This window comes from Trichechus manatus, unplaced genomic scaffold (assembly GCF_000243295.1).
Source record: "Trichechus manatus latirostris isolate Lorelei unplaced genomic scaffold, TriManLat1.0 scaffold00008, whole genome shotgun sequence".
NCBI classification, from domain to species: domain Eukaryota; kingdom Metazoa; phylum Chordata; class Mammalia; order Sirenia; family Trichechidae; genus Trichechus; species Trichechus manatus.
In genome coordinates, this window is record NW_004443944.1 from 28,465,736 (window position 1) to 28,606,094 (window position 140,359).

Consider the following 140,359-nt stretch of genomic DNA (forward strand, 5'->3'; position numbering starts at 1 on the left):
CTCCTCCAGCAGGTCAGTCTGTGTCAATGTCTCTGAATCTCTGTCTCCCAGTGTCTTTGGGCCTTACCCACGGAGCTCAACGCATAGTCCGGTTTCCGCACAAAGTCCTCATTCAGCCTCTGGAACACAAGCTTCGCCACTCTCTGAAAGAAACAGGGCGGTGCCTGGTGGGGCGTGGCTCCAGGGCCTGGTTTCTGGTGGGCAGGGTTCTCTGGGGACTAGGCTCTCCGGGATGAACTTCGTGGCCCCGGGAGAAACTCCGAGGTCGAGGCTCTGGGGTGGGGCTCAGGGTCAGGGCTCCAGGACCTAGGGAGCGGGTTCCGAAAGGGTTTCCCACGGTGGGCTGGAGCCATTGGAGCCAGGCTCCCGGACACTCACAGGTGGGCAGGATGGGGTGCGGGGCTCACCTCGCTGTTGGCGGCGCGGACGCTGGACATCTCCTTGTGGAGTTTATCCAGCTCGGCCTGAAGCTGCTGCAACTGCTGCCCCTGGGAGCGCACGCGCTCGTAGTACTCGCTGCAGGAGAGAGGTTGGCGCGAGGGGTTGGCTCCCTGTCCCCATGGAAGCCTCCCTTAGAGCCCCCCACAGAAGCACCTTTGAGCCCCCCAATTTCCCACCCCAGGTGCCCTGTTTCACCTCATAGTCAGCATCTCCTTAGGTTCCTAGTGGGGAGGGAGGGACAAAATACAGCGCCGGTCAGCTCCCCTTTCCCCAGATTCTCCCACTTCAACCTCGGAGCAGCCAGATTAGGCGCCCTGTTTTTGAGGACTGTGCACCCCCACACTCTTCCCTGACCTCCCAGGATCACAGCCTCAGAGACTCCCAAGCACCTCTGGGCACAGCCCTTCATGAGCCCCCCGCTCATATCCAGCCCTTCCTTAGGATTCCAGCCTCGGCACTGCCCTCCCCCCAGAAGCCTCCCAGCTCAGGACTTGCCAACCGCCCCCCAGGACAGTCTCCCCACTCACATTCTCCAAAGGAGGGACCAGGTACAAGAGCCCCCACCAGAGCGCTGGAGAAAGAGGGGATCTCAGGCGAAGGGAAGGAAATGTTTTCTCCGGGATAGACAGTGAGGAGAGAAGAAGCTTGAGGGGTCGAGCCTGGGGCAGGCTGTGGGGGTTTGAGCCGGGACTAGAGCGCCCTGGGGGGACTGCAGGGCGCTGACGGACATAGGAAAAAACGACCTGCATTTGGCTTCCGAAAACCCTGGGCTGGGGCTGGGTCGCCTCCCTCAGGGCCCAGGGAAATCAGCACCCCCTCACCTGCCAGAAAGAGGCTCAGCAGCGACACGGCCGTGAGGAGGAAGCGGATGGAACAGACCTCCCTGAGGGAACCGGAGGGAGGCTGAGGCCCCAGACCCCAGTCGCCTCCCCTAACCCCCACCCCGCGTCCTGGACCCAGCTCCTGTGAACACGAGGTCTGGATCGGCTCAAGCCTCAACCGCTGCGGCCCTGCTCCCCACCCCCCTCCAAAGAACAGCCCATGGGGCTCCCCTTCCCTCCCTCTGACCTGTACACACTGACCAGCACGTCTCCTACCAGGGATAACAACACGCTCAGGACCTGGAAGAGCTGGTCTGAGGAGAGGAGAGGGCGCTCAGGCTAGGGGCTGTGGCTCAGTGGGGGAGGGGAGACGGGTGGTGGCGAGATTCTGAAAGGGTTAAGGAAGGGAGGCTTGGAAGGGCCTGGGGCTCAGGAAGAGGGCGTGGGCTACAAGAATCCTATAGGGCCTAGGAATGGGTTGATACTCAGAGAAGGGGACCGGGCTGTGGGAGGGGGCAGAGGTCTCAGAATAGGGTTGGGGGCTTAGAGATGGAACGGGGGCTCGGAACCAAGACCGGGGTCTCAGAGACGAGCATTGGCGTTCAGAGAGAGAAGCTGGTGGCCCAGAGGGGAGTAGGGCTGGTCTGGCTCATACTCAGGAAGCTCTTGGACACCCGCGGGGCTGGCATCTCCTGTCTCATATCCAGTGTCGGGAGAACGTCGAGCTGCTCCTCAGAGACTACGGGAGTCCCAGTCGGTTCTGTGGGAGCCCAAGGGCTCCATTGGGGCCTTGCACATAGCAGGCCCACTCTTTCCCCGAGACCCCGCCTGAAGTTGCCCAGCCCAGAAGCAGGGCAGCCTCACAAGCTTTGGTCCCTCCGCACCCGCCGCCTAAGTCTTTTTCCGCCCACTGAGACCCCGCCCCTTAGGTATGCTCAGTCAACACGTTGGACCCACCCCCAAACAGAAGCCCCGCCCCCAGTCCCAAGACTTGGTGCGGCCCCATTTCACCGGTAGCTACTCACGCTAACACCGAGGCCGCGCCTCCTCCATGATGCCCGATCACAGGGCTTTCCCCGCCCCTTCCCAAGACCGTCCATCACACAAGATCCCAGCTCTTAAGGGGCCTTCTCTAGTGCCTCCCCTCCCATACCCTATAGGCCCTTCCCCTCAGAAGGTGCCCAAAAAAAATTTTATCCCCTTCCAGGCCAGGCCCCGCCCACTTAGGTCCCTCCCCCTCCCACAGCTTACCCGGGTTCGACCCCGCCCGCACCCGAGGCCCCGCCCCTCACGGTTGCCGCGCCACAGGCCGTCTGCCCCTTGTGGCTCCGGGGCGCCGGCTTCTGCCGAGAGCTTCCAGCCCATGTGGTTCCTCCGGGCACTCCTGGGCTCAAGGCGGGCTCACCGCAGCTCGAGCCCCGGGCTGTTCTACCCTCGGGCTCCCCGGGCCCCGGCCCAGTTGACCGGTGCCCGCTGCTGTCTCCGGAGGTGGCGCTCACTGAACTGTTGTCGCTGTAGAAGTTGGGTGTGTGCTTGTGCGGGGCAGCGGCCGAGCCCGGACGGGGGCTCCGCCGCATCCTGACCTGGGGTCTCCTTCTCACGGACGCCAAAGTCGCCGCCGCAGCGGCGAAGGTCCTCAGCCAGTGCGCGCCGCCCGGACAGTTCGGACCCTGCGTGCAGCCGGCGGGCCCCGAGGTTGGACCCAGCCCTCTCCCCCTGTATCTGGGCTTGGCTGCTGACGTCATAGAGGAGATCACGATCACCGCGTAACATCCTAACTGGGCGTCATAGAGCTGGCCGTGGCGTCACAGGGAGTCATGGTAGTCTGTCTTATTCTTTCTGACATTGTAAAGCAAGCAATGACATCACAGCACTTCCCTGAAAACCCGTCTAACATTGCACCTAGCATAAAACAATTTTTGTCTCCCTTCCCTGCTTTGTTTTTCTCCTCAGTGGGAGGGGAAGGCCAGAATACTGCAAACTAAGAATTCTAGTCCTCCCCTCTGCCCCTACTGTTTCCTGTTTGACTGTGAACTCCTTTGGGCCTCAGTGACTCATCTGTCAAATGGGATGGTGAAACCCTCTCCCAGCATCTGAGGGCCTTGGGATCTAACCTGGACTTTGCTTAGAAACAACCCCTCCATCTTGTCTGATGTTTTATACCCCCAAAACTCATTTGAGCCCCCAGCAACTGGGAAACAGGCAGAACAGGGATTTCCAACTCCGGTATTAAGAAGGAGAAGCACAAGAAGGGACTATGTCTGGGTCCAGGCTATACAGCAAGACCCAGCTCCTCTGACTCTGTCTAATCTTATCTGCTGCTGCGGCCTGATACATTCCTTGTACTCAGGCCAAAATGAACAAATCACATGTCTCAGAACACACCCTGCATTCCTCCCCACTGCCGGGAATGTCTGTCTCTGCTCCCAACTCCTATCCTCAAAGCCCATTTAAAGACCCCCTTTGAGAAGTCCCCGGGTAGTGCAACTGGTTAAGGTGTTAGGCTGCTCACAGAAAGACTGGAAGCTTGAGTCCACCCAGAGGTGCCTGAGAAGAAAGGCCTGCCGATCTACTTCCAAAATATCAGTCATTGAAAACCCTATGGAACACATTTCTTCTCTGATACAGATGGAGTCCGTATGAGGTGGGGTCGACCAGATGGCAACTGGTACTAGTCAGTCTCTTCAGCAGTGTTCACTCCTAGTATGTGCTGTGTCAGAGGTTATTGTAAACACCCCCTCTGATCTCCCTCCACTGAGCTCCTGAGCCCTAACCCTTTCCCACTCTGGTGGTGCTTGCAGTTTTTCTAGGCTTTGTTAGGTATTGCTGTTTATGGTACACATCTGATTCACCTCTGTGGCTGCTCTCCCTACCCCCAGGGTGGCAAAACACAAGTCCTGCATATAGTGGGTATCATTAAATAGAATGATTAAGTGAATGGCCATGAAGTGTACTCAGTGCATAGTTACTGCCACTTATTAAGGGTTCAGACAAGGGGATATATTCATTCCTTCATTCAGCAAAAGTATTGCATATCTGTTTAAAGGTTTAAGGGTTATTCACTTAAGCTAGGAACCCTATGTCCTGAAAAATGCACACATGCTCAATATTTAGCAAACAATTTTAAGAGTTCACAGACTCCCTGGAGCCCATCTGTGTTCCACTAAGGTCCCAGGGTCCCTAGTTAAGGATCGCTGGCCTCAAGAAGCGTATTAAACACACACTGTGTGCAAGCTGGAGACACACATTCAATTACTCATTAATTCATTCACTCAATAAATGTGTTGAATGCCTACTGCACTAATGCTGGGGGCTAGGGGATTCATTTGTTAATCTACCCAATGTTCTGAGGACCTAACATGTGCCAGGCCTTGAGCTGGGTATTAGGGACAGAGAGATGAACAAGGAACAACATGAGGTCCATGCCCTTCAGGCCTCATAGGCTAGCAGGGACCAGACTGGGGTTCTGTCCTTTCCCCTTCCCTACACCCCCATTCCATCCTAGCTCCCACTCCACAAGGATGCAGGATGGAGGCTGAAACAGTCCTGTCAGTTTGCAGCTGGTACAAGTAGAGAAGACTGCCCTGAACATAGGGACCTTACCCCCATTATCTTAGTCCTTCCACTCCCTGCTCACCCATGACCCCCCAGGCCTGCCAACTGTGTGTTTGACTAAAGGGCAGGGATTGCTGAACCTGCTGGGTGAGTCCAGTGAGTCAGAGGAGATTCAGGTGGGTGGCAGGTGGGCAGGAAGGCAGGTAGGCAGAGGGAGAGCCAGTGGCACTGGGACCATGGCTCTGACTGTGTGTGTGCGGCGACTGACAGGGCTGCCAGGCACCCATGACCGACAAGTGAGGCTCAGCTTTCGGGGTGAGGCCTGCAGCTAGGAGTTTTGGAACTGGGGGGCTCTGGTTCTACATTCTGGTTCCTGGCCATCTCTACATCCTGTCCCCTTTCACCCCCAGCCCAACATCTCTATCCTCCTGCCTCCTTCCCTACCCAGCTTCTATTCTGACCTTTCTTTGAAAGTGAATCCAGGGAGAATGAACCCTGGGCCAAGGGTGGTGGTGGGGAATGATCTGTTTGTGTGGAAAGGGGCTGATTAATGACTAGCTTCAGTTCTGAACAGGTTTTACCCAGAAAACAAGGAAAATTCATTGTGGTCAAGAAACAGATATTGGTGAGGTCAGTAGGGTTGTTTCCTAGATGGGGAGAAGCTGGACTTGAACCCAGTTCAAATCCATCCTGGGGGTGGGAGGCTCATTCCTGGGTTTTGGGTGGTTTAGTCTTAGGAAGTGGGGTCAGTCTCAGGCTTGAGAAGTCGGACCCAGTTTGGGACAATCAGTCCCAAGATTGGATTAGTTCATCGTTGGTAGTTAGCCCCAAATCAGCCATAGTTTGGAGTCAACCACATGTTGGGGAAATTGGTTCCAAGTCTGGGTGGTCAGTCCTAGAGTTAGCTCCAAGTTAAGCCCCTGTTTTGGGAGTAGGATCTGGACTGGGGGTGAGGGTCAGCTCAAGATTGAGTGTCTCAAGTTTCCCCCTATCCCCAGCTCTTCCGTTGGCCACACTATGGGGCTCCATTGGCTGGGGAGTGTCTGTCCGTGCAGGTGATTAACTGCAGCCGTGTGTTCAGCCCCAGGTGAGCAGGCCTGGGGGTGCTGAAGGCTGGGATGCAGATTGGCCTGGAGGTGACTTGGTGCCATTTCTCTGGGTCATTCTACTGCTCCATGCCACTCCCCTAGGCCCCTGGGGACCCTGGTGATCTCCTTACAGCAGCTAGAGAGTGTTGGGCGTTTGGTACTACGGGAGGCCCTAGTGGATGAGAAGCTGCGAGTGTCCCAGGTGAGCCCCACCAGTCTTCAGCTGGCCACCCCCAAGCCTGAGAGAATTTCTCTAGGTAGAGGGTTCCATTTCTTACAGGAGAAAACCCAAGACCCAGATAGGAGTGGAAACAAGGTTTCTCTCATTCAGCTAGGGATCCTTTCATTCCACCCCCTGCCCAAGTCTAACATAGGACAAGAACCAGATTCAGCTCTGAGGGCCAGAGGTGTGGTGACGAGAGGAGATAAAGGGTTTTGAACTTCCCCCTGGCCCTGCACCAGACTCAAGTTTTGTGGGAGACAAAGATGAATCTGGCTGGATTTTCCTGTTAATTTTTGTTTTTTTCCCGTGGAGGGTGAGTATAGCATAGTGGAAATGGATCTGCCACCTCCCAGCTGTGAGATCTTGGATACGTTGTTTAGTTTCTTTATAAACTGTTGCCTCCTCTACACAATGAGGAGTCACCCTTTTACTTACTCAGCCTGTCATTATTTATGGAGCCCTTACTATGCACCAAGTGCTGTGCTGTGCAATGAGAATTTAAGGGCGAGCAAAACCAGACAAGGATTTGCCCTCATGGAGCTCCCTATCTAAAGAGGGAGACAAACATTCAAAACTATTCACACAAATAAAAGTAAAATTGCAACTGACAAGTGCTACAAAAGAGTTAATGGAGGCTGGGAGAGTGTAGAACAGAGGGATATAACTTATTTGGAGATCAGAAGAGGTTCCCTGAAGAAGAGGTGCTTGAGTTAGAAACTGAAGGATGATTGGAGTTAACTATGTTGGGCAGAGAGAACGTTCCAGGCAGAGGGACTGGCATATGCAAAAGCCCAGTGCCCTGAAGGAGCATAGCTGGGGTGCAGAGCAGAGCAGAAACCAATATGAGATGGGGTTGGAAAGGTGCTCAGGGGCCAGACCATGCCTGGACTGGTGGAGGTCAGAGTAAGGGGTTTCCAAGAGCAATGATGGAATTTTGGCATCGCATTCAGCTCCCCCAAGAGGTAATTTGTGTATAGTAAGTTCTTAATAGCTTATGGGTAGTCAACATTATTAGAAAGGAACTACATGCCACCACAGTTGCAGGCCAGGAGGGTCTCTGTTTACAGATAGTGTAAAAGACATTGTCCTTGGACCTGTCTTAGCCTAAGGGCAATTCGAGGGGCCCTAGGGGAAAACTATGTATCTGGTTTCAGATCCAGGTGGAGCTCGACCTGAGGTACCAGCCCCCAGAGGGGGCAATTGGGGCCTGGGCAGAGGAGGACTTTGGGGCACCTATCCGGGACAGGTAACCCCTCCACCAATCTCAGTAAGGCCTGGTGATCCCAGCCCAGGCAGGCCCTGGGGAGGGAGGAGTAATACCCAGTTACACTCTGGATCTGCTGGATAGTGTGACTGTTAGATGCTTGCTGACCAGTTTGCAGCTGTATAGACATAGCTCTATGTAGCTCTACAGTCCTGTCCTCTCATTTCTCTCCTTCCAGCTCCGAGCTGATCATTCCCAATGTGGGCTTCCAGGAGCTGAAGTAAGTGTGTGCAGATGCCCTGGATCACTGGCGTCAGTCTTGGGGTCAGGAGCCAGTGCCAAATTTAGTCCAAGGGTCAGGAGCTAGTTCTGAAATGAAGGGGTTGGTTCCAGGGCCAAAGGGTCAGTACTGAGGTCAGAGGTCAGTCCTGGAATCAGAGATCAATCGTGAATTAGAGGGGTCAGTGCCAGGGTCAGGGGTCAATCCCAGGATCAAAGGTCAGTCCTGGAGTCAGGGAAGTCAAGGAGTACCCAGAGATGGGTGATAGAGTCTAGACATGTTCCCTGAGGGATTTTCCTATCAGGCCTGGAGAGGCCCGACTGGAGCGGCAGGCAGTGGCTTTGGGTCGCAAGCTAGCTTGTGGCCTAGGCCAGCAGGATGATGAGGAGAATGAGCTGGAGCTGGAGCTGGAGGATGAGCCTGAAGTGGAGCTTTCCGGCGTCGTGTTCAGCCTCCTCAAGAGGTAACTTGGACCCATTGCACACCTGCTCCCACACCCGACCAGTGAGTCAGTCTCACTCGCTCCTACATGCATGCTCACACCCATCCACACTGACAAACATATGTCTAGGTAGTGTAAAGGTGGATATCCTGGGGTCAAGGGTCACTTATCCAAAGGCACAGACACTGCCACAGTCATACACACAGTTACATTGGTTCACACACAGCTTCTGGAGCCCATGTAGGTGATGAAATCTTCATGAGGGTGATAAATTTTGACTGTTTTGTTCACTGCAGTGTCCCCAGTGCCTAGAATAGCGCTGGTACATAGTAGGTGCTCAAGACATATTTGTTGAGTGAATGAATGGTTTCAGGGCTCCAGGAATGAGTCACATTTTGGGTGTATGGTGAGCAAAGAGGCAAAACAAGACCTGAGGGACTCAAAATCCAAAAGTTTACAGGGAGAGATTTCATCCTCAGCACTGAGCATGGGGAGCAGGGGTGGGGAGGTGTGGACAACCTGAGAGAGAGGGCCAAGTGGAGCTAACCTTAACTCTCCTGGCAGCCGAGCTCGGGGCCTGGCCCGCGGGGATCCTTTCCAGATGTCCAGAGCCCAGGACTTCCAGGTACCAATCTTCCTCCAAGCCCTAACCCTCGGGGACGACCACCTGCCCTCCATACACATTCCTTGGCCCTACCTGGCTGTGGGCACGCTTGGCTTCCTTTCTGTCTCCTTCCATACTCTGTAGGTGGGGGTCACGGTGCTTGAGGCACAGAAGCTGGTGGGAGTCAACATTAACCCCTATGTGGCTGTGCGCGTTGGGGAGCAGCGACGAGTAACCGCGACGCAGCGCGGGACCAATTGCCCCTTCTACAACGAAGTGGGAACAATCAAGGAAGGGGGGAGGCCTGAGGGAATGGGCGGGACCCAGGAAGGGATCGGCCCCAGAGGGGCGAGGCCTAAGTGGACTTATGCCAAGGGGCGGGCCTGAGGCTGAGAGGAGGAGCCTATGGATAGGCTGAGAAAAGGAATTAAAGAAGAGTGGTCTGGTGTAAGGTGGGGAGGGGTGGGGTTCTGTTTGCAAAGGGTAGGGGCAGGCTGGTGTGAACTCTTCACACATAACCTTCTCTCACCTCCATTGTCTCCCCACTTCAACCCAGTACTTCCTGTTCGAATTTCATGAGACCCGGGTTCGTCTCCAAGACTTGGTGCTGGAGATCACGGTGAGGGAGTTGGGGGTGAGAAGTTTCCTTCAGAGGAAGTGAGGGGCCTATGCTGAAGTTCCAGGACTAACATCGCTTCTCTTCCTCCCAGGCTTTCCATTCGCAGACCCTTCCCTTTATGGCCACCAGGATAGGCACCTTCAGGATGGACCTGGGAATAGTCTTCGACCAGCCAGGTACTGAACCCTCTGGACACTGACCCCTCATGGACCCCTAAACACTAACTTCTGAGGCAGTAATCTTTCCCCAAGGCTGACCTCCTTGCACTCGCGATCCTCCGCGATCACTGGGCACCCCTCCGAACACGGCCCTGGGCATCCCACGATTTCTTCTGACCCGTGACCCGCCCCTCCGCCCCCAGATGGCCACTTCTACCAGAAATGGGCTCCACTGCACGACCCCCGGGACACCCGCGCCGGGACCAAGGGTTTCGTCAAAGTTACCTTGACAGTGAGGGCGCGCGGAGACCTGCCCCCTCCGCTGCCACTCCAGAGACCGGGGCATAGTTCGGACATCGAGAAGTGAGCTGGGGAGTGGAGAACGGGACGGGGGGTGGCCAGGAACGCGTGGTGGCGGGATCCGGTCAACTTGGGAGAGGCAAGGCTTCTCCGCCCTCATCGCCCCCCTCCCCACAGGAACCTGCTCCTGCCGCGTCGGGTGCCGGCTGAGAGGCCGTGGGCACGCCTCAGAGTGCGAGTGTACCGCGCGGAGGGGCTGCCCTCACTGCGCCCGGGGCTGCTGGGCAGCCTGGCCCGCGCCCTGAACGACCAGCGCATTCTCATGGACCCCTATGTTCGGGTGTCTTTCCTGGGGCAGCAGGTAAGAAAACCTTTCCCGTTCCCACTCCGCTGCAGCTCCGGCCCTGATCCCACGCTGACCGCTCCCCGACTGTCTTCTCCGCCGTCCGCAGGGTGAGACATCCGTGCGCAGCGAGGCGGTGGCACCTGAGTGGAACGAGCAGCTGAGCTTCGTAGAGCTCTTCCCGCCGCTGACGCGCGGCCTCCGGCTGCAGCTGCGGGACGACGCTCCCCTTTTCGATGTGGCCCTCGCCACGCACGTGTTGGACCTCAGGCAGATCTCGCATCCGGGCCGCGCGGGTGAGGGCGCCGGACCTGCAAGTGCTGCCCAGCAAGGGCTGCCCCGCCCTGGTCCGGACCCCGGCGGTAAACTCCGCCTCGACTCGCCTCCGCCCTTTGGAGCCCTAGCCCGCCTTAGATTCCACCCCTGACGGCAAACTGCGTGCTTGCTTTGCTCAAGGTCCGGCCACTCCACTAAACTGTTCTCCAACCCTTCCCCGTCTTTCGGAGTCTCGCATGTCGACCCCAGATGACAAACCGCGCCCGCGGTTTGGCTCCGTTGACAAAATCCTAACCGTAGCTGTTGACAAAAATCCTGACCCTACTCGCATGTCCGATAATCACTCCAGCCCTGTCTTCCGCATAGCATTACACTCACAGAAACAAGCCCAGCCCCTCCTCTTGTACAGGCTCAGCCGAAGCTCCGCCCTAGTCCTGACTCCACCTCCAAGACTCTGGCTCCACCCCCAGGCCCGAGCCTTTGAGAGCTGCGCTGTTTTAGAAGTGCTTGCAGGCTGTGCTCCGCAGCCGTAGGTCTAAATAGCCCGCGGACTCCTTCCCTCCCAGAGCCTCCGAGGCCCAGACTCCCCACCCATCTTAGGAATTAGAGGAGAGAAGGGCGTGGTGCATAGACTGACCTAGTACCCACCTGCCCTTGCTCCCTCCAAAACAGTTCTTGTTCCCACAGCGGGGTTTAACCCCACCTTCGGCCCGGCCTGGATTCCCCTCTATGGCTCACCCCCCAGCGGGGGGCTCCGAGATGGTCTTCAAAATCTCAATGAAGGCCTTGGCCAAGGCATTTGGTTTCGCGGCCGCCTCCTGGTGGCTGTGTCCATGGAGGTGTTCGAAGGGAGAGCCGAACCCAAGCCTCCCCAGGCCCCACAGAGGTCCAGGCTATCCCGGCTCACAGGGAAGAAGAAGAGAGCCAAGCGAGGCCAGACCCCGACAGAAGTTCCGCAGCACCTGGATGCCAGCTCCAGTGCGGATGTGCCTGAGATTCCTAGTGCAATGGAGGTGGAAGTGGAGGAGTTGCTGCCGCTACCGGAGGTGAGAGCTGGCGCTTAGCAAAGGGGCTGGGGTCACTCTTAGGTTGCACACCTACCGTGAGGAGCAACTTCCTCTGGAGGGTGTAAACCGGGCCCCAGCCGTTAAACACCATGAGTAGGGTCTCCATGTGGGGGCCTGGGTGAAGACTGCAGTGTGTACACATGTGCTCGTGTGTATGTATGTACACATGTGTGTGGGTGTCTGACCCACCAGCGGTGGGACAGAGACGACTAGGCCCCAGGTCCAGAGGATTGGTGCTAAAAGGGGCAGAGAGGAAGGTAGGATACTCGCAGGGACTCTTCTAGGTCTTTGGTTGCAATGTCTTTGTGTGGCTGAGGCTGCTCCCCGGGAGGATGGGAGGCTGACCTCAGCCTGACCTACCTTCCCCAGAACGCCCTGGCGCCCAGCGAAGATTTCCTCCTCTTCGGTGTGCTCTTTGAGGCCACGATGATTGACCCTGCCTTGGTCTCCCAGCCCATCAGCTTTGAGATCTCCATCGGTGTGTGACCTAGCCTAACCCCTGAGGTTATGGGTCTGATGGTGGTCACTCTGTTTCAGATCTTAGGCTCCTGGAGGGGGCTGTTGACCCTCAGTACGGGGTGGATTCTGACTTCTACTGAGGCAGAAGAAGTTGAGATAGGGGTGGGACCCTCAGCATGACGCTTAATGACCCTTGCTGCTCCGGGCAGGTCCCGCGGGCCGCCAGGAGGAGCAAGTGGGCCGAGGTCCTAGGGCCAGGGAGGGAGCGGAGGGCGAGGCGGTTGAGGCGCAGCCTCTGCTGGAGTCCGACGCCGGAGCTGAGCCGGAGGAGGAGCTGGGGATCCCAGCTCAGCGGCCTGAGCCCATGGACGGGAACGGGTAAGTGCTTGGGGTGGCTGGGAGGAAATCACTGGGAGGTCTTGGGGTGAGGGCCCAGGACTGTTCTCCGCAGCTTCCGCTCCTCTCTGCCCCGCGCAGGCCGTACTTCTGCTTGCCCCTGCGCCGCCGCAAGCCTTGCGTGAGCGTCTGGAGCCGCTGGGAGAATCACATGTGGCGTCTGCTGAGCAGCAACAGCGTGCGCAAAGTAGCAGAGAGGCTGGTGAGGGCGGGACCGGAGCCCACTGGGAGAGAGGCAGGAAGATAAGGGGCGGGGCCGTAGGGATGTCCGGAAGACAGCAGCCTTTGGTGGGAACGTTTGAATTATGGTGTTGGCGAAGAATATTGAATATACCATGGACTGCCAGAAGAATGAATAGGTCTTTCTTGAAGGAAGCACACTCAGAATGCTCCTTAGAAGCGGGGATGGCTAAACTTGGTCTCGCTTACTTTGGACATGTTGTCAGGAGGGACCAATCCCTGGAGAAGGACATCATGCTTGGTAAAGTAGAGGGTCAGCGAAAAAGAGGAAGGCCCTCAATGAGATGGATTGACACAGTGGCTACAACAATGGGCTCAAACATAGCAACGATTGTGAGGATGGCGCCACCGACCAACATTTCGTTCTGTTACATAGTGTCACTATGAGTTGACTCCAGGGGACCTAACAACAACAACAACTAGGGCAGGAATAATGGGAGGCGTATCAGGGAGCTAGTACCTCGTTGGTTAAAGGCCAAAGGGCGGAGGCCAAAGAGCACAGCTTCTGGGTGAACTGAGGAGGCCAGAAGTAGTGGGAAGATACAGATTTAGAATTGCTGAGTCCAGGAAGGGGCGGGGTGAAGGAGATTGGCAGAGCTATTGGGGGCCAGGCCCCACAGGTGTGGAGCCAGTAGAGGGCAAGAAATGTGGAACATTGAAGCCTGGCCAAAACAGGGTGGGGCCAAGGGGGCAGATCGCAAGTGGGCGTGGCCCTGGATGGGGGCGTGGTGTAAAGGAGGTCGGATGCGAACCCTCGAGATCCTCAGCTCTGACAGTCTCTCCCGGTTGCGCAGGACCAGGGGCTGCAGGAGGCTGAGACGTTGCAGCGCAGGATCGGACCCGGCGCCTGTGCACGACTCAAGCAGGCTCTGGAAGAGCTGGTGGCTGGGAGCAGGTGAGCTGAGGGGCGCCTCTTCATTGTTGTCTGTACTCTGTGCCAGCTCTAGGGTGAATGATACTTCTGGTGGCTGTCTGGACCCAAGGGTGCCTTGAAACTGCGTTTGCTCAGCACTTTTCAGAAGAATGAGAAAAGATTGATTGTCCAGATCAAGGGAGCTTGATGGAGGGATGCTGATGGAGATTATTGGCTGTTAGGCCACCCCAGATGGTTTGGCACGTCTGTTGCCTTCCATTTCCGTGCTTCCTTTCCCACACTCCTAGAGTCTTAAGCCTTATTCCCTCTCCTCAAACCTTCCCTCATCCACTCCTCCACACTTCCAGGTAATGACGTTCTCTCCCACTTCACGGAGAAAACAGGGGCCTTGCCTTTCCTCCATCCAGTTTACCTTCTTGCCTGCATCTGCATCTGTATGCTCTCCTTTCTTCCTGCTACATCAGAGGAAGTATTTCTGTTCCTACAGCCACAGCTGTGATCTTGATTTCATCTCCTCTCACCCACTGGATGAATTAGCTCTGCAATTGTCCACTTTCTCTCCTGCATCAACTGGTCCCTAGTTACCACATCATTACTTTAACATAAACATGTTCTAGTTGCTTCCATCTTTCACCTTCACTGCCCTGAATTCCATAACTTGCTCCATGTACTTCAGTGTTTTTCTGATTCCTTTCTCAAAATAGTTATTTATCTATTTATTCAATGAATATTTATAGCATTTACCATGCCAGACACTGTTCCAGGTACAGGGAATAACAATGAAAAATGATTTCGCGCTACAAAAGCTTCTGAAACTTACATTCTGGTGTGTTGGGAGTGGGGAGAACGGGAATACTTCCTCTGATGAACAGGAAGAAAGGAGAGCATATGATGCAGACACAGATGTTGTGTGTATGCAACACGGATAATAAGCAGGCAAACAAGTAGAAATGTAAGAAGTATGATAAAGACAAGTGTTAAGGGAGGAAATGAAGGAAGCGTTTCAGAGACGTGTTGCAATTTTAGAAAGGAAGACGAGGGAAAGCCACTGTGAAGGTAATATGAAGAAGATGAAGGAGCAAACCATGTCTTAAAGGGCATCCTAGGCAGAGGGGACAATGCGTGCAAAGACCTTGAGGTAAAAGCATGCCTGGTGTATTTGAGGAAGAGTAAGAAGATCAGTGTGACTGAAGCTAAGAGAGTAGATGAGGTTGGAGGTTGGGGGACAGGAAGTTCACGTGGGGGCCTTGTAGGTCCATTGCAATGGCCTTGACTTCCCTGAGTGAGATGGAGAGCCACTGAAGGTTTTGAAAAGAGAAGAGATATGCTCTAACTTACCCTTAAAAAGTATCAGTGGGACCCCAAAGAATTGAAAACAGGGCACAAATAGATACTTGTATGTGAGTGTTCATTACAACATCATTAACAATAACCAAAAGGTGGAAATAACCTAAGTGTCCATCAACAGATGAATGGACAAAAAAAATGTGATATATGCATACGATGAAATAACATTCAGCCATAAAAGGGATGAAGTTCTGATACATGCTACAACATGGATAAACCTTGAAAACATTATGCTAAGCAAAATAAGGCAGACATAAAAGAACAAATATTGTATGATTCCACTTACATGAAATATCTAGAATAAGCAAACTCATAGAGGCAGAAAGTAGATTAGAAGTTACCAGGGGCTGGGGCAAGAGAAGATGGGGAGTGACTGTTTAATGGTTACAGAGTTTCTCTCTTTGGGGTGATGAAAAACTTTGGGAAATCCATAATGGTGATGGTTGCAAAACATTGTGAATATACTTAATGACACTTTAAAAATGGTTAAAGTGGCAAATCTTATGCTATATATACATTTTATCACAATTAAAAATTTTTGAAATGATTGGTGGGGGAGGGGTGGCATAAGAGGTAGCAGGGAGATTACTAAGGGAGGCCACTGTAATACTCCAGGTGAGAGATGTTGACAATGATGACTTGAATCTAGGGTACTTGCAGTGTAGTTGGAGAGCAGTGGATGGATTCAACAGCAATTTTGGAATTTGTAGGTGACACCTCAGGACTTGCTGATGAATAAGTGTGGAGGATGTATGCAAAAAAAAATCATGAATGACTCCCACAATTTTGGTTTACATGACTGTGTAGATTATGCTATTTCCTGCTATACGAAAAACAAGAGAAGAAGGTCTGATGGGAGCAGAGGAGAATACTAGGAGCTCAGTTCCAGACAGGTTAACTTTGAGAGGACTGTTAGATTTGCAAGTGGACTTTTCTGGTAAGCAGCTTACCATATGAGTTCAGTTGTAAGAAAAGTTCTAGTCTGAGCTGTCAATATGTAAATGGGGCTGGATAAGATCATCTAGGGAGCAGAGAGAAGAGAAGGCTGAGTACTGGAAAGCTCCAGCATTTACAGTAGAGTAGAAGAGAAGGAGTTGGCAAAGGACCTTGATCAGGAGGCGCAGTAAGGTAGTAGGCTGTAGGTGTAACTTTTCTGACCTCATCTTACTCAACCTCTTAGTTACTTAGTGCTGCTGTAACACAAATACCGCAAGTGGATGGCTTTAAAGAACAGAAATTAATTTTCTCACAGTTCTAGAGGCTAAAAGTCCAAATCAGGGTCTTGTCTGTGTTGATTCCTTCCTTGTAGGCAATCTCAGGCCTTCTGTGGTTCCTTTGCTTGTAGACAATCCTTACTTGGTATCTGTCTTCCCTGGTGTGTGCACGTCTCTGCGTTCATTCTGCTCTTTTTCTAACTCAGAAGTGATTAGATTTAGGATGACCTTGACTGATTGATTGCATTATACATGATACAATAGTAGATTGCATTGTGGAAGATGATTACATTATGGAAGATAATCTGCTCTACCCAAGACCAACTGATTCTATCACATGTAACTACTCCCTGACAGCAAATAGACTAGTGTTTGGCCAAACAGCTGGGAACCATACCCTAGCCAAGATGACACATAAAATTAACCATAAAAACCTCTCAGTGGCAGTTGACACAGTTCATCCTACCCTCCTCCTTGAAACACTCTACTGTTGACTTCCATCACCCCATATCCCCCTGGTTTTTCTCCTAACTCTCTGACCATTCCTTCTCAGTCTCTTTTGCTGACTGCTGTACTTCTTGACCTCCAAATGTTCATGTGTCCCAGAACTTAGCCCTGGGGCTCTCTTCTCTGTCTACATTCTATAAGTTTCCAAAAGAGCAACCACTTTTAATCCAATTTAATTCCTTGCTTGATTTTCTATACAGTACAGTTAAAATGTTTCCATTTTTACTTTACTGAAATTATTTTATTTGGCCCAATTCTTTGACAGGAAAATTTCAATGAAAGACTTGATTAATCAATTTTTTGCCCATGTTTCACTGTTTATAGGTTAGCGAGGGTAGTTTTCTTTTGCAGCCATTATTTCTACCAGATCCAATTTCCATGCATCTAATTTTGTGGATCTAAATCTTGTCAAGAAGATTTGATTCATCTATCAATTTTTAATCAATAACAGACGTTAATAATTTTGGCCCTTATTAGTTTTATTTTATGTTGACTATTTCTACCAATATAAGTCTTAGAGCTAAGAGCATTAGTAAGGCGAAAGTGTAAGCTCTAGGAGCAGTATTAGGTTTAAAATCCTTGGAATCATTTACTTTATATAATTTTGAAAACTTACCATAATACAAAGTTAAAAAAGTCATTGAGCGTCAAAATCGGCCCAAAATATCCTGCCTCAAAAATCATTTTACTTTACTCAACAAATATTTTTTGAGCAGCTACTAGGTGTCAGGAAACCCTGGTGGCAAGGTGGTTAAGAGTTTGGCTGCTAACAAAAAGGTCGGCAGTTCTAATCCACCAGGTGCTCCTTGGAAACTCTATGGGGCAGTTCTACTCCATCCTACAGGGTCGCTATGAGTCGGAACCGACTGGACGGCAACGGGTTTACTAGGCCCCGAGGATACAGTGGTAATCAAAATGTCGCCGTCCTCATTTACTTTCTATTTAGAGAGACAAACAAACACAACAGAGTACAAGGATGGAAAAGTGGCAGGGACTATTTAGATGGGGTGGTCAGGGAAAGTCCTATGAGAAGGTGACATTTGAGCAGGGACCAGAATGAAGAAAGGAAGTGAACCACGCAAAGATCTCAGAACACGCTAGCAGAGGGAGCAGCTAATACAAAGGCCCTGAGGTAGGAATAGACTTGGTGTATCTATGGAAGAAGAAAAAGGCCAGAATGGCTACAGGTATGTGCATGAGGGAGAGAGTGATATTTGATGAGGGAGTCAGATCATGTAGGGCCTAGAGGTGATTTTAAGGATTTTGTTTTTTATTCTGGGATAAGAACTACAGGAGAGGAGTGAAATGGCCTGGAAAACCATTGAAAGACAATTCTGGATGCTTTATTGAGAATATTATGTAGGAGAAGGGGCAAGAGTGGAAGCAGGGAGAGCAGTTAGGAGGCTGTTGTAATAATCCTGGGTGAGAGATAATGGTGGATTAGACCAGGGTCATTCTGGAGAAGGAGAACAGGAGAAAAGTGGTCAGAGTCTGGATATTTTTTGAAGGTAGGGCCTATATGATATGCTGGTTGATTGATGTGGGATGTGAGAGAAAGAAAGAGGAGTGAAGTTCTGAGATTAAGCAGGGTTTTTTTTTTTTCTGGGATTGGAATGCTGGTACTGTAATGGGTTTGGGGCTGTAATGTTCACACTATCTTGTAGTCAACCTGGAGGTGATGTCAAGTATAGCCCATCTCAGACTAAACTGTGCATAGGAATCCCTTGGGGGTAAGGGCGTGTAGATTCTGATGCAGTGGGTCTGGAGTGGGGTCTGAGAGTTTGCAGTTCTAACAAGCGCCCAGATGATACCAATGCTGTTGGCCATGGACCACACTTGAGTAGCCAGGGTGGTAGATAGTTTAATACTCATGAATTCGGAGGCTAAAAGGCCAGGCTAACCTTGACGAATTTGTGGATGGTCCAAGTACCAAAAAACAAAACAAAACAAAACACCAAACCAAACCCACTGACATCAAGTCAGTTCAACTCATAGCGACCCTATGGGGTTTCCAAGGCTATAAATCTCTATGGAAGCAGACTGCCACATCTTTCTCCTGCAGGGTCCAATTAGAAAGCCATTTTTGGATGAAGAAGGGTACTTCTTCTGAGAACAAGACTGAGAGGGGCTCTGAGGGAGTCTGGGGGTGGGAAGCATGCCCCTAAATGTCAGTATTCTCTTCTTTGACTCCACCTGCTCTGCACCCCTCTGATCACCACAGACAGTTTTGCCATGGGGCTGAACGCAGGACAATGACCCGGCCCAATGCTCTGGATCGCTGCCGAGGGAAGCTGCTGGTGCATAGCCTGGTATGGGCTGGACTGGGGGAAGCGGGATTAAGGGGAACTACCTGGGGCCCTCTACTCATGCTATGTTCCTACCCTTCCAGAACCTACTGGCAAAGCAAGGACTACGACTTCTGCAGGGCCTGAGACCAGGCAACGTGCAAGAGAAGGTAGTACTGGCCAAGAAGCTCCTGGCAAAACTGTGCTTCCTGGCCCAGGAGGTAATGCCTCATTCACCCCATTCCCCACCCCTAAATACTCTTGCTGCTAAGCTTTTGAGCTGTTCTAGAGATCTCTGGGCAGATATGGCTTAACGTTTGTCCTGGGGTATGATGCCAGGATCCATGGGACCCACCGCTCTGGGCACAGGACCAAGGTCCATTTGGAGCAGCTAAGGGTGAGGATGAGAGTCCCAGTGCCTGGCAGGGGATCTCTTTGGATAAAGATTTGAGGGTGGCTACATTCCCTTGGGAGCTCTGAACATGATATGTGAATGGTGAAGGGGGTTCACATTTTTGGAGCATCCTCTGTGTAAGCATCTGCATATGTTATCTTGTATGATCCTCCCAACAACCCTGGGAGGTAGTTACCCCATTTGACAGGTACAGAAATGGAAGCTTAGGGAAACTGACTAGTCTATCATGTTACATTTGGTAAGTGGCAAAGCTGGAATTCAAAGGCTGCTCTGCTTGACTCTGAAACTCAGTCCTTCTCAAAGGCACAGGATGTTTTGACTACTTGGGTCAGTTTGTCCTCAGGGTCACACAGTGAGGAGACTGAGGCAAATATGTATCTCCAGAAAGAGACATTCCCCTTCTTATGCCAGACTCTAGAATGAGAGCTGAGTTCTTATGCTCTGTAATTGAACTGGACTTTGTTGCGGATTTGGTTTGATTCAGTCCACCTCTGGCTTCAATTGTTTTGATGATGGGATCAGGACTTTCTTTCATTCAGGCCTAGAGTTGGTGAGCATGGGCAAGATTCCAGAAATCCACCTATGCTTTCAGTCTGTGGGGGATCTCTGACTGTTTTACAAACCATCCACTAGGTTTTTCAGTATCTGGGGAGTGTTTTTTGCTCTCCAGTCCTGCCTCCTGATCCCTGCATCTTGGAAGATATCTTTCAGTCCTGCTTCCCCTTCCCTGGTCTTTGAAGAGTATCCACTCTACACTCTGAAAGTCCAGAATGCCTCAGAGAGATTTCTCTTGGCTCTCCAGCTAAGCCTTCAACATTTGGTACTTAGTGCCTGGGAGAGGTTTCTTTCAGCTCTCCTGACTCACCTTTCTTTTTCAGTAGCTGAAATTCCAGAGGGCTACTGACAGATTTCTCTCATCTCTTCTGCTCTACCACCTACTTCAAAGGGTGGTTACTTTGTACTTGTGAGAGAAGCCCCATGTGCTTCAGGAAGTATCTCTCAGCTCTCCTTCCCTGCTCCCAGCTTACGGCATACTACCCCTTAGCTCTAGGTAAAAATCATAGGAAAGAGTTGGTAGGTAGATATAGACTTGCTTTGTGGCTGGGGTCCTTGAAATGCTAATTTGGCGTGCTACCTCATATATGGCCATTAAAGAGTCTTAAAAGTAGTGTGGTTTCTCCTTATCTCCAATTTTGACAGATTCATTTTTTTGTTGTTGTTAAATCAGCTTTGAGATATAATTCACACGCCACACAGTTCATTCATTTGAAGTGTACAATTCAATAGTTTTAAGTATATTCACAGATACAACCATCACCACAGTCAATTTTGGAATATTTTCATCACCTCAAGAAGAAACTCTGTGCACTTTAGTTATCACCCTTCTATCCCCCACCCCCCTCAGCCTCTAGGCAACCACTAATCTACTTTGTTTCTATAGATTTCTCTATTCTAGACCTTCATATGAATGAAATCATATAATATGTGAAGTTTGTGACTGATTTTTTTCACTTGGCATGATGTTTTCAATGTTTATCCATGCTGTAGCATGTATTAGTACTTCATTCCTTTTTATGTCTGAAAAATATTCCATTGTATGGGTATACCATTGTTTATCCATTTGCCCATTGGTGGACATTTGGGTTGTTTCCACCTTTTGGCTATTATGTATGCAGCTATGAACATTTGTGTACAAGTTTTTGTGTGGATATATGTTTTTATTTCTGTTGGGTATATACCTAGGGGTGAAATTGCTGGGTCATATGGTAAGACTATATTTAATCATTTGAGGAACTTAAGACTGTTTTGTGAAGGGGCTGCATCATTTTACATTCCCATCAGCAGTGTATGAGGGTTATGATTTCACCACATCCTGCCCATTTACAAAATTATGAGTTTTTAAAAAAATTAAATTGCAGGTGGTTTTTTAAATATATATATATATATATCTCCATCCTGGATACTAGTACTTTTTATGTATATTTTCTCTCAGTCGGTGGATTGCCTATTCATCTTCTTAATGGTTTTGTTTTTTTTTTAATTTTATTGTGCTTTAGGTGAAAGTTTACAGTGCAAATCTATTTGTCATTTCAAAAATTTATATATAAATTGTTTTGCGACATTGGTTGCAATTCCCACATTGTGTCAGCACTTTCCCTTTCCAGCCGGGTTCTCCATGTCCTTTCATCCAGTTTTCTTCTCCCTTCCTTCCTTCTTGTCTTTGCTTTTGGCCAGGTGTTGTCCATTTGGTCGCGTATACTTGATTGAACTAAGAAGCATGTTTCTCAAGTGTGTTGTTGTTTTATAGGCCTGTCTAATCTTTGGCTGAAAGGTGGACTTCGGGAGTGACCTCAGTTCTGAATTAGCAGGGTGTCTGTGGGCCATAGTCTAGAGGGTTCCTCCAGTCTTTGTCAGACCAATAAGTCTGGTCTTTTTGTGTGTATGTGAGAATTTGAATTTTGTCCTACATTTTTCTTCTGCCCTGTCCAGGACCTTCTATTGTGATCCCTTTCAGAGCAGTCGATGGTGGTAGCCAGGCACCATCTAGTTCTTCTGGGCTCAGGCTGGTGGCTTAATGGTGTTTTTTGAGGAAAATTTAAAAGAAGTTTTAAATTTTGATGAAGTCTAATTTCCAAATTTACCTGATTTTTCTTTATGTTTACAGCTTTCTGTCACCTGTTTAAGAAACCTTTGCCCTTCTCCAAATCACAAATATATTCTTTGTTTTCTTCTAAAAGCTTTACGGTTTTATATTTTACATTTAGATCTTTGATTGTTCTCAAGTTAATTTTTGCATATGGTATGACATATGGGTAGGTTCATTTTTTTTTTCTCCCAATATGGATATCCAGATATTCTAGCACTATTTGTTGAAAAGATTTCCATTCCCCATTGGATTGCTTTGGCTTTTTTTTTAATTGAAAATCAGAAGACTGTATAAGTGCCTCTATTGAATTTTAATTTCAATCATTGCACTTTTCTTTTCGGCAAGTACGATTTTTTTTCAAATCCACTACGTTATTTTCCATAGTTTCTTATTCTCAATAAATATTTGTCAAGTTTGTCTTTTGTTAAAACGTAGTAAGCATGTTGTTTTTATAATATCAGATGAGTCCAGTATTACATTTTTTTTTTTTGTTCACTTCATTTTGCTGTCTGTTTCTGCTGGTACTCCTTCACAGTATTTTGTTTCCTTCTGTGCTTTTGACTATTAACTTCTCATTTTCCTTAAAAAATAATTTGTAGGAAGACTAATGGACCACAACCACCACAGCCTCCACCAGTCTGAGTCCAGCACAACTAGATGGTGCTCAGGTACCATCACTGACTGCTCTGATAGGGATCACAACAGAGGGTTCCGGACAGAGCTGGAGAAAAAAATACAGCAACATTCAAACTCACAAAGAAAGGCCAGACTTACTGGTCTGACAGATAGTGGAGAAACTCCAAAGAGTATAGCCCCTGGACACCCTTTTAACTCAGTACTGAAATCACTCCTGAAGTTCACCTTTCAGCCAAAGCTTAGACAAGCCTATAAGACAAACAATAACACATGTAGTTCAACCATGTATACGAGACCAAATGGGCACACCAGCCCAAGGGTAAGGATGAAAAGGCAGGAGAGGACAGGAAAGCTGGATGAATGGAAATGGAGAACCCAAGGTCGAGAAGAGGAGAGTGTTGATGTGTTGCGGGGTTAGCAATCAATGTCACAAAACAATATGTGTATTAATTATTTAATGAGAAACTACTTTGCTCTGTAAACTTTCACCTAAAGCATAATAAAAAATAATAATAATTTGTGGGAATTCTTTCAGTCCTAGAATAAAGGTACATTCTTCCAAGAAACATTACTTTGCTTTTGCCTTAGATCACCTTAAACAAAATTTTAATGTATAGCACCACTCAGGCACTGTGAAAAGATCAGCTGTAGTTACGCATTCTCAGGAATAATCTCCAGCCGCCACGATTCCACTCAACCAGGAAACCGTCCTTGTAGATTCCCGGGTGTGAGTGTGGGGCAGGTTTATGTATGGTTTACCTTTAGCCTGAAGGCATAGTTCTTTGGGGTCCTAGCTTTCTGGGTGTGGGGGTGGGGAGATCTCCTATTAACTCCTTTCCCTGAGTGGGATCTGAGCTTTTTAATTTGTTTTTACTCACTGTTAGGTCACGTAAATCTCAGGTTTGCCAGAGATCTTGTGGCAATAGCATTAAAGCTTAAGTGCTCTGCTAACCTCTCTGGGTTCCCATATTCACTTAGAGCTTGCTCTGGTAATTTTTTACTCTTATTATCTCACCATTGCCTTTAGTGAAATATTTTACTCAGACATTTTAGTTGTTTTTATTGGGAGGTTCGTCTTAATTCCTTAGCCTATGATATTACTGGAAATATATGAAGTCTGGATGATGACTTTGAACAAAGGAAAGAGAGGGTCAGATTTGTACTTTTGAGAGATTAGTTCTAGCCTTTGTTTGCTTACTCAGTGACACCTGAAAGCCTGCTATGTGCCAGGCTCTGTATTAGACTCTGGAGATCCAGCCTGTCATGTTCCTTACCCTTTTGGAGCTTATGTTCTAGTAAGACAGACATAACTCTGTAAATGAATAAGAAAAATAATTACCATCTGTAAGAGTCACTAATAAAGATGTTATAAAGGCTAAGGGGAGAGGAGTGTAACTTGGTCAAGGATAGCTTCTCTGAGGACGTGCCATTTAAACTGAGACCCAGAGAATGGGAAGAAGCCAATCCTTCGTGGTAGAGAATGGGTTGGGAGGAAAGACTGAAGGCAGGAAGACTGGGTATGAGGCTGTCACAATTGTCTGGAGAAGAGTTATGGTGGCATGGATTGAGCAATGAGGAATGGAGAGAAGGGGGTAATTGGCCAGACTGGATGTTCGAGGAGAAGGATGACACCAGCTCAGGTATTTGGCTGATGTAAATGGGCATATTGTGGGGAACACTGGTGAAGGATCAGGCTGGGAAGGAAGGAAAGGTAAAGAAGTCAGTTGGACATTGAGTCTGATGTCATCTGTGGGGCACCCAGGAGGCAGGTGACCACATGGATCTGGCTTCAGGGGGAGGTCGGGGCTGGAGATGGATATTTAGTCCATCTGACTTTGAAGCTATGGGAGCAGATGGACTCAGCTCCCAATCCACCCCTGTGACCCAGTTTTCTGCCCTGCAGCCCCAGCCACCCGTCCCTGATGTGCTGGTCTGGATGTTCAGTGGGCGACGCCGTGTGGCCTGGGCCCGGATTCCCGCCCAGGATGTGCTGTTCTCTGTGGTAGAGGAGGAGCGGGGCCGGGACTGTGGGAAGATCCAAAGTCTGCTGCTCACAGTGAGGAGGGCCAGGGGAACGGGGACTAAAGAGGGGAGATGCTCATAGGGCAAGGGCGGGGCATTGAGGGTAGAGGTCAGTGGTTCCCAGCCAGGTTTCCCCAAAATCTTTTCAGTTGTCCAAAAAGCTGGAAAGGAAATTGTGCCATTACCCATAGCAGCTTTGAAGTAAGCTACACAAAAAAATTTTGTTAGCTCTGCGCCTGCACCAGCCCTTTTGTTGATGAGGCTCTGAGAGATGGGCAGAGTAATAAAAATGGAGAATGATTAATTAGTTCCTTACAAGTACAGCTGGTTTAGGGCAAAATAGTCCTAAGTGAGTTTTCCCTGGAAAACATACCCAAAGGGGTCCCTAGTGATGAGAAGCCTTGGGGTAGGAGAGAGTGAATGTAAAGGTGTTGGGATAGAGTGAGCGAAGAGGATGAGTGTGGTGTGTGGGAGTGCAGGGCTCAGAGTGTAGTTTGGGGATATGGGGTTGCAGGGTGTAGGAAATGACAATGTCAGGGCAGAAGGTATAGGGAATGGGAGCATAAGAATAATGGAGTGTAGGACGGAGGGTATCAAATGGAGTATAAGGGTGGAGGTGTAGGGAATGTTCCTTGGATTAGAGAGCTGGGAATAGTTTAGCAATGCAGACAGTAGGGGTATGCCTTGGGGGAGCAGTCTTGTTGGTCTTAGAAGAGGTATCTAGGACCCTAACATACCTTCTCCCCACAATAGGCACCTGAGGCTGCCCCTGGTGAGGTCTGTGCCAAGCTGGAGCTCTTTCTGTGGCTGGGCCTGGGCAAGCAAGCCAAGGCCTGCACCTCAGAGCTACCCCAAGACCTGCTGCCTGAGCCCTCGGCTGGGCTGCCGCAGAACCTGTACCGGGATGGTGAGTACAGGTGGAGGGATAGGGCACGGGCCCAGACTATTTGCCCAAGATGGGGGGCTAGGTGCTCAGCTGTGGGTTAGGAGCGGTCTGGGGCCAGGACTCCAGTGGTCCCCTGAGCAAACATGGCCCCTCCCTTCTCCCATACACCAGACTTCAGCTATTTCCAGCTCCGAGCTCACTTGTACCAGGCCCGAGGTGTGTTGGCAGCGGACGACAGTGGTCTATCAGACCCCTTTGCTAGAGTCCTCATCTCTACCCAGTGTCAGACCACCAGGGTGAGGGCTGGGATGGGATATGGGTGTTTGGGGGGAGGTCTCTGGGAGACAAGGTGGGATGGGGGTCTGAGCTTCTCCCCAAGGCCCTAAGACTCTCTTCCTGCCCTGGATTTTCAGGACAGGATATTATATTGGACTTGACTTAGAGGATGGCATGGAACTAGAGGGCCTTAGGGGTAAGGGGTTGGGTTCTAGGGTTGACTTTAGGACTAGGTCCTGAGGGTGGCAGATTATAATAGGGAGTGACTAGGGGGAGAAGGGGTAGGCTCCAACACCAATCTGGAGGTTCCTTACATCTTCATCACATTCTTGCCCTATTTAAAGTATTACTTTAGAGTCAGGGACACTGACCTGGAATGTGTGTTATAAGACTTCTGACATCGGCTGTTACCTCCTTCCCTGCCTGGCCTCCAAGGTCCTGGAGCAGACACTGAGCCCTCTGTGGGATGAACTCTTGGTATTTGATCAGTTGATCGTGGATGGGAGGAGGGAGCACCTACAGGAGGAGCCTCCCTTGGTGGTCATCAATGTCTTCAACCACAATAAGTTTGTGAGTGTGGCCTGGGCCCCACCTAGGTTCTGACCCTGAGCCCCCCACCCCTGGTTTGTGAGCCTCTTTCCTTCTTGTCTTCATTGCCCTGCTCCCTGCAGGGTCCCCCTGTGTTCCTGGGCAGGGCCCTGGCTGCCCCAAGAGTAAAGCTGATGGAAGAGCCATACCAACGCCCTGACCTGCAGTTCTTCCCCCTGAGGAAGGGGCCCTGGGCAGCTGGAGAGCTCATTGCCACCTTTGAACTCATTGAACTGGACTACAGTAGCCAGCTTGAGGTCAGAGTACCTTGGTCTAGCTGGCACAGGCTGCAGGCCCATCCTGTTATTCCATTAGGCATGAGCATGTCCCAGAGTTACCCTACTAGGTCCCTTACCCCCAGAAAATGCAAGTCTGTCCTAGAATTACCTCAGTGGACACCCTGGCCCTAGGGAACACTAGAAGTAGATATACACTAGGTTCACCTTGCCAGACCTCCAACCTCAGAGGACCCAGGCTGTGGGTTATTCCTGGGGTCACTCCATCTCGCATGGCTCAGACACTCAGTTTCCGTTCCTGTGCATGGCTGATTTCTTAGACACCCCTCTCCCACCAACCCAGCTTTGCCCAGTTTATTTGGACTTATCTCCTCAAGTAGCCCTCCACATGCATCCCCCAAGCCCCCAAGCCTTCCCTCCTTTGGCCTAATTCCTTCTTGACCTCTGACCTCTTGCCCTCTGCAGCCCTCAGTGCCCAGTGATGTGGAGCCCCAGGACCTGACAACCCTGGTCCAGCCCCTCTCTGGATGCATGTCCCTGCCACACAATGTGCGCCCGGTGCTCAGGGAGTTCCGTGTTGAGGTAGCACCTGGCACTCGCAGACCCCTCACTTCCCCACACCTGAGTGTCCCTCTGTCAGGTGCAGGCCCCTGAATCTCCTACTTCACCACCGCAGGTGCTGTTCTGGGGTCTGAGGGGCCTCGGCCGTGTGCATCTGTTTGAGGTGGAGCAGCCCCAGGTTGTGCTGGAGGTGGCCGGGCAACGTGTGGAATCCGAGGTTCTGGCCAGCTACCATGAGAACCCCAATTTCACCGAGCTCGTCAGGCATCTGACAGTGGTGAGGGCGCAGGTTGCGGGGCAAGGAGTGCTGGGCTGAGAAGTGAAATGGGCAGTGGAATGCCGAATTCCCAGCTGGCTACCTTAGATTAATTTAGAGGATGGCAAATTTTTTCTGTAAAGGGCCAGATAGTAAATATTTCAGGCTTTGTGGGTCATATGGTCTCTGTCACAACTACTCAACTCTGCCACTGTAACGCAAAAGCAGTCATAGGCAATACTTAAATGAATTAATATGACTGTGTTCCGATAAAACTTTATCTACAAAGATAGGCAGTAGGCTGGATATGTCCTGTGGGCCAGAGTTTGCTGACCCCTGGATTGCTCCATGGGCTGGTGGTGCCTTCTTGGCTCGATTGGATGAGTGGATTAGCCAAGCATCATGAAGGATGAGTCCTGTACTTAGTGAAGGAATCTAGTCTCTGAGACACCAGGGGCTGAGAAGAAAAATACATTCTTTGTGTAATTTGTAATTACTGTAGGATGGACTTGGGGCCCTGGTGGCACAGTGGTTAAGAACTACGGCATGCTATGGCTGCTAACCAAAAGGTCGGCAGTTCAAATCCACCAGCCGCTCCTTGGAAACACTGTGGAACAGTTCTACTCTGTCCTATGGGGTCACTGTGAGTCGGAATTGACTCAACAGCAATGTGTGAGTCTATGGTAAGATGGACTTTGGAGTCAAATTCTGGCAATGCCACTTATGAGCTTGTCAAATCACTTGTCTTATTTGAGCTTCAGCCTTTCTATCTATACAAAAGAAAAAGGTTGGAGGGAAATATACCAGGTATCTCCTTGCAGGAGTGCTGTGTGGAGCCATTGAGAGAAGCGATCTTGGTGAAAGGGCTTTGTAAACTGAAAAGTGCAGTGCCTGTGTGAGGGGGTCACAGACAAAGCACAGTGATTCCAGACTACTCAGTGGCCAAACAAATAAACAAAAAACATCACCATTTTATGACTGTTTCACATGCAAGAGCTTTCAGTTTGAAATCTTCATTGTGCTATAAGATGATGAAACTGAAAGCAGGTTGCTCATTGAACTGCAGGGGGTGTTTCCTCTCATTTCTTATTTCATACTGCAAATGGGGGAACCCACACCCCTTTTTCGATATTCTTTGGTTTCTATCCAACTCAGCAAGAGGTGAGCTGTCCTATTTCGCGGTAAACCTCCTCCCAAAGATAATTTTATAAGCAGTAGTTCTTCAAAGGCTTTTTAAACATATTTCTTCTACAAAAGAAATATTGCAATCATATGCCAAAATACTAGGAAAAAGAGGTCTTTGAATCTAAAGTGTCTCTTTTTTTTTGTTGCATCTTGTTGTTTTTTTTTTTAATCCAGTCTGACAATCTCTGCCTTTTGATTGCAGTGTTTGCTATAGTCACATTTAACATTACTATTGATATGGTTGGATTTATGTCTCCCATTTTGCTATTTGTTTTCTATATGTCTCTTATTTTTTGTTTCTCTGTTCCTCCTTTACCGCCTTCTTTTGTATTAAATAGATATTAGGCGTACTATTTTAATTCTTCTTTGATTTTTACTTAGTAGTTACTCTGGTGATTACAATATGCATATTAATTTATCACAGTCTACTTCAGATTAATGGTAATTTAATGCCAGTAAAATACAGAAACTTCTTCATCTCTCTATTGTGATATCATTGTTATATATACAGTGAAAACTGTGAGATCTGGAACTTGATGAACTTCCTTATTTTTCCGTGTCTCACAAGTTTACCACCTTTGACAGGGTGCAGCATTACCACTTTTCTATCGCTTGCTTTAGTGGAAAATACTTGAGTTTTCCTTCTCTGACAGGTTTCTAGGTTTCGGCTTTTGCAGATTTTACTGTATATTTATAAAATAAACCTAGCAATACAGCATTATAATTATTGCTTTTTTTCCCCTTAGGATCCACTGATGGATGTAGAATTCTTGGGCTAAAGGCCATAAATATTTCTATGGTTCTAAATTTACACTAGCAAATTCAGCATTGGTCCTTTACATAATAACAACAACCCCATGTGTCTGATAGCACTTTGTAGGTTCCAAAGTCCTTTTGCATCTATTACGTCATTAGATACTCATAATAGTCCTTTGAATCTGAGATTGTGTTCCGTTTTCAGCCGGGGAACAGGCTCCGAGAAGGCCATGACTTGCCAGATATGCACAGTGGGGCTACAGCAGAGCTGGGCTAGAATGCAGACTTAGATTTCATTTTCCCATCTGCCTTGGCTGCTGCCTCTCTCTCCTCCACAATCTTCTGTCTCTCCACCCCCAGGACTTGCCAGAGCAGCCTTACCTGCAGCCCCCACTCAGCATCCTGGTGATTGAGCGCCGGGCCTTTGGCCGCACAGTCCTCGTGGGTTCCCACATTGTCCCCCACATGCAGCGATTCACACTCCGGGGTCATGAGCATCCCTTCAAGGAGGAGGAGGAAGAGGAGGAGATAATGGACCGGGTACCCATGGGACCTCAGGGTAAGAGGCCTTCCCCCTAGAGGCCACCAGACAGAAGTCCCCCTGGCTCCTGGCAGAGATGGCTGTAGGGGAGACTACAGAGGGCACTGGAGTCTGGCTTGTACTCATCTGACCTCCTCATGGTGTCATTTCCCCCCTCCCAGGACAGAAATCCCTGGATTCCTCCTTGGCTGAGGGGAGGTTACCTAGACGGCTCCTCAAGGTGATGGGGTATAGCAGATGGTTGGAGAAGGGGCTAGCAGGGCTTGGGTGGTACTGGGTTAGGGGGGCTGAATCCTTTATCCCTCAGGCTCCTCTGAAGAAGCTCCCCCTGGGAGGCCTCATGAATCAAGGCCCTGAGCTGGAGGAAGATATCCCGGATCCCGAAGAGCTCGACTGGTGGTCCAAGTACTATGCATCACTGCAGGAACTCCAGGGGCAGGTGAAGCAGGGGAGAGTCCCAGGGTGGGGTAAATGGCAAGAGGAATGATCTCATCAGACATGGAGCTCTATAGGTTTCTGACATTACAGACATCTTTTTTCAACCTCACCACAATTCTAGAGCTATGCTGCCCAATAGAAATGTAATGTGAACCACCTATGTAATTTAAAATTTTGTAGTAGCCACATTGAAAATAAATAAATAAAAGGAAACTAGTAAAATTAATTTTAATAATATTATTTTCTTTCGTATATCTAAAATACTATCATTTCAACAATTAATAAATATAAAAAAATTATTGAGATATTTTACATTCTCTTTTTCATACTAAGTCTTAGCTCATCTTAATTCAGACTAGCCACATTTCAAGTGCTTAATAGCCACATGAGCTGGTGGCTACCATATTGGACAGTGTAGGACTAGATGATAAACTGAAGCTTTGATAGCTCTGCAAGTGGCTTGCATAGCTGGAACTAAGGTTTCCCAACCCCTTACCCTGGAAAAGGGATAGATTAAAGGGGTGAAAAGGATGAGAAGGAATTTCTGATCTGTCCTTTGATTTCAGCATAACTTTGATGAGGATGAAATGGATGATCCTGGAGAGTCAGGTAAGAGATTTGGCTTTCTTGCTCTTGCTCTGTCTCCCACTAGACATTTCTAACTGGGACATTTCTGCTCTTCCCAGATGGGGTCAACCTCATTTCTGTGGATAAGGAGGCCCAAGACCAGCGTGAGGCTAAAGTCGAGGGCTCCGTGTCCCAGAAAAAAGCAATGGCCACCCTGAAGGTAACTGGGTGTCAGGAAAAGGGGAGTCTCCTTGGATTCTGGACATTGGGTTGTCATCACCGAGGCCCTCGCCTTTCAGATCTACAACAGCTCCCTGGAGGAAGAGTTTAACCACTTTGAAGACTGGCTGAATGTGTTCCCCCTCTACCGAGGGCAAGGGGGCCATGATGGAGATGGAGAAGAAGAAGGGACTGGACAATTTGTTGGCAAGTTCAAGGTATGTTTAGGGAAAGAAAGGGGGACCCTGGGAGCACAGGTGGGGATTTAGGAGAAAAACTCTAGCTCTTACCAAGACCTTTTCTGTCCTCCCACCCCCACCCCTAGGGCTCTTTCCTTATTTACCCTGAATCAGAGGCAATGTCACTCTCTGAGCCCCATATCTCCCGGGGGATCCCACAGAACCGGCCCATCAAGCTCCTGGTCAGAGTATATGTTGTAAAGGTGAGCATCTGTAGCTCGGGTGTGTCTCCAACTCCAGTAAATGCTACCACTGAACCATGACTGCCTCAGGTTGAGGGGGGTGGAAGGAGAAATCTCCCCTAAGAATTTATGACCTAAAGCTGGCTTTAATGCAGTGTTGGACCTGAACTCCCACAATCTGTGTGACTCCCCAAAACCTCAAATGGGAATTTTAATTTAAAGTGGTTTCAGGCTGGTAGCTTGCCCAGGAAACTGGCAGAAGCAAAAGTTAAACCCTCTCCGGCAGAGGGCATCCACAGTTCAGGCCCTCAGGATTCTTACTAATTAGTTAAACCAAATATGAGTCATGATAAAAAGTACAAAATACAAGGAAACAAGCCACCATAAATAAGGATTAGCAAAATACCAATAAATTCAGACCTTTGGGAGTCTGAATTGCTATTGGATATTGGAATGACTAGATAGAGAATATAAGATAAATATGTATGAAATATTTCAAGAAATAAAATTTTACATACAGTAAAATTCACCCTTTTTAGTGATTTTACACTCCTACCAGCAATATAGGAGTGTAATTTCAGATCAAGTGTAAACAGGAAGTTGCTTAGGACAGATCTCCCACTGAAAGGAGTTAACAGAGAGTATGGGTGAAATGACTTTTTTTTAAAATTAATTATGAAATACCTGAGACGCACCAAAAGCTTTTACTAAAATATAATGAAACAGAAAATATTTGGAAGGAGTGTAGGAGTGTAAAATCACTAAAAGTGAATTTTACTGTATGTAAATTATACTCCAATCACTGACGCACAAGTTATATATGTTTACTAAATTGCATCCAAGCCAAAACCAAACCTGTTACCATCGAGTCGATTCCAACTCATAGCGACCCTTATAGGACGGAGTAGAACTGCCCCATAGGGTTTCCAAGGTTGTAGTCTTTACGGAAGCAGACTGCCACACATCTTTCTCCCATGGAGCGGCTGGTGGTTTCAAATCACGGACCTTTCGATTAGAAGCCAAGAGTTTAACTACTGCTCTACCAGGACTCCTTCTATTTGCATAGTTATCAAAAATAGAAAAAAGCAAATCAAATACATACAGTTTAAAAACTAAGCTATCTATTGCTTAGGAATACGTGTACCTATAGTAAAAGAATGTGTGTGAATGATAACCCCAAGTACAGGGTTCTGGTTACCTTGAGGTTAGGAAGGCCATGAGATCAGGTATTTAGGGGGATTCAATTTGTTTATAATGTTTTATTTATTAGGCTGGGCACACACCTGCTCATTGTATTATTCTCTTATTTAGTTAAAATATTCTTAATTATAAAAGTTAAATATGCTCATTATAAAAAATAGAAGTCAATCAATACAGAAATTTATAAATTGAATAGTAAGTTTCTTATACATCCTTCCAAATATTTTCTACATTTCTTTATATTTTAGTAAAAGCTTTTGGTACGTCTCAGGTATTTCATAATTAATTTAAAAGAAAAGTCATTTTACCCATACTCTCTGTTAACTCCTTTCAGTGGGAGATCTGCCCTAAGTAACTTTCTGTTTACACTTGATCTGAAATTAGGTCCAACAAGGGTAACCTTGGGCTATGATGAGGACGCTTCTCCCAATTCCACTCCATACTGTCCCCCTAGGCTACCAACCTGGCACCCGCAGATCCCAATGGCAAAGCAGACCCCTATGTGGTAGTGAGCGCTGGCCGGGAGCGTCAGGACACCAAGGAGCGCTACATACCCAAGCAGCTCAACCCCATCTTTGGAGAGTAAGTCTGGGTCCTGAGAGGGAGAAGGGAAATGGCAGAGCAACTTTGCAGTCCAGTCCTGTGGCCCAAGGGCACTCAGTCAGGTAGTTGGTGGGGGGTTGGGGGTGGACAGAGGCCACTGAGACCCCTGACCACCCTTAGACTACCTCCTAGGGCATGGAGGTGTCCTCAGCCACTCTCCCTCCTGGCCAGGGTCCTGGAGCTCAGCATCTCTCTCCCGGCCGAGCCTGAACTGACTGTGGCCGTGTTCGATCATGACCTCGTGGGCTCTGATGACCTCATTGGGGAGACCCACATCGATCTGGAAAACCGATTCTACAGCCACCACAGGGCAAACTGTGGGCTGGCCTCCCAGTATGATGTGTGAGTCCAGCAGGCCCCTCAGGAGCCCATTCTGAGTCTCTGGCCAAACACATTCAAGCTCCACACTCTCATGTCTCCAGACTCTATGATTTCATAGAAAGGGATCCCCTCACAACCAAGATGTAGCTTAGTGGTCAAGACTCTGGGTTGGGAGTTGGGATTCTGCAACTAACAAGTCACTTGACCTCTCTGAGCCTCAGTTTCCTCATCTGCAAAATGGAAATAATAATGTCAGTATCTCCTTCATGGGAGCACCTAGCATATATCTTTGATTTTCATCTTCACTGTATATGAGGACTAACCTTTCTCCCACTGGAGTTACGAACCTGTATCCCATGTCTTTAAGAGTTCCCATCCCAGCTCCTATGCCCAACTGTGTCCGTATACTAGGCATACCTGAGGCCCTTCCTCTTCTGCCCACAGAGACGGGTACAACGCTTGGCGCGATGCATTCCAGCCTTCACAGATCCTGGCGGGGCTGTGCCAACGCTGTGGCCTCCCTGCCCCTGAATACCGAGCCGGGGCTGTCAAGGTGGGCAGCAAAGTCTTTCTGACACCGCCTGAGACCCTGCCCCCAGGTACCAGCCCCTCTCTCCTGGACAGGCCAGAGGTAGCAAGATGGTGGTAGAACAAGGTACAGGGGACCCTGGTGCCCAGTCTAATCTCCCCCTAAAAAGGGCCGGCTTCCTTCTGCAAGCAGGAGGTGAGTTTGATGAAGTTCTTGAATGGTGGGGGAGGAAGTAGTCTTCTTTGTTGGTGTACATGAGCTCCCCAAAGAACAAAGAACAAAAGTAGACCCCCTCAGAGCCATAGCTAATGGAGTTCCCAGAACATAGTGTGACCCCAAAGGGAGTCCCATACAACAGAATGTGGCTGCAGAATTGAGCTCATGCCTTATAAATGGCTGGTGGCCTGTTCTCTAAACAGCATCTCCCCTACTTTTTGTGCTTTGTGGACTTGTCCTCCCAGCCCGTAGGCTTCATCCAACACAGCAGCTGCCTCAGCTTAGAGTGTGGACTGGTGGGGAGGGGATGTGGGAAGGCAAGGGAAGAGAGTTGCGGACTGTGTGGAACCCAAGCTGACACACTTCTTGTGTCAGGTAGGGGAGGCTCCAAGGTGGCAAGTGGAGCCCCTGAAGAGGAACAGGCATTGTTTGTGCTGCGGTGCTGGCAGGAAATGCCGGAGCTGGGGATCCAGTTGGTACCTGAGCATGTAGAAACACGGCCCCTCTACCATCCCCGCAGCCCGGGGCTGCTGCAGGTGAGGGAGGGCCCAGCAGTCAACCCTAGAATCCCAAGACTTCCAGAATGCCAGGACTCCCACCTGATCCTGGACCCAGGCCCCCAGAATACACTTTCGTCCAGACCTCCACCTTGGATCTCCATTCTGGACCTCATACCCCTGCCCCTGACTCTGGTCCTGCAAGATCCCCACCCCAAGGCCACCAAGGCTCAGATCCTGGGACTCCCAATGTGACCTCTACCCTAGATCCCTAAGATCTGGACCTTGGACACACCAGATCTCTTCTTTTGATTACAACTGTTGACTCTTGGGACCTTATCCCTCTCAGGGGAGGTGGGGACACTAGCAAGACCCTCCAGCCTGGTCTCGTGCCCCCAGGGATCCCTTCACATGTGGATTGACATCTTCTCCCATGATGTGCCTGCTCCAGCCCCTGTTGACATCAAGCCTCGACAGCCAATCAGGTGAGAAAGAATTCTGGCCCCTCCCCCAAGGGGCAGACACATCTGGGTTTACTTGTACAAGGACCTTCTGAAAATCTGAGCCCAGGTTAAGAGGCAGAGGCTGCTCATACCAGGCTTTTCTGTAGTAATTACATTCCCTTTTTCTCACAAGGCATTGTGAGTTGGGTGTTTGTCACCTGCATCTGAAAGAGTCCAAATAACTTTCAGTAAACCCCCTTCTGACCTCAAGGAGTCTGAGTGGCGTTCTGTGTAGGGTGTGTCCACTGCAGACAGGACTGGATCCATATGCTTGGAAGTTGTCAGGAATCTGTCACTCCTTACCTCTGGGCTCTGCTTTCCTTGGGTGTCACTCTTTTTTTTTTTTTTTAAATTGTGCTTTAAGTGAAAGTTTACAATTCAAGTTAGTTTCTCATACAAAAATTTATACACACATTGTTATGTGACCCTAGTTGCTCCCCCTATACTGTGACAGCACACTCCTCCTTTCCACCCTGGGTTTCCTGTGTCCTTTCAACCAGCTCCTGACCCTCTCTACCTTCTCATCTTGCCTCTGGACGGGAGCTGCCCCTTTAGTCTCATGTATCTGCTTGAGCTAAGAAGCACATTCTTCACAAGTATCATTTTATGTCCCATAGTCCAGTCTAATCTTTGTCTGAAGAGTTGGCCTCGGGAATGGTTTTAGTTTTGGGCTAACACAGAGTCCAGGAGCCATGTCTTCTGGGGTCCCTCCAGTCTCAGTCAAACCATTAAGTCTGGTCTTTTTACTAGAATTTGAGTTCTGCACCCTACTTTTCTCCTGCTCCGTCAGGGACTCTCTGTTGTGTTCCCTGTCAGGGCAGTCATTGGTGATAACTGGGCACCATCTAGTTCTTCTGGTCTCAGGCTGATGGAGTCTTTGGTTTATGTGGCCCTTTCTGTCTCTTGGGCTAATATTTTCCTTGTGTCTTTGGTGTTCTTCACTCTCCTTTGTTCTAGGTGGGCTGGGACCAATTGATGCATCTTAGATGGCTGCTTGCTAGCTTTTAAGTCCCTAGTGGTGTCACTCTTAAAGAAGCTTCCGCATTCTGAGGACAGGGTGGTTTCCAACAGCACCAGACTTACATCTTACCAACTAGACCACTTCAATAGAAAAACAGAGAGCACCTCCTTCCTAGTTATAGCAAGTCTCAGGGTTGACTCTCATTGGACCAGCCTGGGGCAAATGCTGAACCCTGAACCAATCATTGTGGTTAAAGGGCTGGAATACACTGACTGGCTAGCCCTAGGTGATGTGCCCACCCCTGGAGCAAGGTAGGATCTACTCCACCAGAATCACATAGATTGACAGTGGTGGTGGTGGAGGGGTCACAAACAGAAAATCAGGGTGCTATCACCAAAATGGATGCTGGACTGGAGAAAACATCAGCTATCCAGGCAACCTTGTGACAGCCAAGGGCAGAACCATTTGGGGGTAGGAGCCAAATGTTGTAGCCCCTTCTTCTATCCCACAGGAGGTACATACTATCATCTCACTTCTCTATCTCGCCTTCTCCTACTTCTCTCTGCAGACTGGCTTTCTCTGTTTGCTCCTCTGCACCCCAGAACTTCAGCTTGCACATTACTTTGGCTTACAGTGGCTCCACCTTCCCATCTGATGAGACACAACTCAATTTTGCAAGGTCTTGATTCTAATTTATAGGAGGGAGAACCTAGATGTCCCAGCAGACCATTCCTGTTGCCATCGCTGTGGCTGGGGGGTCGGTGATACCTGGGGCCACCCCTTTATGGCATCACAGGCATCCTGATCACACAGCTGGGCACACATCAGGTGCTCGATGAATGTCAGGACCTTCCCGTAGCCCCTCCCAGGACCCCTCTCAAGTCTGAAAAGCACTCCCTAATTCATCCCCCAGCTATGAGCTCAGAGTCATCATCTGGAACACAGAGGATGTGGTTCTGGATGATGTGAACCCGCTCACTGGAGAGAAGTCGAGTGACATCTATGTGAAAAGGTAGGCCTGTGGCTGGGCCACTCGAATGGCTGTGCACTAAGGAGGATGGCTAATAGGAGCTTGGCCCTTGTGCTCAGTCACAGCCCTGTCGCCTAGGCCCTCTATGGGGCCTAGAGCTGGGCGAAGGGGGTGGCCTGGTGGGTGAACCAAGGGGAAGCTGGGTGAGGAGCCAGCTTCCGGGCTCTTCCACCCATTTGCCTTGCCCGTCCCTCTCCCCTGGTCCCAGCTGGGTGAAGGGGCTGGAGCACGATAAGCAGGAGACAGATGTTCACTTCAACTCACTGACTGGGGAGGGGAACTTCAACTGGCGCTTTGTGTTCCGCTTTGACTACCTGCCCACTGAGCGGGAGGTGACTGTCCGGCGCCGGCCTGGACCCTTCGCCCTGGAGGAGGCTGAGTTCCGGCAGCCTGCAGTGCTGGTCCTGCAGGTCTGGGACTATGACCGCATCTCCGCCAGCGATTTCCTTGGTACTGCTTAGTCTTCCTCTAACCTCAAACCCTATCCCTGATTTCTGCCCTCACTGCCCCTGCCCTCCTGACCCATCTTCCTTGTCCTTGGTTTCGTATCCTCTAACCCAACCTGAATGCCAGGGTTTCAGACCCTAGGTCACTAACCTTTTCTTTCTTGCCTAATTACTGAACTCACTATTAAGCCCTGCCCACAATAACCTCCATCCCACCCCAAGTCCCTCACTTAACCCTCTATTTGACCCTAACTCAAGTCACCACCTTGCTTTGGTCATTTGATCCCAATCCTTGGCCTTTGTTTCACTGGGCTCTAACAGTCCTTTGACATTTTGCCTGTGGCTTGGTTAGTCCATAGCTGTGGCCTAACCACCACATTCAAGCTTAGAACCCTGGTGTGTTGACCCCTCACCCTGGCCATGCCTGACTCTGACCTTTGGCCTTGCAGGATCCCTGGAGCTGCAGCTGCCCGACATGGTGCGGGGGTCCCGGGGCCCCGAGCTCTGCTCCGTGAAGCTGGCCCGCGATGGGGCCGGGCCGAGGTGCAACCTGTTTCGCTGCCGCCGCTTGCGAGGCTGGTGGCCAGTAGTGAAAATGCAGGAGCCAGAGGACTTGGAGCAGGAGGAGCGGGAGGCTAAGGCGGGCAAAAAGAGCCGGAGGCGGAGGAGGAGGAAAGGCCGGCCAGAAGACTTACAGTTCACGGACGCCGGAGGCAATGCGTACATCCTCACGGTGGGTGCGCCAGCGCAGGGAACCTGCCTCAGAGCTCAGCCTCTGTTCCCAGTGAGGCAAGAATGTCTTTTTCTAGGGGAAGGTGGAGGCAGAGTTTGAGCTGCTGACTGTGGAAGAGGCTGAGAAACGGCCAGTGGGAAAAGGGCGGAAGGAGCCGGAGCCCTTGGAGAAGCCCAAGTGAGTCAGGGGTCCTGGAAGCTGGGGGCTAGAGCCTGAGGAGTGGGGGAGGGGCCTCTCCGTCATCCTGATTCCCTCCCCCCACAGCCGTCCCAAAACCTCCTTCAACTGGTTTGTGAATCCGCTGAAGACCTTTGTCTTCTTCATTTTGCGCCGGTACTGGCGCATCCTGGTGGTGCTGCTGCTGCTGGCATTGATCACCGTCTTCCTCCTCCTCATCTTCTACTCTATGCCGGGCGAGATCAGCCAGGTCATCTTCCGCCCCCTCCACTGAGCCCATCCCGCCACCAAGGCCTTGGTCCCAACTGACCCTGGACACTCATCCCCAGCGCCAGCCCTTCAACTCCCACTTCAGGAAGTTCTTCCCACTGTGGGGAAGCGGCCAGTATGAGCTAAGCCAGTCACTGCTTCCTCTGAATAAAACTTCTCACATATTCACTCCGGCACCTGATTACATGCTTCGGAAGACTGACTCTTAACAGCTGGCAGAGAACAGAGATGTTTTGGTGACTTCAGGTGCTGGGGATTTAACTGGACCAATACACTGGGATGAAAGGCCGCCGACATGCCCTACCTCAGGGAAGAACAGGACTGGTAGGTTCAGAGTCGAGGAGCCCTGCAGTTAGTGACCCTGCCTGCTGCGCTATTGCTCCCCGTCACATCTACCCTTCTGCTTCTCCTGCCCCTGTCCATATCTGGGTCATTTTCACCTCATCTGCTTATGGCTTCTTTCTCTGACAACCAAGCATTTTATATACTTAATTATCTTGCTTATTCCTCACCAACCCTTAAAGTAGGCGTATCAGTTAGAATAGAAACTGATTTTGGTTGCAAGTGGTAGAAAACCCCATCCAAACTGGCTTAAGCAAAAACGGTAGTTGACTTGTATAATTAATTCCCAGGGTTTGGCTGGGGGCTTCAGGTGAGCTCGTCATAGGCTGCAAATGATGTCATCAAGACCCGGTTAGCCGTGCCTCTTGGCTCAGCTCTGCTGTCCTCTGGGGGGTGCCTCACTTGCAGACAGGCCCTCCTCTGGAGCTGCAGGATGAGCAACTCCAGACCTCACATCTTCCCACCTTCACATCCAGAGGCTAGCTTTCCTACTCCTAGCACAGCCTGGCTCACTGTGGCCAGGCGGATGAGAGATGCTGATTGGGCACTCCTCTAGAGTTGAGGGTGGGAGATCAACCCTCTCTACAAATTATATAAGCTGAGTGGATGCGGGGGTCCCAGAAGAAATCAGAATACGCCTAACAAGGGGGAATGGTTCCTGGGTGACGAAACACCACTCACTACAGCTGATGCTGTCATCCTTGATTTACTGAGACTGATGCCTGTAAGGGGGGATTAAATAATGTGTCCAAGGCCACAGAGCTTGTAAGAGATCAAATCAGAGATGGATCTCAGGTCTGTCTGCAGAGACATAACACATGGGGTTGCCACATGTTGGAAACCACTTGACAGCAGGTGGTAAACTCTATTCTGCTTTCTCTCTCTGCTTCTCCCCCTCCTACTCTGTCTTACACTGAAACTCGCTGAGAGATGATCTGATTCACCAAACCAGTTGTTACCATCGCTGGCTCCCTGGGCTGGGCCTTAGTTCACATGTAGAAAGGGCTATCATGGGAAGGTCTGGTGCTAGCCCTGCTCCAGAATGGTCACTGTGACCTTCCTTCCCCCAGTTTTTTAGCTCTGCCTCCACCTAGGAGACTGCAGAGGATCTGGCTGGAGCCCGCATGGAGCCTGGCACAGAGCAGGGTCAGGGAGCATGAGCGCATCAAGTGACTAAGCCCAGGATGTCACGGAGAGGTCCCACTTTTAGCCTTCATTGAAGAAGTGGCAAGCCCCAGCCTGAACCCAGGGCCTTTATTACCAGTAGAGCGGGACACTCACGTGCCTGGAGGCTATTGTGGTTCCCAGGAGCTCAGCCTGGAAAGGCCTGATGGGGCCCCAAAGGCCACAGCAGAGGAGGGACTGAGGATGGTGAGGGCATCAGTCTGGTTAAATAAAGCCCTATTAGCCAGGGGATGCCCAGGAAGGGCTCCCAGAGGGCACCTGGGCCCTGATGCTGTCAGTCATGACTGCTTTCAACGGTGGCTGTAATGAGGGGTTGTTCCCAGGCCCCAGCCAGACCACTGGCTGCTGGAGCTCCAAAGATCACACAGAAACCAGCAAGTACTATCACAATCAATAGATTTAATCAACCTGGGACTGAGACAGCTCTCTGAGTAGGGTAGGGGGGGTGGAAGAGGCTGGGGAAAATGACCACAAGGCCAAAGAGAAAAAAGAGAGAAGGAACAGCACAGAGGGAAGGGGCAACTATGTTGTCTTCCCTAGATCAATTTTCTTCTGGATGGCTCGTGCCGAGTGGTAGATCAGCGAATCAATGAGTCCAGCCACTGGAGAGAGAAAAGGGCTGGTACTGGCCCAGTGGGGGCCTTGGCTTGACCTCGAGGGCCTTGTCACCCTACTGGCCAGGCCAACATCTCCCCTTGGCTCTTGAGGTGCCATGGCTCCCTCCTCCCGCAACCCACACCTGGGGGCCCAGGCTTTATACTCCCCACCACACCCCTCCCACTCCAGATGCTCTTGAGCTTCTTACCTGTAAACATGCCCCCAATGATAGCGCACACACCCGTCAGGAAGTGTGTGAAGGACCTGGCAGAGGGAGTTAAGTTAGGATTAGCGGGCAGCCCCCACCCCCATCCCCTATAGGCCCAGGCCCAGCCCTGTGCCCATGCCCCTTCCCCACCCTCACCTGTGCTTCTCTGTCAGCTTCACCATCATTGGCGACAGCTCATAGAGCACGAAGACACCGGGGAGCCCCTGGTCGCCCATTAGCCCGTTGGCGACCTTCTCATGTCTGGTCACAGAGAACTGATTTGTCCTCAGCACCTGGGATGGAAGAGGAGCCTGGGCTAGGGTCTACATGGCTCACAACCCCCTTAGCCCTGCTTCCCCTTGTCTTGTCATGCCCTGACTGTGTGGAGGGAGAAAGTGAGGCACCATATTGTAACTAACGCTGCAAGGCCCGGGGACCACCCCAGACCGTCTCTCCCAGACTTGCTACCCAACTTCCTCTCCAGTCACCAGCTCTTTCCAGGTTACCAATCCCAGCCACATGGGTGGATCCACTCAACAGCGCCATGCCCCAGATGAGACTCTGGGTCTGGGGATGACAAGCAACTCTCCGAGACTACACCAAGAGCTCCTGACAAGGCTGGGGCTGACTTCCTCTGCCCCTCAGTTCCACGCATTCCTCCACTCTGCTGAGATACTGCCCCACAGGCCAGTGGAGAAAGGGGAGTAGGGGTCCAGGAAGTGTCATGCCTGGCTAACCACCCCAGCCCAGGGCAGAACATGGACAGTGAGGCAGACAGACAGCGGGCACTGGAGGAATCGAGGCAGTTTTGGCAAGTGGAAAGAGAATGTGAAGTCTGACGGAAGCAGGTCTGAACTCTGGCTGTGAGACCTTGGGCACACCACCAACCCTCTCTGAGCCTCGGTTGTTCATCTATCCTATGGGGATAAGAGTAGCACTTCTCTTCCCAGGTGGTTAAAAGGAACTAAATGAAGGAACTCAAGTGCCTGAGATCAAGCAGGAGACTGATATCTAAACTCCCTTGGACTCACCTCCCCGTCTACCTTCATGTACACTGTGGGTACCACCTTCACAAAGTACTGGAACATCATGGAGGCTGTAGGGAGAAGAGAGCACCAGGTATGGGTGCCAGATAGGGCTTTGTAGCTAGAGGCCCTGAACCCATCTGACCACCTTTGTACCTTGGGGTGCAGTGACATTGGTGCGGTCCAGGGGGTTAACGATGCCCGGGTAGTCTTCTCCAAATGACAGGTGCCGGATGTAGTGGGTCATGTTGATCTGCAGGAAACACCAACACCTGGGCCTCAGAGCACTCAGGACCCTAACAGTCCTCAAGCCATCAAAAGGCCTGTATTAAGAGTAGCAGACAGGGCCCGGGTCTGGGAAGAGGATGTGTGGAGATGAGGGAAGGAAGGAAGGAGGGGCCCTGTCCATGAGAAGCTATGAGCTCTAAGGGGAGAACCTGCCTGAGACAGGTATCTCCCACTTCCACCTAGGAACCTCTTCACAGAGTCTGCAGGCTCCTGGGGCTCCAGAGTTTACTAACGTACTGGCTTCATTCACACATTAGCAAACATAGACGGGCACCAACCCTGCATGGCAGGTGCTAGCTCTTCCTAAAGGCCTAGGAGGGGTCCCGGATCTCCCAGCTCCCACTCTTGTCCTGCTCCAGTCGATATCAACTCAGCCACTAGAGAAAGCCAAAACCAAACCCACTGTCATCGAGTCAATTTAGACTCACAGTGACCCTACAGGACAGAGTAGAACTGCCTCACAGGGTTTCCAACGAGCAGCTGGTGGATTCAAACTGCTGACCTTTTGGTTAGCAGCTGTAGCTCTTCACTACTATGCCACCAGGACTCCAGGCACTACAGAGATCTTTTAAAAAAATGCAAATATAAATATGCCACAACCCTGCTTAAAATATGTCAACACCTTCCCACTGCTCTTAGGAAAAAGACCAAACTCTTCAGTGTAGCCTCTGAGTCCTGTGTGGTCTGGTCCCTGCCAACCTCTCCAGCTTCATCTTGTGCTCTCGCCCTCACCTCCTGTTCTCCTGGCTCCAGCCACACCTGCCCTTTCAGGTCCTTAAAAGTGCCATACTCCCTCCTGACCTTGCCCTGAGGTCCCCTCTTGCCTAGGATGCTCCTGTCAACCCCATCCCTGCTCCCAGCCTAGTTAACTCCTGTTCAGATCTTAGTCCAAGTCACTCCCAGCTGTTCATCCCTCTGACTGGGTCCCCTGTCAGAACACAGTATATTTTTATCTGCCCCCTATCCCAGGATGCCCAACTGAGAAACGAAGGCAGCAGCCAAACCTCCCACTCCCACCCACCCTCCACGGTTTCCACCAGTACATACATTGTCAAGGCCAAAGCTCTGCAGGTCATGGACTAGGAGAGAAGAGGAGGTGTCATTAGTGGGGCAGGACCAGCCTCCTGGCTCCCTCAGGGCCCTTGCTCACCTCCTGCCCTCCTCCCTCTGGGGTGTGACCTGCCAGGCTCTTCTTCCACACCTCATTCACCCTCCAGCCTTGCATCTCCTGGCCCTGCCTGAGGGCAGCCAGAAAGGGTCTGCCTTGGGCCTGTGTGAAAATCTACACCCTCCTCAGGGATCCACAGGGAGCGCTTTGTGGCATACCTCCAGCCCTCACTCTCTCCAAGCCCACCTGCATCTCAGGAAACAAAACCCTTTGACTTTGGTCTCTCATTAATTAGAGCTGATGGCAAATTGCTGAACCCCAGAATGAAGGGGGACCTGAGCCTGCTGTCCAAGTTCTTTCCCTGACTCTTGTGCCCCCACCCTCAGAGCCCCCAGAGGAAATCCCAGGGCATTTTGTACCACCTGTTCCAGAACAAGTTCTTTCTGTCTTCTAATCCCAATCCTTCCTGCTGCAAGAAACCCTACCTCAAGGATATGTCCCAGTGCTTTTGATAGTCACCCAGCAGCCAGGCCATAGAAGGCCCCCCCATCCCTGACCCATCCAAACTTCCCCCCAATCCTGGGAGGCAAGCTGCCCCAGAAGTGGGGGCTTGGCCCCCTCTGAGGGACAGGGCCACTTACTCTCCACAGCATGTACTGCAGCATGGGGGAGGGAAAGAGAGAGAAGGGAGAAGAGAAAAAAAGATTCAGAACTTCACCTTGAGAACGACAGAGCAAGGTATGTGGTAGGAGGGAGGGCTGAGGCTGCAGGGCAGCGCGGCGAGAGCTCAGAGGAAGGCCAGATCTACCCTAGGCTCTGAAGCAGACTCGCCATCTCAATCCCCTGCCACTTCTCCGGGCCTTACAGCCAGGAGCCTCATGCTCTGTGGGGCTGGAACACTCCGGTCTTGACCACAGGGTCTGGCCCCAGCTAATAGGCCTCTTTCTGGTCCCTTCCTTGGACAGAGAACAGTGCAAGAAGGCCTGGGGGCAGAAGTATGGTGGCCTAGGAAGAACAAAAGACCCAGAGCTCACAGTGCCCCTTTCCTAGTTGTGTGACCTGGGGGCAAATCACTTGCCCTCTCTGGACCTCAGTGTTCTCTGCAAAGAGTGGTCCTGAGGACCAGGCAGGATCTAAGATGGGAAAGTACTTGGTAAACTTTGCAATATAAGAGATAATCTATTTCCCCCCAGCCTCCCAAAACAAAACAAAAACATCCACAAGGAGGTCACAAACTAGTTCCCAGGCCCTCAGTTCAGCCAGATCTCTGGTCTTGGGCAACTGCAGTGTGGCATTTTGAATATCCTCTGGCATACAGAACACCCCCTGCCTGGAATCTAGGATTCTGCCAACAGCCCCAAGAGCAAGATGCTGCTGCTGCCTCCAGCACTACCACCTACTGAGTGCCTACAAGGCGCTGCACAAACAGCTTGATGCTGGATCATGCTACAACCCCAGGGAGACCCTCTGGAGTATGGACGGGACCCCACAGCTCAGCAGGGTTCTCCAGACCCACCTACCGATCCCATCCCCAACACTCAGCCTCACTCCCACAAACTGCCTTAACGATCAGCAGGGCTATCTCTAGTGGACCCTTTACTCCTGCTGACCGTAGTCACCGAACAGCCCACGACAGCTGGGTTCTCTCAGTTCCTTGACTGTTTATCACCACGTGGCTTTGCACATCCTGTAAGATGATCCCAACTCCTGCCCCTCTCTTAGTCATCAGCAAACCCCCTGTATCTTCAACCCCTAAACACTCCCTTCAGCTTTTTGCTCCAACCACAACCTGGCTCTCCCTTGAGGATACTACTTCCCATGCAGCCTCTTCAAAGAGTGACTATCTTCTCTTCCACACCCGTCCTCCTCCTTGCCCTAAACCTTGTCATTAGCTATAACTACATTCTCCCCACATAATTTCAACCTGACTCCTCATTCCCTTACCCCTCACATCTACTGGCAACTCCTCCCAGCTCTACCTTCAAACTGAATCCAGAACCCAGTCACTTCTCACCACCTCTATCACCACTCTGGTCCAAGCCCCCATCATCTTCTGCCTGGGTTGATTATTGCAACAGCCTCCTAACTGGCCTCTCGGATTGTGTCCCGCCTCCTCCCCCACCCAGTCTTTTCCACAGAGCAGTCAGAGTGCTGCTTACCCTTCAAAAGTTAAGTCAGACCATGTGCCACTACTTCAAAGCCCTATAACGGCTCTTATCTCACACAGAGTAAAAGCCCAAGTCCCGACAGTGACCTTCTAGGCCCCATGAGACATGGTCCATTACCTCGCTCACCTCATTTCTAGCCACTCTCCACTGTTCCAGCTACCCTGACTTTCTTGCTATTCCTTGAACTTGCCAAGTACATTCTCACCTTAGGGATCTGCGCTTACTCTTCCCTCTGCTTGGAACACTCCCCCTCCAGACATTTACATGGCTGGCTCCCTCACTTTCGTCATGTCTTTACTCAAATACTACCCTATCAGCGAGCCTTTCCCTGACTACTCTATATAAAATAGTGCATGCACACACCTTCCCATTCCAGCCCCTTGCCACCATCATCTTTATCCTGCTTTTTTTCCAGTCCTTATTACTTATTAGCATATATTTACCATATATACATATATATATATATATACACCATATATTTTACATGCTTGCTCACTGTCTGTTTCTTTACTAGAATATTCTAAGGGCAGGGACTTTGTTCTGCTTACTGCTGTATCCTTAGCACCTGGCACATAGTAGGTGAATACCAAATATCTTGTGAATGCATGAGAATAAACCTCATTTATTCATCCCAACAAACCTGTGAGGTAGGTACTAGTATCATCTTCCCGTTTTACAGAAGAAGAAACTGAGTATGGTTCAATACCTGCCAAATAGGACACAGCTTTGGAGTGGCAGAACCCGTGTTCCAATCCCAGCTCCGCTTCCCTCAAAGCCTCACACACAGGTCCTCTGCTATTGGAGGCTTCCAGTTACCAGGTGTCTACTACAAGCTAGGCTTGGTGTGAAAAGCATCCAATGCATCATTTCATTTAATCTGCACAGCCACCCTAGGAGATGAGTACTATTGTCATCATTTTATAAAGTAAGAAACTGACGCTCAAAACAAGAGATCAAGAAACTTTCTCAAAGTCACACAGCCAGTAATGAATGAAACTGCTATTTGAGCCCAGGTAGTTCGGCTCCTCAGCCTGTGCTCTTACCCACTGTGCCTAAATGCTGCCCTGAGACAAGGGGCTGCTCTGGGCCACAGACAAAACATCAGGCAGGTGAAGGAGCACTCAAACTGCCCAAGTGTCTATCCCCCTGGCTGACCTTGGATCACTCACCGTGCACGTGAGACTGCTGGAAGCTCTTCCCAGGGGCAAAGTGGAAGTTTCCGGCCACCTGTAAGGGATTTCCCTCTCATTCTCTAGCCATGCCCACCCCCCTCCCGAGGGCTTGAGTGGGTCCTCGATTCAAAGTGGAGCTCCCCGAGCCCAGCTCAGTCCAGCTGGCCCTACCCTGCCTTGGTCCCTCCTGTACCTTGTTGACTTCCAAGAAGCCGTACACCTGGCAGCCTTCGTTCTTCTGCTCCTGTATCTTTTGGCTGAAGCCCTCTCGCCGGCACTGCTCAATAGTGTCTGGGTTCTTGAAGGCCCAGCCTCGGCGGCGATATGCCTCCCGCACATCCTCACAGGTGTTACAGCACCTGTAGGAGAGGGGGTGAGGAATGAGCATGTCAAATGGGCGGGAAAACAGTGCTGACACCATGGGAGATAAAGCCCAAGCAGTTCTGTCTGCTGATGAAGCCTCCGCTGACCATCACATTTTCTCATTGTTTCCTCAGTGGCGATGGGCCTGTTTAAAATGCGTATTTCCAGGCTCTACTCCAGACCTGCTGAATTGAATCAGCCTCTCAGGGGTTAGGGCCTGGCAAACCGCTTTTACATAACAGCAGTTGCCATATACTGAGGGTTTAATTTTCCTGGGCCTTCTGTCTCAGTGTTTCACGTACATTATACATATAAACCTTTACAAGACTCTTACAAGGACAAGACTATTATCTGCCTTCACATAAAGAGGTTATATGGCTTGGCCCAAGGACACATGGGTGAAGCCCAGGTGGTGGGACTCCAGGTCAGATACCTCTGAACCATTTCTCTAGGCTGGAGAGCAGGGAGCACACTTCAGCCTGGTCCCTAGATCTCCAGCCCCCAGGCAGGGCCTGAACACAGAGTCTCCGTCATTTGTACAAGGATCAGTGACTGAGGCACGCACCCCACCACCTCTAAATTCTTGGCCCAACCTCCCCACCTGCCACGGAATACAAGGAATCTGACTGAGACTGAGGCTGGCTGACAGACAGTGCCTGATGGGGACCCTGCTCCCTCCTCCACCCCAGGGGCTGGCTCACTTGATGTCTTCCGTCTCAGCACCGTAGCAGCTCTCACAGCGATCAGGGTCCAGGGAGTCAGGGTCAAACACCTTCACCTCAACTTTCCCGAGCTCTAAGGAGAAGGCAGAGACATGAGACTGGGGCAGACACAGTAAATCTGCAACCTTGCCCTGCATGGGGTCCTTTGGGCTTGGGGGTAATAAAAGTGATAATAATAGCTAATATTTATACAGTGTATACCATGTGTCAGACACTAAACATTTTTAGATGTATGTTATTTCTTTTAATAAAAGTAATAAAACAATAACAGTAAACACTCAAAGATCAGCTGGCTACAGGTCACTGTACTTTATATACATTTTCTCATTTTATCCCACAATGACTCAGGAAGTTGGGTGTTACCCCATTTTACTTGGGAAGACACAGGCTCAGAGATGAGAAGTGACTCTGCCCAATGCAACACAGAAAGTGACAGGTTCCATACAAAGACACAAGGAAAGTATTAGCCCAAGAAACAGAAAGGGCCACATAAACCAGAGACTTCATCAGCCTGAGACCAGAAGAACTAGACGGTGCCCGGCTACCACCAATGACCGCACTGATAGGGAACAAGACAGAGAGTCCCTGATGGAGCAGCAGAAAGGTGGGGTACAGAACTCAAATTCTAGTAAAAAGACCAGTCTTAATGGTCTGACTGAGACTGGAGGAACCCCAGAAAGCATGGCCCCCAGACTCTCTGTCAACCTACAACGAAAACCATTCCCGAGGGCAACTCTTCAGACAAAGATTGGACTGGACTGTGGGACATAAAAATGATACTTGTGAAGAGTGTGCTTCTTAGCTCAAGTAGATACATGAGACTAAATGGGCAGCTTCTGTCTGGAGGTGAGATGAGAAGGCAGAGAGGGTTAGGAGCTGGTTGAATGGACATGGAAAATCCAGGGTGGAAAGGAGGAGTGTGCTGTCACAGTATAGGGAGAGCAATTAGGGTCACATAAGAATGTATGTATACATTTTTGTATGACACTAACTTGAAATGTAAACTTTCACTTAAACTACAACAATGAACAAAAAAAAGAGAAAGTGACAGGTTCCAGCTCTGACTGTGAAGTCCATGCCCCTCACCACTTCACTCTGGTGCCTCTCTTCACACCTCTCCCTCTGCACCTGGCACCTGCCTCTAACATCATTGTTGTTAAATATTGTCCAGTCGATTTCGACTCATAGTGACCCCATGTGACAGATAAGAACTGCCCCATAGGGTTTCCTAGGTTGTAATCTTTATGGGAGCAGATCGCTACTGGCTGAGTTCAAACCACCAACCTTTTTGATTCGCAGCTGAGCACTTAACTGTTGCACCACCTGGGCTTCTTTCTGTAACATTACCCCATCCTAATTCTTGGTGATTTCAATATTCAATACCTTTACCTCCTGTCCTCCACTGATCTCTTTACTTTGTCATCCCACCTCAGCCACCCATTTCCATGCTCTTATCTAGACTTTGTTATTCAATACAAATCTTCCAAAATTCAAGTATCCCACTCTTCGACTGCTTATCCATATTTTTCTAGTTCACTATCTCTGGTACCCAGAATCCAACAATTCTTTAACTCTACTGACACTAACACCCCTTTGTGTCCTCACTTTCCTCACTTGCCTTAAATTTCACAGTCCATTGTTATAATTATTCTCTTACAAACACTCGTTCTTCTCTCCCTTCATTGTACCAGGCTGTCAAACCCAAACCCTAGTTAAATTCAACTCTCTGTACCTGCTTCTTGCCTATAGCTCCCATTTACCCTAGTCAGTGCACTCTCCCATTTTCCGAGATGACTAATTTATACCGTCTGCTATCTCAAGCCTCCAAAACCAAATCCCTTAGTTAATGACTTTGCTTTCAATTTCCACTAAGAAAAGAGAAGCAATTGACCTCCACTTGGGTCTCACCACCAAATCCACCTCCCATCCCACATTCTCCTCCAGCCACAACACCACAGAGCTCTCCGTTACAGCAAAACTCCTTAAAGGGTCACCTATACTTGATGTCTCCACTTCCTTTTCTGTTCTTTGATCAGATTTTCATCCCTGACAGTACTGAAACTATTCAAGGTCTCCAGTGTCCTCCGTGTTGCCAATCGCAACGGTCAAGTCCCACCCCTCATCTTACAAGGTCTATCAGTAGCCTGTGACATAATGGCTCACTCTTCTTCTTAAAACTCTTTTCTTCACTTGGCTTCTGGGATATCTTTTGGTTCTCTACTACCTCAATGGCTAATCCCTCTCAAATCTTCCTTCCTGGATTCTCATTTCCTGACTTCTAAATGTTGGAGGGCCCAGGATACAGACCTTAGACCCTCTCCTCTACCTACAGTCACTCCCTGGGTTTGCGCATTTAGTCCGATGGTTTTAAATACCATCTCTATGCTGATGACGCCTGAACTTATTTCTCCAGCCCTATTCCTCTAAATTCCAGACTTGTAATATCCAAATGCCTCCTTAATATCACTAGGGTATAAAGCAGGTATCTCAAATTTAATATGCCCTAACCTGATATCCCAAAAATCCTGATCTTCCCCTATGGGAGCCAGCCTCTAAGATCTCTCCAGTAATCTCTACCTTTGGTATTCACATCCTTGTGTATTCCACTCCCACAATGAATAGAGCTGACCTGTGTAACTACTAATATACTGCAGAAATGATGGTGTACAGCTTCTGAGGTTAGGTCATAAGTTGCGGTTTTCACCTTACTCCCTCTTGGATCACTTGCACACGGGGAAGCCAGATGCCATAATATGAGGACACTCAAGCAGCTGTATGGAGAGGCCCATGTGGCGAGGCACTGAGGTGTTCTGCCAACAGCCATACGAGTAAACCCTCTTAGAAGCAGATCCTTCAGTCCCAGTCAAGCCTTCAGATGACTGCAGCCCCAGCCAACAGCTTGACTGCAACCTCATGAGACCCTGAGTCAGACCCACCTAACCAAACCACTCTTGAATTTCTGACTCATAGACAACTGTGAAGAAAATGAGGTAATCTGTTACACAGCCATGGATATCTAACATCCCACCTGTTCCCCTCCAAAAAAAAAAAAACCCTTCACTTCCTCTGGTCATCCCGATCTCAAGTCATTCATTTGCTCAGGCCAAAAGTCTTGGAATCAACCTTGACCCTGATCTCTTACACCCCACATCCAATTCTGCAGCAAATTCTACTGATTCTAATAACATATGCTGGCAAGAATGTGGGAAGACTGGAACCCTTATCCACTGCTGGTGGGATTGTAAAATGGTACAACCACTACAGAAAACAGTATGGCACTTCCTCAAAAAACTAGAAACAGACCTACCTTATGATCCAGCAATTCCACTTTTAGGCATATACCCTAGAGATCTAACAGTAATGACACAAACAGACAAATGTACACCTATGTTCACTGCAGCACTATTCACAACAGCAACAAGATGGAAACAACCTAAGTGCCCATCAACGGATGAATGGGTAAACAAAATGTGGTTCATATATACAATGGAATGCTACGCAGCCATAAAGAATACTGAAGAGTACACAAAACATAACATAGATGAATCTAGAGGACATTACGCTGAGTGAAGTAAGTTAATCACAAAAGGACAAATACTGTATAATCTCACTTTTATAAAAAGATAAGAACAGATAACACATATAGAGACCAACACTTTTTGGTGGTTACCAGGGATGGGGGAGGCAAGAAGGGAAATCATTCTCTAGATAGTAGACACTTGTTATTTTTGGTGATGGGAAAGTTAACACTGAATATGGGTGAAGTGAGCACAGCGTGACCAAGGTAAATGATGTCACTAAGATGTACACAAGAAAAAAGGATGTTTTGGTAAATGCTATGACACATATACAACAACAGCAACAACAACCAAAAAATATATGTGTATGTATATATGCATTTATGTGTACAGGTACATAAATGTGTGCATGTATGAGAGTATGTGTGTATATATATATATGCATGTATGAGTCTGCATGCACATATATTCACACATATAATTAAGCACACAAGTGGCACAGTTACAGATACTTCTTAGATATAACCAAACACTTTGCTGGATTGGTTTTCTGGGTTTGAAGGCTTAGGATCATAGTCTCATGGGACATGTCGGTCAATTGGCATAATAAAGTTCATAAAGTTTATGTCCTACATCCCAGGTTGGTGAGTAGCATCTGGAGTCTTAAAAGCCTGCAAGTGGCCATCTAAGATACAACTATTGGTCTCTACTCGCCCACAGCAAAAAAGAAGGTAACCCAAGAGTCTGAGAAGGAACTAGTCTACAGGACTGTTTAAACGAACCATGGTTTCTTCTACTCCAAGACAAGAAGAACTAGATGGTGCCCGGCTACTACTTCTGACTGTTCTGATCAGGGCCACAATAGATGAATCCTCATAGATTGGGAGAAAAATTTGGAACAGACCTCAAATTCTTAAAAAGTCCAGCCTTTAGACTGGTTGAGACTAGATAACTCCCTCAAACTATGGCCCTGAGATGCTCTTTAAACCTTAAACCAAAACTATCCCGAGGTCACCTTTTAGCTAAATCACAGATTAGCTCACAAAATAAAGAACATCGCCTGTGAGTACTGTGCTTCTTTAAAAAATTATCTATGTAAGACCAAATTGTCAGCAATTACTTTTAAAAAAACATGTGAAGGTAGGGGGCAGGGAAATTAGATTACTGGAAGTGGAACAACCAGAACGGAAATAATGAGAATGTTGACACACTATAAGGAATGCAACCAACGTCACTGAACAATCTGTGCAGAAATTGTTGAGTGGGAACCTAATATGCTGTGTAAATTTTCACCAAAAACACAATAAAATGTTATTTAAAAGAATTCTATTGGTTCTACTGGTATTCAACATATATATCTATTGAATGAATAAATGATAAAGCTCCCCACCAGAGCAATCTCTAAGGTTTGAAAAACCCTAGCTTTCAGGAGGGTTGTGGTATGGTGGAAAACTGAGTTAATGGAGCCACTGGGAGACAGCTTAGAGAAAAGGGAAGGAAGCTAAAAGTGAGCACCCACTCTGTACCAGGAGCTGTACATACATTACCTCACTTGATCCTATATTTCCATATGGTGGGTACTACTGTTTATCACTATTGTATAGCTGAGGCTCACAGACTGCATGAGACAAAGCTAGATCTGAACCCAGACAGTCTGATTCTAGACTCTAAACTCTTAACCTTGAGTCACCCTGCATTCCAAAGGAGAAAACCATTAAGGACTAAATTTGGTTTAGCCAAAGGGCTGGGGAAGCAAACACTCAAAGAGCTTGAGTCCATCTAGAGGAGTTCCACCAAGACAACAGCACATAAGACCCATCCTCAAACATCTGTTATCCAAACTATGATAGGCAGAGATTGGGAACCTCTCAGAATGATAACCAGGTAAGAGTACCGTAAGGCCAGAGGTCTGAATTTCAGCCTACTCTGACTGGGGGAACCTAGGCAAGCCACTTGACCTCTCTGGGTCTTAGTTGCTTCATTTGCCACTGAGACTACCAAAGCCCACTTGCCAGAAGGTAGGGCTTGGCATGCCCAACTCTGAGACCTGGCCCCCTCCCCTAGTTACCATGCCGTTCTGCCTCTGAGCTCACGGGGATGCCATCCTTGTCTAGCCGTTGCTTGAACAGGTTGTGTTCCACATCCAGTTGCTGTTCCCCAGCCACATCCATGGCATCGATGCTCAGATCTGGAAGCAGGAAGTCAGGCTAAGGTTCTGGGATCCAAGGGGCAAGGAGATCTGGGTTTTGGAGGGGAAAGGATGCTGGGCCTGTCTTGGGGCAGAAATGGATCAGGGGACGGAGGCTGTCCTGGAGTCCAGTCCAGAACGTAAGGCTGAAGGTGTGAATCTGGAAGCCCACCTGAGAACCCTGGGACTTGCAACTCCCATCCATGGAGAGGTACTCACAGGCACAAGGCATGTGCGGGAAAAGTACATCTATATTGATCTTCAGTTTATCTCCCCGGGACTTGTCCACGTAGAGCTCTGGATGCACCTGGGACAGCAGTACCTCAGTAAGAAGATTTGGCCCCATTCCCACCTTCCACAGGTCCTACCCCTAGAATGTCAAGCCCCGCCCACGTTCTAGGCCCCGCCCCTTACCTCAGTGGTGAGGTAATATTGTAGCTCGGACAGGAACAGTAGCAGCATGAGAAGTCCACTGACAATGGTCACTGCAGGACGGGAAGTTATGGTCAGAATAGCCTCTGTTTTGCTCCCTCAGCCCCTGGCAGGCCGGTCACAGAACAGGCGCCTGAGCCAAGCTCTAGGACACACACCCCCCCCTCGACTCCGGCCCCGCTGCGGCCTACCCGTGGCGCCCCCGCAGGTCTTGACGCGGAAGTCCTCCAGAGTCTTGGGGTAGGCATCGAACTGCTTCAGTTTCCCCAGTGCCTCCATAGGGACCAGCCGGAAAAGGGATGCCAGCCGGCCCGCCCCGCAGCCTGCCGCTTCCGGCCCAGAGCCTGAGACACGCCCCCGCCTTCTCGCACGCAGGCGCAGCAGTGCCCACGTTTGGCTCCACCCCCACACGCGTTCTCACTACGACAGATTCACACGCACCGATGCTTGCCACGCCCCCTCACGCGCAATCCGCTGTGTCTAGACGCAGCTGTGAAGTGGGCTTGGTAGTCGTGGGAGCCTATGCTGATCAGAGTGCCCTCTGTGGGGTAGAAACCGTCATAACAGCATTCGCTTACCTTCTGCCAGGAGCTGCGCCAAATGTTTCACATCAGACTTGAGGGACATCCTAGAACAGTGGTTTTCAAAGTGTTGCCCCGGATCAGCAGCATCATTTTCACCTGAGATCTAGTCAAAAAAAAAAAGAAAAAAAAGCCTTGGTGGCGCAGTGGTTTAAGAGTTACGGCTGCGAACCAAAAGGTTGGCAGTTCAAATCCACCAGTTGCTCCTTGGAAATCCTATGGGGCGTTCTAATCTCTACAGAGAACTGGTTAGAAATGGAAATTATCGGACCCACCACAGACCTACTGAATCAGAAATGCTAGGAATGGCACCCAGGTGATTCTGATGGAGCTAGTTTGAGACTCACCGCCCTAAAAAAGTAGGTGTGACGTTTAGCTCCATTTTCTGAAAAGGCACCTGCTGCCTGGAGAAGCTAAGTAACTTTCTCAAGACCACAGACAGTTAATGGCTGTGTCTGATTTTAACCCAGGTCTGGAGCTCAAAGTGCTCTGGGAACCAAAGCCTTGTGGGTTGATTTTATTCAAACAGCGTCCCAGTGCCTCTCCTGAGCGCGTTCTGGATTACCCTAGGTCCCTTCCCAGACCCTGGGCTCTTCCAAGACATGATCCAGCCTCTAGGCTTGGACTCTGATCCCTCAAGTAATGTGGAGCTTAAATAGCTCTCCCCTGACATCTCCCAGTGCAGCCTGAGACAGCTTCTGTCTGGAAGGACAGCTCCCACAGTAATCTAGCTATGATGATCAAAACACAAAATGCTCATAGACTTTGATTCAGGAATTGCACTTTAGGAAATAAAAGCACCCAGCTGCTGGGTGGTGGATACACCCCACAATATTAGCTCTGTCCTTTCCATTTAAAGATTTACTTAAAAAAAAAAGAGAGAGCACCAGATCATAAATCTCATCATATACTTGTGAGATTGTTCACTGGCAGAAAACTGGAATTAACTTGAATGTCCATTAATAGGGGAATGGTTGAATAAACCACAGCATATCCATTCTATGGAATATTGTGCAGTTTTTCAAAATAATGAGGTAAATTTACTCCCGCAGGAATATTAAGAATGTATTATTGAGGGGAAAATTAAGCTGCAAAGTAATACGTATTGCATGATTCCATTTTTAAATTAAAAATAATCCTATCTGGGGGAATATGTGTTTGTGTAATCATAGAAAAAGATTTGGAGGGATTCATGCTACACCTTAGGTGGCATGAAGCAAAATTTCTTGGGTGAGCCTGAGCAAACAGGCAGGCAGAGAAAACCTGGAATTCCTTTTTGTTATCTGGGTTCCAGAATCCTGAGAGACTGAATGATTCTACCAGAAATAGTAGTAAGGAATCTGCTGATGTAATTATGTCTGAAGCCCTGATACCCTAAGTATGGTCCTTGGACCAGAGCATTGTCTTTACCTGGGAGCTTGTTAGAAATGCACAATCTCAGGCTTCACTTCAAATTTGCAGAATCAGAATCTTCATTCTAACAAGATTCCCCAAGTGATTAATAGGTACATTAAAATTTGAAAAGTACTTCCCTAAAAGGCTCCTTGCTCTAACACAGAACTGCCCACACAGGGACATGAGCAGTAGCACAGGAAAAAAAAAAATCTGAGTGACTCAAACATTGCATTGAATTCACATTCAAAAATGTAATAATTCATTCATGCAAGCAATACTCAAACATCCACACACTCTGTGTTCCCTGCTTGGTGCTGTGCCCTACACAGAGAGAGTTGAATTCTTTCCTTCAATAAGGTCACAGTCCTAGTGAGGGATATCAGCAAGCAATAATAATAAAAATAAGAGCTAACATTTATTGAGTTCCTACTGTGTAAGGAGGAGCCTTGGTGGAGGAACAGGCAAGCTCTTGGCTGCTAACCAAAAGGTGGGCGATTCAAACTCACGCAGAGGCTCCATGGAAGAAAGACCTGGCAATCTGCTTCTGTAAAATTACAGCCTGTGAAACTCTCTGGAGCAGTTCTACTCTGTCTCATGGGATTGCTATGAGTTGAAATCAACTCAGCATCACCCAACAACTATATAGCAGGTACCATGCTAGGCTCTTCACCTGCATCTGCTTCATGTCAGCTACCAACTTAGAAGGTTAACTACTATTATCCCCAATTAAAAAATGAAAAAACTTTAGCTTGGAGTAGTCACATGGGTAATATGCTAAGCCCTAAATTCTCATCTGTTTCATTTTAAGGCGCATGGCTCAAGTGATTTTAATGACATAACATCCAGACTTTGATAAGAGGTGGCACAGGCGACTACAGGAGTCTGCAGGAGAAAGTGACTGACTTGCTAGGTCAAGGAAGGCTTCCAGGAAGGGGAGGCAAGACACTGGAGCTGGGCGCCTGGTTGCAATCTGACTTAGGAGAGGCAATGTCTTCCTTTTGCCCTCAGGTACAGTTTGCTAAGGAAGAGGAGAAAGGAGAAACATACTAACTGAACTGACTATATGCTATATGACTATGACTACTGTACAGTATTCCATTCTACCCTCTAAACAACCTTGGGAGCTATTTCAAATCCCCTCAAATAGATGAGGAGGTCAAGCCTTTTAGAGGTGAATTGACATCACTCAAGATTGCAGGCGTGATGGTTAAGCGCTCAGCTGCTAACATAAAGAGGTCAGTGGTTTGAATTCACCAGCCTTTCTGCTGGCAGTTTGATTCCATGAAGATTACAGCCTTGGAAACCCTATGCAGCAGTTCTACTCTGTCCTATAGGGTTGCTATGATTCAGATTTGACTTGATGGCAAGAGGTTTGTTTATCTGAAGGTTGCATGGTGTGGTGGGAGCCCTGCTGGCATAGTGGTTAAGAGCTTGGCTGCTAATCAAAAGGACAGCGGTTCGAATCCACCAGCTGCTCCTTGGAAACCCTATGGGTCAGTTCTACTTTGTCCTATAGGGTCGCTATGAGTCAGAACCAACTCGATGGTACCTAAAAACAACAACAAGGGTGTGATGGTTAAAGTTGTGTATCAACTTGGCTGGGCCATAATTCTCAATGGTTTGGCAGTTATGATGTAGTTTGGCAGCTATGTAATGATGTAATCACCTCCATAGTAAGATCTAATATAATGTAATCACCTCCACGATGAGATCTGCTATGAGCAGCCAGTCAGTTGAAAGGGAGTTTCCTTGGACGTGTGGCCTGCATCCAATATATGTGGGCTTTCTGGCAAAGTGCTCTGGCTTTTGCTCGCTCTGGATCCTGCAACTGGCTCCTATTCATTTGACCTCCAGTTTTTGAGACTTGAGCTAGCAGTTTACCTGCTGATCTTGGGATTTGCCAGCCCCTGCAGCTATGTGAATTAGGAGAAGCCTCCAACCTGATCCACAGACTTGGGAATTTCCAGCTACTACAACCATATGCACCAATTACTTGATATAAATCTCTCTCTATATATATGTGTGTGTATATATATACACTTCACTGGTTTTGCTTCTCTAGAGAACCCAGCCTAAGACATTTGGGTACTGAGAATGGTTCTACAAAAACAAAATTGTAAGGATGAGTTTTCTAAATTGGTTGTCAAGTCTGGTTAGTCTTAAAGATGTTTGATGACTCTGCTTCCAGTAGTAAAGAGGGCACTGCTAATCCATGGCATGAGGTGGCAATACAAATATGCAAAATATCACCACCAATAGATTAGGTATTGGTGAGAGTTGAGGCTCTGGGTGATCATATGTTTAATATCTTTCTACAGTTTTGTCAGAATGAGAAGTATAAGGAAGCTGGTTGGTTTTACTTTCAGTAGACAAAGTGGTGAAAGAAAGAGATGAGCTCAGGGCTTCAGAGTTACAGCTAAAGTGCCAGGTAAACAACCTCGAAGTTGCCACTTGGTCCTTGAAAGAAAACCGTATTTCTTGTAGAAACAGAGCTGATATTGCTGAAAACCAAACCCGGAATCTTATTGTAAGAGTGGCTGAATTACAACATCAATTGAATTCCAAATCTCGAATGGTGTCTGAAGTTAAAGTGAGGGCATTGATAGGGAAGAAATGAGATCCTAAAACTTGGGGACATATGGGTAGATAATCAGGAAGCTGGGGATACTGAGCCCCTACATTCCGCTGAATTACTCCTGTTAACAGAACCAGCCCTCTCACTCCCATCTAAAGAGACTACTCCATCTTTGTCTGCTAATCAACTGTCCCCAGTAAAATGATTAGCCCCTACACCCCCATCTGATGAGATTAGCCCAGAAGTGTCTGAAGAGCCTTTGTCTGAGTCATTGCCTGGGGCATTGCCTGAGGCAGATGCCTTACAAGACATTGCTGAATGTTCTCAGAACACATCCTCACCACCCATTTTTGCTACTAGACATAAGTCCCAGGTAGCCCCAAAAGGTGAAGTACAAAGCACAGCCCAGGAGGAGGTATGCTACACTCCAAAAGTACTGCTTGAGTTTTCTAATATGTACAGATTTTGGGGGCAACATATCCCTCATTTGGGTGTGCTACTCCAGTTTATATATCAAGTGACTCAAAAAGCTGTTAGTTTTGAGTGAGGCCCAGACCAAGAGAAGGCTCTGCAAGGTTCAGGCTGCTGTGCAAGCCGCTCTGTCACTTGGGCCATATGATCTGGCTGATCCAATGGTGCTTGAAGTGTCAGTGGTAGATAGAGATGCTGTTTGGAGTCTTTGGCAGGCCTCTACTGGAGAATCACAGCACAGACCCTTAGGATTTGGGAGCAAAGCCCTGCCATCCTCTGCAGATAACTACTCTCCTTTTGAGAAACAGCATTTGGCTTGTTACTGAGCCTTAGTAGAGACTGAACACTTAACCATGGGCCACCAAGTCACCATGTGGCCTGAGCTGCCCATCATGAACTGGGTTTTGTATGACCCACAGAGTCATAAAGTCGGACATGCACAGCAGCACTCCATTATTAAATGGAAGTGGTATATAGGAGATTGGGCCCAAGCAGGACCTGAAGGCACATGTAAGTTGCATGAGGAAGTGGCCCAAATGCCCCTGGTCTCCACTCCTGTCACATTATTTGCCCTCTCCTAATCTGCATCTATGGCCTCATGGGGAGTTCCTTATGATCAGTTGACTGAGGAAGAGAAAACTTGTGCCTGGTTTACAGATGGTTCTGCATGATATGCAGGCACCACTCAAAAGTGGACAGCAGCAGCACTACAGCCCCTTGCTGGGAACTCCCTGAAGGACAGTGTGAAGGGAGATTTTCCCAGTGGGCAGAACTCTGAGCAGTGCACCTGGGTGTTCCCTTTGCTTGGAAGGAGAAATGGCCAGATGTGTGATTGTATACCAATTCAGGGGCTGTGGCCAATGGTTTGGCTGGATCGTCAGGGACTTGGAAGGAACATGATTGGAAAACTGATGACAAGGAGGTATGGGGAAGAGGTATTTAGATAGGCCTCTATGAACAGGCCAAAGAAGGGAAGATATTTGTGTCTCATGTGAAAGTTCACTGAAGTGTGACCCTGGCAGAGGAGGATTTTAACAATCAAGTGGATAGGATGATGCGTTCTGTGGAAACCAGTCATCCTCCTTCTCCAGTCACTCCTGTCATTGCCCAATGGGCTCATGAACAAAGTGGCCATAGTGGTGGGTATGGAGGTAATGCATGGGCTCAGCAACATAGACTTCCACTCACCAAGACTGACTTGGCTACAGCCACTCCTGGGTGCCCAATCTGCCAGCAGCAGAGACCAACACTGAGATCCTTATATGGCACCATTCTTTGAGGTGATCAGCCAGCAACCTGATAGCAGGTTGATTACACTGGACTGCTTCCATCATGGAAAGGGCAGCATTTTGTTCTTGCTGGAATAGATACTTACTCTGGATATGGATTTGCCTCCCTACACACAATGCTTCTGCCAAAACTGCCATTCAAGGACTTACAGAATGCCTTATCCACTGTCATGGTATCCCACACAGCATTGCCTCAGATCAAGGGACTCACTTCACAGCAAATGAAGTGCAGCAATGGGCTCATGCTCATGGAATTCACTGGTCTTACCATGTTCCCCATCATCCTGAAGCAGCTGGCTTGATAGAATGATAGAATGGCCTTCTTAAGACACAATTACAGTGCCAGCTAGGCCGCAATACCTTGCAGGGTTGGGGCAATGTTTTCCAGGTGGCTGTATATGCTCTAAACCAGCATCCATAGCTGTTTCTACCACAGCCAGTATTCATGGGTCTAGGAATCAAGGGGTGAAAATGGAAGTGGCACCACACACTATTACCCCTAGTGACCTACTTGCAAAACTTTTGCCTTCTGTCCTCATGATCCTATACTCTGCAGGTCTAGAGGTCTTCATTCCAAAGGGAGGAATGCTCCCACCAAGAGACACAACACTGATTCCATTGAACTGGAAGTTAAGATTGCCATCCGGCCACTTTGTGCTCCTCATGTCTCTGGCTCAAAGGCAAAGAAGGAAGATACGTATTGGCTGGTGTGATTGATCCTGATCACCAAGAGGAAATCAGATTGATATTACATAATGGAGGTGAAGAAGAGTATGTCTGGAATACAGGAGATCCCTAAGGATATCTCTTAGTACTACTATGCCCTGTGATAAAAGTCAATGGAAAACTACAGCAACCCAATTCCAAGATGACTACTAATGGCCCACACCCTTCAGAGATGAAGGTTTGGGTCACCCCATCAGGCAAAGAACCATGACCAGCTGAGGTGCTTGCTGAAGGTAAAGGAAATATGGAATGGGTGGTGGAAGAAGGTAGTTCTAAATGCCTGCTATGACCATAGGACCAGTTGCAGAAATGAGGACTGTAATTGTTATGGGTACTTCTTCTTTGTAGGTGTGCACCAGATATTTTTGTTTTCCTCACTTATAAAATAGAAGATGTAAACAGGGCTAGTGTGTTTTCAGTTGTACATGTGTTAGTTGTATCATGTTAGGTGCAAATATGACTTTATAATTGTCTGTGTTTAGAGATTGTGTATGGTTTAGGGAGACGTGTACATGTGCCAGGTTGACAAGGGGTGGACTGCGATGGTTAAGGTTGTGTGTCAACTTGGCTGGGCCATGATTCTCAATGGTTTGGCAGTTATGATGTAGTTTGGTAGCTATGTAATGATGTAATCACCTCCATGATGAGATCTGCTACGAGCAGTCAATCATCTGAAAGGGAGTTTCCTTGGGGGTGTGGCCTGTGTCCTATATATGTGGACTTTCTGGCAAAGCTTGCTAGCTTTTGCTCGCTCTGGATCCTGCAGCTGGCTCTTGTTCATCTGACCTCCAGTTCTTGGGACTTGATCTAGCAGATTACCTGCTGATCTTGGGATGTGCCAGCCTCTGCAGCCTGTGAGCTAGTGGCCTACTGTCTTACCTGCTAATCTTGAGATTTGCCAGCCCCTCCAGCTACGTGAGGTAGGCAAAGCCTCCAGCCTAACCCACGGATTTGGAACTTTCCAGCCTCTACAACTGTGTGAGCCATTTCCTTGATGTAAATCTCTCTATATATATACGCTTCACTGGTTTTGCTTCTGCAGAGAACCTAGCCTAAGACACAGGGGTAGGTAAAGGAGTGGAGCTGGCATTCAAGGCCAAGTTTCTCTGGCTCCAGAAACTGGGTCTCTTCCATTCACTAGCTGCCACCACCAAGTGCAGGAGGCATCTACTCTCAAATGAATGCCCAGGGATGACGTTAGCAGAAATTCTCCTCTCCTCTCTGGCTTGTGCCTATCAATATTTGACTTCCAAGCCCTCTCTTCTGAGTGGGGCTCCAGGCTAAATGAGAAGCTGAAAGATGCATTAGCTCACTCACTTCTCCACTCCCTCAAAACATATTTATTGAGCACCTCCTAGTTCCCAGGTCTCCCCTGGATTATGAGCATGCCTTGGTGAATAAGACAGGAATGCCTGCCCTCAAAGAACTTTTCAGCCTGGGGTGCTATTTGTTGTTGTTAGGTGCCGTCAAGTTGGTTCTAACTCTTAGCAACCCTATGTACAACAGAACCAAACAATGCACTGGTCCTGTACTATCTTCAAAATTGCTGCTATGTTTGAGCCCATTGTTGCAGCCACTGTGTCAATCTATCTCGTTGAGGGTCTTCCCGTTTTTCGCTGACCCTCTCCTTTACCATGAGTGACGTCCTTCTCCAGGGACTGGTCCCTCCTGATAACATGCGCAAAATATGTAAGATGTAGTCTCGCCATCCTTGCTTCTAAGGAGCATTCTGGCTGTACTTCTTCCAAGAGAGAGTTGTTGATTCTTCTGGCAATCCATTGTATATTCAATATTCTTTGCCAACATCATAATTCAAAGGCAGCAATTCTTCTTCGATCTTCCTTATTCATTGTCCAGCTTTCGCATGCATATTAGGTGTTCCTTAGTCCTCAAAGCCTGGGGAAGGGGGAGGTAAACAAAAAATATATACATAATAATAAGTAAAATAATTAATAATATATAATAATATATCATTATGATCTAAATTATACTATTTTATAATCATATTATTATGCAATTGCTTATAAATTTATTAATATAAACAATTATAATTAATAAAAAATAATTAAAGCAGAATGTGCTTTGTATCGTGAAGGAAATAAACAGGGAGCTGTAACAGGGACAACATAGATGGGGAACTTACTGTTTTAGGATCTCCAGGATTAGAGGGTTCTCCCCTTTTTGGGATTCTTTTAGATGGCCATGACACAGAAGTGACAGGAAATCAAGACACTGACTAGTTAGAGACTTCACTCCACAGCATCAAGCTTTGCCCTTGTGCTTCAGCCTTCTCTCTCAACGTGGGATCCTGTGGCCTTTGGAGCAGTTGGTGTCTTCACAGGAGTGGCTCATTCCACACATGGGGCAGCCAGCAGAGTGGGTCACTGGGCACTTGTAGCTGTGGCCTGGAAGCCAGGCTGGAGAAGGGGAAGGTTTCAGGCCTCTTTCATTGTTTCATTCTGCCCAGTCACAGCCTTCTTTCACCTTATTTCAGACACTGATAAATGAGCTTTTCCTAAATCTTTATGAAATCTGTATGAAATAAATATATTTGCAAATGTTACCTGTTCTCCTTCCCCAGTCCAGATGGACAGTAAATGGTGCTTGATCAATTGGATATCTACTTGCAACAAAACGATTATTACCCTTACCATGCACCACACACAAAAATTAACTCAAAATGGATCGAAGACCTAACAAAACTAGAATGCTCAACTTATATAAGTATAAATCTTTATGAACTTAAGTTAGGGAAATAATTTGTAGATATGATTCCAAAACCACAATCCATAAAATAAATTGTACTTCATCAAAACTAATTTTTTTTGTGCTTCAAAAGACATCATTAAGAAAATGAAAACACAAGCTACAGACATGAAGAAAACATTTGCAAATCATGTATCTGACAAAGGACTTGTATCCAGAATATATAAAGAACTCTTTAAATGCAACAATAAGAAGACAACCCAATTAAAAATGGGCAAAAGATTAGAACAGAAATTTCACTAAGGAAGACTATACAAATGTCTAGCTAACAAGCACATGAAAGGATGCTCAACATCATTAATCTTTAGGGAAATGCAAATCAAAACCATAACGAGATACCACTTCATACCAACTAGGATGGCTATACTTAAAAAGATAGACAATAACAAGTGTTGACAAGGATATAGAGAAACTGAAACCCTTACACATTTCTGGTGGAAATGTAAAATGGTACTCCCGCTTTGGAAAATAGTTTGGAAGTTTTAAAAAAGTTAAACATACATTTACTACACAAATGAGCAATTCCTAGGTATCTATCCAAGGTAATGAAAATGTATGTCCCCACAGAGACCTGTAAGCAAAGGTTCATAGCAGCATTATTTATAATAGCCAAAAAGTGGAAATAATCCAAATGTCAATCTACTGGTGAATGAATAAATAAAATGTGGTATACCCATATAATGGGATACTTCTCACCAGTTAAAAGGAACTAACTACTGATACTTGCTACAACAAGAACCTCAAAAACACTGTGCTAACAGAGGAAGAAGAAGACCCAGAAAACAGAGAAGGAAATAGACTGAGGGTCTAATTGCATCCATGAACTACCATCTACTTTGCCATGAGACTAGAAGAAATGGATGGTGCCCAGCTACCATTACTGAACGTTTTGATCAAGGATCCAATAGGTGGATCCTGATCAAAAGGAGGAAAAATGTGGAACAGAACTTCAAATTCTTGTGGAAATCAGACTTACTGGATCCATTAAGACTGGGTGAACCCCTGAATCTCCTGCCTGGAAACAATTTTTAAACCTTGAACTGAACCTATCCCATGAAGTCATTTTTAAACTAAACAACAGTTTAACTCAATAAAGAATATTTGCCTTGAGTATTTTGCTCGTTTAAAGAATTATCTGTATGAGACCAAACTGACAACAGTAACCCTAAAGCACAATGAGAACTTTAAGGGGCAGAGACTCTAAGTCAACAGTGGTAAAACAATATGGGTAAAGACAGTGAGAATGGTGACACAATGTGAAGTATGTAACTTTTGTCATTGAAGTGCACATGTAAAAGCTGTTAATGGGTGTATGTTTTGTTGTATATATTTTCACACAAAAAAAATTAAAAACTAAACAAAACCAAAACATTATGCTAAGACAAAGAAGCCAGACACAAAAGATCACATAGTGTATGTATTTATGTAACACATTTATATAACATGTTCAGATGAAGCAAATCTATAGAGACAGAAAGTAGATTAATGATTGCCTGGAGTGGGATTGACTGCAAATGTGAATAAGGGATCTCTGATGGAAATGTTCTAAAACTGGATTGTGAAGATGTTTGGACAACTGTATAAATTTGCTAAAAATCATTGAATCTTACATGTAAAATGTGTGAAATTTATGGTATGTAACTTGTACCTCAATAAAACTGCTTTAAAAAGCTAGGTTAATAATATTTTAAGAAAAGGGCCACATAAACCAGAGACTCCATCAGCCTGAGACCAGAACTAGATGGTGCCTGGCTACCACCAATGACTGCCCTGACAGGGAACACAACAGAGAGTCCCTGACAGAGCAAGAGAGAAGTGGGGTGCAAAACTCAAATCCACGTAAAAGACCAGACTTAATGGTCTGACTGAGACTAAAGGAATGCAGAAGACATGGCCCCCGGACTCTCTGTTAACCAAGAACTAAAACCATTCCCGAGGCCAACTCTTCAGACAAATATTAGACTGGACTATAAGACATTAAATGATACTCAGGAAGAGTGTGCTTCTTAGTTTAAGTAGATACACGAGACTGAATGGGCAGCTCCTGTCTGGAGGTGAGATGAGAAGGTAGAAAGGGACAGGAGCTGGTTGAATGGACACAGGAAATCCGGGGTAGAAAGTGGGAGTGTACTATCACACTATAGGGATAGCAACTAGGGCCACATAACAATGTGCGTATAAATTTTAATATGAGAAACTAACTTGAACTGTAAACTTGCACCTAAAGCACAATAAAAAAAATAAAAATATTTCAAGAGAGGTCCCATGTACCCACCATCCAGTTTCATTTAATGGTACCATCTTATGTAACTATAGTACATTATCAAAACCAGAAAACTGACATTGGCACAATACAATTAACTAAAGTACAGACCTTAGATTTTTTTGGTAAATTGTTTTAAAAGCTATAAAGTATTGAGTGCAGACTTCCACTAGTTAATATGAACAATTTTAGTGTCCTCATCCCACTGAAAGAAAATTTTTTTTAATTACATGATTTCTGACTTTTTTTTTCTGAAATTTTAAAAACAACTCAGAGTTTTTCATTTTGTTTTCTAATATCTCCCACAAGGCTAGGACTGAATTAAGGATGTGGCAGTGAAGATAAACAGAAGCACCTGGTTTGGAGATAGAATTAAATGGATTTAAAAATGGATTTGAATGTCATAAGAGAGAGAGAGAAATCAAAGATAATGCACGGGTTTCTGGCTTCAGCAACTGGGTGAATAGTGAGACCAATTTATTGAGATAGGGAAGTCTTGGGAAAGGACTAGTTTATAGAGAAAATCATGAGTTCAGACTCAGGCTTGTTCAGTGTGAGATATCTTTGAGACATGTATGTAGAGGTCCAATAGGCTGTCAGATACGGAATCTAGAGAGCAGAGGAGGTCTGAGCTGAAGTTAGATATCTGGGGAGGGGCATTAGCACAAGGGTTTCATTTTACTTGGGTCCACAATCAACACCCATGGAAGCAGCAGTCAAGAAATCGAACAACACATTGCACTGGGCAAATCTGCTGCAAAAGATCTCTTTAAAGTGTTGGAAAGCAAAGATGTCACATTGAAGACTAAGGTGCGTCTGACCCAAGCCATGGTGTTTTCAATTGCCTCCTATGCATGTGAGAGGTGAATGATGAATAAGGAAGACCGAAGAAGAATTGATACCTTTGAACTGTGGTGTTGGTGAAGAATACTGAATATACAATGGACTGCCAAAAGAACAAACAAATCTGTCTTGAAAGAAGTACAACCAGAATGCTCTTTAGAAGCAAGGATGGCGAGACTACATCTCACATGCTTTGGACATATTATCAGGAGGGATTAGTCCCTGGAGAAGGATGTCATGCTTGGTAAAGTAGAGGGTCAGTGAAAAAGAGGAAAACCTCAACGAGATGGTTTGACACAGTGGCTGCAACAATGGGCTCAAGCATAACAATGATTGTGAGGATGGCTCAGGACCAGGCAGTGTTTCATTCCATTATATATAGGGTCATTATGAGTCAGAACCGACTAGGTGGCACCTAACAACAAAACATCAGCACATAAATAGTATTTAAAGCTCCCTTGAAACCCCTACCCATTTATTTCATAAATATTTATTAGATGATTCTAAGTCTTAGGGATGCTGAGGTAAAGAAGAGAGACAAGGTGAGTCCCTATCTTTGTAGAACTTACATTCAGTGGAGGCAGCTTGTGTATTAAAGAAAGATAGGATGGTGGCTTTGTCTAGACAGGCTAAAGGTGGGAAGTCACAATGTGTACTTTGTGATGAGGTCTCTGATATAACTGGGCTGGCACAAAGGACCCCACTGACTGATAATCCTTCCACCTGCAGGGAGGATACAGGACACACCATGTTATCTCTTCTCTTGCAGCTTTCATCCCAGGCCCCTTTGAGGTGAGGATAGTGACGCAGGATATGAGGGCCTGGGAAGAGGTATGGTGTGGAGGGTTGGGGAGACACAAAAGTCAACAGGAGAAAAATATTCTGGAGGTGTCTGTGGCCTCAGCCCCTCATCCTTCCCATTTCCAGGTAAAGGAGCCAGCCTGCTGCCAGCCACAAGCTGTGGCCTAGGCCAGTCATGAGGTGTTGGTGGCAGATTTTTGTCCTCTGGGTCTTCTGGGTGCTCATCCTATGGCTGGTGGCCCCCTGCCTAGATCTAACACCTGAACCAGAACCCCAGGAAGAACTGATGTACCTGGTAACATGGCATTGCTCTTGTCCTTGGTTCAAATTCAGGAAATATGGCTGCTCTTCTGGGACCCTCAACTGCTCCTCTTGCCACCACACAGCTGGAGAGTCAAATTGGTTTAATGCATGCTACAAGAGGACTGTGGAGTTCCTGAGGGGGACAAAAGAGTCCATGACCCCTGATGCAAAGCTCTGGTGGTTGGTCAGTGACCAGCATTGGGCCCATTCCCATCTCTTATCTTTCCCAGGACCAGCTCATCTCCCATCTCACAGCTCCAACCCCTGACCTCCACCCCTGGCCCCAAGCTGCTCTCACCAACCCAGGTTCTTCCTTTCACTGAGAGCTGATACCTGGGCCCCAGCCCCCTGTCTCCTCTCTCTTGCTGTTTCTAGGGCCTGAACTCAGAGAGCAAGCTTACAAAAATGTGGAAGAAGCTGCTTACAGTGATTCCCACACCCTCAGGGAGTCATTTTGATCTGTACTGCAGGACTTGTGTGGTGATGGGGAGCTCGCAGATCTTGTGGGGCTCCGGCCACAGCATCAACCAACATACCAAGGTCTTCAGGTGGGTGCTGAGCAGAGGGCAGGGAGCAGGAAGGCCAGGCATCCTTCCCTACCCCCAGTTCTGTCAGCTTCTTCTCTCCTTCCCAGGAGGAACCAGGCTCCTGTCTGGGACTTTGAGATGAATGTGGGGAACCGAACCACAGGGCGCTTCAACTATCCCATGAATGCTGGTGACCAGAGTGCCCGGAGCTGGCTGGTGCTGCTGTTGCTGAAGCTGTCTGATCTGGCATGGACTTCAGACATCCTGAGTGAGGAAGTGGTGGTCTGGGAATTCAGAAATTGTTGGTATGGGGGTGAGGGGAGTTCATCCCAGGGAAAGACAGTGAGAGCTCCAGGGAGACCTTCTGCTGGCTTACTGGGGGCACCTCCAGGATTTTCCCAGGCCTTGGGGGCTGCTGAAACTTTTCCATCTCCCATTTTTTTCTTAGATTTAAGAAGATTCCAGTTCCCTAGTGGAGTGGAAGACCACAAAAGCAAGGTGAGGGGAAAGGGGGAAGAAGTAGGATGTAGCCCCAGGTCAGTCCTCTCCCTTTTCTTCCCCAATTCCTGGTGATTAGCGTCACCTCCCTCAAGTACACCCAGGGCAACTGGCTGGACAACCAGGGTCAGAATCCATCCTTGGGGCTCATGGCTCTGTTCTATGCCTTTCACACCATGACCAAGTAAGAAAGATTCATGTCCCTTCCTCACTTAAAACTTCTGTCCCCCAATGCCTTCAGCATAGAGTCTAAAAATTTCTACCTGACTTTCAAAACTCTGCATCATCTGGCTCCTCCCCTCACTTGCTGTCTTCTAGGTTCACACACTAGGCTTCTTGGGGTTCCCCAAACACAACAGCTGCCTCATGCCTTCTCATATGGTGTTCCCTTTGCCTGGAATACCCTTCCTTCATCTCCCAGAAGGATCCCCTCTCTTCCTCCAATATGAACAGGAGCAGCTAGTTGAAACTGTTTCTCTTTAATTTTATCCTGGTAAAATATATACAGTATGACAAAAAATTTGCCATTTTCAACTGTATATATAATTCAGCAACATTAATTACATTCACGTTGTGCAGCCATGACTACTATCTGTTTCCAAAAGTTTTTAATCACCCTAAACAGAAAGTTGATTCTCTCTTTTCTGGCCTCTGGGGTCACTTTGTGTGTGTTTATCTCACTGTGTCCAGTGTCTGTTTTCCCTGGAGGTGAGCAACATTCTCCATCCTGGCTCCAGGAGGCAGCCTGGCACACTAGACGTTGAGTAAGGGGAAATGGGAGCAAAGACAGATTCAGCCTGGTAACCCACACACTCTCTCTCATCCACCAGGTCACCTTCTTTGGGTTTGGGTCAGAAAAACAAGGAAAGCGACCTCATTACTGGAAGGATGATCATCAGACCAATGGCTCCAGGGCGATACTGTCCATGCACAGCGCAGAAGCAGGAATGGAGGCTGTCCATCAGTTAAGAGTGTGAGGGCAAGCTCACTGCCCACATGTCCACTGAAAGCCCTAGTCCTTTGGGCCTGAATGCAAGGGAGACTCAGAATGGCAGTAGCAGCAGCAGCAGGACTGTGAGGGCTTTTAGGGGTGAAGGGCAAGAGGAAATTGTATGGAGATCAGTCTGGTACTGAATAAAGTTCTGGCTTGATTCTCTTACCAGAAAGCACTGGTAGCAGGTGAACAAGGGCCAGACTTGATTTCCAAATCTCAAGGTCAATATTTACATTAAATTCTCTGCCTGATCCCTTGATTCACGCAGAGGGAGTAAATTTAGACCCAATTCCATGCAAAGTGCGAGCTAAGACCTCGAGTTCTTGGGGGAGGCTTTTCTTTTTTTTGCCACTCAGAGAAAAGAGACGAAGCTCCTTATCGCACCCTATACTGGAGGGTAGATTTTTTTCTAGTTCAGCCTTTCTCTGAAGGTTCAGCTGTTTGAGGTTCCCAGTTCTTTGTAGGGGCCTCAGTTCCAATTCTCTGCCTCCCCTGGGCTCAAGGCCCTGTGCCCATATGGACATTAAACAAACAAACAAAAAAAACCAACTCAAACCCACTGCCGTGGAGTCTGACTCATAGTGACCCTATAGGACAAAGGAGAACTGCCCCATAGGGTTTCTAAGGCTGTAATCTTTACGGGAGCAGACAGCCGTATCTTTCTCCTGCAGAGCAGCTGGTGGGTTTGAACCGCCGACTTTTTCAGTTAGCAGCTGAGTGCTTAACCATTGCGCCACCAGGGCTCCCTACATGAGCATTAAAACCCCTGAATTCCTGGGCCACCGCACACGCCGCTCAAACACGACCCAGCCTGTTTTTTCAGTTCTCTCTTCTTTTTGGCATCTGGGGACTTCCTGTTTTTCTTCCGATCTGCATTTAAAATAATTTTTATTAAAACTATATATGTATATATATGCTTGTAAATTTTCTGATTACCTCAGGAAGGATACACAAGACATTAGGAATGATAGTTGCCTGTGGAGAGGAGATTGGAGATTGGGTAGTTGGAGAACAAGGATAGGATGGATACTTTCTTTTCATTTACTTTTAGTACTTTCTGGATTATGCACAGACCCATATGATCCGTTTGAAAATAAATACAGATAAAAATTTTTAAACATACTGGTCCAGTAGTTCTGGGTGTTTATAGCGGGAAGGCTTTCAGGATATCTTTTGTGTGTCTGTGGTAAATATGTAACAAAACATTTGCCATTTCAACATTTTTTACATGTACAATTCAGTGACATTATGTTCATCATGTTGTGCAACCATCACCACTATCCGTTTCCAGATTTTTCCATCACCCGTAACAGAAACTCAGTGCTCGCTAGGCAATGACTCCTGCTTTCCCCTTCCCTCCTGGCCCAGAAACTACTAAATTCTAGATCTTTTATATAAGTGGGATCATAAAATATTTGTCCTTTTGTGACTGACTTATTTCACTCAGCATAATGTTTTCAAGGTTCAGGTTATCTTTTAATTCATCACTTTGCTAGAACAGGAATAAAAGCTTAATCTTCATAGTTATCCTTTAGCACCATGAGCTAGCGGCTTCTGGTTGAGGCCGGTATGTGACAAGGCCAGTGAGTTCCATGGGCAGCAGCTCGATGCCTTATTTCTCTCCGTGAGCAGCATACCATGACAGGGGATCAGGCATCTATGACCACAGATCATGGTGCTGCCCAAAGCATTATGGGCAGGCAGAAACTCATTGCCGTCAAGTAAATTCTGACTCACAGCAACTCTATAGGACAGAGTAGAAATGCCCCATAGGGTTTCAAGGAGCGGCAGGTAAATTCGAACTGCCAACCTTTTGGTTAGCAGCTGAGCGCTTAACCACTGTTTCCTCTGAGAATGGTACCATATCAGGAACTTGGGGGAGGGGAGAAGGGAGACTGCTGCTGGGAAAAGTGGGGCGGGGAGGGAGGGAGTTTAGAATGACAACAGAAAGGTCAGTCTGGGTGAGGGGAGGTCCATGTTGTTAAGTTCAATATAGCCTCCATTCTGGCCACTTTGAACATATGATCAAACATTTTTTTCCCCAGTTTTAGATATTATCTGTTGGTTCCTACTATGGAAGATTTACATCATTCTTCCAATTCTCCCCCTTCCTAGCCTCCAAAAATAGTTGTATAACCATTTTGGTTAGGTTCACAATTGACTTTAAAAATTGCTTAGCCTCCTATGTACCTATCACTAATTCTTTCTCAATCTTTGACAGATCTGCAAAATCTCCTCTCAATATGATCAAACACATCAAATTAATCAGTATCATTATTTTTTGAGACATTAGTCCTGGAGCCCTCTGTCCTCATTCTCTTTAGTCAGACACAAAAGATGACATACTGGAAAACTTCATTAATATGAAGCTCGAAACCAGGCAAAACTAAACTAGGTGATGTCAGATACCTTTGGGTGGAATTAACCAGGAGGGGTTATGAAAGAGGCTTTTGGAGTGCTGGTAATGTTTTATATCTTGATTGGGTGGTAATTATGCAGGTATATACCTTTGTAAAATTTCTATTTGTACACCTTATATTTGTGCTATATGTCAATATGAATTTTAAAAATTTTATATGTTATATATGACTTCTGTGAATAAGATAGGGACTCTTCAATACATGAAACTGGAAAAAAATGATTATCTGTATGGAAAAGATAAAATTGGATTCCTACCAAATATATGAAAAAATCAATCCCAGGTGGACTAAGAACTTAAATGTCAAAAACAAAACTAGGAAACTCTAGTAGAAAATATACATAAATATCTTTTAGGCCTTGGGGTAGGAAAAGATTGCTTAAAAAGAACACAAAAAGCATTGATTATAAAATTTGACTATATTAAATGTAAGAACTTTGTTCATCCAAAGACATCTTTAAGAATGTTTAAAAAATTTTAAAATTCAGAGACTTGCTATACAGAAAACTGATAAAAGTTAGCATCAATACTACATAAAGAATCTGAGACAAGAAGAGTGAAAACAACCCATTAGAAAAATGGGCAAAAGACAAACAGACATTTACAAAGGAAATAAATGCATATGGCCAATAAATATTTGATGAACATTACTGGTGATCAGGGAAATTCATATCAAGACCACAAAAGAGATACCATTTTCCATCCTAATTTTCAATAGGCAAATTGTTAAAAGTCTAACTATATCAAGTAATGGGGAGGATGTGGAGCCACAGATCTCTTAAACATTGGTGCAAACACCAACGGCAAAAAATGTGAAAAAAGGTGAACATTCACAAACTCTCTGACCCAGAAATTATATTCCTAGGTATACACAGAAAACTTCTATATGTATAACAAGAGACATGCATAATAATATTCTTAGCAGCACTGTTTCCAGTGACAAAAAACTGAAAATAACCCTTAAATTCATCATCGCAAGCACACTTTGTTTTTAAGGACTCTTTCTTGTTGTCTGAATGTTCCTTCTTTAAATGCACTCCTGTTCACATTTCATGGATCCCAATCTTCTCTCAGCTCCTGATAATATAATTTTTGAGATATTCTGCCCTATGTTGTCTTTATTTCCTCTGAGTTCCTTTCCTCTGTATATTTTGGCCTCTAGTTAGCTTTTCTCAAATGTCTTATCTTTTGCTTTCCTTTTAAGAGTGAGACACTATTTCAATTATCTACTGCTGTTTAATAAACTACCCCCAAACTTAGTCACTTAAAACAAAAACAATCCTGACTAAATGGGCAGCTTCTGTCTGGACGTGAGATGAGAGGGCAGAGAGGGTTAGGAGCTGGCTGAATGGACATGGGGAATCAGGGGTGGAAAGGAGGAGTGTGCTGCCACAGTATAGGGAGAGCAATTAGGGTCACGTAACAATGTATGTATAAATTTTTGTTTGAGAGGCTAACTTGAATTGTAAACTTTCACTTAAACTACAACAATAAAACAAAAAATCCTTTATGATTTTACAATTTGGGTAGGGCTCAGTGGGGACAACACTCTGTTCCACATGGGATGGCCACTTTCAAGATGGCTCACTCACATAGCTGGCAAGTTGATTCACCAGCCGGGGAGGTGGGGGAGGGGGTATTCAGTAGGGATTATTGGCCGGGGACCTGGATTCTCCTGCATGTAGGTCTCTCCATGTGGCTGCTTGAGTTTTCTCATGGCAAATGGGTTCCAAGGAGCATTCCAAGAGGAAGGAAATGGAAGCTGCCAGTCCTCTTACCGGGGAGATGTCCAAATGTCAGCATGTTTAGGTTTTTCCTTTGGGTGAGTTTCCTCAGAGAGGGAATCTCTTGCCTGAGGGCTTATTTACCTTGGTGACAATTCTCAAAAAGGAAAGGAAGTCAACCCCTGAGAGGTTTTAAGGGTTGAATGTGACAAATATTCACTTTCATCAAAATCATAAATTCTCTGACCCAGGAGGTTGCAAGTGACCCTTCCTTTCCCTTCTCTGCCACCTGCTCATCCATATCAGCCTTGGCACCATATCCTCTACTTTCTCACCCTTCTGTCTCCTTCAACACTTGACTTCCAAGCCTCCCTTGTTAGCTGGGCTCTGGGCTGAATGCCAAAGTGGAGGGCCTTGCCCATAAGCTTATATGGAGGAGGTCACAACGTGGCCTCTGTGATGAGGTCCCTGATATAATTGGGCTGGCACAAAAGTCCCCATTGGGCATCACCTTCCTCCCGGAGGCCACAGGACACGCCAACTGTTAACATCTCCCCTTCTTTCAGCCTCCAGCTGAACTCTGCCTCCTTGGCAGAGTTCCGTTTAGTGGTTAGCAGGTGAATAGAGGCAAGAGGTGAGATGTTGGGAGGAGGTAAGGTGTGTTTTGTGTGTGTCGGGGGTGGGGCTGGGGAGGGATAGAAGCAATCAAGACAGGGGGTACTTGGGATGTTTGTGGCCCCAATCCCTCATTCTCCCCAGTGCCAGGTGTCAAAGCCAATCTACTGCCTGCCAGGAAACGATCATTTGGGGCCAGAGATGAGGGTTGAATACTCAAAGCTGGGTCTGGTGGCTACCTGTATGCTTTCATTGTGGCTAATGGCCTCCTTCCTGGACCAGAAGTTCAGCCAGAAGAATCTCCGTGAGATGGCCAGAACACTCCCAAAGAACTGCCACTGCCCCAGGATCTCTTCCAGAAAGTGTGGCTGCCCACATGGGGCCCTCAAGTGCTCCACCTACCTCCATATACCTGGCCAGTCTGACTGGTTTGACAAACGCTTCAAAAAGGCCATTGACCCCCTGCAGAGGTCAGAAACGCCCATGTCCTCTGATGCTCTGATATTATGGATGGTCGGTACATAACTTGCGCCTCTGTCCCGCTCTTGTCCCCTTCCCCAGGCACTGCTCATCTCCCTGTTCATGGCTCCAGGCTCTAACCTTCTTCCACAAGTAGCCGGAGCCTAAACTAAGCTCTTAATTTCCTCCTTTCTATGCTCCTAGAGACTTCAGGGTAAGCCAGAGATGGAGTTAAATACGAAGCAGCAGCAGCAGCAGCAGCAGACTACAGTGTCTCCTTGCCGGACCTGCTCAGTGGTGGGGAACTCATTGTTTCTACGAGGCTCTGGCTTAGGCTTCAGGATTAACCAACATGATGTGGTGCTCAGGTGGGTGCAGGGTAGGAGGTGGAGACCAGGAAGATCAAGCCAAATCCTCCTCCTTCCCCATATGACTACCCTGCCCTTCTTTCCAAGGATAAGCCAGGCCTCTGTCCAGGGTTTTGAGATGGATGTGGGGAACACAACAACCATGTGCATTATGTACCCCGAGGATGTCAGCATTCAAGATCCTGGCACCCAACTTCTGGTGCTTCCAATGAATTCATCTGGCCTGCAGTGGTTCATGAATACACTGGATGACGAGAACGTCACCTGGAAGCCAAAACATCCAGGGTATGGCAGTGAACGAGGCCATTGTAGGGGGTGACAGCAGGAGACTCCAGGGAGACCCTTGCTAGATATTGGATTGCCTAAGCTTGGGGGGCTGCTGTGTCAGGTGACTCTGAAACGCCTGCACCCTCAATTCCTTTTTAGATTTCAGACAGTCCAGTTCCCTGGTGGAAACAAAAAGAGCAAAGACAAGGTGAGTCACCCAGAAGGGGAAAAGTAAAGGAGCAGGATGTGGCCGTGGGCGGGTCATGGGACAAGCCTTAGGTCAGCCCCCTCCCCTTTCTTCCCCAGGTCTTGGTGATCAGCTTCACCTTCCTCAAGTACATCCAAGAAAATTGGCTGAAAAAACAGAGTCAGTATCCATCCTTGGGGTTCGTGGCTCTGTTCTATGCCTTGCATACCTGTGACCAGGTAAGACATCTTCTGCAACTCACAGGACTTCATCACTCTACCACTAAAAATTTCTGTCTTCCCAGGGACTTCAGGTTAAAGTCTCTAAAGATTTCTGCTTGGCTTTCAAGATCATACATCTGGTTCCTCCCCTCATCTGCTCTTACAGGCTCACACACTGGGCTTCTTGGGGTTCCTAAAACACAACAGCTGCCTCATGCCTTCTCACATGCTGTTCCCTCTGCCTGGAATGCCCTTCCCTTGTCTCCCTGGGGAATCTTCTCTTTTCCTTCAACATGATCAGAAGCAACTAGTTGATACTCTCTTCTGGGCTCTGGGGTCACTCTGTGGATGTATTCATCTCACCATGTCCAGTATTTATCTTCCATGGAGAAGGTGAATTTGATTCTCCCTCTCAGCTCAAGAAGGTGGCCTGTCACCCTAGATGTTGAGTGGATGCTTGCTGAATGAATGGCTGGCAGTCATGGGGACAGGGCAGGATCCAACCTGCCACCCCATGCCCATCTCATATCTTATCTCATCTCCAGGTCTCCTTGTTTGGTTTTGGAACAGACAATCTCAAAAGGTGGTCTCATTACTGGAATGATAAACATTGGTTCATGAACACCATGCACAATCTCAAGGCAGAGTACAATGTCATTCATCGGCTGCACTGCGAGGGAGATTGCTGTCTACAACTGAGATTGTCCCCAACCTGTTCAGCCCACTGGAGGCCACAGCAGGCTGACAACTAGTCAAGGGGGACTTGGAATGTCAAGAGGGGACTGGGCTTCAAGTGGACCCTGGATGGAGATCACTTTGCTACTGAATAAAACTCTAGCTTGTTTTTCTCACTGGAGTCCTGGTGGCATTAAAGGGCTATATTCTATTCCAGATTCTCAACAGCAAATGTATCACCATGTCAAAAAAACCCAGGAGTCCAATATCACTTCCGTTATTTCTCTGGAATATGTTTTTCTAATTTCAAAATCAACCAGGATTTCAGACTTAAGGGGGCATAGTGTGCACATGTGTTTATAAACTCTTCTTAACCTTAGAGACCTCAATGAAATGATAGGCCATGTCCTGCTTCTTTGAAGAAAACTGTTCTCCTCTCTTACATTTTGAGGAAGTTGCCAACTATAGGTCTTAAGCCTGTGGGATGGGCTCAGTCCAGACTGCCTTCACCACTGCCAGTGCGTAAGTGACAAGTTCTGCCACAGTTCATCCTCTTGACTGGCTTGACATGTGGTTGAACTACAGGGGAACCAGAGTCAGTTCCAGCTGATATGCCCAGGAAGGGACACCTCAGTGGCATTCACCCAGAGTAGAAGAGGAATGAGGCCAGAAGAAGACTCTGAATACCAGACTCTGACTTTAGCCAAAGGTCATCTCGGTGCTTTTGAGGCCCCAGAACTTGTTTTAAGGAAAGAACTTTTGATGTTTCCTCATAACTCATGAGTTCAAGTCTAGGTTCCAGGCCCTCCATAATCCCCCCACACATCCAACCTCAGCCCAACAGAAACACTGCACAAACAGACCAGTATTCTCCAATATGCTTAGCCACCTCTCCTAACTCCTCTCCATCCCTCAAGGGCCACTTTATGCCTCTCTTCCCCAGTCCCTTGGGATTTCTATAGCACCTGTAGTCAGTGCACAGAATTGTCTCTGACTCGTTAATGAGCATTAGTCCATTATTATCAATCAGACTGCAAGCTCTCTGTGGATAGGGGCTTTGTCTTGTGTTTCTTTTGTAACTCTTCTCTAGCAGGACACATGACATCCAAATATTCATGCCACGTGACAGGAATCTTTGGCAAATTCTTCCTCAATAAGTGCCCTTGATGTGCCTCTGCTGCCCAGCTGCATGAGTAGAGAGGAGCAGCAAACAAATGCAAAGACAAGGGTTTATTGTTGAAGGGGAAGGGGAAGGAGAGGGTGGAGTGCTGGGATAATAAATTCTAGGTGAAAGGCAGGGCAAGGCACGCCTCTGGGTGAAGGCTAGCAGGTGAATGTGATTCACCTCATTTCCATGTGATTTGTGGCTCTCCCCCAGACTTCCCCATCCCCCTTCCTGACAATGTCAGCTGGCCTGGGACTCCCAGGTTAGGCAACAGAACCAGACCCTTCCTTTGGCAAACCTGTTAGCTGTGTTGTTGGGCCATGACCCACTTGACAATCATCATCTGCCTAAGTGCTCCCAGGTTGGCCTATATCCTGCCCTGGCTGCGGCTGCTACCTGGGGGTGGCTTGGGCAGCACTAGGGCTGGGGCTGGGGCTGGGGTGTAGCAGGATTGGCCCCGGGGATGCCAGGCTTTGGGTCAGGGACTCGTCTAGCTTGCGGGTCTCGGCCTCCAGGACAGTGGCCTCCGGGGCCTGGGCCACAGCAAGCAGTGAGTGGGAGAGGTTCTGGTGCAGGCCTGCTAGCTCACGGCTGGTCTGCACTGAGCGAGCGATGTAGTCCTGCTTCTGCTTCCTCTCCAAGGCCAGCTGGGCTCGCAGCAGGGCCACCTGGTGGCAGAAGAACAAGGAGGGAAGAGCTGAGTGCCTCGAAGGTGCCCCAACTCTTCCTGCTCTGTGCTCCTGTGGCTCTTGTTGGGCCAGTATTTGAATCAATTCTACCACAGACACAAATCTCAGGGCCGGGCTTTACGGTGTTTGGGGGAAGGACCCCTAGGAACCATAGAGAATCCAGTGATTCTCAAACCAAGCTTTAAAAAAAAATAGCACAACTATTTTCATCAACTTTTAACCACTGTGCCACCAGGGCTTCTCTTACTGAGGGACAATTTACATGCAATAAAATACCCAGGTTTTAAGTATAGGTAGTCCCTGACTGACGACATATTCAAGTTATGACGAACTGCACTTATGTTGGAATACTACCTTGTCATAAGTCAGGGACTACCTGTATTACATAGAATGTTGTAGTGGTATGTATGTTTATATTAATGTTTCCAAGCCCCAAAGACAAGTAAAGATTAGATTTATAAAGACACTGATAATAAAAGGCAATAATAACGAAAACTTAAAAAAAAAAAAAAAAAGGAGCTATTTGACTTACATCAGAACCGACTTATGACAGTCGTCAGAATCGAACCCTGCAGTAAGTCGGGGACTACCTGTATACATTTTGATGAGTTTGATAATGTATATACCCATGTAACCACCATCTCAATCAAGATAGAAAACATTTTAATCACTGCAGAAAGTTCCATCATGCCCCTTTTGGGAGCTTTTAAAAACTATTCTGGCTTAATTAGACTGGGATGAGGCCTGGGCATCAGTATTTTTTCAAAGCTTCGCAGGTGGTTCTCAGGTGGTACAGCCAGGGTTGAGAATCACTGATTAACCCTTCCATTTTTCAGATGGGTATACTGAGACTACCAGAGGGTGAAGTTACTGGGACCTCAGAGCAGGTCTGGGACTAGGGTGAGGCAAGAGGCATCTACGGAGCAAAATGTAAGGAGACTTACCGGGTCGGGACTGAGTGTTCCTTAAATTTTACACCCAAGTTGCCTCTCTTGCTTCACCCTAGTCTTGGCCCTGTCTCAGGGATTGCTTTTCATGAGTTTAACAGAGTTCAAAGTAATAATTTAGGTCTAGCTGTACAGCCAAGGCCTGCCAGGACTGACTGTTGATTTCTGAACTAGGCTCAGAAATCAAGATTCCACAGTTCTAGTTTCCCCTGGGCCTTGACAGACAGGGTGAATGTTTAGGTGAGGCCTAAGAGGCAAGAAGACACTTTATACAGTTTCCCTGAGTGTGGCCACCTGACCTGGGCTATGAGGTGTGGATCATGGTCCTGGTGCCAGGCTACTCTGATGGTGTGCTGGCAACAGCCTAACCAGCAAGGGTGCATTTGGAGGCAGAGGAGGCCAGGATAATTCTACTTGTTTTAGTCTGCCCTTCTAGAAACTTCTGTCTGCTCCTCAGCCCTCTTCCTTTTCCTTTCCCTTCCCAAGTAGGTATCTGCAGGCCTGGGGCCTAGATCATGCTTTCTTCCCCAGTCCCAACCTCTGAGTTGGGACTAGGGCTCTTTTTGCCTCCCCACATAGACTGAAGTTCTCTGAAGGCAGGCACTATTTACCCTCCCCTGTGGAGGTGCACAAAGAGCCAAACACATGCAGACACTAAAGCCTTGTTGCCTGAGTGCAAGGGAGGGTAAAAAGGACTTAGACAATGGATCCTTCCAGAATGTACCTCTTTCTGCAGTTCAGCCATATGCTTGGCATCAGAGAAGCCCTTCTGTCCTCCTATTCCATCCTGTGGAAGACAAATACCATACCTATTGGAATAGGCTTTCCATCTCCAGTTTCTGCAGGCATCCACCAGCTATCTTGTCACAATTTTCGGGGCCTGGACAAGGGCTATGGGCCAGAAGTACCTGCAATCAGACTGAAGCTCTATGGGGCACGTGCCCCTAGGGCAAGGAGAGGCCCAGGAGGGCCTACGCCAGCCTAATGCGTAATGCCCATGGAGACCTGATGCTGAACATCCAAGAAGCTTGGGTGACATTTGCTTCTTTGAGGCGCTTCTTCATTTAAGAGATGTATACCATGCCTCTATTTTGTGCTAGTTCTGGGCTGTGAGCTAAGGAGGCAGAGGGGAAGTCAGACAAGGTGCTTGCCCTTGAGAAGCTCTCACTTAAAGGAAGGGGGTGGAGAGCTGGGAGATGTTCAGCCACCAGAAACAGTCCCTCCCTGCCAGCCTGCAGGGCTGTGGCTACTGACGGGCATACATCAGTGAAAAGAGTACTGGTTTGAGGGGTTTTTCCTGAACCCCTTACCCATAAAGGGGACTCTGGCCCTAGGAAATACCACAGACCCTGGTTTTATAAACTCAGTAATACAAGGGGCAAAGAGGTCTAAGAGGTCTGCAAAGCTGCCATCAAGCTCCTAGGCACATCAGGGGCTAGCAGGCACCACACAACACCTGTATATCAGGAACTCTAACTAGAAGCCCAGTGAGCCCTGCTCTCGGGGAGCCTAAGGCTCTGGTCGGGGTGGTTGGGAGGCAGATTAGATGTCAGTGAAAGCTTTCAGAGTCCCTCAGAAGGCAGGCCTGCTAGCCTTAACTCTACCCTCACCCACTGAAGCTGGGCCTCCTCCCTGGGTCTGGTCAGGAAGGGCTCTCTGGATTGGCTGAAGTGGCTGTGTCTCCTCCATGGGTAGCCTGGGGTACACAGCAGAGGGCTGAGTTTCTGGGTGGCTGGAGATGCTAACTAAAACCTCGGCAGTTCAAATCCATCACCTGCTCCCTGGAAACGCTATGGGGCAGTTCTACTCTGTCCTGTAGCATCACTATGAGTTGGAATCGACTCGACGGCAATGGGTTTTTGGTTTTGGGGGTTGGGCACTTGTGAGGTAGCAAACCTGCTGTGTTGGTAGTGGTGCTGTGGCTTGGCTGATCTCCAGGACTCCTGCCCGGGAAGCACGCATGGAGTCCCTCTTCAGCTTCCTTCGCTCCCGCTCCACCTGCCCAGACGTCAGTGAGAAATCAGGGCTTGGTTTGGCTCTGGGGCTGAAGCAGAGCTGTCTATCTCAAGAAAGGGGACCAGTGCATGGGGTGAGAGTGGCTGTGAGAGGACAGCAGCCACAGGAACCTAAACTGCTGGGCTGAGGAGAGCACCTGCTAGGGCAGCCCTGAGTGCAAAGAGTTGCTCCTGGGGTGGAGGTCCTCAAGGGGGAGGTCACTCTCTCAAGGTCAAGTGTGCAACAGTCGGCACGCTTCTACTGTAGTAAATATCTTAGGCTTTGTGGGCCAGACGATCTCTGTGCAACTATTCAACTCTGCTATTGTAGCAGGACAACAACCATAGACAACACATAAATGAATGGGCATAGCTGGATTCCAATAAAACTTTATTTTCAAAAACAAGCAGTGGCCTGGATTTGGCCTGTGGGCCGTAGTTTGCTGACTCTTGATCTAAAGGTTGCGAGAAGTGGAGATGCATGCCCACCCCTGAGGAGGGAGCTGGGGACAGCGGAAGTTGCTCACCTGTTCTAAGGTGGTCCGAAGCTGGACGTTGTGGCGCTGCAGCCTGCTCCGGTCAATCTCCAGCTGTGCCACTGCTTGCTGTAGGTGCTCAAGCCTTTGTCTCTGCTTCTCCTCTATCCCAGGACTAGGCTTAGCCTCCACTCCTGAGACCTGTGGGGAACCTGTGACTCTCACCTGGGCAGCCCCTCAGATAGGTGGGGAGCAGAGAGGACATAGGGAAAATCTGGCAGGTCTGGGCTTAAGGGATGCAACTCCCAAGGGAAGGGGATAAGCTCCTGGATAGGAGCTCCCTCCTGGGCCATCTGTTCCCACAGGGCCCTAGCTCACCACTCCTGGCTGTATAGTCTGCTCTCCTCTGGGCCCTGGCTCGGCTCTTCCGGCTGGGCCTGGGCTGTGTAGCCGTTCCTTCTCCAGAGCCTGTCTGGTGAGGTCCAACTCATCCTGGGTATCAAGGTGTGGAACAAAATCACACCGTGCCAATCTCATATCTAGGCCCCTCCTGCCCTCCATCCTTATAAAAGCCAGTTTACTCTTCTTATGAGGTTAGAATCTTATTTTTCCCAGGGCCTCTGAGCTATTCCAGTCCAGAACCTTCACTTCACAGATGGATAAAACAAAGATCAGAGAGGCATTTACCCAAAGGTACATGGTGAGCTAGTAAGTAAGCTAGGACTGGAAGCCCAGTCTGTTTAGATGTCCCATAACGCTAAGTGATAATTAAGTGCTCTGAGGTACTGTGGAGAGGGCATGGACTGTGGAGTCACACAGACCTGGGTGTTATGTCACCACTTACTGGCTAGGTGACCTCAGTGAAGACATGAGCTCTCGCCAAACCCCGACTTCCTTATTTGTAAAATGACTACATGCTCCATGAAGCACGGATCAAGTCTTAGGGGATTAAATTATTTGAATAAATGGAGAAACCTAATTTTATGTATTTTCTAGGCACCCTATGTTTCATAGATGGTAATGGACAAGAAAAGAGACAGACAAAAGAAAAATAAGTGTACGTGTGTGGGTGGATGCTGTTTGGGAGAGAAGAAGAGCTCAGTGGTTAAACAGGCTGGGTTCTGGAGTCAGGCTGCTGAAGTTTAATTCTAGTTCTACCATTTACCAGCTGTAAGGCCTTGGGTAAGTTACTTCTCTCAGTTTCCATTCCTCAACTGTAAAATGAGGCTAATACCAGTTCCTACTTTTCAGGGTTGTTGTGGAAGAAAGTGGCTGTACACAGTGGCTGGCATGTAAAATGCTTTAAAAAAAAAAAAAAAGGTACTACTATGATGAGGGGCTACATCTGAAAGACACCCTTGAATGCTTGGTGTGTGTGTGGGGGGTGCCACATTACTGAATGAACATTCACTACTCAGTAACCCAAAAGGGATAGGAAGTGCCCTATAAGAGGAGGTCTGGAAATAGGGTAGGTGTTCCACTTATTGATGGCTTCCTATGTCTCTAAGCTAAGCACTCTATATGTGTTATACTTCATACTCAGAACAACCCAATGGAGTTGGTGCTATCACATTCCTATTTTATAGATGAGAAAACCAGGGATCAGAGAAATGAACGCACTTACCCAGGGTCACACAGCTAATAAATTGCAGAACTGTAATTTCAAACCCAGGAACCCAGGAACTTGACTCCAAAGTTCATAAATTTAGTTCCTTCTCTAGACATTGCCCATTATCAAGAACAGAGCTTTGTGAGTTCCCAGAGAGTACCTGGGGGTTATGCGTCTGAGATGGGGGGGCCCTTTGGGGATCAGCCAAGGTCAAAGGACCAGGATATGAGTCAATTCCCCTGGAAAAATGCGCCGAGTTCCTCTTGACAAAAAAGGCAATGCCTATCTATGTCTATCAGTCATCCAAGCTTTCCCAATTGCCTACTCTGTACAGGTCTTGTGCTTAGTGCCGGGGTACAAAGATGACTAAGACATGGTCCCTGACCTTGAGGTTAAATGTTACACCCCAAGGTCCTATCCTAAGCCCATTTCCTTTCTCACTCAACGTTCTACCCAGAGGAACACATTTATTCCTAACTGCTGATGACTCCGAAGTCTGTCTCTAGACCAAAATCATCTTCGAACTCCAGACCATTTTTCAAATCTGCCTACTGGATGTCTTCCCTTGCACATACCACAGATGTCTCACTCCATTTCCAAACTGAACTCATCATCCTAGTCCTCTTTCCCAAACCTGCTTTTCCTCATCTCAGGGAACTGTACTATCCTCAAGCCAGCTAGTGCAGCCAGAAAGCTGGGTGTTGTCCTTGCCATCTTTTTGCCCTTTCTTTACTCCCCACAACCTCATGGCCAATCAATTGCCAGAAGTCCAATGAACCTCCTAAATCCACCCACGAGTCTCCATCCACACTCTTACTATCTTAGGTCACTACTGCGTCCCTGGACTTGTGTTACAGCCTCCTAGTTGGTCTCCCCAGATCTACTGTTGTCCCACACAGCAGTGGGAGTGAACCTTCTTCTGAATTGTGTATCTGATCATGTTGTCCCTGTCTCAAACCCTCCACCTGTTTCCCACTGGTCACCCAGGTTCCTCAGCATGACTTACAAGCCCTGAATGATGAGGCACCTGCTGTCCTTTCTTCTCTCGCCAACTCCCCCATCTATGTCCCAGGCAGCCTAAACCACCTATACAGACACTCCCTGCTCTCCCTCCTCCTTTTTCTTCTTGCCCAGAAAGCTCATCCCCCACGTGTGCTTGGCTAATTCCTTACTGGCTCCTTCAGATCTAATCTTAACTGCCACTTTTACCAGGACCCACCCCCAGGAGAGGTCAGGTGCCTTTCCAGCATACACACAGCATGCTGCACTTCCCTTCCCATCACACTGCATTATAACTGCTTATCTGCCAGACAGTAAACTCTGTTACGGCAGGACTAGCACAGTATCCAAGTTCCATTTATACTGCAGTGCCCCTGATCTCAGCCTTCTCATCCCTCTAAGGTGCCACGAGGCTCACAGTAGCAGCAGCCCTTGAGCTTGGCTAGATGGGTTCTCCCCACCGCCCTTACAATCCTGCAGTGACTTACCTGCAGCTTCTGCTGCTCTGAGTCCCGCTCCAGGACAGAGGATTGTAGAAACATGGCCACCTCCTGCAGACTGCTGATACTGGCCTTGCTCTGGGCCAGGGACAGTGCCAAGTCCTGGGCCTTCTCCCTCCACTCGATCTCCCTGGCCTCTGTCTGCTTCAGGGCTCCCTGTAGCCGCTCCAGTTCTTGCTGCATCTTGGATCCTAAAGAATCAAATGTTGGAGAGGACTTCTCCACTGGGGAGGCTTTGTGGCTTTGGGGTGAATCCTTCGGGTTCCTTCTTTGCTGGGCTTCTCTCAGCTCCAAGATCTCCTCTTCCTTTTGGGCTAGCGTCAGCTGGAGCTCCCTTAGATTCTCACGAAGCTCCCTCATCTCTTCCTTCCCCTGCCCTCCCTGGATCACATCCTCTCCCTCCCTCTGGGCCAGAAACGTCTCAAGCAGCCGCCCCTGTTCCTTCTGATGTCTCAGCTCTTCATCTCTCTGGGCAAGTGCCTGCTGGAGCTGCTGCATGGCCTCCTGGTGTCGGAGATCCTGGTCCTGGATCTCACCTTCCCGCATCCTCAGGGCCTCCTCCAGCTGCCGGGTTTGCACTTGGCAGAAGTCCAGTGTAGCCTGCAGGGTGGCAGTGCTGGCCTCCAGGCTGCGGTTCAACTCTGTCTGCCCAAGAAGATGCTGCTCTTTCTCCTGCAGGGCAGCCTGTGCCTTGCTGAGGGCCTCCTGGAGGGCCTCCGCCTGGTCCCGGGCAGCCTCCTCCCGATGCTGGCAGGACTGGTTATCTGCTCGCAGGGCCTCCAGCTCCTGGTCCCGTTCCTTGAGCACTGCCTCTGCCTGCAGCCAGCTGTCCTGCAGGGCCCTGGCCTCTGCCTCATGCTTCTGTGCCCACTCAGCACACTGCTGCTGGAGGGCCAACAGGGCTTTCTCCTGCTCCCGAGACTCGGCCCTCACATCACCCAACACCTCCTCCAGGGCCTGTACCCGCTGTCCCTCCACTGCCAGCTCTTCCTGGAGCCTTCGCACCTGTTCCTTGTGGTCTTCAAGCTCCTCCTGGCGCTCCTTCAGTGCCACATGGGCCTGCTCCAGGGCTCCCTGCAATGTGCGTGCCTGCTCCTTCACACTCTCCTCTTGTCCCTGGGCCTGCCGCTGTTCCTGCTGCAGGGCCTCCACCTCCTGGTTTCTCTGAACCAGGGTCCTCTGGGCCTTTTCCAGCTGACCCTGAAGTGATTGCTCTTTCAGTTGCCCCTGTTCCCTGGCTTCCTGCAGATGCCGCTGCAGGACCACCGCCTCCTGCTCCCGCTGTGTCAGGAGCAGGCTGGCCTCACCCACCTTCCTGTGTAGGCCCTGGAGCTGCTGCTCCAGCTGGTCCTTGTGCTCCTGAAGTTCCTGGATCCGCTCCTGCTGGCATTCCACCTCCTTCTCCTTGTCGCGCAGGATCAACTTCATGTGCTCAAGGCTCCCGCGCTGTGCCTTACTCTGGCCCTTCCCTTCCTCTGCCCGCTCCTGCGTGTGCGGCCTCTGAAAGGCCAGCTCCCGGCCCCGCTCCCTCAAGGACAGCTTGATCTGTTCCAGGTCCTCCTCCAGGATCTTGGTCTGCCGTGTCCTCTGATCTTCTAGGACCTGAATCCTCTCCTTCTGGAGCCTCATCTCCTGGTCCCTCCTCTCAAGATCCTGGGTCAGATGCTCCTTCTGTCTCTGTAGCTCCTCGATTTGTTCTTGCTGGCACTTCACCTCCTGGTCCCTCTCCTGGAGCTCCCCTGCCAGAAGGGTGTTGTGGCTCTCCAGCTCCCGGATCTGGCTGCTTTGGGCCTGCAGCTCCTGGCCCCTTTCCTCCAGGTCCAGTGTCATGTGGGTCAGAGTCACCCTCTGCACTTCCCTCTGGCCCTCCAGCTCCTCAATTGCCTTTTGTTGGCACTCCATTTTGTGATGGTTTTCCTCTAGTTCCAGGGCCAGGCATTCCAGGGTAACCAACTGCTTTTTCAGATCCTGAATCTGGCCTCTCTGGGACTCAATCACTTGGGTCTTCTTCTCAAGTTCTAGAAGCTGATGCTCTAAGATGTTCCGCTGAGTCTCCTGGTCCTTCTCGAGCTCTTTGATCTGCTCCCTCTGCACAGACAGCTTTTGCTCTCGCTCTTGGACAGCCATGGGCAGATGCTCTAAAACAGACCTACACTTCTCTAGCTCCTGAATCTGTTCTTGTTGCAGATCCACCTCTTGGTTCCTCTTTTTTAGGTCCAGAGACAGCACTTCCAGAGCAGCCTTCTGCATTTCCCGTTGAGTCTCCAGTTCCTGGATTTTCCCCCGTAAAGTCTCCACCTCTTCTTCTCTTTTAGATACAGCCTGGGCCAGGAGGGCCAGATTCTCCTGCAAAGCCTTCCCCTGGGCCACCTTCAGCTCGCCCTGCTCTTGCAGAGCCTGGGCTCTCTCACGTTCACTCTCCACCTCCTCATTTTTCAGTTTCAGGGCTGAGCGGGCAGTTCTCAGGTCTTCTTCCAGGACTTCAGCAGCACTTGCTTGAGCTCTGGCTTCTGTGATAGATGCTTGCAGACGTTCCACCTGGGCTGTCAGGTTCTCCTTGGCTGCCTGAAGTAGCTCTCGCTCATTCTGGAAAACAAGATGCAAAACCACCTTAGTCTACCCTTTCCTGATACTGTTACTCCAATGCAGGCCCTTCCCACTGTTACTCTGTGGTACCAGCAGTGACAAAAGCTTGGGCAAAAAGATCTGATGCATTTCATTTAAGCTGGAACTGAAAAAGAACATTCCTACCACATCCCAAGGGAGAAAACCTGGTGCAAATGAGCCATCCCCCACTCTGATCCTTCAGGGCAGGGACAAAAAATCTCCACCTCAACTTAGAAAAAGTAATTGAAGGAGGACTCACTGGGGCCTTAATAATGGTCCTCAGGGTGCTCCTGTCCGGAGGAGAGATGAGAAGGCAGAGAGGGACAGAAGCTGGTTGAATGGACATGGGAAATCTGGGGTGGAAAGGAGGAGTGTGCTGTCACAGTACAGGGAGAGCAACTAGGGTCACATAACAATGTGTGTATAAATTTTTGTATGCAAAACTAACTTGAATTGTAAACTTTCACTTAAAGCACAATAAAATAATACAAACATTAAAAAGAAAGAAAAGAAAATAGAGAATAATGCGCCTCAGGGACATGGGGACAGCCACAAGAACCGCGACACTTGGTGGAGGAAATTGGGCACTGCATACGAATGGGGCATGACTATAGGCCAAGGTGGGCCTGGGAGCTAGAACCTTGGGCCCTGAGGCAATCCCCTCTGCCAAACCAGCACCACTTTACCTGGGCTTCTATTCCCTGTAGCTCTGCTTGTTGTAGGCGACTCCGTAAGGATGCCACAGTTTCATGCAGTTCCCTCAGTTCAGATTCTAGGGATTTCTGTTTTCCTTCCCACTCGGATTTCTCTTTGGGAAAAGGAGAGGCAGTGAAGCAAGGCCCATAATCATGATTGGGGGTGGGGGAAAAGAGAGATGTGGAGGCAGATGGAGGATGGGGAAACAGACTCAAAGGGGAAGAGGGCCAAGAAGGGGAGAATTACATCCAGTTTCATAGAGACATCTCCCATGTGCCAGCTGCTTCTATTTGTCTAGGCTCCCTGCTGCTTCCAGACCCAGCACTGCCTGATAATCATCCTAAAACTTCCTCATCTGGACACATACAGATCCTCAACCCTGGGCACCAGAGTTGAGCAAGATGACACTGGAGGTCCCTTTCAGCCCCCAACTCTGTGATTCTGCCGAGGTTCCTAGAGCCATGGGTTGCTCTGTTAGCTGCCCTCCATTCCTGGAACGTGCACTATGTTGTCAACTATGTCCTCAAAATGATTAGTCTTTGATGAATGAATAGCCAGCTCTATTTGTGTGGCTCTTAGGGAGCCCTCTGGGACATTCTCAAAGCCTACACTCACTCCCCAAGTTGTCCTCTTCTCTTCTGCAGTAGAGCTTTGAGCCTCAAGACCCTCTCCTCTCCTTTCCAAGCAGTCACCACTCCTTCCAGCCCTGGGCTGTGGCACAGATATATTCTCCCATATTCCCCCTCCTTGCTATCTCCCAAACAAGCCTATAATCCTTCTGCCATCAAAGGCTAATCATTTTGAGGACATAGTTGGAGATGATAAAAATAAGTTACCTGGACAAACAACAAAAGACACAAAATTTTATTGTGTTCTCATAGCCATGATCCTGGGTTTTCAATTTTCTACCTCCTCCAGAGACAGAAAATGGAAGTCCGGCCAGCTCCTCCTCTCAGTGCACCAAATCTGTATGCCCTAATCCCTTCCTCCAGGATAGCCCTCAAAGGTCAAGCAAAGCAGAAAAACAGCTAAAGGGGGTCATCACCCTTCTCGAGATGCCTCCAGGTGCCTTCTCACACACAGTTGTGGGTAAACAGTAGAAAGAGTGGCTGGTAGGCCAGCTCCCGCCACTTTTGGACTTCCCACTTTTCTCTCTCTTCCCTCCAAGTCCCCCTTCCTGCTTTGAGCTTCTCACCTTCCTGGCTCTGGGAGAGCTGGCTCTGTAGCTCCCGCAACTCTGTGTGGACCTGGTTCTTCTCAGCCTCAGTAACAGTTAGACACTGTTCCAGCTTCTGGGCCTGATCCCTCAGATTATCCTGGGAAAGAAAGGGCCAGATAAACTCAAGTTCCTCCTCTTCCACAAACCTGTCCCAGTCCCAGGCTCAAGCTCTCTCCTCATTCTCACCCTCTGTGGTGGTCTGCCATCATGGACCTACTCCCAGGCTGCTGGGTTGTTACAGAACCCTCTAGCTCCCTAAAGTGATAACAGGCTCTGCTCTAAATGGCTGGAGGCGAGAATCTCCTTCTGTCAAGCCTATGTCTTTTGAAACTGAACTCCTGATTAAAGTCCTAGCCTAAGGGTCTTCTCTTTCCTCCCTGAACCCTGACTTAGTCCATAGGTCGCCTCTTCCTTCCTGAATTCCCTCCTGAGTCAGAATGAATTGCCCCTTCCTCCTAGTTCCAACAGTGCAACAGTTGCAGCTACTATTGATCTTATTAATTCTGCCTTACATGGAATGCAGTTTGGTTTCTCAGCCATGTCACAAGCCATTCTTAAGGGCAGAGATCAGGTCCTTCTCCTTTTGTGTACCCAGCTCAGAGTGGCTGGCATATTGGTGGCGCCCAGTTTTTATTAACTGATAGGTTCACTGTGAGGTGGAATTTGTGGGACATTTAGCTTAGCTGTAGGCCTAGAATGTTCCTGTAAATGGCAACCTCAAATGTCATGGCCCCCAACGTGTCAGGTTTTTCTTGGAGGTTTTGGTATTAAGGATAATCCATGGCTGAGATGAAAATATGTTGTAACACAATACCACATACCTGTAAGGGTTTTATAGCTTACAGAGCTCATTCAAGTCCCTCACTCATTTAGTCCTCACAACTACCCTGTAAGGCAGGTCTTATTTGCCCTACTTTACAAATGAAACCAAGGCTCAGAAAATCCAAATCTTTTTTCATGACTGCCAGGTAGTAAGTGGTAGAGGTGGAACTGATCCCAACTTGATCTCAGGAGTAAAACACGTCAAACTGCTTCAGAGTCTTTTTCTCAAGCCTTAGGTGGAGGCAAAGAGTCAGGAAAGGGGAGCAGAGAAACCTACCCGGGCCTGTCGAGTCTTCCACAGGTCTTGGTGAAGCTTGTGGAGGGCAGATGCCACTGCCTCAGCTGAGAGAGCAGTCAGGAGGGGCTCTCCTTTAAAGAGGCTGCTAACTTCATTCTGGTCTGAAAAAATGAGGAACAACCTCTTGACCTGGCTGCCCCTATGAAAAGAAACAGCCATAGCTCCCAGACATACCTTGGCCTTGCCACTGATCCCTCCTCTCCTCAAAGAACCCCTTCTTAGCAGTTCGTTCACGTATTTTCTGCATACCTATGTGCCAGCATGGTGCTGGGCACTAGGCAATGGCAGTTATCATTTGTCAGGCGTTTAGTAGGTGCCACGAACTCTGTGAGCTAGTTTACATCTATAATCTCATTAGCTCCTCAGAAAGGTACTGAGATTAGGTACTTATATTGTTGTTGTTGGTTGCCATCGAGCTGATTCTGATTCATGGCAACCCCATGTGTGCAGAGTAGAACTGCTCCACAGGGTTTTCAAGGCTGTGACCTTTAGGAAGCAGATCACTAGGTCTGTCTTTTGAGGTACTTATGGGTGCGTTTGAACCGCCAACCTTTCGGCTAGTAGTCAACTGTTTAACTGTTTTGTTAGTGCCATGCAGGGACTCCTGGGACTTTTAATATTCTCATTTTATAGTTGAAGAAAATCAAGCTCAGAGAGGATAGGTGACTTGTACAAGGACACACAGCTATCAAACGGCAGACCTGGCATTCACTCAGAATGAATTCCAGAGTCTGTGGCCTGAACCTTGGTGCAGCCTTGCCTAAGGGACTGCATTCCTCTTCCCTCTCCCCTGGGAGCTGGGCCTGACCCAAAGGGCTGAGTTCTTGGGTGGCTGCCTCACCTGGCTCAGGGCCCCAGAGGGAGGGAGCAGAGTCTCCCCCACCACTCAGCTCAGGCCTGTTCTCACAAACAGGCCCCAGGCTCTGCTGCAGGACAGAATAGAGGCTGGCCAGCTGGGCCTGGGCATGGTGCCCGGGCCGCTGCTCTGCCGCCAGCGCCTCCAGCTGGCTCTCCGCGCTTCGCAGTCGCAGCTGGAGTTGGGCTCCCTTGGCTTCCTGGGCCCACAAGGAAGCTCGCAGCTGCTGCTCCGTGACCCGGGATACCTCCAGCTCCTCCAGCAGCTGTGCTTCCTGGGCCAGAAAGTCAGCCTCCTTTTCCTTCACCTCCTGCCTCAGTAACTCCACCTGCCAGGGAGGATGTGCAGTCACTGTGTGCAGGGAAGAGGTGCCTTTTTCTCCCAAGCCGGACCCTACTCAATCCCTGTGCAAAGCTTGATCATGGCTGGAGGGATTTCAGCAGGCTCAGCTCTCCAGCAGGTAGGCAGGGCTCTGAAATGAGTATCAGCCTAGATCTGACACCGAGTAGGTAGATGCCTATCTACTGATTGGCCTTCCCGTGATTCCCGACACATGGGCCCAGGCTACAGAATGGGCTTCTGCTCCGGTTCCTCTGGCAAATATGACAGCTCTCTGCTAGGATTAGAACTCTGCTCTGACACTTGACGCTGACCAGTCACAGTAACAATGGCTGCCATTTACTGAATGCTTACTGTGTTCCTGACACTTAAGGTCTACCATCTCATCGTCTCCTCATATTCCTATAATGGTTAGGATTGTCACCCCTATTTTATGGGTGAAGAAACTGATGCCCACACAAATGGGAAGCAGTAGAGCTGGGAGTCAAACCCAGGATTATCTAACAACAGACTTGCATCCTTAACTGCTGCAACCTACTGTCTAATTCTTACTCTCCTCCCCTCCCCCTCCCAACTCCATCTTTCTTCTGGGGTCTGGGGTCCTGCTGTTGAGCAGACTGAGGCCCTGGAAGATCCACTTACTGCTGCCTACCTTCCTGGCATAGTACTCATCGCTCAATTCCCCCTGCTACATCTTGCCAATCAGACTAAGAGCGCTTAGATGTGGCTGTGCGTGAAGCCGGCTCACGTGTGCCCCTCCCCCTTGGGCACTATGTTCTAGGGTGTCAAGTTCCCAATGCCAAGGGGTCATTCGCATCTCTGGATCACGTCCCCAAGCCCCCACCCTGCCCAGTCCTGGCTGCCCCCTCCTGCCAGGGCTACTGAGGTCACAGCCTACTCTGTAATATGGAACAAGACAAGGGGCCTCTCAGTGAGGGGGCTCTGAACAATCATCCTGACACTCCTGGACAGGCTTCCACCAAGGAAGCAGGGCTCATAACCAGGGCGGGAAGTACCTGGGCACTGAGCTCTTTCTGCCCTCCCCGGGCCTCCTGCATGTCCTGGCGCAAAGAGCTCAGCTCTTGTTGTCGAGCAGAGTCAGCTTCTTGCAAGACAAGGAGTCTCTGTTCCTTTTCCACCAGTGATTGAGTCAGGCTAAAACGAGAGGTGTCAGGGGGCTGGGCCACTCTCTCAGAGAACGAAGACTATGTTTCATCTGTTTTCTAAACACAGCATTAGTTATTCAGATAGAAACAGTAATGATAATGATTATAGTGTAACAATAACAGCTACCATCTATTGAGCACCTACTGAGTGCCAAGCACTGCCCTAGATACTTCATGCATATGACACTTCATTTTAATGACCTGACTTATTCTTCTCTGGCAAATTCCAGATATATCTATACAAGGACCTCAAACTCAAAATGTCCAAAACTTCCCATCCCCTTTGTACTTCCCCTCATCCGCAATCATCTCCTTCTACTATGCTCCCTAGCTAAGTGAATGGCAACTCTATCCACCCAGTGCCCCAAGCTAGAAACTTTGGCCATATCAGAGTTCTTCCTTCATTCCATCCACTTCCAGTCTGTGACTAAATATTAACTGATTCTAACTCCCTTATAACGTCCCTGATGCCCATCCTTTCCTCCCCATCCCCACTACCCCCATCCTGGTTCAGCCTTAGCGTCTCTCATCCCGACAACTGTACTAGCCTCCTAACTTGTCTTCCTGACTCTAGTTTCATCAGCAAAGGGGTCTGTCCCTTCTCAGACTCCTACAGCACTGAGAATATGTGCTGCTCCTCATTCTGAATGGTCTCATATTGGTCCTGATGCTTCATGTCATTACTATTCCTCTGACACATCATAAATTGGCTCATGTCAACTTCCCTGCTTAAAATCCTCCAATGCTATCCCATCAAACTTAAACTGCAAACTCCTTGCTAAGGCCTACAAAATCCTGAACGATATGGCACTTGTCTGGCTCATGCCACTCTCTCCTCATGCACTGTGCTCCAGTCATGCCACACTCTTTCAGTTGGACCAAACACCCAAGCACCTGCCTCAGGGCTTTTGGGAATGGGTGGCTCCATTTCACTCTCAGTGTTCAGTTTAAATGCAACCTCCTGAGAAAGACCCTCCCTAGTGACCTATCTAAAGTCAGTCTCCTCTCTCTTATTTCTATTTCAGCACCCTGTTTCTCTCTTCCACACCATGTATCGTAAACTGTAATCATTTATTTGGGGGATTATCTGATTAATGTCTTCCCCACAAACCTATAAACTCTATTGAGGTAGGGACCACACTGTGTCCCCAGCTCCTGGGACAGTGCCTGGTATGTAATTGGTACTCTCTAAATATTTATGAAATGAATGGAGTATAAGCTGTGAAGACAGGGACTGTCCTGTCCACACAGTATATATACAGACCAGACCTGGAGACTTGAAAGGTTCAAAAAATCCATGCTAGATGACCTGAGTAAAGAAGTGTCAACCACATGGTGATCAATGTAGATAGACAGGCAGAAGTCAACCCCACGGCCTATCTAGCCTACCTGGCTTTCTCTCTCTCCAGCTCCTTCTGAATCTGGCTATACTCTTGGGCCTCTCTTAGCTTCTCCTGAACCTCCTGCTCCATCAGCCTCCAGGAGTCATCCTTGACAATGAGCTGAGACTTTAAGTCCTCCACCTGGAAAGTTAAGGGTATGAAGACTAAGATAACAGGGTAGGGGGCCAGTGGAAGAGTGCTTCTCACCTAGGGCTTTAGGGCCCTTTGAGGCCTACCACAGTCACTGGCCCATTTCCAATGCTCTGGAGTCTCCACCAATCCCTCTGGCTGTCCTTAGTCATACCCCTCCCCAACATCATCCAGCCTAGTCATCTGTCTCCCCAGCTCCACATACGCCGTATAAAGGCAGGCCTGAATAACAATACTGGCTGAATGGAACTATGCCCAAAGGCAAAGTGATGGTTGAGTGTTTGGTGACTGTATTTTTTAAAATAAAAGATCAGAATATTATTAATATAGGATTCTGAGAAGGAGAAGCAATTGAGTAGGAAAAACAATCTGATACATAAAAATATTAGATTTATGGGAAGGATGGGAAGAACAACTGAAACTAGGACTGTATGAGAAAACCTAAGTTCTGTGGTCACAACAGAGAAAGAGGTTACTGTTGCAGGGTTCTGAGCACCCTTCAAGAGTCCTGGAGGCGCAGTGGTTAAGCACTTGGCTGCTAACCAAAAGGTCAGCAGTTTGAATCCACTAGCCATTCTGAGGAAACCCCATGGGACAGTTCTACTCCGTCCTATAGGGTCACTATGAATGGGAATCGATTCAACAGCAACAGTTTTTTTTTTTTTTTGAGCACCCTTCAATGTTCCACTCAGTATTGTAGCCTACCCTTCCCCTCCCAAGCTCAGGCAGCAGGGCCACAGCTCCTCCTGGTCTACAGGAGATTGTGGAGAGCTGGCCATGCTGGGGAAGGGCTGTGGGGCTGGGTGGAGAGGAGAAGACCTGCTTCTGCAGGTCCATCTTATCCTGCAGCAGGGTGTTGCCCTCTGCTTTGACCGCAACAAGGTCATCTCTGTGCTGCTGGGCTGCCTCCTCCAGTTCCCGCTGGGCCTCCTGGAGCTGGGCCTGCAGCATCTCACTGGTCTCCTGCAGAGGGGGAGATATCAGTGAGTATAGGAAGGCTTCTCCTGGGACCTTGGTCTTGAAATCCTTGGTATATAAATACTGGCTTTTTAGCTGGCTTGGCAAAAGTTGAGGGAGGACCCAGCAACCCATCTTGTTTCCATGATGCCCCACCACCTCAAATGCCCTTAACTCCTTGCCTCATAGTCCTTTTCCTCTCTCACTAACAGCACTGGCTAACAACAACAACAACATAGAAATAGAAATTAGATTAGTGGTTACCTAGGGCTGGGGCTGGGGCAGGGGAGAAAATGGTAAGTGACTTCAGAAGTGACTTTTCCAAGTGTGATGTCCTTCTCCAGGGACTGGTCCTTCCTGCTAACATGTCCAAAGTATGTAAGATGAAGTCTCATCATCTTCTCTTTCAAGGAGGTGTCAAAATCTTTGCTGTTTCTATAGCTTTGCCCATTCTGGACATTTCATATAAATGGAATCATATAATATGTGATCTTTTGTGACTGGCTTCTTTCACTTAGCACAGTATTTTCAAGGTTTATCCATGTTGTAGCATGTAGCTGGCTTCTTTTTTAACCTTCAAGTCTCAGCTCAAATGTCGCTTTCTCAGTGGGGCCTTCTCTGACCATCTTGTCCAAAGTGACCTCTTTTGAATCACTTTCAATGATATCATCCTTTTTATTTCCTTCACAGCCCTATACAGCCTGTAATTATTTATTTTGCATCTGCTTGTTTTTATTGTTTCTGGCATAAGAATGCAAGTTCCCTGAGGGCAGGGACAGTGTCTGTCATGTTCCCTGTTGTGCCAGACATTTCTGTACCTATCATGTGTCAGCACCTTGCACAGGGCCAGGAGCGTAAGTGCCAAACAACTATTGTTTTTTTTTTTTAATTGTACTTTAGATGAAGGTTTACAGAACTAGTTTCTCATTAAACAGTTAGCACACATATTATTTTGTGACATTGGCTGCCAATCCCATGACATGTTCAACACTCTCTCCTTCTCGACCTTGGGTTCCCTATTACCAGCTCTCCTGTCCCGTTGCCTTCTCGTCCTTGCCCCTGGGCTCGTGTGCACATTTTGTCTCATTTTGTTTTATAGGCCTGTCTGATCTTTGAATGAAGAGTGATCCTTAGGAGTGACTTCACTGCTGAGCTAAAAGGGTGTCCAGGGGCCATACCCTCAGAGTTTCTCCAGTCTCTGCTAGACCACTAAGTCTGGTCTTTTTTTTGGTGAGTTAGAATTTTGGTCTACATTTTTCTCCAGCTCTGTCTGGGACCCTCTATTGTGATCCCTGTCAGAGCAGTCGGTTGTGGTAGCCGGGCACCATCTAGTTGTGCTGGACTCAGTCTGGTGGAGGCTGTAGTACTTGTGGTCCATTAGTCCTCTGGACTTATCTTTCCCTTGTGATTTGATTTTCTTCATTCTTCCTTGCTCCAGACTGGGTGAGACCAGTGGAGTATCTCAGATGGTCACTCACAAGCCTTTAACACCCCAGATGCTACTCACCAAAGTAGAATGTAGAACATTTTCTTTATAAACTATTTTATGCCAGTTGAGCCAGATATTCCCTGAGACCATGGCCCCCACAGCCCTCAGCCCAGTAATTTGGTCCCTCAGGGAGTTTGGCTGTATCTATGGTGCTGCCATGACCTTGCCTTGGACAAGCCGTGTTGGCTTCCCTAGCACAACTACTTATTGTTGAATGAGCAAATGAATGCTCCTTCTTCTTCCTTGCCACAGGGCCAACCTCCATACCTGCTCCTTCAGCTTCTGAACCTTCATGTCCTGCCTCAGTCGTTCCAGTTGTTGGCTGGCATCTGCCAGCTCCTTCTGGGTCTGCAGCAGTGTCTCCAGCAGGGACACTCTCTCCTTCTCCGTCTCGAGCCGCATCTGTGGAGGGGCAGGAAGGGCAAGGGCTTGTTGGGTCAGGGTTATCATGATCATCCCCAAGCACACTGCAGCTGCACTAGGACTCTTGTGGCAAATGGGGTGGGGGCTGAGGGTGAAGGAAGGTCTGAACCTACTGATGCAGAACCAGGAAGTGCAAAGACTGACACTGGTTTATAAGCAGACAGGAAGTGGTAAATATGAGCCCTCCCTCAGGAAGTAGGACATGCTACAGGTCCTGCAGCTAACGGTGCTCATCACCCTGCTCACTGGTAGCAGAGTGGGTAGCTCTACCCTCCTCTGGGAGCCCCTCTGCCACAGCACTTCTGGAAGTGGAAAAGGAAGTGTCCAAAGGTCGGGGGATCATAGACTGGACATGCAGCTCCAGCCCTCGGGGCTATCCACCTGGCACAGGGCACTCTCAGCCTGGGCCCGTTCTTCCTCCTTCTGCAACCGGATGGCCTCGGTTTCTGCCTGCTGCTCCCTCAGTCTCGTTTCCAGTTCCATTTTCTCCCTCTTTACGACCTCCACAGTCTTATCCAGCTCCTGCTGGTGCCAGGAGCGCTCTTTCTCCTGGTCACATGAAGGAAACACTTGTTAGAACCAGAACGGCAAGAAGAGGCAGAAAGAGAACTGGATTGGAATAGTTATGTGACCTTGATATGTCTCTAAGCCTCTTTCCTCATCTGCAGAATGAGGCTAATAATCCCTGTGTTATCTATCTCACCAGATTTTTTAAGAATCAAATGATATTTATAAAAAATCAAATGATATAATACATGTAAAAGTGCTTTCTAAAGTGCAGTTATCCCTAACTTAAGCTACGAATATCTCTTTTTCTTTCTAATTCTGCTTTAAGTGAAAGTTTACAGTTCAAGACAGTTTCTCATACAAAACTTAATATATACATTGCTATGTGACCCTAGCTACTCTCCCTATAATGTGACAGCCCACTCCTCCTTTCCACCCTGGATTTCTGTGTCCATTCAACCAGCTCCTATCTTTTTTGCCTTCTCATCTCGCCTCCGGACAGGAGCTACCCATTTAGTCTCATGTGTCTACCTAAGCTAAGAAGCACACTCTTCACGAGTATCATTTTATGTCCCATAGTCCAGTCTTATCTTTGCCTGAAAAGTTGGCAAATGGTTTCAATTCCGGGCTAACAGAGAGTCCAGGGGCCATGTCTTCTGGGGTCCCTTCAGTCTCAGTCAGACCATTAAGTCTAGTCTTTTTACTAGAATTTGAGTTCTGCGCCCCACTTTTCTCCTGTTCCATTGGGGACTCTGTTGTCAGGGGGTGGGTCACTGGTGGTAGCCAAGCACCATCTCATTCTTCTGGTCTCAGGCTGATGGAGTCTCTGGTTTATGTGGCCCTTTCTGTCTCTTGGGCTAATATTTTCCTTGTGTCTTTGGTGTTCTTTATTCTCCTTTGCTCCAGGAGGGTTAGGACCAACTGATGCATCTTAGATGGCCGCTCGCTAGCTTTTAAGACCCCAGATGCCACACACCAAAATGGGATGCAGAACGTTTTCTTAATAAACTTTGTTATGCCAATTGACCTAGATGTCCCTTGAAACCCAGACTCCTGCCCCTGCTACTCTGTCCCTCGAAGTGTTTGGTTGTATTCAGGAAAATTTATTAGCTTTTGGTTTAGGCCAGTTGTGCTGACTTCCCCTGTACTGTGTGCTGTCCTTCCCTTCACCTAAGATAATTCTTATCTACTATTTAGTTAGTGAATACCCCTCTCCCTCCCTCCCCACCCTCATAACCATCAAAGAATGTTTTCTCCTGTGTTTAAACCATTTCTTGAGTTCTTATAATAGTGGTCTCATATAGTATCTGTCCTTTAGCGACTAATTTCACTCAGCATGCCTTCCAGATTCATCCATGTTATGAGATGTTCCACAGATTCACTGTTGTTCTTTATTGTTGCATAGTATTCCCTTGTGTGAATATACCATAATTTGTTTATCCATTCGCCCGCTGACAGGCACCTAGGTTGTTTCCATCTTTTTGTGAATATCTTTTATTTTAAAGCAACCACAACATGATCGATGGCTGTAACAATGAACTGAGGCAGCAGACCCTGGCTCTCTGTTGCCCAGGTGCAGAGTTGGCCTCCTAAAAAACCAGGCCTAGCCTAGCTAGGGAGTCCCTGAATGGTGAAAACAGTTAACGTGCTTGGCTGCTAGCCAAAAGGTTGAAGGTTCAAGTCCACCCAGAGGTGCCTCAGAAGAAAGGCCTGATGATCTACTTCTCCTCAAAAAATCAACCATTGAAAACCCTATGGAGCACAGTTCTACACTGATACACATGGGGTCGCCATGAGTCGGAATCGACTTGACGGCAATTGGGGCCTGGTTAGGATGTCTCCCTATATTATACAAGGGCATCAGGATGGGGGACCCTGGTTTTCCCAGAGGTCCACCAGTGATCAAGGCCTCCCTGACCTCCCAGACCAGTCTAGGTCCTTCTATTAGAGGCTCTTAGGACGGTGGTTAAGAGCTTGGGCTCTGGAGTTAGGCTGCCTAGGTTACAGCCTTTAATCCACCAATACTACTGTGACCTCAGTTTCTAAACATCTCGATGCCTCAGTTTTCTCATCTATAAAAATAGGCATAACAATAACGCTCTCCTAGGGTTGCAATGAGGATTGAGGTAATTCATGAAAGCACTTCAAACAGTGCTCCGCAGAGAAAGTACTCAGTGTATAATAGCTACCGTCATCATCACATTAGTATTTCTCTACACCTTTCCTTTAAAATGCATATAATTTTGTAGTTATACATTTATTGCAGTGGGCAAGTACGCTGCAAAAGACCTCTTTCAAGTGTTAAAAAGCAAAGATATCATCTGAAGACTACGGTGAACCTGAACCAAACCATGGTGTTTTCAGTCACCTCATATGCATTTGAAAGCTGGACAATGAATTAGGAAGATCGAAGAAGAATTGACACCTTTGAATTATGGTGCTGGCAAAGAATATTGACTATACCATGGGCTTCCAGAAGAATGAACAAATCTGTCTTGGAAAAAGTACAACCAGAATGCTCCTTAGAAGCAAGGATGGTGAGACTCCGTCTCACATACTTTGGACATGTTGTCAGGAGGGATCAGTCCCTGGAGAAGGACATCATGCTTGGTAAAGCAGAGGGTCAGTGAAAAAGAGGAAGACCCTCAAGGAGATGGACTGACACAGTGGCTGCAACAATGGGCTCAAACATAGCAACGATTGTAAGGATGGCACAGGACCGGGCAGTGTTTCATCCTGTTGTACACAGGGTTACTATGAGTCGGAAGCGACTTGAAGGCACCTAATAAAAACATTTATTTAATGGAGTGCTTCTAGTGTTTCACCCCTTTCCAGCATATCATCTTATGTAGCTTTTCCCCTACTTATGACACTCTGGCTACACTGGCCTCCTTTCAGTTCCTGAGCACACTAAGCTCTTTCACACCACCTGGAACACTGTTCCTTGGCCCCATCCCATCATTTCTTACATCTCAGCTTAACTGACACTTTTTTGGAGAAGGCCTCCCCAACCATGCAACTTGAAATAAATCCCCCTTGTTATTTTTTCTTATGATACCTAGTTCATTTTCTTCGTAGAACTTTTATAATTTATAATCCTTTACTCATTTATGTATTAACTCATCTAATACCTGTCTTTTCCCCAAACTGGAAGCTCTGTAAGGAGACGTATGTCTGGGTTACTCTCATTGTGTCCTCAACCTCCAGCATCGTGCTGGCACATGGTTAGTACTCCATCAACACTGCTTGAATGACTCAGTGAATAAGCTGTTGGTGTTAGGTGCTGTCAAGTCAATTCCTACTCATAATGGCCCGATGTGACAGAGTAGAACTGCCCCATAGGGTTTTCTTGGCTGTAAGCTTTATGGAAGCAGATTGCCAGGTCTTTCTCCCATGGAGCCCCCAGGTGGGTTCAAACCACCAACCATTTGGTTAGGAGCTGAGCGCTTAACCGTTGCACCACCAGGGCTCTAGTGAATAAGCTACTGGACTGTTAAGATGCCTAAGAGCAGCAATCTATAAAGTCACAGTTGTATAACTGTTATGAATGTCAAATCTTACACTCTAGTTCCAAAAGCCAACTAAAAAGATGGGAAAGAGTTCAGATTTTACTCTCATAAGCAGCAATACTGGGACCAAGAGTCAGCAGGTGGAGCACTCACTTAAGGGAGGCCACGTTTGCTTCTCCCACCCCCTAGCCACACCCACCACCTACCCATTTCTCCTGGAGCCGGTCCACCTCCTCTTCATGGGCTGCCTTCTGCTGCTGCAGGGCAGTCTGCCTCTCTTGTTCAGCCAGGGCCAGCTGTCTGGATGCTGCATCCCGCTCCTGCTCTGCCCGTCTCCGTTCAGTGTCCAGTTCCAGCTTCAGGCACCTCACCTCCCCTAAGATGCCAGGGACAGGTCTCTGAACCTCTGCCTCACTCCTCCCTCCTATTAACATTCTCCCCCTCCCCCACTTCACGAGCACCTCCTATCTCAGAGGCCCTGGGCCTGGCTGGGGAAGGACCTTAATAGCCTCCCACTGCCTGGCTTTCAACACTCCCATGGAATGGAGTGGGCACCATCCCAGTTGGGTTCTCACCTTGGATCACGTCTTTGGCTTGCGTAACAGTTTGAATCTGGACCTCCAGCTGCCCCTTGGTGACCTCTATCAGAGAATTTTGTTGTTGGGCCTCATAGAGACTGCTCTCCAGTAGCTCCTTGGCTGAGCTGCAAGGTTCAGGAATCAGGAAGAGTTCTTACCCTTCAAGTCCCTTGTTGTTCATGTGCCGTTGAGTCAGTTTTTTTTTTTTTTTTAAGATTCTTTAAAACTTTTTTTCTTTTGACATAATTTCAAACTTAAAGTTGCAAGAATAGCACAAAAAAATTCCCAGATATCCTTCACCTAAATACTAACATTATACATTTGCTTTATCCTTTTCTCTGTACACACATACACATACTGAGCTGGTTTTTGACTCACAGCAACCCCATGTGACACAGCAGAACTGCCTTGTAGAATTTTCTAAGCAATAATCTTTATGGGAGCAGATCGCCAGGTCTTTCTCCCGCAGAGCAGCTGGGTGGGTTCAAACCTCCAACCTTTTGGTTAGCAGCTGAGCACTTAACCACTTTGCCACCAGGGCTCCTTCGCCTTCATTAAGAAGAGTTGGTTCTAAGTACTAACCACCTGGAGAAAGTTAGGGGGGTAACTATAAATTCACAACTTTTTTAGAATCCAACCATGTAGGGCAGGGAGCTTATGTTGGCTACCCCTTGCCTTGCAAAGCTCTACTCTGCCTTTGGCTGAACTGGGTCTGGGCCCTACCTGAGCCCCAGTAGTTGCTCAGAGAGGCTCTGCCGGTCCCGCTCCACAGCTTGCAGCCGCACCTCTAAAGCCGCCTTCTCTCGTACTAGGGCCTCCTTCTCCTGGACTGCCCTGGCCAGAACTTCTTCTTGTCGCTTTGCCTCCTGCTGTAGCTGCTCCAGCTGAGCTGTGGTTGCCTCCTGCTGGTGGCACACCTGAGGGGAAGAATGTGGTGAGACACAGTAGGGACAGAATATTTCTTCGGGCTACCCGCCAAGGTAGGGCCATCGGCTCTTCAGAGATTCTGAGCCCAGCTGTGAGCCCTGAGCACTGCCCACGCCACTCGATTTATCTACTTCCCTGATCAACCCACAGAGCACCCAGCCCAGGAAGCCCGCTCTTCCATAAGCAAGACTCTGCACTACAGACTGCAGGAGACCTGCCCCTAAGGAACTTTTAGTCTCAAGAAGTAAGACACACATGTAATACCAGAAAGTGATCAGTACCCTGAGAAAGAGATGTTGAGAGGAGAAACAATGTATAATTATTAGGGCACTAAGAGGTTTGGTAAAGAAGATAGCGACTTTTGAGCCTGGTCATTGGTTAATTTTTTTTTTTTTTTTTTTAATGGAGTCCCTGCTAAATGCACTGTGCTAAAAGCTGGAGGAATAAAAACAAGCAAGACACAGTCCTGCCTTCAAGGAGCTTTTGGTCTAATGGTGGAGACAAGTCAATATAGTATGAAGGGTGTGATAGCTGAAATAAGCCTGAAGTGCTATCAAGCACAGGAGAGGCATCTAACTCAAACAGGGGCTTGTGAAGTAGGGGGTAAGGGGAGTGGGAAGCAGAGAAGGATTCCTATACAAAGCGAGGGGAGAGGAGAGTCAAGTGATGCTAAGGTGGCACAACTTGTAAAGAAAGGGGCCACAGAACTCCAAACTGTAAGTGATCTCTTGTATAGGTACTGTCACTGTCACTTTTGAGGGTTAATATGGAGAAGAGGGATCATGGAAATTTTTAGAAGAAAGTAGTAAAATAAATTTAAAAAAAAACAAAAAACAACTTGAAAGCCATTTCTGTAAATAATCATATTTAATTTATACAAATGTATACGTGTATATGTTATGGATTGAACTGTGAGCCCCAAAAATATGTGTTGTAAATCCTAGCCTCTATGCCTGTGATTATAATTTCATTTGGGAATGGGTTGTCTTTATTATGTTACTGAGGCAAGATTAGTGTAGGGGGCGTTTTGAGTGACTCTCTTGAGACATAAAAAAGATTAAACAAGCAAGCGAGAGAAGCAGAGATGGGGGAAGAGAGGCACAAGCCACATGAAGATCACCCAGGAGCAGAAGCTCAAAGAGACAAGGACCTTCCCCCAGAGTCGACAGAGAGAGAAAGCCTTTCCCTAAGAGCCGGCACCCTGAATTCGGACTTCTAGCCTCCTAAACTGTGAGAAAATAAATGTGTTAAAGCCACTCATTTGTGGTATTTCTGTTACAACAGCACTAGATAACTAAGATAGTATGTATAAATACACACCCCATTTCTATATATTTCTTCTTAGGAAAAATTTGAAGATTATACCCCAAATTCACAGCACTGGCATTTCTAGGATGTAAGACGTCCACTTTTGGAATCATCTCTATAATATTTTAATTTTGTATAATGAGCATGTATTATGCCCTAAGGTGATGGGGTTTAGTCCATTTTGTCTTCTCACCTCGCTCAGCTTCCCTTGAATTTCTTCCTTCTCTTCTTGGATGCCCCTGAGATCTGCCTGCAGCTCAGCCTCCGTCTCCTCTGCTTTCTGCAGCTGTGCCTCCAGGTGAGTTTTCTGTTCCCACAGAGCTTCCCTGCTCCTCTCTGCCTCTGCCAGGTCCATATGCAAAGCATTTCTTGCCTGCTCTGCTGCCTCCATTCTGCTGCATGCAGACTGGTTCTCCTGTTCTAACTACTAGCCAAAAAAGGAAAGGGATAAAGGACATCAAAGACAAATGGTTACAGTTTAGGGATCAGGTGCTGAAGCTGAAATCCAAGTGAGATTTGTATCTATTCTCCAAAGATGAACACAGAAGTGCTTATAAGAGAGAGGAAAATCCATTCATTTGAACTAGTGCCTATATTCCAGGTACTAGATGGGCTGGATGCTCAGGATAGGGATCAAGAGGGCAAAACCCTGCTCTCAAAGAATTCAGTAAAATGAACACGGAACATTTCTGGGGCTCAAGGGAACAGGGGTAGGGAGGAGATATGCTAAATTTGTACTATAAAAAGAAGATTCTTTAGGACTTAGGCTCTTTGGCAGATCATCTTCTGGTGACAGCTATTATTTCATGGATTAAAAACAGGATTAAAAACCTAAACGGTCTTCCTTCCACAGGACACGGGGCTCCTTTCTAGCCCTGGTGATCCTGATTTATCCTAAAGTCCAAAGATGGGTTTTGTTTTAGGTGTGGGAAGGGAATATTTTTAATGGCTAAGGTCAATCCTTATAGTCTTTGCTCTGCTCTGCATTGTAAATGTTCCTTTTGCTCATTTTACAACTACATTTGGGAATAATCTGTCTTGGACTTTTCCATATGGGGACTCTTCCTTGTCATGGGCACCAGCTTCAGCTGCCACTGCCTTGCCCTCGATCAGGGCCCAGACCTACCTCAGGGATCAGAGAAATTGTTGCTCACCTGGAGAAGCTGCTGATTCAGTCCAACTTTATCTAAGGCCAAAGCCTCATTTAAGGCACTGAGCTTGACAGCTGCAGCCCGAAGATCAGCTACCTCCACCTTCAGGCTGTTCTCAGAACTCGATAGCTCTGCAATTGACTGTTCTGCCTAAAAACAAAGAGGGTTAGAGTTCCAGACTTCCAGTTTGCCTGCAACCTTACAATGCTCACATCCCCAACACCTGCTGCTTTCTTTGTACAAAGATCAGTTAACGCTCTATTCCCTCCCTTTCATCCTAAGGAAGCTTTCCTTTCTGTCATTGATGAGTAAGACAGCAGCTCACAGTATAAAGGCACAGGCATAGGATACATAACAACTACAACTGTAATGACTCTATAGAAAATGTAAGCACGAAGTGGTCTGGAACGCAAAGAAGGCGTCAGTTCAGTCTGTGAGAGGTAAACATGCTTGGTAGAGGAGTTGAGAACTCAGGTATGGAGAGATGAGGAAGAGTGTGCTGGCTGAAGAGGGAGGACAGAGGCAGTCCAGGCAAAGGGAAGAGTATATGCAAAGTATTAGCGTCAACAAAAAACATGGTATAACTGAGAATGCAATTAGTGCTGTGAGCAGGAGCAAGGAAGAAAGGCCTGGGGGTCTACTTTTGGAAATCAGCCAGTGAAACCCCATGGATCACAATGGACCAATCTGCAACTGATCATAGGGATGGTGCAGGACCTGACAGCATTTCATTCCATCGTGCATGGGGTTGCCATGAGTCGGGGGCCAACTCCACAGCAGCTAACAACAGCAGGAGCAAAGCTATATGAGAAGTTAGAACAGGAAATCTGGAGCGGAAGAGGAAGCTAGAAACACAGTTTGAGCCAGATGGCAGTAGGCTTTGAATGTGGCACCAAAGAGCTCGGAAGTCACGTTACGGTTTTAAGAATGAGACTGACATAACTAGATTTATACATTAAAAAATTCATTCTAATTCCAATATAGAGGGTATGCTGGGAGGGAGAGAACCCAGAAGCAAAGATAGTAATTGACGCAAGAAATATAAGGGGTCATGGCTTGAAGGGTGAGGAATGAGGCAGGCTGCATACCCTTTATCTAGAAACACATTTTTGGAGGCCGCCCACCCAGCAACTGAGGGAGGAGGCCTACGCACCCTAGCCAGCGCTGCAGTCACTTCTGCTTGCTCCTGCCTCAGTAACTCCCCTTCCAGGCGACTCGACTCCAGGGCTTCCCGAAGAGTGATCAGTTCACTGAGGGATTCCGACTGTTTGGCTTCCAGGCCCACCAGCATCTCCTGACTAAGATGGGAAGGAGAGGGGGGCTAGAGGAAGTCTTAGGGAGTAGCCACCCCTAAAGGTAACAGGAATATAATTACCTCTGCTAGGCAAAAAAAAATGAAGAAGGTCTCTAAAAACTGAAAAGGAAACATCTCCAAGACACAGACTTAGGTGAAAAAAGCAAGGTGCTAAACAGTATATACAGTATGCTACCTTTCATGCAAGAAATTAGGGAAAATAAGAATAGAAGCTTGTATTTGTATAAAGCAGCACTAGCAAGATAAACAAGAAATTAATTAAAATGGTTATCTGTCGGAGAAGGGGACGTGGGATGAAGGGGGCAGGGGCGGGAGTGAGACTTCTCTGTGTATATGTTTTTGTATAGTTTTGATGTTTGAACCATACAAATGCATAACTGATGGAAAAAATAAAAATTTTAAAACATATAATCATCTCTGTAGATTGTCAGTCTTTCCCCTTGGTACCTGGGAGATCACTCTGAGCACAAGTCATGACCCTTACGGCAGTTCTGCAAGAGTCCATCATTCATGCCTACCGGGTGCAAAGAACTAGGGCCAGGAGTGGAGGGGGCATACCATAGATGGAGAAGATACAGCCCCTGCTACCAGGTACTGAAGACCTACATTTGTCAGGCTCTATGCTGGCATTTTGCAAACACTGCTCTAATCTTCCCCACAAACCTTCAAGGTAAGAATTATCCCAATTTTACAAATCTGTCCAAGTGGCAGAGTCGTAATTTAAACCAAATGTTTGCCTGGCTCTAAAGCCTTTGCTCTTTCCATGAGATCACAGAGGGAGTTCACAGATTAGCTGGGGAAATAATCCAAAATCAGGGTCCCTTTCCTCTGGGTTTCTGTTACTTCCCATTGTAAGTTCTACCCTTAAGCCAGTCCAGCCTACTCTAACATGCCAGGAGCTTTCCTGCCTCCTTTCCTTTGCTAATCTGTTCCTTTAGTCCTTCTTCTACTCCCTACCAATTAAAATACATCAAGCCCAGCTCAAAGGCTACCCCTGACCCATGAAGCTTTCCCTAGTCCTCAATAATTAACTGTTACTCTGACCCCCACAAAGGACCTGACCTGAAGCTCTATTTAACCTGTATTTCATGCGGCCTCATGTCAGTTAGCTGTTAACTTGTCTGTCTTCCCCACTAGACTAAGCTCCCTGAGAGCAGGGCCCATGTCGTGTTCATTTCTGTATCCCCCACAGTGCCTGACCCATTGGGGATACTCAGCAAAGTCTGGGTGAACTTTCTGTATTCATCTTTCTGCAAAGGAAGGAGCAGTAAGCTAATCTGAATTCACTGCAGGCAAGGCTTCAATTAACTCCACTTTCTGAGAGAGGGAAGTGGGCGGGGATGAGGAAGGGTGCGGAAGAAGGGAAGTCCAGGACCCAGGGAGGAGGACACCGGGCAAATTTACAGGCGCTCCCTTTCGCGGACAGCCAGGTGCAGCTCCTCCTGCTGCTCCTCCTTCTCCCCCTGGGCAGAGTCCCCCTGCAGCTGAAGCTCCACATTTGCCCTTCGCAGTCGCCAGGCCTCTTGCTCCAGCACTTCCAGTTGCTGCTGCAGCCCTTCCCTGGCCTTCTCTAGGAGCTCTCGTTCCCTGGAAGAACAAGGAGCCAGAGATGAGCAGAGACCTTGGGACCCAAAATCCTTCCTAGAAGCAGACATCACAGGGTCAAAGGAAAGAGGTGCAGTTTCCTTTAAGCATCTCATCTTCCCTTTTGTGTGGGAAACCTTTTTTAGAATCACCAAGACCCAGCACCGCAAATGGGAAGGAACAAGCAGCACTCAAGGCCAGGCAGCCCTGAGTGGCCCTGGGTGGCAGGGAGAACAGGGTCACCAACCAAAAGCATGATGGAAGTGGATAAATGGCTGCAGGAGGACTGACAGCACGGCTGGAAAGATGGAGGAACCACCTGCTGCTCACTTGCTGAGTGAGTTCACCTCTCCCTGGAGGTCCACCGTCTGCCCTGCCAGGGCATCCCGCTCCCCAGTGAGCCTCTGCAGCCGCTGTCGCAAGGCCTCACCCTCTTCCTCCCACTGGTCATGCTGCCGCTGCAAGAGGTTCACAGCTTCCTGACAGCCGGAAAGCTGCTGCCTTAGGTCCTGTGGAGGAAGAGTCGCAGAAACGGGATGATGTGCTGCAGGGCAAGGGCAAAGAAGGGATGCCACAAGCCCCAGTGCAGGGCTGGGCAAGGGGCTGGTATAGCAAGGGTAAGCTGAGAAGAGATGTGACCAGTTGAGGAAACAGAGGATGAGAGGTCACTGGGCTTCTGCGGCTCCTACAGTCTTAAAGAGTTTATGATCTGCAAATGTTTTGTGACTTGAGGGCTCTGGGAAAGCACAGAGGTACAGTGGCATGGGGGAAAGTAGTGCTGTGATCCTCAGAGTCTCCTAGGGCTCCAGTTGCCAATGTTTGCATAGTGCTATGCGGAGTGTGCCACTGGCATGGAGAATGTGTCTGCTATCCACAAATACAATTGGGCAGACACCGAGAGATTCTAATGAGCACTCTGGAGTGTTAACCAAGCACCTCATGATTGGTCAACAAAGTGAAAGGGGCAATCCAGGCTGGGGGGTACCTGGGGCACAAATCAGTTTAGATACTTACTCTTGTGGCTGAGGAGGAATGCTGAGAATTCTCACCTGCACGGCCTGGCGTCTCCGGGTCAGCACTGAACGCACAAGAGTAAGAGCCTTGTCTGGGTCCTGGGTGTCAAGCTGGGAGAAGAAGCTACTAGAATCCAACTCCAAGGAGCTCTCATGACCGCAGGCTTTGGCCATATTGTCCCCTTCTTCCATCATGGCCTGAAACCCAACACAGGGCATCACTACCCTACTGACTAAGACCTAGGGTCTGTACAGACGACTTACTCTATAACCTGGACACACATGATGTTTTCCTTCTCAACTCCTCTCCCCAGGGAGTAGGACATAGGTGGCTAAGGGCAAAAAAGGCTGGTTCCTTCAACTCTCCACCTTTGGTCCCCCAAACCTAGGACTAGCAACAGGGCTACAACACTCCTTGATGTAATCACAAATGAAATAAGGAAGGAAGAGGAGGCTAGTGAGGTAATGGAGGCCAGAAGCCAGCATCTGGCCTGAGAACTGCAGCTGGCAACAGGAAAGAGGGCCTGTCTAGACATGAATGCTTAGCTACCCCTCCCTTAGGGTTTCAGTCTTCAAATACACTCAGAGAACTCAGCCCTATAAGGCCCTAAACCCAAATACCTGCAGAGAGTGGAAATCTAGGCATGACTGAGAAGAGAGTAGTGAGGCATAAACTAGTTACCATGAACAAGAGGCTCACCAGTACCTGGGTTATATCCTTGATCACCTGCTGTAAAGAAAGCTTCTCCTCTTGGGCATTCCTACTAAGAGATGTCTCATGTTCCATTAATTCTGCATGATTTGTCTCCTGAACAGGGAACAAAGCAGAGCCTATGAGCCAAACTCTCAGAAGAGAATTTATAATCTCTGGTCCCACATCAACCAAAGTTTCATTCTGTCTATTCTGTCAACCTACTTTTTCCCTGACCACACATGAACCCTAATGGTGTCCCTCAAGAGTCTGAAGACAATGCAATGCAGTGATTAAAGAGTTCAGATTAAATGATTAAGATCTCCAAATTAGATTGCCTAGATTCCAGCTCTCTTGCTTACTAGCTTGGTGACTCTAGACAACTGCTTCTTCGAGCCTTTGTTTCCTTGTCTTTAAAATAGAAATAATTAACAGCAACTACTTCATAGATTTGTTTTGAGGTCTGAATCAAAAAAATGCATTGAAATCACTCACACAGTACCTGGCACAAAGCAAATGCTCAATAAATGAGTTATTATTGGATGGGGAGATGGCTGCTACCTCTGCACAGCAAATTGATGCTCAAGACCTAAGAATAAACCAGAGAAACCTCTGGGGCCAAAGCCAGACATAACTTTGAAGACTCAAGATTTCCTCCCTTCCTATTTATATTTGTGTTGGTGAAGGCCTGAGGACATAGGGTAGCACAAAAGGCCCACTCAGGCCTGCAGCTATGTTTGTTCAGTCTATACAAAATCTAAGGAGCCCTGCTGGTACAGCAGGTAAGCAGTGGGCCACTAACTGAAAGGAGAAAGACCTTCGCAGGAGAAAGACATGGAGATCTGTTTTCATAAAGATTACTGCCAAGAAAATCCTATGCGGCAGTTCTGCTCTGTCAAATGGGGTTGCTATGAGTTGGAATGACTCAATGGCATCCAGCAATAACAACATACAAAATCTGATGCAACATTTAAAAATTGAGATAATTCGCATTAAAAAAATCTGAATTTCTCCTCCCATCTTGACCTCAGGACCCAGCTTCTCTCAATATCTTAACAAGTGGACTACACCCAGCCCGTATTCCTACATGGCAACAATTTACACAAGTTGCACAGTGGATGTCCCCTTTAAATGAGACAAGAATTCTTAGCTTCCTACAGTCCCTACCACTCCTCAGTGTTTTCTTAATACTGACATCAAGTGTCCCCTGTAGTACTGAACATTAAATATGACAGCACTAGAAAACTAGAATTCTTCCAGCTGAACCCACTTCACTCCTTTATATTATCTGGGCCCTATAGACATTTGAGTTTGCAAATTCCTGCCCCAAACAAACCAAACAGGCATAAACAATTCCGGCTCCCAGCTGACCCTAGCTTGGATAAGAAGATTAGGGGGCTGTGTATGGATAGGGGTTCAGGATCCACCTAAATTCAGAGATTTGAAATTTCTTAGTGATAAAGGAAACTTGAAATCAAGACAGAGGGTCTAACATCCAGTTTTAGAAAATCCCTTGGACAACATCCCTGGCAGATGTTAAGCCAGTGACATAAACCTCACTCATTCACAAGACAGAGTGTTCAACTACTGAACAGCTCTAGCTATTAGCCAAAATCTGCCACCCTGTAACTTCTAGCCATTGATGTTGGTTTTGCCCACTTAGAAAACAATAAAAAAGGCCTCTCTCTTTCAGATATGTGAAGGCAGCCATCATGTCTTCAAGTCCTTTCTTCTCCAGGCTAAACACTGCCATATCCCTCAGTTTCTAATATGACAAGGTTCTGAATCTCTCTGCACATTCCTGGTGACTCACAGATTGCCCGTGTGCTTCTTAATGTGTGTGCCACTTCTCTCTGATAAGGACACAGTACACGCATACACACATACATAGGGATATGGTAGCGATAGCAGACAGTAATGTTTATTGGATGAATAAATGAATGAGTTAATTAACTTACAGATTCAGTCACAATTAACTTTTTTACTTCAGAGGATTTCACAGAGGAACATTTAACTGGTGCCCTCCACTACCTGTCCATAAAGGACAAGGGACATACAAGCCCCTTCCCAATTCCTTTCTAGAACAAATGAGCATGTACCAGGATCTCCATGGTCTCTCTCAGAGCCTTTACCATCTTTTCATACTCTTCATTCTGCTTCTGGGACTGGGTCAGCAGAGCAGAGAGCTCGGTTACCCTAAAGAGAAGAGCACAGCACTGTCACCTGGGCCACCCACTGCTGTGGACAGAGCTACTATGCAGCACACCCCAACCCCAACACAGATGCTCCCCCTGCAGCCTCCCCAGAGTCCCCTGGGTGCCCCCAGCCCCGCTGCACTCCCTGCACACCACATGATGCTATAGCCTTGAATAGGGGGGAAGCCAAAAGCCACTCAGAACACATGCAGGGATTTACCACATCTCAAGGCTGGAACACATGTTTGGGGGCCCAAGAGCTGAAGGGAAGCCCTGGCCCAGGCCCTTCCAGGCCTCGCTTGATCTTGAAGTCAATAAGAACATCAGAATTGCCACATGGGATAGTCCCAAGGTCCCTCCAGCCCAAGATTCTGACTCTGATAAGGGAAAAGGAGGGACATTTGGGGGGAGATTATGGTCCACTTCCCTGAAATTAACCTCCAAGTTCATGGACATCGCCAAATATCTTTATCACTTAATGCTGTATCTTGGAGCTCAATGCCTAGTATTACATATTTATTGAATGAGCATCATTTTTTTTTTAAAGTTTTAATATTTTTATCCTATACCAGCTCTAAGAGCCTTAACTCACTGGATGGTCATTCAATTATTGTATCATTCAACAAACATTTATTGAGTGTCTATTATATGGCAGGTGAAGTGCAAAGCACTAGAAACACAAAACTTACTAAGACATGGCCTTTGCCTGTGTATGTCTCAGTGACTCCATGACCAAAAAACAAAACAAAACCCCTGCAATTTATGTACACTGCCAGCAGGTGGTGACACAGCCCTCGTCATGGGGTATAAACTCAACTTTGGCCAGAGATTCAAATGGGACTCTACTTAGGTACCTTCCTGTCTTCTTACCATTTTTTAAAAATTTATTTTATTATAAGGAGCCCTGGTGGTACAATGCTTAAGTGCTCAGTTGCTAACTGAAAGGTCAGCAATACAAAACCACCAGCAGCTTTGCGGGAGAAAAGACCTGGTGATCTGCTCCCATAAAGATTACAGCCTAGGAAACCCTATGGGGGGGCAGTTTTACTCTCCTATAGGGTCACTATGAGTCAGAATCGACTTGATGGCACACAACAACAACAGCATTTTATCATAATTCAAAAATAAAAACAGCCTAAACAAAAAAAGAGGACCCGGGGACTAAATATTCAATAAGATACAATGTGATCAATGCTGTAACAAACAGGATGAAAGACCACAGGGGCACAGTAATGTAATACATTAGTTCTGCCTACAGAGGTCAGAGGCTTCATAGATGAGGTGGCATTTGAACTATGCCTTAAAGGATAAGGCAGAGAGAAAGGAGGGGGGCATTCCAGGTTAAGGTCAGCATGTACAAAGGCAGGGAAGCATGGAAGAGGGGATGGTAAGCAGTTTGGTGTCGAAAGAACACAGAGGCATAGCTGGCTCTATAATACGAGAGGAAACAAGCTGCAGGATAGTCTGAGGGCAGAGGCCAGTGACATGCCCCAACTGTGGCATCAGGTTTCAAACTAGACTCCCTCTGGCATATTTCCCTTCCCCTCTCATGGTAGGAATGCTCTTGGCATCTCCCCTGCCTATACCTGAATCCCCGAGGGAGTCAGCTTGCTCTCAGTGAGCTCCTCCTAGAACCCCTCTCACCGGTCCTGAAGCTCGGCCTTCTCCAGATCTCCTTGACTCTTCAGGTGTATTAACTCCTGGCTCTTTTCGTGCGCTTCCTTCTCCAGCTCCTGGGTCTTGGCTAATAGCAGCAGCAGCTGGGCTGGCTCACTCCCGTCCAGTCTCCCAGATCCATCGGATTCCCGAGACTGTGTTCCCATAGTCAAGCGCAGACAAGAGGTCAACAGTGACCCTGAAAGCCTCATGTGCTCAGCCTTTAGCTCCGTCAGATCTCTGAGTACAGACAAGGAAAACAGCAGACTCCAAAAGGGACCAGGGAAGGGAACATGGAGGTCAGGCCCAATGAGACCTGAAGAGTCTGTCTGGGAAAAATCATCTGAATCCAAAAACCACCAGTTGCCATCTAGGCATTTCTGACTCATGACAACCCCATGTGTGTCAGAGTAGAACTGGGCTTCACAAGGTTTTCAATGGCTGATTTTTTAGAAGTAGATTGCCAGGCTTTTCTTCTGAGGCATCTCTGGGTAGACTCAAACCTCCAACCTTTTGGTTAGCAGCTGAGTGTGTTAACCTTTTACACTACCCAGGGACTCCCAGTTACCAATCAAGTACCCCAAATAAAGCCAATCTCCCTACTGTCCTCCTTATACCATGTCTTCCCAACAACTCTTCCCTCTCCCCTCCCCACCGCCCTGATGCCCCCTTCTAGAGCAGCCCGCCATCGTAAGTCCAGAACTGGTAGGCGCAAACTCCCTCCCTTCTTATCCCCACACTGACCTGTCAGTGGCTGACTTCATTTCCAGGAAGTGGCGTCGAAAGGTCACCACCTGCCTCCATAGGCTGAGAAGGCGACCATGCTCCCCTTTCAAGTAGCCCTTGAAGAACTGTGTGTTCAGAAACCCAGGTCATACCAAAGGGCAGAGGACTATCTTTTGCCGACAAAGGAATGTTGGATTCCTCCTGACTACTGGGGCAGGGGGCAGGTACTTACAGGAGATAATTGCGAATGGCAGTTTATATTCATGTTATGTTGAAGGGTTTAATAAAGTTGGCAGTGAGAGTCAAGGGGTCAAAAGACCTGGGATGGGAATATGGCCTACTTGTCAGCTAGATCAGAAAAGAAAATTTCTCCCCAAAGATGTCAGGAGATGCCATCATTCACAGGCACTCTTATCTTGAACACAAGGAATTCTAGGCAGTGCCATTAGTATGTTGCAATTGTGTCTTCTGAGAACAATCACCACAACAAAACCACATCTTTTGATGTGCTATGACATCACCTGGGCTATAAAACATTGGAAGCCACACAGTGTGAACTATTTTCTAAGTAGAACTTTAGTAAAGAAAACAGATATATATACATATAAAGTGTGCGCATGCGCGCGCACTCACACACAAGAGCCCTGGTGGCACAGTGGTTAAAGCGCTCACCTACTAACCAAAAGGTCAGCAGTTCGAACCCATCAGCCACTCCATGGGAGAAGATGTAGCAGTCTGCCCCCGTAAAGATTACAGCCTTGGAAACCCTACAGGGCAGTTCTACTCTGTACTACAGGGTTGCTATGAGTGGGAATCAACTCAACGGCCCATAACAACAATAACAACATGCATATATAATGCACGTGTGTGTACACATATATATACACACACACAAACACATGGACATGCAAATATGCATAGGAAAAAAGACTAGAAAACTATATACTAAAACGTTACCATTAGTTACCTTCAGATGGTGAGATTATGGATGATTTTTATTTTATTCTTTATTCCTTACTATATCTTTCAAATTCTTTATAATAACACATATTACTTTCATCATGGTGGGGCACAAAGGAAATACTTGCACATGCTTCCACCTATTTCCTTTCAGAACCGTAGGACGGCTTATTTGCTTCCTCAGGAGGCTAGGATCTCAGGGGCAGTGTTGCATAGTAGCGAGCGCCAGACACATCTGTGCTGGACTCCAGGCTCTGCCACTTTTTAGTTGAGTGACTTAAGGCACTAACTTCTTAGTCTCAGTTTCCTCAACTATGAAATAAAGATAACAACTTCTACACCTCCTAAGGTCATGTGAAGATAATATATACAACAAATGTCAGGGGCTATGCACAGTACCTTACACACACTAGCTGCGCAAGAATTGGGAGCTAGTACCATTATTATCATAGATTTATAATGTGGATTAAGTGATATAACCTATGTAAATCACCTAGCATGATACCTGGCACAGAGCAAAGACTCAGGAAACATTAGTTTCCTTCAAATGGGATCTAAAAATTTCCCAGGGCCCATATCTGGTCTTTCTTCCCCCTGCAGACCTCCAGACTAGGGGTGTCAGTAAGTTTTTAGAACTATCAAACCTAAACTAGTCACTTTTGCAGGAACAGACTTGCTTTGAGTATCATGCATCTGCCAGCAAAACCTAGACTAGGCAGGTAAGGGCAGAACTAAGCTGAGGGCCCAGGAGGTCAGAGCTGCCTGCATGGGTTGTGGCAGTTCAGTTTCCACCCAAGCCCTGAAGTTAATCCCTTCCAGCACTACCAGGGCAGTGCCCAGAGTGCACAGCCCTCTTCTTGCATTCTAGCTTCTATTACTCCTACCTCCTGCTCCATCTGCCACTGGCTCTCCTTCCTCATTAGCTCGTCCCGGGCTCGGCTCCAGTCCACTGTCAATTTTTCCACATCTTCCCGAAGGGCTTTATTCACCACGTCAGCTTTTTCCATGTGTAGCCGAAGCTGGGTGTTCACCTCTGCTAGATTCTCACACCTGCACTGGGGAGGGGTGGGAGCAAGTACAAAATAAAAGTCTGGCTCAACCCTTGGATCTCTTGGAGTAAGATGACAACCACTGGAATTTTCCACTGGCAGGAATTAGAGGCTAAGGCTGAAGTCCATGGTTCTACTCCCCATGTTAGCCTTCAGGACAGAGGCTTCCCATCAGCCTTGTTCACCCACTGGCCAATCACCCAGCCCAGGGAATTTGGGGTCCATCACCTCTGTTGCTCGTCCTCCAATCGGATTAGCAGCTGTTCCAGGTTTGACTCCTCCATGCTTTCCCACCTCTGAGGGATCGGTCCCTGGCCAGACAGAGACAAGCTTTATTTACTTCCTAAAAGAACATCACTCAGACTAACTCCCTCATGCCCCTTCAACACCAGCATACTTTCTTTTTATTCCCTCTCCCCTTTGTAAGCAATATTCTTTTCTCAGTCACTGAATGCCGAAAGTAAATCCACTGCATTTCTCTTTCTCAAAGTGAACCAGTGACCCCTTTTGAAAGATGGCATTTGGTAGTGAAAAGAACCTTCAACTTAAGAATCATTATCTCTTTCACTAATGTCCTTGACTTCCATTACACTAACTTTTGGACCCTGGAAAATTACTTAACTTTTCCGGGTCACAGTATCTTCAGCTACAAAATGAAGGTGACAGCATGTCCCTCACAAAGCTGCTTTGTAGATTAAGTGAAATACTTATATGACGATGCCTAACGATGCCTGGCCTACACATAGGAGATGCTCAGTAAGTGTTGGTTTTTTTCCTTCCTCTGAGAGAACTTTCCTGAGGGAAATGGGAGAAGGTGCAGAGAGGGAGCTGGAACAGAGACAAAAACTGGGTTTTTCAAAGCCGGTTGTACCCAGTTAACAGCAGCAATAAATCACAAACATGTTTTTCAAGCCCACAAAGAAACACATTTCTCTAAGACAGATAAACACTGACACCTGCTGGAGGAAAAATGCATTTCTTCCCTCTAATTCCACACTTTTCCCAATATAAGTCCCTGGGTGGTGCAAATGGTTGACGAGCTTAGCTGCTAACCAAAAGATTAGTGGTTTGAGTCTACCCAGAGGAGCCTTGGAAGAAAGGTCTGGTGATCTGCTTCTGAAAAATCATCCACTGAAAACCCTACGGAGCACAGCTCTACTCTGACACACGAGGTTGCCATGAGATGGAATCAACTCGACGGCAACTGTTTTTTTCCCATTTGATTAAGTTTCCTGAAGCTGAATTTCATCCTTAGAGAGCAAAGGGTTGGAATCTGATGGGTTGAGAATAGCTAGGTCCACTGAAGATATCTGGGTGATAAAGCTCTCCAGGACTGAAGAGAGAGTGACTTCCACCTAACTCCCCCTTATCCAACCCCAGCCTCCCTCAGTCAGCAAATGAAGCCTAAAAAGGATATTCACTTAGGTCTCATGGGGAGCACAGAACTCAACCTCACTCACCCCAGTGGCTTCTAGCCGCTTCTCCAGCTCTTGGCACCAGTTCCGGTACTGCAACACCTATGGAAATAGAGCAAGTCCTGGGTAACAGGCACAGCTGGCACAGTCCAAACCAAAGAAACCCACCTCCATCACCCTTCCCCCAGGATCTTGGGTGAACCTGTTGTATATAGGGGAACTGGGTGATGAGAGTGAGGAAAGGCCATAGCATCTTATAGTTTCTACTTGGCATTTAAATAATACTTCTAAATGCCTCTTATATAGGCTTTGGAACCAGAATACCTAGGGTCAGGTCTTACATCTAGACTAGGAGAGCGCATGTGAACAACTAACTTAACCCTTGAAGACTCATCTTTAAAAGGGACATAATACATAGCTCATGGGGCAGTTGTGGGCATCAAAGGAGAGGCTGTGTATAAAGCTGGAAGGTCTGGCTTCCTCATTTCACCAAGCTAGGTCTGGGCCATTCCCATTACATGGTTCTGCCTCCTGCAAGCTTTATCCCAATGTGGCACCCAGCTCCACGGGGCACTTTTCTCTTTTCCCCTCCCAGAAAAGGCAGCTGCCTCACCTTGGCCTGCAGCTTCCTCACAAGGGATGCTTGCCTCTGCTGGGCCTCCTGGGAGCTCTTCAGCTTTCGCCAGGAGGCTGCCTGGTTCTCTGCCATCTGCTGCTGTAGTGCCAGCACTTGCCCCTCCAGCACCAGCTGCAGTGACTGGGGCTTCATGTTGTTCAACCCAGGGCCTCCTGTCTCCATGGGCACCAGACAGTAAGGCCACAGGCCCCTAGGCAGCCAGAGGCTGTACACTCCCAGCAGGGTTTCTGACCATTGCTGTGCCACTTCGACCTCCTTTTGAGCTGGGGACCAAAGCACATGATGGAGTTGAATGGACTATCTAAATCACTCAGATTTATTCAAAAAGCGCTCATTAAACCTGGCAAAGCTGGGTTAGAGAAAGTAAACAGGCTCCTTTACTACAGGACTTCTCAGAAGCTTTAAAATACTCATACTTTTTAATATGGATCCTAATCTCTAAGGGAGTCCTGGGTGATGCAAACAGTTAACATGCTCAGCTGCTAACTGAAAGGCTGGAGATTCGAGTCCACCCAGAGGCACTTCAGAAGAAAAGCCTGGTGATCTACTTCCAAAAAACCAGCCAACAACTGGTTTACTGGTAATCTCTAAGAGCGGGCAATGATGCATAGCATTTCCCAAATTTATTTGACCATGAGACAAGCTCCGCACTAGACCAAGAGCTCCTGGTTCACCACTGAATCCCTAGTGCCTAGCACAGTCCCAAATGAACATTTATCAAATGAAGCACTGAAGGTACTCTTAGTCTAGCAGGGGAGATAGATACAATCACAGAACAATGTGGTATGTGCAAAAATAATAGAGGCATCACAGAATAATATGAGAACACTAAGGAAGTGCAAAGAAGCCCTGGTGGCGCAGTGGTTAAAGCACTCGGCTGCTAACCAAAAGGTTGGCGGTTTGAATCCACTAGCCACTCTGTGGGAGAAAGATGTGGCAGTCTGCTTCCATAAAGATTACAGCCTTGGAAACCCTATAGGGCAGTTCTACTCCGTTCTATAGCTTCCCGATGAGTCGGAATCGACTCAACGGCAACAGGGAAGGAAGAGCACTTAGCTCAGTCTCGGGGGCTGTGAGCTGTGTGAATCATCATCATCATCAAAGTTAATACTTGCTGAGTGCTTCTATGGGTCAGTCACTTTGTTAAGTGCTTATATGCATTATGTCATTTAGTCAGCACAAAAATCTTGAAATCTTCCAATGCCTTTCCATCACACTTCAGGGTATTATAACTCTTGATGTATAGATGAGGAAATAGGCTTAGGAGGGCTAAGCAACTTGTCCCAGGTCACATGCTGGTATTTGGTAGATTGGGGATTTGAACACAATAGTCTGACTCTGAGAAAGAAAAGGGATGGCAGGCATTCCAGACAGGGGACTCAAATGAGAGGTAAGAAAGAACCCACTGCAGCAGGATGACAAACCCTCGTCACCTGCCAAGAGCTGAGCCACACAGGACAGTGGGCCACAGGCAGGCAGGGGAAGCCAGCCGAACCTGGGAGAGGGGGATGAACAGTGGTAAGGAAGAATTTTGGGTGTTCGTCCAAGCCCTGCCTCTAATGTGCTCTGTGACCTCAGGTATGTCACTTGCCTTCCATGCCTCATCCAAAAATGAGGGCGTCCAGCTACATGACCTCTGAGTCTCTCAAGTCTCTAAATCCCATGGTAATCCTATAATAACAATGTCGGGGGGGGAGGAGGAACAAGACAGGTTAGAGCTCTCTCATTTTATTAGCCCTGAGACTCCCACCAGCAGGGTTAAATAATGTCTATATTTCCAACCACCTACCAAGAGACTGCTGTATACAGAAAATGCAAATCTAACATTTGCACACACACAGGGAGTTTCAGGGGCCCCAAATCCCTTTAATGCACAAAACTGTTGATCTCCTACATTCTGGCTCAAATGCTACTTCCTATGATGCTCTCCCAGATGTATTCAGGAAGAGTTAATCACTTTTATAGCTGATTTTAATACATATTCTATATTCCATTTTATCATTATTTGTCTAATTTCTCTACTAATCTGTGAGTGCCTCAAATGTAGGGGCTGTCTAACTCATTTTAGTCTTTAGTACCTCGTCAACAATGCAGAACGAAGAGATGTGTGTGGGTCTCACTCCTGACATACATAAACTGTTGGCCAGAGGTTACAAATCAGTGGCCTGTGGGCTCTTTTCAACTATTGCGTGGTATGCACAGTGGCTTTTAAAAATTCAAATTAAGTGCCAACATTTACTATTGGCAGAATGCATATAAAAATCCAAATTTCTGGCTCGAGAGGCCCCCCACTGCCTATTCTCTCCCTCACATTGATACCAGATTCTCATTATCCTTTATCGTTGCACTTGTGCTGTTGTTTTCTTCTAAGAGTTACAGAGGAAACCTCATTTTATTCATTTACATTATCTGCTGGGCAAATGAAGATGGCTGAGTTCGCAGAGCCTGTATTAAGCAGTAGGGAAAGTGCATAAAGTAGGAAGAGGAGAGTGACGCCAATATGGGCTTGATGGCACCAACACCCAAACTGCCTCTTCCTAGTCTATAATCCAGGGTAATACAGCCTTCCCCCTTACTCCAAACATTCTCCTTTTCTGTCCTTCCCTTCCACCGAGGCTGTGTCAACCAACTCACCATGGCTCTGTGAAATGCTGGCTCTGCTGAATTAAATGGAACTCAATCCCTGTCTGCCAGCTAGGACAAACCTCCCAGGAAACTGCTCTCTATCCCAGGATTTCTGCCAACACACTACCAACAATAAGTGTAGATCTTGAGTTGCTCCAAGGGAGGTATGGAGCCTTTTCTCTCCTAACCCTGTGTGAGTTGGGCCAGGCTTTTGCATACACAGTGGGAGTTTCAGGGGTCCAAACGCCCCCTCAAGGGGCGCTGGTGGTGCAATGGTTAAACGCTTGGCTGCTAACCAAAACGTTGGCTGTTCAAACCCACCCAGTGGCTTCACAGGAAAAAGACCTGCAAATCTACTCCCATAAAGATTACACAGGGTTGCTATGAGTCAGAATGGACTCAATGGCACCTAACAACAACAAAGGCCCCCTCCCTCTCCACTGAATTCTTACTCCCAAATATTAGGCTGAACCACACAAAACTGCCAACATTCACCCACACTTTCACCTACAGAAATGTGAATTTCATGTAGTTAGTTCAACCTAATATCTCCACAAGCAGCCCTGCTGCAGTTCCCAGAATTCTCACATCAAATCCTCTTTTAGAATAAGGCTGCTGTTAATGTGCAAGTATTATTTGGGAAGGTGATATTAAATTAGTAATACTTTAGCAGAAAAACAGAATTATATGATTATTTTACTTCAGCAGATAACTTAAAAAATTGAGTTATTAGAAAATTATTCCAATCCTCTCATTTTAAGGAAACAGAAACCTACATAGATGAACTAACTTCATTTTGTTCATATATTATATATATGCACCACCTATTTCAAAAAATGACTTGAAATTGTAACAAATGTACCATACTAATGTAAGATGTTAATAAAGGGGAAAGCTGAGAGCAGGGTATATGGAAACTCTATATGATGTAAATCTAAAACTATTCTAAAAAACAAGCTTATTTTAAAAATCGATTTGAAGTATTTTATGATTGTTGTTGTTGTTAGGTGTCGTAGAATCAATTTTCAACTCATGGCGACCCCATGTGATAGAGGAGAACTGCCCTGTAGGGTTTTCTAGGCTGTATTCTATATGGAAGCAAATCACCAGGCCTCTCTCCCGCAGAGCTGCTGGATGGGTATGAACCACCCACCTTTAGATTAGCAGCCAAGCGCTTAATCCTTGCACTACCAGGGCTCCTTGTTTTATGATTAAAACCTCCAAGAATTCCCATAAACTGTAAAACTGAAAATTCACTAAGACAAGAATAAAAAAGGAGGGGACAGAGAAAAATCATATCAAGAATCCTTCTGAAACTGAGATTCAGCTCTGAGCTTCCTCAAGATGCAGCTCTGTATAACCAAAATGTTGGCAGTTCGAATCCACCCGTGGCTTCTTGGAAACCCTATGGGGCAGTTCTACTCTGTCCTATAGGGTCGCTATGAGTCAGTATTGACTCGATGGCAACAAATCTGGTTTTTTTTATGAGTCAGATCCACCAGGAATAAACTAGCAGAGCTCCAAAAGAAAAGCAGGTTTCTATGTTCCTCAGAAAAGAAAAAGGCTAGTAGCTGGCAAACGGTTAACAGAGACTGGGTTGTATTCAAATGAGATGACGGGTGTCAGTGTACTTTGCACACTGTACTGAAAAGATGTTATCATCACTGCAGGAAAAGGGAAAAGATTCATTTCTTTTATACACGAATTTATCCTATGAACACTCAAGAAGTCCAACCCAGTATCAGGCACTCCGCCATAGTAGTACTGAAATGAACAAGATCTACTTCCTAATTTTGCTGGAATCAGGCTGAGAAGGTCCAGACCTCTGCTAAAGACCAACAGCCACATAGAATAGGAAATGACAGAGGACTGATATAAATTATGCAGCTAATCCCCCCATCCAAAATACTTCAAAAGGAGTACTATCTAAATAAAAAGTATTCAAAGTTAAAAATAGAAGTGACATCACCTAAACTTGGAGTAGAGGCATAAAGGTTACGAGGCCCAAGGCACGGACAGGTATTACTAAATATAATTTGTCACTTGAAGCAAAAAAGAAAAAAAAAAAAATTCAAAGGCAGACATTTTATTCTGAGCAAAAAAACTATATACATATTTGTCTGTAGAAATAATTTGTTTGAATCTTATTCTGTAAAAAAAAAATTAGCATGCAGCTCCTTATGCAAATCTCCCACCCTTCCTTTGAAGCTCTGCTAGTTTATTCCCCGGTGTATCGGACAGCTTGTTAATAAAAGAGACCTCCACTTGGGATTCTTTCCTGGCTCCTCATCATCTCCTCAACATCTAAATGTTGGGGGCCCCAGGGCTCAGCTATTATACTTCTCCTCTCCATCTACATTCATTTTCTAGGAAATCTCACCCAGTTTCATGACTTAAGACAGCATCTATACATCGCCTCCCTCTGAACTCCACATTCCTATGTTGTTGTTTGGTGCTGTCGGGTCTATTACGACTCATAGTGACCCCTTGTGACTGAACAGAAGTGACCCATAGGATTTTCTTGGCAGTGATCTTTATGAAAGCAGTGTTAGGTCTTTCTCTTGGGAAGCTGCTGAGTGGCTTCAAACTGACAACCTTTCGGTTTGCAGCTGAGCACTTAACCACCGCGCCACCAGAGCTCCTTCACATTCCTATACTAAATCCAAATATCTATTTAACTTCTCCACTTAGGTGTCTAAATGGCATTTGAAGGTTAATTTATCCAAAAGCGAACCCCTACTCCTACAATCTTCCCTATTTGAGTAAATGGCAACTCCATCTTTCTGGCTGCTCAAGCCAAAAGCCTTACAGTCATTCTATTCTCCCACACCCTATAACCAATCCATCAGCAAATCTCCTGATGGATCTACCTTCAAATATTCCAAGATCCTATCACTTTTCAATCCCTTACCACCACCATTCTAAGCCAAGCCACTTTATCTTGCCTGGTATGGAGGCTTTAAGGGATACCCACAATTCTTTGATATTCCTCCCTTTAAGAGGTGCATCCTAATTCTCTCTCCTTAACCTTAATCCTAGGTGGTACAAATGGTTAACATACACACTGCTAACTGAAAGGTTGGTGGTTTGAGTCCACCCAGAGGCACCTTGGAAAAAAGGTGTGGTGATCTACATCTGAAAAATCAGTCATTGAAAACCCTATGGAGCACAGTTCTACTGTGACACACACAGGGTCACTATGAGTCTGAATCGACTCAACGGCAACTGATCAGGTTTTAAAAATAAAGTGGAATGAAAAAGAAGAAAGTGGAAATGACTTTCAAGACAAGCTGATAAAAGGACTACTGCTCCCTGCTAACTCTCTCTCTCTCTTCCCTTCTCTCTGATCACTTGCCCTGGGTGAAGCTGGCTGTCATATCCTCAGGACACTCAAGCATCCCTGTGAAGAGGCCCTGTGGCCAGGAACAGAGGCCTCCTGCCAACAGCCCTGTGGATGAGCCATCTTAGAAGCAGGTCCTCCGGCCCCAGCTGAAGCCTTCAGACCACCACAGCCCCAAGTGTCAGCTTGACTACAACTTCATGAGAAATCCTAAGCCAGAATCACCCAGCTAAACTGCTCCTGGAATACTGACCCACAGACACTGTATGAGATAATCAACGTTTGTTGTTTTAAGTTGCTCAGTTTTGGGGTAATTTCTTGAGCAGCAATAGCTAACATACCTGCATTACTTCAAAAGCTTCCTAACTGGTCTCTGTGTTTCTACCTTTGCTTCCTAATTTTCTGTTTCTCAACAGAACAGCCACAGTGATCCTTTCAGAACATAAGACAGATCTTGCTGCTCAGAACCCTCCAATGGTTACTCAAGAGTAAAAGCCAAAATCCTTATAATGGCCTAGACAGATAAACAAGATAGCTGCTGTCGACTTGACTCCTTGTCATAAGTCATAGCAAACCTTATGTACAACAGAACTAAACATTGCCCCGTTCTGCATCATCCTCACGATTGCCACCATGTTCTAGTTCAATGTTGAGTACTGTGCCAATCAATCTTGCCGAAGGTCTCTCTTGCCGCCATTGGTCCCCTATTTTACTAAACACAATGACTCCTCCAGCAATGGATCCCTCCTGATGTTGTGTCCAAAGCAAGCAAGTCGGACAATGTTCTGATGTGATCAATAAGGTTTTCATTGGCTAATTTTCAGAGGTAGACATCCAGTCTTTCTTTCTAGTCTGTCTTACTCTGGAAGCTCCGCTGAAACCTGCTCCCATAAAGATTACAGCCTACAAAACCCTATGGGGCACTTCTACTCTGTCACATGGGGTCGCTATGAGTCGGAACCAACTCGACAGCACCTAACAACAACATAACGGCCTACAGGGTCCTAATTATTAGATCCCAGTCCTCAACTGTTTTAATTCCATTTCATTCCTAGCCACACTGCCCTCCTTGCTGTGCAAGCCTGGAACACATCAAGCACGCATCCACCTCAGGGCCTCTTCCCCCAATCATCTTTACAAATCATTCCCTCATCACCAGGTCTCTGTTTAAATGTCACCCTCTCAGTAAGTTGTTCTCTAACCACTCACTATAAACTAGCACTACCCCTCCATACACACTGGCATTTCTCTTCCCTGCTTTATTTGTCCCTGTGTGCTTGTTTATTATGTGTCTCTTTCCTAACAGACTGTGAATTCCATAAGTGCAAAAACATTATTTTGACTGCTGTAGTCCCAGTTTCTAAAACAGCGGCTGGTACATATCAGGTGCTCATTAAGTATCTGACTGCATGAATGACCGAATATAAAGACATTAGGTAACTTGATCCATAGTATCATCCATGGCCTTGCAGAGGGCTGAGAGGTCTATAACCCTCTAAAAGGCAAAAAAGAGGCCTTTAACCTGGGTTCTATAACCAGGGGCTATGGTAATAATCTATGGTTTGTATAACACTTGACTCTCTCACAATTACCTGCAATCTTCATTAAAACCCTCTGATATAAAATTATCCTCATTTTACAGACATAGAAACTGAGGCTCAAAATGAAAACGTAACTGGTCAGTGGCACAGCAATATAATTCCACACTGTATGCTCTCTCCGTTACATAAACCTGCCTCCTAAAGCACAAAATATGAAATCACAACTCTGTGGGGGGCATTTTGTGTAAGGTATGAGATGATAAGGTCTATGTCTGCAGCTCTCTCATGGAAAAGGTACAAAGAAGGGGTATCGCTGAAGGAACAGAGAGGGGAGCAGCAGGACAAACTAGGTTCTAGTCTTGGTTCTGTCATGAAATCACTCTATAAATTTGGGAACATCAATTCTCTTCTCTGAACTTTTTCAGTAAAACATGGATCATAACCCTGGCCTCCATAACTCATGGGGCTGATGTGAATAGCAACAAACACTGAGCGAACCAAAAGGCAATCTAGTGAAGTTATCGCATGCTCTGGGACAGTCTAGAATTTATTTCCCAGGTTCACTCACTTGTTCTTTGTGAGACCCCTGGCAAATCACTTAACCTATTGAGTGCCTCAGTTTCTTCATGTGAAAATGTGAAGATACAGAACCCACCAACTCATAAAATTGCTGTGAGGATTATATGGGTCTTTACATGTAATGCATTTAGTAGCACCTGACACTTTGTGACTCTTCAATAAATATATTATCATCATCATCATGTGCTAGACCCCGGGATACAGAGATTAAAAAGGCAAGGCCTAACACCCCAAAGAGCTGATGGTGCATAAAATGAGCAGGAAAAGTAAATCGGTGCAAAGAGTGCAGAAATGAGAAGGGAGGTTGGAAAAGGTTTCGAAGAAAGTGATAACTTGAGTTGGGTCCTGAAGAATGAGAGTTCCACAGCCGGGCGGGGGAGGGGGCAGCAGGATTGGGTTTTCGGATAGATTATGTGCAAAACCGCAGAAGCACAGGGAGCTGAAAAACCATGGGGCGCAGGGAGCGGGATGCACCAGAAGGCGCAGTGCCTTATCCTGACAGTCCGGGGGTTTTCGGCTTTTAGATATGAGGACTGGGAAGTTCCCTTTCTGCGTGGACTGGAACCCGGAGTGGTGGCGGCAGAGGGAAGTTAAAGCAAGCCAGCCGGGAGCCCTGGGACAAGTCCCAGCCCCTCTCTGGGCCTCGGTTTCCTCCTGGGTAACGGGAGGCTACTGCCCGAACGGGATTCCCTCGGGCGCCCTAGGCGGGCCGGCCTCTAAACCTCGGACCGTTAACCCGGGAACCTCCCGCCTGCCCTCGAGGCCCCACCTCACCACGATCGGCTCCCGCGGACTCCCAGCGAGTTCCTCAGCTCGGGACAGGCTGGACCTGCCGCTAAGGCCCGGCCGGGGGCGGGGCCCACCACCCCGCTGAGCCCCAGACCCCGCCACTCAAACTCCCGCCCTTTCGGCGGGTTCCCTCGGCGGAATAGCGCGCCCGCAGAAGGACTGCGCAGGCGTTCCGGTCCCACCGCCATGTTGTGTATTGGCAGCTAATTTACTAGAGAGGACCAGAAGGAAATGGGGAAGGTTACATTAAGAGGCATAAGATACGTCGCCAGAACTGGTGACCATCAGAGTCGCTGGGTTCGAGCAGCTGGGTTTGGGAACATAAAAAGCTTGCCCTCAGTTGTCCCCCTTTTGACTTCGGAGTTACACACTGCGCATGCGTCTCTGGTTCTAGGCGTTCCTGCGCACTGCTCCACCCACAAACTCAAGTACGGCAATTAAACAACTTGGTGTAACAGAAGGCGACTAGCTGCCAGGTTGCGGTAAAACCTGCAGGGGCACCAGTTTTAGGTTTTCTTCTCTTCAGACTCCGACCCCAGGCAACCTCAGCCCATATGTGACAGGATAGTTACTTAGAGTCATTCGAATACGCAGCAGTTATGTTTCGCCTCCATATCTTTGTACTGGCTGTTCTTTTGCCTGCGTGTCCTGCATCCGTCGAAAAGAACTGCGGTTTGTCTAATATTCTGCTTAAGCCCGACTTCCTCTGGAGAACACATGGGAGGTGCTAAATAAGTATTTGTCGAACGAATGCATCAGGTCAGCCTCATTGTTATCAAAAGCCAAGGTTAATGACGTAAAATCCATCACAAACTACACAGTATATTTTGAGACCATGAGGAGTTAGCAAAGGTTTCAGGCTTCCAAGACATACTAATAAAGAGTGACTGAAGCAGAAGGGGATTTAAACAAAATAGTAATCTTTGTAAAGGAAAATTCATTATTCACTCACCCAGCAAACATTTACTGAACGTTTATTATGTACTAGTATTGGATAATAATACGATGTATTAACAGCAAGTTGGAAATCGTATTAAAACTATGAAGTAGTACAACTGGGCGTTTTGTCCGGGCCAGAACCGAAAGTAGAGTCAGCTGGTGTGTGCAAGTGGGTAACCTTGCTCCCTGGAGGTTCTGTAGGTGCTGAAAGTGCATTAGCCCACAAACATACTATAAAGTGCCAGGAACATTTGGGACATAGAAGCAGGTGCTCATACCCATCATTTGAATTGCTTGGGGCCCAAGAGCCCTATGGGAAAAGACTTAAACCAGACACAATTAGAATCTGGCCATGTTCAGACCTGCCTGATGAGTCAGGCTGGGGAGGATTCCAGGGAGGCTGGATTGGAGGGAGAGACAATGAATTAGTCGAAAGAAAACCAACCTGGTCCTCTCCAGGTGAACTGGGCTTCTTTCTTTAGGCCCCATATCCCATCTCTGGGAACATGCCTAATATTCCATCCGTCTCCCAGGGCTGTAACATGGATCCTGCACCCCAGCCTTCCTTATTGTTTATAGATATTCCCCCTGCTCCATGCCAAGAGGCTGCCTGGACCGACTGATTTTCTTTCTTTTTAAAGTTACGTATGTGGAATCTCAAAGCAAGGTGCTAAATCACCATATATTTTCCCCCTAAGGAAATAACCTAAAGTCTGTCTTAAAGCTCTTAAATTCCTTGTCCATTTCAGGAATATAAGAGTCAAGAGAGTGGAGAGGACTTGTGTGGAGTTATTTTTTTTTGACAAGAGCTTTGGCCTGGCTGTGAGTCCCTACCCCTCCTTGGGGAAGATTGATGGGGTTGCTACCTTCCACTGCTCAAGCTAAGTGATAGGTGGGGGGTGGATTCCATGAGGGCTTGAGGGGCTGAATCCATTACCATTGCAGTTGGGGAGATGGTGACTGGGGTCTGCCTCCTGCCTAGGAAATCTAGCAGACAAGAGACAAGCCTGCCAACTGCTTTGTGGCATACCCAGGAGGGTGCTGATATGTTGTGATTGGCCTGTTCTCCCAGAATTTTTCAAGGAGTGTTTTTGTGAGTCAGAGGTGGGCCAAGTGTGAGAAAGAGAGCGAGCATAGGGTCCTATTCAGTAGGGCCTCCTAGAAAGGTAAAGGGACCCCAGGAGTAAGAAGCTACACAAATGACCATGGTAATAGAGGTGCCCTGCTAAGGGAACTGCAGGAGAGGGTCCCAGGAGGGAACCCCTGAAGAGCCTATAAAAGTACCCCATTATAGACAAAGACAGCTGCCAGACCCAGAAAGCACAGTTCAAAAAGACTCCGTTCCCTGTCCCCATCTTCTTCATATTAACATTTTGAATCACTGGAGTGAGCTAGCTGGGGATGGAAAAGGAGAAAAATAGAGAAGAAACACAAACATCCCCATCCTTCTCACTGCAAGCTAAGGACCTGAAGCAGGCCAGAGCTGGGGCCCCAAAAGGACAGAGTCTGTAGTAGTAGAACAATTTGCTGCTATCCATTTGAGTCCATTCATTCACCATTAAACAAATATTGATTGAGCACTTACAGATCCTGAGCTGAACACTGGGAGAGAGACCCAAAGAACAGTAACACAGAGACCCTGCCCAGAGCCTCAATTTACAGACTCGCGTGGGAGGCAGGCATGTAAACAAATAGTTCACACACATATACAGTGTGTTAAGTGCTATCAGTAAGGAGTGGCTCACTGCACAGTGTTGCCCTGCTATTCATAAGGTTTTCACTGGCCAATTTTTTAGAAGTAGATCACCAGTTCCTTCTTCCTAGTCTGTCTAGTATGCAAGCTCCGCTGAAACCTGTCCACCATGGGTGATCCTGCTGGTATTTGAATACTGGTGGCGTAGCTTCCAGCATCACAGCAACACGTGAGACACCACAGTACGAATTATAGATTACAGTATGGATTGCACCTCAACATAAAACAGAAATCCTCACAACTGAACAAATAAGCAACATCATGATAAACGGAGAAAATATTGACGTTGTCAAGGATTTCATTTTACCTGGCTCTACAATCAATGCCCATGGAAGCAGCAGTCAAGAAATCAAATGCCATATTGCATTGGGCAAATCTGCTGCAAAAGACTTCTTTAAAGTGTTAAAAAGCAAAGATGTCACTTTGAGGACTAAGGAGCACCTGAACCAAGCCATGGTATTTTCAGTTGCCTTATATGCGAAAGCTGGACAATGAATAAGAAAGATGAAAGAAGAATTGATGCCTTTGAGTTATGATGTTGGTGAAGAATATTGAATATACCATGGACTGCCAGAAGAATGAACAAATCTGTCTTGGAAGAAGTACAGCCAGAATATTCCTTAAAAGTGAGGATGGTGAGACTTTGTCTCATGTACTTTCGACATGTTATCAGGAGGGACCAGTCCCTGGAGAAGGACATTATGCTTAGTGTCTTAGTTATCTATTGCTGTTATAACAGAAATACCACAAGTGGATGGCTTTAACAAAAAATTTGTCCTCTCACAGTAGGAGGCTAGAAGTCCAAATTCAGGGTGCCAGCTTCAGGGGAAGGCTTTTTCTCTCTGTCAGCTCTGGGGGAAGGTCCTTGTCCTCAGTCTTCCCCTGGTCTAAGAGTTTCTCAGCGCAGGGACCCTGGGTCCAAAGGACATGCCGTTCTCCGGGCTCTTTCTTAGTGGTATGAGCTCCCTCACTTTTGCTCACTTCTCTCCTTTATATCTTAAAAGAGATTGACTCAACCTAATCTTGTACATTTAGTTCTGCATCATTAACATAACTGCCTCTAATCCTGCCTCATTAACATCATAGAGGTAGGATTTACAACACATAAGAAAATCACATCTGATGACAAAATGGTGGACAATCACACAATACTGGGAATCATGGACTAGCCAAGTTGACACACATTTTGGGGGGACACAGTTAAATCCATAACATTCCACCCTTTGCCCCCCCCCCAAATTCATGTCCTTGCCACATGTAAGACACATTCACCCCATCATACCATCCCAAAAGTCTTAACTCCAAGTCCAAAATCTCATCTTCTGCAAAATTCCTCTTCATCTGTGAAATCTAGAATACAGGTTATCTGCTTCCAAAGTACAATGGTGGAACAGGCACAGGTAGACATTTCCATTACAAATGGGAGAAATTGGAGGGAAAAAAGGGATAACAGACATTCAAGGAAGTCAGCAGAACACATTACATTAGCTCTCAAGGCTTGAAAGTAATCCTTGGTTTTCTAATACAATTTAGGCAATGGCCCTGCTCTCCAGACTCTGAGTGTTGGCCACACTCTCCAGATTCTGGGTGGAAGCCCCTTGGCAGTGGGCTTCAGCTCTGCCTTCCAGGCCATAATACTTGGTAAAGTAGAGGGTCAGCAAAAAAGAGGAAGACTCTCGATGAGCTGGATTGACACAGTGGCTGCAACAATGGGCTCAAACATAGCAATGATTGTGAGGATGGTGCAGGACTGGGCAGTGTTTCGTTCTTTTGTACACAGGGTCACTGTGAGTCAGAACCAACTCAGTGACACCTAACAAACATTTCACAGAGGTAGTGATGTTTTAACTTGATTGTGAAGGATAAATCTGATGAGCAGACAAAGGTGGGAGGGATGTTCCAGGCAGAGCGTGTCTAAAGGCACTGGGATGTGCAAAAGCATAGAATGTTCGGGGAATAGCAGGAATTTCCTCTGGACAACCATCTTTTGTTGATTCTGCCATTTGGTTGAATTGTAGAACTCGTCTTGGTGCTCTCCATTAGCTGGATATCTTCCCCCTGGTTTTGACCCTGCCCCAGCGGGCAAGTCTGGTTCTAGACCTAGCCAACTTGTGCTTTAAGTAACCAGCTGCCCCTGAGTTTGACACTTCTTGAAGCTGCTGCCGTCTTTTCACCACCATTCAGGGCTTGAGCACTAAGGGCACTCAGTCGCAGCTCCCACAGAACAAGGTCCTCTCCTTCCTTCAAAAATGAGCACTTAATTATTAATTACATTCTAATCTAAAAATCTGCTGCCTCAGGTGGCACAGCAACTAAGCTCTAAGATTCTTGACAGGAGCTAGGCAAAGGAAGGAACATGGTGGAAAGAACATTGAACTTGGAGTCAGACACATTCACTGGGTTTGAACTCCTGCCTCAGCCTTGTGTCCCAGAGCAAGCCACTTCCTTTCTCTGAGCCTCAAACTCCTCAGCTGCAAAATGGTCATAATAATTACCCGCTAGGGTTGTAGTGTGGGAAGAGTGAGATGGAATTAGATCTAGGAAGGGAGGAATAGAAGCAGTCCAGCAAGAATCTGAGGTTTCTGAGCTCAAGAATGACAATAAGGTTTCCAGGTTCCTAAGTATTAACAGTGGTTACCTCTGGGGGGAGAGATTCAGGGAAGGAAGGTTAAGACATGAGGAGGGGACTTTCTCTTTTCATTTTTCTTTTTTTTTTTTAAGTAAAGCAAAAGAAAGTTTTATTCGGCATATATTCAAAGAGACAAAAGTGGGAAAAGGACAGCCATGCTGCCAGAGCCATGTCTGCTCGAGTCTAAGGAAATATCACAGAACAGACAAAAGTGGGAAAACGGACAAGCATGTTGCTAGAGACATGTCTGCCCAAGTCCAAAGAATATTACAGAATAGGCAAGAGTGGGAAAACGGACAAGCATTCTGCCACAGCCATGTCTGCCCGAGTCCAAAGAATATTACAGAATAGGCAAGAGTGGGAAAACAGACAAGCATGCTGCCACAGCCATGTCTGCGTGAGTCCCTCTCTTTTCATTTTTATAAACTTTGGTATTTTGAATTTTTTTTGTAGTAAATGTGATTTAATTTTTTAATTAAAATATATTTGGTATGATATCATACTTCAATGAAAATATTTTTAAGTTTATATTTGTGTAGCATATCTTTGCAAAGTCATCCAGGAGACTAGTAAGAGTGATTGATTCTGGGAAGGAGAACTAGAAGACCTGGGGTGGGAGGGAGTACTTCTTCTCACTGTGTATGTTTTTGTACTGTTAGAATTTTTTTTCATCATGAATTTGTATTTCTTTTCTTTTTAATGTATACTACTTTTTTTAAAGAGTTCAAAATTATTTTTAAAATAAAAGAAAGAAAAAATGTTTTGAATAAAAGTGAAAAATATATGGTTACTTTGTTCATGCTCCCCTCCCCCAACAGACACAAACACACATATACCCACACACAAAATTCCCAGCTTCAGATTGTTCACTGCAGTGTTTGCAGTGGGATGGATTCATCTGTGTCACAAAGGCCCAGCCTCTCTGATAAGGTGCAGTTTCCAAGGAGGTTGGCTGGGGGAGCCATTGAGAGCTCATTTGGGGAGAACTTAAGAGTACAGTGACAGGTTCCAGCAGCTAGCCTCCTGGATGACTTTTCAAAGATATGCTAAGTACATATAAGCTTTAAAAAATTTTTTAAACTTAAAGTGTAATGTCTATACCAAACATATTTTAATTGCAAAATTAAATTAAGTTTATTGCAAAAGCACAAATCAGAATGACTGGGGTGGGGAGGAGGGGAGTGGAAAGTGGGATGGGTAAGAGGGTGGTGGAAGGGGATGGCCCTGCTGCAGAGGCTCTCTGGGACTCCCTGGCTGGGGGTTCAGAGGAGCACAGATGGAGGAGCAGGGACTCTGGACCTCCGCCTGGCCAAGCCCTACCCTGCAGGGTGATACAGAGGAAGGTCAGTCTTCCCATGCTGTGGAAGAGCATTGGGTTCAGAGTCAAGTGTCTGGGTTGCATCTCAGCTCTGTCATTTCTAGCTATGTGACCTTGTGCCAGTCACGTCACTTCTCTGAGGCTCAGTTTTCTCATTTGGGAAAGAGGGACAATATTAACAACTGAATTTTTTTTAAATTATAATTTGTGGGGCACCTACTCTCTGCTGGTCATGAAAAGAGAAGTTCTTTATATATGTAAGTACATTTAGTCCTTAAAACCACTCTGTGAAGCAGGTATTGTTATCCTAATTTTACAGGTAAAGAAACAGGTTCAGAGACGTGAAGTACTGCTTCTTTTAGAAATATAAATGATGGCTAACATTTATCTAGTGCTTACTATGCACTAGATAAGACACTTAAGACACTGTTTTAAGAACTTTACTCACAACTTAACAACTTAGCTCACAACAACCCTATGAGGTAGGTATATTATTATTATCCCCATTTTGTAGATGAAGCTGAGGCACGGAGAGATGAACTTGCTTGAGATTTCTTGAAAACAGGTAGCCCAGCTCTTAATTATTATGTTACAAATCAGACAACTCTCCTGCTTAAAACCCTCCGTTGGGCTTCCCACTGCACTAAAAATGAAATCCAACTTCCTTTTCATGGCTTCCAGGGCCATACACAACATGGCTCTGGCATGATCTGACCTCATCTCTGCCACTCTCCCCCTCACTTACTCTGCGTCAGCCACACCAGCTTCTCATCGTTCCTCAGAGATGCCAGGCTCATCGCTGCATCAAGATCTTTGCATTTGTTGTTCCCTCCACCTGAAATGGAGTCCCTGGGTGGTGCAAATGGTTAAGTGCTTGACTACTAGCTGAAAAGTTGGTTTGAACCCACCCAGAGGTGCCTCGGAAGACAGGCCTGGCGATCTTCTTCTGAAAGGTCACAGCCTTGAAGACTCTATGGAGCAGTTCCACTCTGCACACATGGAGTCGCCATGAGTCAGAATCGACTCAACGGCAATTAACAAGCTGAAATGCTCATCCCCTGGACCTTTTGTATGGCTCATTCCCTTACTACATTCATGTCTCTGCTCAAATGTCACTCACCCCCATCAAAGAGACATTCCCTGCCCAGCCTATCTAAAATAGACACCCTTTTGACTCTGCTTATTTTTCTTTACAGCACTTACCATTCTCTGAAACTATATATGTGTTTATCTCTTCCACCAGCATGTAAGCACAGATTTGGTTGTCTTGTCCGTTGCTGAATATCCAGTGCTCAGGCCTGGGGCCTACCACCTGGTACCCATAAACCCGTGCTGTCGAGTCGATTCCAACTCATAGCGACCCTATAGGATAGAGTAGAACTGCCCCATAGGGTTTCCAAGAAGCAGCTGGTGGATTCAAACTGCTGACCTTTTGGTTAGCAGCCGTAGCTCTTAACCATTAGGCCATTACACTCAATAAATATTTTCTGAATAATTAATAAATGAATGAAAACTCAAGATCATCCAACTGGTTAGGTAGCAGAGCCAGGACACAAAGCCAGCTGTCTGGCCCTAAAGCCTGTGCACTTAACCATTGTACTGGGCTGGACTAGCCCAGAGAGAGATCTTGGGAGGTTCAGATAGGATAATGAATGTGAAACCACTTTGAAAACTGTGAAGAGCTTGAAAACAGCAAGAGATTGTCATTATTCTGTTTATTGTTTGCTCATCTGTGACACGGGGATAATAATACCCTGGCCTACTGACTTTATAAGGATGTTTTGTGGGATTCCAGTGAGATAATGCATGGGGAAACATTCATAAAAGTTAAAGGCTCTACCTCGTGGAAGGGACTCTACAGATTATTTCCATGCCAGTGGCTTCCCAAGACTCCCATCCTCTGCTTCAAGTTTGACATTAATATTGCCGACAGCCGGGGGGGAGGCAGGGGAGACTCAGGGGACCCAGGGACTCTGTGTCCCAGTAATTAAACATGTCAGGACTGAAGCACTGCCAACGGCAGCATCTGGTTGCAATTACCAGAGGGGACCGAAGTGATTAGTCACCTTTATAGTGAGAGCCAGGCAGGTCCCCTGTGCTCCTCCCTTGAGAAGTCCTTCTAACTAAGCTCAGAGTCCTCTTTCCCTGCTCCTACCCATTTCTAGGGATGCCCTGGTCCTCAAGCAACAGCCTCTGCCCTGAGACTCATCCATGTCCCCAAAGTCCCAGCCCATTGAATGAGACCTTCATTGAAAACCAAGAATATTATACCTGCCCCCGCCCCGCACTCTTTCAGTTCTTCTTGTGTTTCTAGGATCCAGGTTAAGATTCTTAGGTATAGAATATACTGAAGTGGTAGTTAGGCTAAAAATAATTTAACCTCTCTGAACTTCAGATTTCTTCATCTGTAAAATGGGGGTTTTAAGAGTACCTTCATCATAGGATTGTTGTGAAGATAAAGTTAAAAATGCAGTGGAATAATAGGCCAGAATGTAGTTTACAAGAGTAAACGCTCAGTAAATAGTAGCTATTATTATTTTCCGAGTGCTAGGCTAACCACTTTTTTAAAAAAATAATGTTTTATTGTATTTTAGGTGTAAGTTTACACAGCAAATTAGGTTCCCCTTTAACAATTTTTATACAAATTGTTCCATGCCATCGGTTACAATTTTTACAGTATGTCAGCATTCTCATTATTTACATTCTGTTTGTTCTGTTTCCATAGATCTAGCTTTCCTTCGCCTCCTTGCCTTCTCATCTTTGCTTTTGGGTAATTTGATGGTTTGGTCTCATATAGTTAGTTGTTTAAGGGAGCATGTTACTCACAGGTGATATTGTTTATTTTATAAGCCAATCTATTACTTGGCTGAAAGGTGACCTGCAGTAGGCTAATCACTTTTTATGATTCATCTCATTAAATTGTCACAAAAACTCTGTGAGGTAAGCACTGTCATTATCCTTGTTCAGAGGTTCAGAGAGGTTTAGAGACTTCCAAAGATCGAACAATGGATAAATAGCAGAACCAGGATTCAAAACCAGGTTTGATGGTCTCTAGAGGCCTTGCTCTTTCTCAGACTATGTGCAGGGGCATCTTGTTTCCTTAACTCATTCATCCCTTCATGTATTCACTCAAGCTTACAAAGTGCCTAATAAATAAGCAAGACAGTCTCTCCCTTTAAAGAACTGAGAGTCAAACAAGAAGGCATGATATGTCCGCAAGTAACTACACCTTAAAGTAGAAAACGATGACTTTTGTATATAAGGGCCAGTTAGAGATTCATTCATTCATACAGCATATACTGAGAATCTGCTGTGTGCTGGGCCCTGTGCCAAACACTGGGAATAATGATTTCAATGAAAATATTGAAAGAGAAATAAGGTACAGTCTAGCCACAATCTAATGGGAGAGCGAGATATGTAAATAAATTATTACAGTTCTAAGGAATTAAGTTGTGATTAAAAAAATAGGAAAAAGGTGCAGACAGAGGGAGAAATGAAGTGTGTTAGAGGCAGAGGCAGACTGGATAATTGTTGAGCTGCCAAAGTGAAAAGGGGCACAGAAAACGTGTGGCGGCGATTCAGAAGGACTGTGCATTGGCTGGGGGAGGGAGAAGGCTTCACAGAGGAGGTGGCACGTGAGTTGGATCTTGCATAATGGATATGTTTTAGGCAGAGGGAGGGTTGCAGCCAGAAGCACTGACCATTCCCCTCTCTGACCTGTGGAACAAGCCCCAGCCACTCCGACAAGGTGCAGTTCCAAGGATCTCTGCTGGGGGAGCCATTGAGAGCTGGCTTGGGGAGAGATCCTGGAGGCCTAGAAGCCAGTTATAGTAGGACAAGTAGGGAGGACGACTGAGACAGTAGGGGAGGCAGTGGATGGAGAGGAGGGAGAAATGCCAAAGATATTAGATCTGATGACTGGTTAAGTGGGTCATCAGTGGGGTGCCAGTGAGATATCGGACGGGGAAACATTATCAAAGTGTCAACAGAGGAGCTTAGAGTTATGAACCTGGATGACTGAAGTGATAATAATTAATTCAGCCCTTCCTTTTGTTGTTGTTGTTATTAGTTGCCATCAAATTGGCTCCGACTCACGGCGACCCCATGTATAACAGAATAAAATGTTGCCCAGTACTGCATCATCTTCATGATCATTGGTATGAGTCTATTGTTGTAGTCCTTCCTTAAAGCTCCCCAAAGAGGGCCTGGTGATGCATTGGCTCTTCGAGACAGGGAGGTGGAGTTTCCTGATCTAAGACCACCGGAGGAAGCTTGGGATGGCCAAGCGATGCTGCTGTGCTCTGATAGCCTGTGAGGACCTGGGAAAGTCACCCTGAAAAGACTGGTCAGGCAGCCACTTGGACACCCTGGGTACGGGTTTCATCTTATTTCATTCATCAAACACTCACTGAGCTTCTGCTCTATGCCAGGCTAGGTGAGGAAACCAATCCGATGACCTTAGAGTGCAAATAGACCTCTATTAGGCAAGCTCAGAGAATCTCAGACTGAGAAGGAAGCCTACCTGACTACTGCTTTCTACTGCTGCCATGACTCTTACAGTGTGACAAGTGTTGTAGAGAGATGTACAAGAGGAAGTGATTGGCTCTGTCTGGGGATCAGGGAAGGCTTCCCAAAGGAGGATAATTTTCAGCTGAACTTCTCAGGATGAGAAGGACTTCCTTCAGTTGTGAGAGTGAGAGGATATTCCAGGTGAAGGGAACAGTTTCCTCAAGTGACTGTGTGGTGAGTTGCCCAAAGGCTCTGTGGGGCAGGCTCCCCAAAGGAGCGGGCTTCGGGGTTTCAGTGAGGCACTTGAAGAAACCCTTGAGTCGGCTTGAATTCAGACTTCTTCCAGAGCTACAAGAAAAGCAGTGTGTGGGAAATCCTTTTTCCAGCCTCCTGAAGGGGTCGCTGCTGCCCAGACTGTGGCTGCTGCCTCTGGACTCAGCCAGTCCTTTCCAAGAAAACTCTTGAGGACATCTTTGCTGAGGTGATGGTGGGGTACACCCTAGACCTGCCTCTGAGGAGGGGGCTCAGGGGTGGCTGTGTCCCAGAGCCTGAATAAATCACCTGAGCTCAGTCAATGGCATTTGGACGGAGGGGTGTAGTGGGCATTGATAGTTCCCTGTCTCTGGGTCACCACAAGTTTATTAAAATAAAAGAAACTGTGGGTAAATGCTGCCATCTGTGCTATCCTCCACCCCTCCCCCCACCAACAAATCAGGCCCCAGACTAGACGCAGGGGCTATAACTGCTTTAAAAACACTCCAAGGACATAACTGAAAACCCAAACTCCCCGTGTTTCTGGGGCTTAAGATCCTTGAGTTCATTCCTCAGCATCTCTCCTCGGAAGGTGGGGTGGGCTGCTCTGTGAGGTAGACGTGAAGACCCCTAAGCCTGCTCCATGGACTGGGAGGCCCCTAAGCCTCGAGTCCCACTGCGGGGCTCTGTGCCAAGAGCCCCTGTGAGCCATGGCCTCGAAAGGGCAGCAGTAATTTTTTTCACATAAATATATCGCACTTAAATGAGTTTAGACAGCATGACATCAGAGAGTAATTAAATTGGTTTGGGTTGGAATTCCGTTTCCAATTCCTGAGTTTAGGTTTGTAAAAGATTTTTCTGAGCACCTGCAGGCCTGTGTGTGTGTGTGTGTGTGTGTGTGTGTGTGTGTGTGTGTGTG

The 140,359-nt window shown here is 47.4% G+C and overlaps 5 protein-coding genes across 7 annotated transcripts in view; 2 read left to right on the plus strand and 3 right to left on the minus strand.

The window, feature by feature from the left end:
- SPAG4 (sperm associated antigen 4) overlaps positions 1-3,741 on the minus strand; it is a 5,510-nt gene extending 1,769 nt beyond the window's left edge. The window contains exons 1-8 of one of the 2 annotated variants that reach the window (XM_004370399.2): positions 2,555-2,947; positions 1,918-2,022; positions 1,510-1,576; positions 1,263-1,324; positions 969-1,012; positions 637-662; positions 408-516; positions 68-143 (exon numbers count right to left, since the gene is read on the minus strand). In XM_004370399.2, the coding sequence (XP_004370456.1) occupies positions 68-143; positions 408-516; positions 637-662; positions 969-1,012; positions 1,263-1,324; positions 1,510-1,576; positions 1,918-2,022; positions 2,555-2,627 (562 nt within the window). In that variant the 5' untranslated portion in view covers positions 2,628-2,947. Of the gene's footprint in view, positions 1-67; positions 144-407; positions 517-636; positions 663-968; positions 1,013-1,262; positions 1,325-1,509; positions 1,577-1,917; positions 2,023-2,535 lie in introns of both variants that reach the window. The other variant, XM_004370398.2, reaches the window with a different exon arrangement.
- Positions 3,742-4,621: 880 nt separating this feature from the next.
- LOC101355829 (fer-1-like protein 4) lies at positions 4,622-38,967 on the plus strand. Its single transcript, XM_004370578.2, is given in 47 exon segments — positions 4,622-4,642; positions 5,005-5,123; positions 5,382-5,451; positions 5,816-5,904; positions 6,008-6,107; positions 7,283-7,374; positions 7,571-7,612; positions 7,917-8,075; positions 8,619-8,679; positions 8,803-8,934; positions 9,215-9,352; positions 9,354-9,465; positions 9,630-9,798; positions 9,913-10,096; positions 10,188-10,374; positions 11,042-11,400; positions 11,791-11,899; positions 12,090-12,258; positions 12,358-12,478; positions 13,311-13,411; positions 18,680-18,767; positions 18,848-18,964; positions 20,182-20,232; positions 24,345-24,497; positions 25,217-25,370; positions 25,521-25,645; positions 26,061-26,195; positions 26,297-26,470; positions 26,915-27,031; positions 27,126-27,287; positions 29,460-29,766; positions 29,910-29,968; positions 30,056-30,187; positions 30,753-30,795; positions 30,873-30,973; positions 31,053-31,190; positions 31,298-31,414; positions 33,048-33,175; positions 33,368-33,566; positions 33,960-34,116; positions 34,677-34,798; positions 35,159-35,244; positions 37,137-37,235; positions 37,462-37,703; positions 38,149-38,432; positions 38,509-38,609; positions 38,697-38,967. Coding segments are annotated over 47 exon segments (6,312 nt in total). The 3' UTR covers positions 38,884-38,967.
- Positions 38,968-40,785: 1,818 nt separating this feature from the next.
- On the minus strand, positions 40,786-54,535 carry ERGIC3 (ERGIC and golgi 3). The gene is made up of 13 exons (XM_004370401.2): positions 54,387-54,535; positions 54,178-54,248; positions 53,983-54,070; positions 53,644-53,763; positions 48,037-48,130; positions 47,166-47,331; positions 46,970-47,027; positions 43,572-43,603; positions 42,393-42,489; positions 42,243-42,307; positions 41,368-41,504; positions 41,212-41,267; positions 40,786-41,008 (listed from the first exon to the last, which is right to left on the minus strand). Exons 1-13 carry the CDS (start codon positions 54,472-54,474, stop codon positions 40,929-40,931), a joined length of 1,152 nt encoding a protein of 383 aa, XP_004370458.1. The 5' UTR covers positions 54,475-54,535; the 3' UTR covers positions 40,786-40,928.
- A 13,176-nt stretch (positions 54,536-67,711) lies between these two features.
- CUNH20orf173 (chromosome unknown C20orf173 homolog) lies at positions 67,712-78,594 on the plus strand. Its single transcript, XM_023742318.1, is given in 11 exon segments — positions 67,712-67,739; positions 67,897-67,991; positions 67,993-68,057; positions 68,059-68,392; positions 68,584-68,756; positions 68,918-69,233; positions 75,649-75,812; positions 75,900-76,097; positions 76,239-76,287; positions 76,386-76,505; positions 78,541-78,594. Coding segments are annotated over 11 exon segments (1,596 nt in total).
- CEP250 (centrosomal protein 250) lies at positions 76,385-120,668 on the minus strand. Of its 2 annotated transcripts, XM_004370580.2 has the most exons (32): positions 119,143-120,668; positions 118,575-118,631; positions 117,343-117,425; positions 116,950-117,115; positions 115,124-115,230; positions 114,368-114,619; positions 112,628-112,724; positions 110,544-110,645; positions 109,874-110,035; positions 109,155-109,333; positions 108,645-108,827; positions 107,079-107,223; positions 105,929-106,075; positions 104,968-105,198; positions 103,263-103,456; positions 102,537-102,664; positions 102,168-102,337; positions 98,327-98,494; positions 97,790-97,924; positions 95,896-96,039; positions 94,934-95,067; positions 93,395-93,533; positions 92,025-92,367; positions 91,163-91,284; positions 90,040-90,160; positions 88,835-88,956; positions 85,530-88,127; positions 82,812-82,925; positions 82,485-82,634; positions 81,860-81,961; positions 80,688-80,750; positions 76,385-78,995 (listed from the first exon to the last, which is right to left on the minus strand). In XM_004370580.2, the coding sequence occupies exons 1-32, from the start codon at positions 119,326-119,328 to the stop codon at positions 78,720-78,722; spliced, it is 7,320 nt and encodes a 2,439-aa protein (XP_004370637.1). In that variant the 5' UTR covers positions 119,329-120,668; the 3' UTR covers positions 76,385-78,719. The 2 variants fall into 2 exon arrangements, with proteins under 2 accessions (XP_004370637.1, XP_023580813.1); XM_023725045.1 differs by lacking the exons at positions 107,079-107,223; positions 108,645-108,827; positions 109,155-109,333; ... (7 more) ...; positions 118,575-118,631; positions 119,143-120,668 and having other exon boundaries at positions 104,968-105,201; positions 105,929-106,373.
- Positions 120,669-140,359: the final 19,691 nt, after the last annotated feature.

Coding starts and splice junctions, on each gene's coding strand:
- ERGIC3 (XM_004370401.2), bottom strand. CDS start 54,474: ATGGAGGCACTGGGGAAACTGAAGCAGTTCGATGCCTACCCCAAGACT. Junction 54,071..54,177: donor AATATTACCTCACCACTGAG/GTAAGGGGCGGG, acceptor CTGCTGTCCCAG/GTGCATCCAGAGCTCTACGT. Junction 41,009..41,211: donor CATTGGGGGCATGTTTACAG/GTAAGAAGCTCA, acceptor TTCTCTCTCCAG/TGGCTGGACTCATTGATTCG.
- CEP250 (XM_004370580.2), bottom strand. CDS start 119,328: ATGGAGACAGGAGGCCCTGGGTTGAACAACATGAAGCCCCAGTCACTG. Junction 105,199..105,928: donor TGAATCAGCAGCTTCTCCAG/GTGAGCAACAAT, acceptor TTTGGCTAGTAG/TTAGAACAGGAGAACCAGTC. Junction 97,925..98,326: donor CTGAGAGTGCCCTGTGCCAG/GTGGATAGCCCC, acceptor GCCCCTCCACAG/ATGCGGCTCGAGACGGAGAA.